This window comes from Carassius auratus, unplaced genomic scaffold, assembly GCF_003368295.1.
Source record: "Carassius auratus strain Wakin unplaced genomic scaffold, ASM336829v1 scaf_tig00003102, whole genome shotgun sequence".
Lineage (NCBI taxonomy): Eukaryota > Metazoa > Chordata > Actinopteri > Cypriniformes > Cyprinidae > Carassius > Carassius auratus.
Window position 1 is genome coordinate 444,833 of NW_020523502.1, and position 144,179 is coordinate 589,011.

At 38.8% G+C, this 144,179-nt stretch overlaps 5 protein-coding genes across 5 annotated transcripts; 4 read left to right on the forward strand and 1 right to left on the reverse strand.

Moving 5' to 3' along the window:
- Positions 1-4,033: 4,033 nt before the first annotated feature.
- Positions 4,034-54,363, forward strand: LOC113070146 (cytosolic phospholipase A2 gamma-like). The gene is made up of 14 exons (XM_026243357.1): positions 4,034-4,126; positions 4,302-4,413; positions 4,921-5,063; positions 5,153-5,354; positions 8,177-8,279; positions 8,361-8,501; positions 9,760-9,825; positions 9,916-9,957; positions 16,139-16,267; positions 16,884-17,027; positions 17,379-17,456; positions 17,532-17,686; positions 17,784-17,949; positions 54,179-54,363. The coding sequence occupies exons 1-14, from the start codon at positions 4,101-4,103 to the stop codon at positions 54,340-54,342; spliced, it is 1,671 nt and encodes a 556-aa protein (XP_026099142.1). The 5' UTR covers positions 4,034-4,100; the 3' UTR covers positions 54,343-54,363.
- A 20,512-nt stretch (positions 54,364-74,875) lies between these two features.
- Positions 74,876-93,629, forward strand: LOC113070147 (cytosolic phospholipase A2 gamma-like). Its single transcript, XM_026243358.1, has 15 exons — positions 74,876-75,018; positions 75,228-75,339; positions 75,582-75,724; positions 75,811-76,009; positions 80,989-81,091; positions 81,171-81,311; positions 81,733-81,786; positions 81,865-81,912; positions 82,171-82,227; positions 87,878-87,958; positions 88,658-88,718; positions 91,088-91,143; positions 91,221-91,375; positions 91,611-91,776; positions 93,368-93,629. The coding sequence occupies exons 1-15, from the start codon at positions 74,993-74,995 to the stop codon at positions 93,520-93,522; spliced, it is 1,557 nt and encodes a 518-aa protein (XP_026099143.1). The 5' UTR covers positions 74,876-74,992; the 3' UTR covers positions 93,523-93,629.
- Positions 93,630-95,638: 2,009 nt separating this feature from the next.
- On the reverse strand, positions 95,639-99,904 carry LOC113070149 (60S acidic ribosomal protein P0-like). Its single transcript, XM_026243361.1, has 8 exons — positions 99,843-99,904; positions 99,101-99,214; positions 98,246-98,421; positions 97,768-97,855; positions 97,533-97,679; positions 96,935-97,120; positions 96,072-96,212; positions 95,639-95,853 (listed from the first exon to the last, which is right to left on the reverse strand). The coding sequence occupies exons 2-8, from the start codon at positions 99,152-99,154 to the stop codon at positions 95,695-95,697; spliced, it is 951 nt and encodes a 316-aa protein (XP_026099146.1). The 5' UTR covers positions 99,155-99,214; positions 99,843-99,904; the 3' UTR covers positions 95,639-95,694.
- A 530-nt stretch (positions 99,905-100,434) lies between these two features.
- On the forward strand, positions 100,435-110,990 carry dhx33 (DEAH (Asp-Glu-Ala-His) box polypeptide 33). The gene is made up of 12 exons (XM_026243360.1): positions 100,435-100,783; positions 101,936-102,096; positions 102,177-102,404; positions 103,435-103,605; positions 104,602-104,787; positions 104,865-104,976; positions 105,654-105,813; positions 106,844-106,932; positions 107,024-107,151; positions 108,224-108,427; positions 108,646-108,732; positions 110,303-110,990. The coding sequence occupies exons 1-12, from the start codon at positions 100,573-100,575 to the stop codon at positions 110,609-110,611; spliced, it is 2,046 nt and encodes a 681-aa protein (XP_026099145.1). The 5' UTR covers positions 100,435-100,572; the 3' UTR covers positions 110,612-110,990.
- A 4,989-nt stretch (positions 110,991-115,979) lies between these two features.
- LOC113070150 (vitamin K epoxide reductase complex subunit 1-like protein 1) lies at positions 115,980-120,500 on the forward strand. The gene is made up of 2 exons (XM_026243362.1): positions 115,980-116,274; positions 120,338-120,500. Exons 1-2 carry the CDS (start codon positions 116,084-116,086, stop codon positions 120,483-120,485), a joined length of 339 nt encoding a protein of 112 aa, XP_026099147.1. The 5' UTR covers positions 115,980-116,083; the 3' UTR covers positions 120,486-120,500.
- Positions 120,501-144,179: the final 23,679 nt, after the last annotated feature.

Here is a 144,179-nt window from a genome sequence, read left to right on the forward strand (position 1 = left end):
CCAGCCCACAATAACTTTTTATATTGAAAATAAGTCATTTTGTGTGCCACTGCGGCCCCCCCCCACTCAAATTAGTGACATCATTGATGAACTTGTTAATTAAAGTGTTAAAATCATTAAACATTTGGTAGTTTTGATCAGGTTGATTAATAGATTTATGCAAAAGAAATTGAAAAAAATATTTATCTGATACATTTTTACAGCAGTTTAATTTAGTGGATGTTTCATCAACGAACATAACGAAACGGTAGTGAATTTGCCCACAGTGTATTGTTAAGTTTTTGAAAATTTTCAAAGCATTTTCAAAAAATATGTGTCAAAATAAGATTTGTGACCAAAAATCATTCCATTTGCTGAAACACAGAGAAAGTTGTGGCCAAAATAAGACTAAACTTTACCCCCTAGTGGACGAAAACGTCCCCAACAACGCATAAGGGTTATTAATGACATAATTTTTATTTTTGGTTGAACTATCCCTTTAAGAGTCGCTTCGTTTCAGCTCCCATCCTCGTTGCCCCTGATCCATCGAGTCAGTTCGTAGTGGAGGTTGACACATCAGAGGTGGGGTAGGAGCAGTACTTTCCCAACATTCTTCCGCAGATGACAAGATGCATCCCTGCGCATTTTATTTTTCTCATCGTTTATCACCTGCCGAACGTAACTATGACATTGGTAACAGAGAGTTGTTGGCAGTCAAGTTAGCGCTGGGGTAATGGCGACATTGGTTAGAAGGCTCAGGGGTACTTTTACTGTATGGACCGATCACAAGAAATTAGAATATATCAGAACCACCAAAAGACTCAACTCTAGGCAGGCTCGGTGGGCACTTTTTTAGGTTGTTTTGATTTTTCTCTTTCGTACCGCCCAGGTTCCAAAAACGTCACACCCGACTCTTTAGCTCGTATTTTGGATCATTCTGAACGCCCGTCTACTCCCAAGTGTATTTTACCCGAGACTCTAATTGTCTCCACTCTCAGGTGGGAGGTCAAATCGAAGGTCATGACTGCCTTAGAAGGGGTAACACCTCCATCCGAATCGGTTGTTTGTGGTAGATGGTTATCGGTCTGTCGTCATTCAGTGTGGTCATTGTTCCAGCATATCTTTTCTTCCAGGGGTTGATTGCACCACCTTTTTGGTAAAGCAACGATTTTGGTGGCCATTAATGACTCGCGACATCCGCAGTTTTGTCTTGGCTTGCTCAGTTTGTGCCACTGGTAAGACTACCAATCGACCTCAAGATGGGTTACTTCAACTGCTGTCAGTCCCTTCGAGACCCTGGTCCCACATCGCTCTAGATTTTATTACCACCCTCCCAGGGCAAAACGGTCGTTATGAACATTGTTGACCGTTTCTCGAAGGCGGCTAATTTTATTCCCTTGCCTAAATTACCCTCTGCCAAGGAGACAGCGGTAACTCTTGTAGATAATGTATTTCATTTACATGGCCTCCCAAAAGACGTGGTTTCTGACAGGGGTCCCCAATTTGTGTCCAAATTTTGGCAAGAATTTTGTAAATTACTGGGGGCGAGTGTCAGTTTATCTTCGTGGTTTCATCCCCAAAGCAATGGACAAAGTGAGAGAGCCAAACAGGATTTGGAGAGAGTGTTGCGAGGTCTGGTTTCCAAGAATCCTACCTCTTGGAGTCAACCACTCTCGATGGTGGAGTACGCCCACAATTCGTTACCAGTGTCATCCATGGGCCTTTCTCCATTTGAATGTAGTTTAGATTACCAGCCACCCATTTTTCCCAGTATGGAATCCGAAGTCGTGGTCCCCTCCGCTCACGCCTTCATCCAGGGGTGTCGTCACACCTGGAGAAGAGCCTGTGAGACTCTGCTCCAGGTGGGGGCTTGCACCAAGGCCAAGGCCGATTGCCACTGGTCAAAGCTTCCGGTATACGTCATTGGTCAAAAATTGTGGCTTTCTACTAAGAACATTCCGCTCTGATCCGTATCTAATAAATTGACTCCAAAATGAATTGGCCCATTCACTGTCACCAAAATCATTAGTCCAGTGGCAGTCCAACTCAAACCTCCTCCTGCGTACCGGAGAATTCATCCCGCCTTCCATGTGTCAAAAATAAAACCTGTGTTTCATTCACATATTAACCTGCCGGTCCTGGTTCCTCCCCTGCTGCGTCTCATAGATGGCGAACCCACTTATTCAGTTAACCGTATTGTGGATTCGAGAAGGAGGGGACGAGGATTCCAATACTTGGTGAACTGGGAGGGTTACGGTCCGGAGGAGAGAAGCTGGGTTCCTGCTAGGGACATTCTGGATCACTCCCTGATCAATGATTGCAATCGACAGGTAAGTCCGTCGAGGAACGTAAGGAGGCATTCCTAGGGGAGGGGGTACGGTCACGGTTCATGAATTCGCTGTCTCTCTCTCGGCTTGTTTAGTGTGCAGGAGTGTGTCTGATTAACACTACTGATTAACAGCACCACCTGTGTCCCATTGTGTGTGTCTATTTAAGTGCAGTAACTGGTGTCTCATCTTGTCACATCGTTGTGGTTCTTCCCTGTGTTCTGTTCTGTCCCCTGGCTGTGTTGGGTCGTGAATTCCCCCCATTGTTCTTCGTCGAGTCTTCTTGTTCCCTGCACCGGAATCATGAGCACCTTCAATGGGATTACAGCACTGGATCACAGAGGATCATCACTGTTGTCCACCGAGGTCCCTGCGTCACACACCATCTGCGCTTGTGATCGTCGCCACTCTCCTTCTGTGTGTTGAGTTTCATTGTTGTCTGTTTGTCTGACCATATTTATATCTTGTCATTAAACCACTTTTTGCACTTGCATCCTGCCTCTGTGACGTGATAGTATATCCATAAGAAAAAACTTTTAGGTATTTCAGTATGATGAAGACTGTGTAATGTGAAATAAAGGTTGCTACACATCGCAATTATGTTATGTGACTAGTTTAGTCCAATCAGAAAGAATGTATGGTTCATTTTAGTGAGTGAATACCACAAAGTGATACTTGTGTTACTGATTCATAAACACATGACTCTTATGAACTTCAAAAACACAGATTAGGATGTCAGGTATTTGAGATATTTGACAATATTCTAAACATGTATGGAATAAAATTTATGTAGTGTCAAAATTTTAAACTAATATTGTATGGTTTTTTATCCATTTCACAAATTTATAGCTTAAAGTTCAAACAATTAAAATTTTGTTCAAAAGTGAGATTCAAGGTTGCTGTCGAGGTTCACATTTGAGGTCATAAGGCATTACGTAAAAAAGTCAGTTGAAGTTAAAACCAAACCCTGGCACACCATAAATGACTATGTGTGCAATCATGAATTTTACGTATGAAAGATAGTAGGCATACACCTAAGTATCCTTATGCAATAAAATGTTCTGCTGGTAATGAGTATGAAGGATTTCCCGTTTTCATTGAAAAGGAACATGGAACATCCTGTTTTCTGCCACACAAGTTAGTTGAGGTGCATGAGGAGAGGCTACATGATTAATATACAAGGAAATATCACAGTTTTACTGGTCTCAGTGAATGATTAAGTCATTCATCATTCACCACCCCACCCTCAGGATGATGTCTAGACTTGCAGAGTAGTTTCAGAGCCCTAGCCTATATAAGAGCATCTTCAGGCCGAATGTCAGAAAAGGACTGCAGTTTGTTTTTTGGGTGTGGTATCGAAGACTCACGATTTACAGAAATAGTAAGTATATATTTTAAAATTGTATATAAATAATTGTCAGGGCTATTTAAATGTTTTTATGTCATTATAAATTGCACGCAACAACCTTATTTGTGACCCACACAGTACCAAAAGTGCAATGATGGTGAAAATGATTTAATTGTGGAATTCATACATGCATTATTTTATGCATCACAATCTTAACACAGTAATTGAAATATAATTGAATGTTTGAAAAATGTTTGTGTTTCATCTTAAGATGAAACACATATTTCACAAATACTGTAGTTTCTACTTCATTTACAGTAGGTTATTTACATTTTCTTTGGTTTATCATAATTCTCTAAAAATTGCTTATCAGAGGTTTCTGACTTTTCTATGTCCTAAAAAATATTAATTGTAAATAATAGAAATTTACTTGACTTGTTTTCCAGATGAGTGCATCTAAACCCAATGAAAGGTACATAATGTTGTACCGATTTCTACAACAAACTGCTATATTCTGAGTATAACTGTGCAAAATAAACTTCCGATTTAATTGCATTGAAATCTATAATATTTGACATCTAAATATATCAAATAAGTCATGTTCATGTCAGCACTGATCTGTTTGTCTGTCTCTGTGGCTTCCTCAGCGTTAAGAGGAGAAACAAAAACTTACTGAATAACAGCGAGCAGGAGTTTGTAGCCGGCAGGAGAAACACTGTTCTACAATCCCTGAAGAAGCTTAAGATTCAATGCAGTCGGGTAAAACATCCTATGTTATATACTTCATATTTCCAACTGCTTATTTTGAAATGAACTTCAGATGATGTGTTGGATGATGAACATCAGCTGTCAAGCATCAGTTTCATCTTTTCATTGTGAAAAACGCTGCCGTTCATAGGTAGCAAGCATCTATGTGTTCTTACATTGCTTTACCATTTCAAAAAGCTCAGCACAATCAAAATGATAAAACTTTTGTAGCATTACATTCTGTTGTTGTTTCATCTTAAATTTGCTAATGCATAAATAACTTTCACACTTTCTACAATAAACATTTGTAAAGGAAGAGTGTGCTTCCAGGAGCAAGACTGGACACGCCTGAGTTTTTTAATACTTACATAAGTCACCGGTTTATACTGTGGGATGGGAACAGGCATTTGTAAACTACTGAATATCTCAGTTCATTTTCCATTAAACTACAAAGCAAGTGGCGAGAATCCCAAGTTGGATTTTTTGATACTTCTAATATCTGATAAAATCTCTTTTCAGAAAGAGGTGCCAAACATTGCATTACTGGGTTCTGGAGGAGGACAAAGAGCCATGGTGGGTTTGCTGGGATCCCTGGTTCAGCTTGATAAAGCGGGTCTTCTGGACTGCATCCTTTATCTGAGCGGAGTCTCTGGATCCACCTGGTACTAACCCTGAGAAACAACACATACACAGAGATTGAATTGAGTTGAATGTCTAAAATGACAGATGTACTGTATGTTCTTCTATGAAGGTGCATGGCCTCCTTATACAAAGAACCAGACTGGTCCACCAAACTAGAAACTGTGAAGAACAAAATCCTTGAGAGAATCAGAGGTCCTGAAGTCAGCTTGACAGACGCAATGGCCAAACTGAAGAAATATTACTATGGAAAAGACTTTTTCAGCTTGACTGACGTCTGGGCAGTGCTGGCTGTCACATCATATGTGAAAGAGGTCTGTAACTATTCATGACCAGGGATGGATTTTATAGGTTTAATTTGTATTCATAATTTAGAGTATTATATGGTGGTATGATTTACTGTCTGTCTTTCCAAATACTGCTGAATCAACATATAGTTTGAGTTTGATGTATAGAAAATAGTTTATAATTTTTATTTATATCTTGCAGTTCAGTGGCCAAATGATTTTGATTCAGTTTTCCTGAATTGGACTCGACTTTTCTGACTCACTATAAAGATGGTTCATTATAGCAGTCATTTGTTCATAATTCGGGCTACACAGGTTGGACTTTGTCATTTGTGTCCCTGGAGCACAAAAGCAGTCTTAAAGGGTTAGTTCGCTCAATTTGCAAAATTATGTCATTAATAACTTACCCTCATTTTGTTCCAAACCCGTAAGACCTCCGTTTATTTTTGGAACACAGTTTAAGATATTTTATATTTAGTCCAAGAGCTCTCAGTCCCTCCATTGAAGCTGTGTGTACGGTCTACGGTCCATGTCCAGAAAGGTAAGAAAAACATAATTGTAGTAAGTTCGTGAGAGGTAAGGAAGAGGACAAAGGGGTCGGCTGGACTGCTGACGAATTTATTAACTCAAAATAAAACTTATTCTTTATAAACACCAATGGTGACTTTTACTCTGACATCAACACAGACACGATCGCACAACACTTCTGGGTTACTCGTTCTGTTTCCGTTTCCGGTTCACGTCAGCAGTCCGTCTCTCTCTCGACTGCTTCTGTCTCTCCTGGCGTTTTATACTCTCTCCGCGCCAATTACTGAAACAAGAAACAGGTGTTGATAGTTTTTGCCCAAACCACTCACTTACCGCTCATCTCCGGATTCTCTCTCCCACTGCAGACTTCGCTAAACCACGCCCCCCCCTGCCACATACCCCCACCGCCCGTCCCAGGCCGGGGAGCCATCCGGTTTGCAGCCCCCCCCCACCATTTCTGGAGAGGAAGTCAGCCACCGCCATCTGAACACCCGGCCTGTGGATCACCTTGAACTTAAAAGGCTGAAGAGCCAGATACCAACGAGTGAACCCCGCGTTGGTATCCTTCATGTGGTGGAGCCACTGCAACGGAGCTTGGTCCGAACAGAGGGTGGACTCCCGTCCCAGGAGATAATAGCAGAGGGTGAGGACGGCCCATCTGATGGCAAGGCACTCTTTCTCTATGGTGCTGTACTTAGCCTCTCTCTTCGAGAGCTTCCGGCTAATGTACAGCACCGGCCGTTCCTCCCCCTCCATTTCCTGGGACAGGACTGCACCCAGCCCCCTGTCCGAAGCGTCTGTCTGCAACAGAAAAGGGAGAGAAAAATCAGGAGAGTGTAACGGTCCAAATAATTAGGAATAAACCGTCTATAATATCCCGCCAACCCCAAGAACTGCCTTACCTCCTTTTTGGTCTTGGGACGTGGGCAGGTCGCAATAGCGGCTGTCTTATAAATTTGGGGATGCACCTGTCCATGCCCCAAGTGGAAGCCCAGATACCTTACTTCCACACGCCCAATCGCACACTTCTTTGGGTTGGCCGAGTCCCACCCCCCTCAGCGATCTCAGGAAAACCCTCAGATGCTGCATATGCCGCTGCCAATCATTACTAAATATAATGATATCATCCAGGTAGGCAGCCGCATATGCAGCATGGGGTCGCAGAATCTTATCCATGAGGCGCTGAAAGGTAGCTGATGCCCCGAACAACCCAAATGGAAGGGTAACAAACTGGTGTAATCCAAACAGCGTAGTGAAAGCTGTCTTTTCTTTGGATAATGGAGACAAGGGGATCTGCCAATAACCCTTTGTTAAGTCCAATGTCGAATAAAAACGAGCCGTGCCTAGCCGATCAAGCAACTCGTCAACCCACGGCATTGGATACGCGTCGAATTTCGACACGGGGGGGCGTGGTTTAGCCGTCCGTTTTCGGAACTAAAAATATCGGGCTCACCCTGTTACTATTGGATTCTTCTATTACCCCCATGTCAAGCATTGCGCCTAATTCAGCCTGAACTACCTTTTTCTTGTGCTCAGGTAAGCGATACGGCCGGCTGTGGACTACTACGCCCGGCTCGGTCGCAATATGGTGCTGAATCAGGTTAGTACGGCCTGGTAGGGGCGAGAAGACGTCGGCAAACTCTGCCTGTAATTTCGTTAAATCAGTGAGTTAGGACGGTGAGAGGTGATCTCCCCCTGGGGCCAGGGCGAGGGATTGTGGTTTGACATTCGCCTCCGTCCGAGATCATCCTCCCCACCAATCACCGTTGCCAACATCATTCGATGTAACCGGATCTTTTTTAACCAGTTCACCAAATTGAACTGAATCGTTTTAAACGGTTGGCGTCTCCCATACGCATTAATCCACAAATAACTTAAGCTGTTAACTTCTTTATGTGGCTGACACTTTCTCTGTGTTCAAACAAACCAATATCCCTGAGTAATTCATTTACTCAAACAGTACACTGACTGAATTATATGTTTTTTTTATAATGCATTATACATTCATTATAATGTCTTAAGAATACCCTTATGTGTTATAAATACGGGCTTCATAGAAAGTGTTACAAGATAAAATATTAAAATGAGAAAGAACAAATCAATCTAGCAATGAAACTGATGGACATCTCCAAAAAGGACGTACTTCAAGTTTTAAATGGAACATTTCTCTCTAAGCTAGCAGTCATATATCTTTTAAGTAGGCTACACCTGATAATAAAATAGTAATGAATCCATTTGAGCCTCAGGTCATTAAGATACAAAAATGAATGTCTCACAACCATCTCCCTATAATACAATAACATGATGTGTGTTTTCTTTAGATCGATGAGCACACAATCACAGAGCAGCGGAACCAGCACAATAAAGACCCCTTTCCCATCTATGCAGTGATCGACAAGCAAACCAAACAGAGCAAAGACGGAGGTCTGCGTGTGATGCATGAAAAGGGATGAAATGTTAATGTGTTCGTGACAATAGTTACATGGACATGTGTTCTGTCTGCAGACCCCTGGTTTGAGATCAATCCATATGAAGCAGGTTATTCTCTCTCTGGAGTGTTTGTGGACACCGGCAACTTTGGCAGCCAGTTTCACAAAGGCTCAAAGATAAAACATCAAGATGAATTTGACATTCTGTACCTGCAAGGTAAAAAACTTTGTCACAGCATACTGTATACTGTATACATTGACTGCATACTGTATACTGATCTCTGAATGAGTTATCAAAAGGTTCTAGGTCTGTATTATTTGCTATTTAAGAAAAATATTTAGCATGGCTATTTATGGGTGTTATTTTGTATTTGATGCTCATTCTATTTTTTGTTAAAGCAAAAAGCCCCAAGAAGCCATGGTTTGAGTTTATAACAGCTAAGTGGCATTGATTAATAAATACATTATTCTTCCAACAAACAATGTAGTTCCTTAGAATCAGTTTTGGTTACATATAATAATATAATATAATATAATATAATATATATTTTTTGTTATAGTCAAAACTGACTTCATAACAAATATAAATGTTTCAAATTAAGAAAAAATCTTTATATATTCTAACTGGCTGAGCCGTGTTCAAAGCTGTTGTAAATTACTCTACAAACACACACCTTTGTTTATGTTTTTGTGTTGCTTGGTAACCACTTTGTAGCAACCACAACTGATTCTGAGGAGCTACATTGTTTGGTGGAAGAATAAGGTTTTTATAAATATCATTACACTTTATTTGCTCTGTACCTAATAACCCCCTCAGCTGTTATACATTTACCATAAACCACAGCTTCACATGGCTTATTGCTTTCATTTAAAAAAACAAATTGAGTTGCTATAATTCAACAAAACATTTCAATTGGTGACTTCAAGGAACAATTATTCCTGCTGAATATTTTAAGCGCTCCAATCCCAAGGCACAAATTCCAAGCATGGGACACCAACTTGGCCACATGTCACATTACTTTTCACTTTAATGAAAGTGAATTGACATACAGCCAAGGGTGACCCATACTCAGAATTTGTGCTATGCATTTAGCCATTTAACAAAGCGATTCCATATGAATTAAATTGGGGTGGACATTCATTCCTTCTTTTCATTTTCTTTTTTTTTTCTAAAAATTTACGTTTTTGTGTACATTTTATTTAGGCTTATTCACACCAACTAATAAAAAAAAGTTAGAAAATAGTATTTTGCTTTTTCAAATATAATCAGACATAAAACAAAATAAAACACATACTGTACACATACACACAAACACATAAAACATTGTCTATAAAATAACACATTTATTTTAAATTACACATTTATTAAATAAATTACAAATTGCCATGAGACAAATCCTTGTTGCTTAAAAAGTTCAATCATACAACATCTCGGCAGTTTATCGTGCAAGTGTTGATGTTGTGTTTTTCTGCAGCTCTTTGCGGCAGCGCTTTAGGGGATGAAGAGGATATTAAGAAATCCTTGTGGCCAAAGATAAAAGGTGAACATTTTTTCTGAGGACTGAATTTTTGCTCTTTTTAAAATTTAAACTCAACAGTTATTTTATTACAATCCTATTAATGTTTTTCAGATTTCTTTCAAAACGAAACAACAATTGAGGCAATGCGAAAAGGTAAAGCATTTCTTACTGCTTTTATTTTAGTAGCTATTTTTAATTAAGAACTACTATATAGTAGTAATATTGAAACGGCAGGTTCATTTTCTCTTATTTTTTTTAATTGTAGGAGTCTGTATTCAAACTTTAGTAAAATACATGATTATTTGAACACATTACAAAATAAATTTACTTTTATAGCTTTGTCTGAGACCTGGTTAACGGATGAGAAAGGTGCAGAATTTCATTTTGAGGGTTATTAATTTTTTTATGTTAATCAGATTAATAAGAGGGGGGAGGGGGTTCTCTATATATTAGTAGTGATCTGAAATGCAAAACAATTGAGTGTATGACTACTGCTACAGAAGATTTAATGGAATGTTTAAGTGTTGAGATCAAAATGAAGAAACAGAGGAATTTTGTTGTCACATGAATATTTAGAACTCCAGTGTCTAGCACTACAGTATTTAATAACAAGCTGGAGCAGTTATTAGTGTCTATAATTTGTGTGGACTTCAATATAAATCTCTTGAATGTTTCTAATCATACTAGTTGTTTAGATTTCCTATATTTAATGTATAGCAGAGGCCTTTATCCTACCATTACTAGGCCTAGCCGAATAACCTCCAGTTGTGCCACATTAATTGATAAAATGTTTGTAAATATATTGGAAAAAACGGTCAAAAGTGGTCTTTTGATAAATGACACAACTGCTCATTTGCCGATATTTGTAACTCAATTCTGTGAAGTAAGAAAAGAAACGTTTAGTAAAGTTATTAGGTTGAGAACTGAGGAAAGACTAAATAGATTTAGGGATGACCTTATGAAAGAACACTGGGACAAAGTTTATAGTACAAATAATGTAAATAAGGCTTATGCATAATTTTTTTTAAAGTGTCTATGGTTACATAATAAAAATTGCCCAATAAAAATAATGAATGATAAAGCAAGAAATAAGAAATAAACTTTGGTTAACAAAGGGTATATTGAAATCTTGTAAAAAGAAGAATAAGCTTTGTCGGGACTTTGTAAAATCGGACAGTAAATGCAGAAAAAAAAATATAAAGCCTATGAAAATAAGCTGACTACTATAATGAAACGTGGAAAGAAAGATTATTATACAAACTTGTTGATGGAAAACAAAAGTAATATCAAAATAATGTGGAAAGTCTTAAAGTTATGGGCAGTAAAATGAATTATAGTCAGCTATTATACTTAATGAATGAACAGAACGTTGAGATAAGTGTTGAAAAAATGGCTGATGAATTTAATTCATTTTTTGTCAATGTTGGTTGAAATCTTGCCAAAACCTACAACTACATAATGAAAACAAAAGCTGGACAGGCAGAGTCATGCAATCCCTTTTTTTTAAATGAAGTTAGTGAGAGTGAAATTATTTCCACTGTCTCTAAATTAAAAAAAAAAAATTCATGCGATAGTGAAGCCTTAGATATGTATATTGTCAAAGAAACTGTCAGGATCTTGGCAAGGAGGAACTCAGGTGCAGACAGGATTTACAACACAAACAGGTTTATTTACAAAAAGGGGAAAATAAAAACCCACGAGGGGGAAAACAAGGACTAGGGCAGATACAAAATAACTAAACAGGACCGATAAGGCAAGATAAACAAAGACTCAAAACTAGAGAACACTGACTACAAATAAACACTCACGGTATACAGGACACAGTATCTTAAAGGGGTTACCAGGGTATTATCACGAATCACAATCCTTAGGGAAAAAATCTCAATGAACCGACGCAAGACAGAGCACACTAGGAGATCTAAATAGGGGGGACAATCAAGACACGACAGGTGGCACAGATGGGACAATCAAGACACGACTAGGTTAACAAGGGGGGCGGGGCAAGGGAACGAGACAACACAAGCACATGGCCCAAAGACAAGGCCATGCGCTTGTACACAAAACACGGGTCTGTCATGATCCTGCCTCAAGACTAGGAAAAATCAAGGACACGAGGGCAGAATCATGACAGAACCCCTCCCTTAAGGAGCGGCTTCCAGACGCTCCTCAAGGGAACATCAAACCCGGGACACGACTGACATGACAGACTGGGACACCGACACAAACCAACAAGACATGACAAATAATAACAAAGGCAGACATGAATACACGACGGCAGGGTTAGGGTGACAAATCAAAAAAAACAAACAGGGAAGGGGAGGAGGCGGGACCACAAAGTTCATTGGGGACAGACCAGGATGAGTGGGTGGGGCAGGAGTTTTAGGAGGACAGGACGAAGGCTGACGACGGGGGGTACGGGCAGGTCTGGGTGGTGAGGGGCGGGGAGGGGTCTCGGGACAACTGACAGGGGACATGAAAGGAGCAGACAAGGGACGCGGGGCAACACTTACGGGACGCGGGGCAAGACTTACGGGACGCGGGGCAAGACTTACGGGACGCGGGGAGACGACAGCTGGACACGGGGGAACAACATCTACTGGACACGGGACGACAACATCTACTGGACACGGGACATCTACGGGACACGGGGCAACATCCACTGGACACGGGGGAACAACAGGACACGGGACATCTACGGGACACGGGGCAACATCCACTGGACACGGGGGAACAACAGGACACGGGACATCTACGGGACACGGGGCCACATCAACAGGATACATGACTTCATCAGCAGGACACGGGGCAACACTCACGGGACACGGGGAGACGACATCTACGGGACACGGGGAGACGACATCAGGACACTCGGGATTTCTGGGGACAGGGTCTGAGGACAAGACAGGACTGACGGGGACTTCTAGGATACGGACAAGACTAGACAAATAATCAGAAAAGGCTTTAGCCGCTAAGACAATTGGCATCTCCTTACGAGATGAGATACACTGAACTAAAGTCCTTGCTGCAGAGTCGGCCGCGGCACTCTCCTGCGCTCTCACGACTGCCGACTTGCATACTGCCCTCTTCTTTGCCGGCTCGGGCACGCCAGCGCTCACCGCGGCTGGCTCGGACACGCTCACCGCTGCTGGCTCGGGCACGCCAGCGCTCACCGCTGCTGGCACGGGCACGCCAGCTCTCACCGCTGCTGGCACGGGCACGCCAGCTCTCTCCGCTGCTGGCACGGGCACGCCAGCTCTCTCCGCTGCTGGCACGGGCACGCCAACGCTCACCGCTGCTGGGTCGGGCACGCCAGCGCTCTCCGCTGCTGGCACGGGAACGCCCACCGCTGCTGGCACGGGCACGCCAGCGCTCTCCGCTGCTGGCACGGGCACGCCAGCGCTCTCCGCTGCTGGCACGGGCACGCCAGCGCTCTCCGCTGCTGGCACGGGAGGAGACAGGGTCACAGGACCGGCAGGCCCCCTCTTCCTCCTCTTCCTCCTTGGGCGCGGTGCAGAGGCCACAGCTGGGTCAGAGGCGGGTTGGGGGAGTTTGGTCTCGGGCAGGGCAGTCTCGGACGCCGAAGACTCAGAAGTTGACTCCCATGAAAACCGTCTCCCTCGTTTCATGGGGAGACTGCTGGCTGAGGAGGGCACCTCAGGACTCTGGGAGGGGCTTGCCTGATCCCCCAGGGTTGCCACGGCCAGGGCACGACCCTCAGGGATCGCCGGCAGCTGGGTAGGTGGGGACCTCTGGGGCTCCTCCTCTCGCCCGCTCGCTCCGGAACGACCTCCCCTGGTCCCCCGGAACACCACAAGGCGAGAGCCCTCAAAACGATCTCGCTGGCTGGCTGATGCCATCCAGCATTGCCTCCTGTCTGCTGAGTTCCTTTGAGGTCGGTTCATTCTGTCAGGATCTTGGCAAGGAGGAACTCAGGTGCAGACAGGATTTTCAACACAAACAGGTTTATTTACAAAAAGGGGAAAATAAAAACCCACGAGGGGGAAAACAAGGACTAGGGCAGATACAAAATAACTAAACAGGACCGATAAGGCAAGATAAACAAAGACTCAAAACTAGAGAACACTGACTACAAATAAACACTCACGGTATACAGGACACAGTATCTTAAAGGGGTTACCAGGGTATTATCACGAATCACAATCCTTAGGGAACAAATCTCAATGAACCGACGCAAGACAGAGCACACTAGGAGATCTAAATAGGGGGGACAATCAAGACACGACAGGTGGCACAGATGGGACAATCAAGACACGACTAGGTTAACAAGGGGGGCGGGGCAAGGGAACGAGACAACACAAGCACATGGCCCAAAGACAAGGCCATGCGCTTGTACACAAAACACGGGTCTGTCATGATCCTGCCTCAAGACTAGGAAAAATCAAGGACACGAGGGCAGAATCATGACAGAAACTATACGTTGCTTTATTAGACCATTAAAATATATAGTTAATTAGTCTTTTAATACAGGTTTCTTCCCATATAAAATGAAGGTGGCTAAAATTATTCCCCTTTTTAATTCTGGTGATAGGCATAGTCTCACAAATTATAGGCCTATATCTTTGCTTTCCCAATTTTCAAAAATTCTGGAGAAGCTTTTTGTTAAAAAATGTGATTATTTTCTTGAAAATCATTCTTTGATACATGAAAATCAGTTTGAGTTTCGAAGTATGGCTTTGATGAAAATTACAGAGGACATTACTACAGAATTGGAGAATAAAAAACACACAGTTGGAGTTTTTATTGACCTTAAAAAGCCCTTTGACACTCTTGATCATGGTATATTGATATCTAAATTACAGACATATGGAATTAGAGGTGTAGTATTAAATTGGATTATTAGTTACTTAGAAAATAGACAACAATATGTAGAGTATATAGTCCATGAATCTAAGTTGGAAACAATACCGTGTGGAGTCCCTCAAGGCTCTGTGCTGGGGCCTAAATCATTTACTTTATATATTAATGACCTCTGTGATGAATCAAAGATTTTAAGTTTTGTTCTTTTTGTGGATGATACAAATTTTTTTGTAACGGGGAAGAATTAAATTTTTTTTTATGAAAACTGAAAAACAATTGGTCCTACTTCAGAAATGATAGAAATAAACTGTTGTTAAACTTAAGTAAAACAAAATTTATGTTGTTTACAAATCAAAAATGTCCTGATAATGTTCGTTTGACTTTAAATGGAAAAACTATTGAGAGAGCGTCAGAATTTAGGTTTTTAGGAGTACTCATTGATGAAAAATTTAGATGGAAGTCACACATAGCTTATGTAAGAACTACAATTTGTAAAAACATTTCCATTTTGTACGGAGCCCCGCACTTGACATGAAAGAAAAAATAAATAAATTGTGCGCACAATTTACTAATTCGTTCCCTCAGTGTACTAAAATGTGCACAAGATTACTATTGCGTTTCCTCGATTTGCTAAATCGTGGGCACGATTTAGCAGAAGAAATAATGACTTTAAACAACCTTTTGCTGGAAATACCCTCAGACAAATGTGTGTTTCAGTTTGTGGGGTGAAAAGATGGAATTTTCTAGAAAAATGATTTAAAATGTTGTTCAAATCTTCTTCAATTTAAATATAAGTATAAACAGAAGATATTTACATAACTTGTATAAAGATGAATGTGAATTTTTTTAAACTATAACAACAGTGATGGTCTTGTCCTTGTTTTCATTGATAGAGTAGTCATTATTGCGTCATTGTTGTTTTTGTTTGTTTAGTGTTGTTTAAGCAGAACTAATATTATATAATATAAAATATAAAAATTTTTTTAACTAGATTAGATCTGGTCTGGGCTATTTTGTTATTTTTTGGCGTTCTGATTTTTTTTTTTTATTGTTGAAGCCATCTAATTTGTAACTTTCTTCATATAAGAATGGGATAGGAGTTTATAAGATTTTTTTTTCTTCATCCTACTCCTGTTCTTGTCATGGAATCAATTTTTGTTGTGTTTCTTGGATTTTTGTTGTGGCATTTCGTGTTGCATTACAATGAAAAGAGAATACATAAATGAAATGAAATAAGTATTTTATTTAAGTACAACATTTTTATTTAAATATAATTGCTTCTGGTTGTGGGAAAACTGATAGTGTAAAATCATACATTTGAATGTGGAAAATCACAAACAAATTTGAGTAAATTTGCAATGTGTTCATCTTTACTCAATATATGTATTGACAGAAGAGCGTGAGAAAAATGATGAAGTGATGAGAAAAAAGGAGGAAACAGAAGGAAAAGAAGCAGAACTGAAGTTTTTTTCCAAGCCCTGTCCACCAGACTCCGAAGAATGTAGGATTCCTTCAGACGATCCAATCTCCCTGTCTGTAGACGAATGTCACCGGGCGCTCATGGATCTTGTAAACATGAATCTCTCTGTTTTGAAGGGCGAAGATCCTTCTGGTTTTGATAAATCCATCAGAACAAATTTGAACGGTAAAGCATTATATATCACAGTAAGAACCTTCTGTTTAATGACAACAGGTTTGTAAAGAATTCTTGGTATTTAAAATGAAACCATATTTCACATCATATCTGCATTTAAAAATTGTCATTTGTGCTCTGAAAAAAAGCGTCTGCTAAATATGTGACCCTGGACCACAAAACCAGTCATTGTTACGAGGACAATATTTCGTTGAGATACAACTATTTTTAAATCTGGAATCTGAGCCTGAAGAAAATCTCCTTTAAAGTTGTTCAAATGAAGTTCTTGGCAATGCATATATTTATGATATAATTATGATAAATATGATAATTTGATATATTTATGGTAGGAAATTTACAAAATATTTTCATGAAAAATGATCTTTACTTAATTTCCTAATGATTTTAGGCATAAAAGAAAAATGTATAATTTTGACCCTTACAATGTGTTGTTGTCTATTGCTACAAATATACCCCAGCGACTTAAGAATGCTTTTGTGCTCCAGTGACGCTATATATATAACTATTTTATATCCATATAAAATCTATAATAAAATATATGGATAAGGTAACATTAACAATAACATGTAATAATAACACAATCATGTCATGTCCTGTTTTCTTACAGAGCTCTCTGGAGGCAAAATTCAGCCGATTTATAAAATGAAAACAGTGGAAACTGCTGATAAAAGAGCAGATAAACGGTATACAAACCGTGTCACCCTGGATGTCTGTGAATATTTGAGAAGTCGGAACAGTAATTGGCTAGTTGGTAAGTTGAACTGTCTAAAATTTCCAAACGAATAGGTCTAAATTTAAGATTTATGTAGAATATTTGAATTGAATATAAAATGTACATCCATTTGGATTACACAATAAACTTAAGTGATGCATATTTGTCAGTCATACATGAATGAAACCGGTCAACTATTTGAATTAATACCAATAAACAGTAGCCAGGTTTATATATTTATCAGCATTTAATTGTTTTCTTTCCATACACACAATAAGCGGTAATGAAACAATTAAGTCAAGAAGTCTACAGCCAAAATGGTTCTTGATAACCTGCAAATCATTTTAAGAAAAGAAGAACTTAAAAAAAAAAAGTATGACTGTTTTACAGATATTTGGATAAGTATTTGTAAATGCATGGCTGAGTGGATCTGGGGAAGGAAATATAACTTCCTCCACAACATGACAGGTGAGAACAGACCTGCTAAATCTTGCAATTCAATGAGTATAAGAAACAGACTCATTTCTTTCTGTGATCGATTAGATGAAGCAGTGAACTCCACTCTTCTGCAAAGTGAGACGAGAGACTATATAGATGCCGGACTGTTGCTGAACTCACCCTACTTCTCAGTGCTGAGAGAAGACCGAGACATTGACCTCATCATTTCCCTGGACTTCAGTGAAGGAGATTCTTTCATGGTAAATATCTCATCTAGCTTTTGGAAGGGTGGTAATTTATATCTTTAAACAAAAAGAGCAATTTACTCTGCCTTTCTCTCATTCATTTCTATTGCAGACAGTAAATGGAGCTTCTGACACTTGCAAGAAACTAAAGATCCCTTTTCCTGAAGTCAGTGTTCCCAGTGATAAAGGAAAGAAACCAAAGGACTTCTATGTGTTCAAAGGCCAAAACGCTCCAACCGTGATCCACATCCCTCTGTTTAATGCGGTCAACTGTGGAGGTAAGTTCAGATCTTACAGCTACCCTGATTAAATCTGAAATATCACTTAAATAAATGGTTCTGATTTGAGTGTGTTACTGTTTCTTTAGATAAAATTGAGGACTGGAAGAAAAAATATCGCACCTTTCAAGGTTCTTACAGCGCTGAGATGATCGCTGATCTTATGGACGTCGCTGGAAAAAACATCTCAAACAACAGAGAGAAACTCAAGGAGCAGATTCGGGCGGTCATTGAAGAAAAAAGATCTGGACGCTTTAAAAAATTTCTGAATAAAGACTAATTTAGAGTGAATATTAACTGAATATAGAATAAAAACTGATCTGAATAACAGTAATTTCACAGAAAATAGTGTTAATTTTTTTTTTGTCTTAATCATTAATTAAATCAGCATTATTTCTAATGTGATCTCTGTGGCAGTATAAGAGTATCATGATTGCATTTTATTTAATATGTTCAAGATGTTCCAAAATGCTTGACTTTCATTAAGTATGAAAGAGCTGATTAATAATCAAATCAATCATAACAGAGGCTGAATTATTTCAGATTAAAAATAAAAGACAACAAAACCCATTACAATCAGTGATGTTATTTACACTGGATTTGGTGCAACACGAAAAATCCCAGACAGTAAACTCATGTTTCCTTCTGTCTATGACGTTGTGACACAAAGTTTAAATTATTTTTATAAAATCGATGTTTCCGGTCCTTGATTCTGATTGGTTGAGCCGCGTTTAAAGCTGTTGTAAATTACTCTACAAACACACACCTTTGTTAACTTATGTATTTTGTTTACATCAGTTTGTTGCAATAACAACTGTTTCTGAGGAACTATATTGCATGGCGGAAGAATAATGTTTTCAATATCATTACACTTTATTTGCTCTGTTTTATTCTGTAAAACCTTACTATGTACAGTATATGGAATTACCATTTTATAAAAGCAACAGACTCTATAAAAGTGTTAGCCCCAACAGTGGTAACGGTTCGGTTTCACTGTAAGTAATGCAATAACTTCAGAGGTATTTTTATATGCACTTTAGAGAGTTTAATAAAAAATGTAAAAAGAAGAAAAAAAGAATGCATTGCATAGTTTATAGTTCATATTTGCATGTATTTGATTTGAGTAAAATAGCCTATTAAGGCCCTCATGACCACCAGAGGGCCACCAAAAGTAGCCTACATGAAATGACAGTTTATTTTATTTTGTATTATTTTATTTCATGATATATTATGTCAATGGACAGTGGTAATTACGAACATTAAATAATTAAATAATTGATACATATAATTGTATTTTATTCCATAACAACGTGACCATGTTGATTATATGTGCTGGATGCTGTCATGTGGATCTGCCCGATTAACATAACGCAAATTCACCTATTTCTCCCAAGATATTCGAAAGTAAGTGGCCAGTGATCTGGGAGAAAAACAGAGTAACCTTTATAGTAATCTACACAATGTGTAGGCTATTTGACAGGAATAAAACACGTTGTCCATTAATTGAAAGGATTATTATTGACGCTTTCCATAGAAATCAGTGTGTAGCCTATTTAACGAATTAAATGTCTTTTTTACTTAACTGAAGCGTATTTAAATGTCTGAAGCCTAAAATAAATTTATTTGGTTGAAAACACTGAACAGTTATGAAATATGAAAATCACTTTTTTTTTCAAAGCTGTCTTTCTCTGGCTCAGCGCCAGCCACAGCGCAGCACATCAAAGGGTTAAAATCAACCATTGTTGGCAAACTATGGTCTTTATTTCCATTGAACTCTTGGTAATGACAGAACTTGCGAACATACTGTAGTTGCTTTTGGTAAAAGCACCCCTGATCAGATTAGACCACCCCAAGTTTGTAAATAGCAATGGTCTGTAAATGACAAATTCTTCTATATATTTTTTTGGCATCTAAATTAACATTTGTAAATGAAAATATAAAATATAATATAAATTCTTAAATCTATAGCCTACTAGTGTATTCCAATCAGGAAGAATGTATGGTTTTATTTAGTGAGTCAATACCACAAAGTACTACCTAACAATACACATGACTCTTATGAACTTCAAAAACACAATATCTGTTATTTGAAACATTTATGATATTTGACAGTATTCTAAACATGTATGGATTAAAATGTATGTAGTGGCAAAATGTAAAACTAATATTGCATTTTCTTTTTCATACATTTCACAAATGTATAAGTTGAAGAAAATGTAACCATAAAAACGTTGTTCACAAGTTAGATTCAAGGTTGCCGTCAAGGTTCACATTTGAGAAAAATAAATAAATAATAATAAAAAAATCTATCAGTTGAAATTAAAACCAAACCCTGGCATACCATAAATGACGATGTATGCAATCTTAAATTTTACGTATGCGAGCCGGTAGGCATAAGTATCCTTATGCAATACCATGTTGCATCATGTTCTGCTGGTAATGAGCATGAAGAATTTCCCCTGTTCTCACTGAAAAGGACAAAGGAACAGCCTGTTTTCTGCCACACAAGTTAGGCGAGGTGCATTAGGAGAGGATACTTAATTAATATTCAAGAAAATATCACACTTCTGTTTTGGGATGGGTATCGTTAAGGTTTTACCGTTATTAATACTCTAAACGATACTGCTTATCGATTCGGTACTTTAATGGCATTTTTATCCGTACTTTTTTTTATTATTGCTGACCAACTTTATGGAGATGCAGATTTCATTTTCCAACAGGACTTGGCACCTGCACACAGTGCCAAAGCTTCCAGTAACTGGTTTAAGGACCATGGTATCCCTGTTCTTAATTGGCCAGCAAACTCGCCTGACCTTTGACCTCAAATTGATCAGTTTTGTTGATTTGACACGAAATTACCCAAATTATCTGTCATGTAACATACACCATGCATAGCACAACTAAACTTGTAACGTTACTTACGTTCATGATGAAACGCTCGACGTCTGTGGCTTTGCAAATGAGTGAGTCTTTCACATGGTTTCTAAACACTGATTGCACAAAAAGGACATCGATAGAGGCTACCAACTTTGATGGATTCGCCTTCGATGCATATGACACCCTTTTGTCTCACTGTAAGATGTGTCTGTTAACAATAATAAACTAAATATAAATAAATAGAGCAGCAAGATATAACACAAAGTAAATAAATTATGATCGTATTGTAACAAGCTATCTTAACGAACATATTTTTGGTATATAAAGCAAAGATAAACGCATGATGAATTTCACCACATTTTCTTTCCAGTTTAAAGGCGGTTGGCATCCAGCTTATTGGTGCATTACCACCCCTCCTGGTGCGGCATAATAATAAAAAGTTAAATGTTTATCGCTGATTGGCCAATACAGTAACACTCCTTTCACCAATGAGAAACCTTTGGGCACGCCCATTGCTCCAGGCTGCAGCTACCCATCTCCTTTCAGCCAGAGCTGGGCCCATAGACAGTAAAAGAAATGGACACAGCGACCCCATTGGATTCAACGGAGACAAGTGAAGTAAATTAGAAACACGCACTTTCTGGGGGTCGTGCGTACTATTATTGAAGCATCCCTGGGCCCCCCCATTGACTAGCGGACCCCCACTTGCTGTTAGCATTCCATTGACTCCCATTCATTTTGGCGTCACTTTGACAGTGAATAACTTTACATCTGAGGCATTTAAAGACTTTTTTATCCATTATTTATTTCTAAAGGAACACGAAAATGTATAAAAGGCTCCATTATCTTGTATCTTACGTTATGGTCCCGTAGAAGCAGTTTTTGTAAAAAATAGGCTAACGATTGTGCCATAACCTGCTACTCTCTGTCGCATAGTAGAGAAATTACCGTATGGACAGGAGGAGAAGCTCGCTGACAATCGTTTACTGTCTATGAGGCAATCAGGGGGACGCGGAGGCATGAAGTCAAGGGAGATAATTAATCTAAATACTTACCAAAATTCGCTCCTGTTCGCGCTCGCCTTCACTAGAAGTTTCGGTGGGTGATTCAGATTTCTCTTGGCACAGTTGTCAGAGAGGTTGCTCACGTGACATCTACGTCATCAAGCTCAGTTTGAGTCTGCGCAGTACGCTCGACCCCCAGGAAGTGCATGCTTCTAATTGACTTCACTTGTCTCCGTTGAATCCAATGGGGTCGCTGTGTCCATTTCTTTTACTGTCTATGCCTATTTTGAATGAGAAACGCGCGTCTTGAGGGAGTGGATAGGAATAGTATTTTCAGCATTTAAATTATTCCCTGCTCCTCGCACTACTATTATATTCTGCCAGAGAGGACTGCAACTGCAATGCATCGTCATTTGGACTACTGTGGTGCTGCTTTTTGTCACATCTGTAATAAATTATTATGATTAAGTTACATGTGTCTATCTGTTACGTTTCTCTTATAGACTGTATACTTTATACACTCACTCTTTATAGGTTAATTTGTTCTTATAAAAATAAATAGAAAAACCAATGCAATACGTTTTTTTTTTTTTTTTTTGCACAGTTACATGATGTGTGAGTTTTAAGATTTTCTATTCAGTTTAATGTACTTTATTGGCACAGATTGTGTCTACATTAAAGCATGTCACAAAATGAATAATTGCGATCATAGTAATATACAAGGTAATAATATAAAATATTAAAATTCCCAGACAGCAACATAGTGTTGGATCTGGGCCTACACTGCTTGCTGTCTAGGTTGGGTTGGAGCTATATAAGGCTCAGGTGTGGCTCAGATTTGGGGATTCTGGTTTACTTAAGGCTGAGAATTGGCACCAATAATAAAACCTGTTTTGCTAAGGCTGAATAACTGGCTGAGATTCTGGCCGGTTATGGCCCATGTGTGACCCGAGTCTTTAATCAAGTTCTGGGGTACTTCCGGTACTTGGGCCGAGGGAAAAGTCATTATTTTGTCGACCGGATGGGCCAGAAAATATTTGCTATGTGGGTTGTCAATGAGCTCGAAGTAAATCATCCAACATCTTGTTAGTCATCTCTTCTTACTTTTGACCCTTGGTCACTTTCAAAGCTTGTGTTGGATGCAGGGTTGTTGTTGTTGTTGTTTAAATGCACACAAAGTAAGTCTATTTAGTTGTCCTATCATACAATCAATGTAGCCTAAAGTAAGTTAAAGTTTCGCCGATGTGACTGGTTAAAACTTGTAGTGGAAATAAGGTCTTAAAATCTACGGAAAGAGTCTTTTAAAAGGTCTTATTTAATTTATTAAATTTAACTCCATGATTCCTGTACCCTGGTATATGTGTGCAGGAAAATTAAGTGATTCATTTTAGCTAATTATGATGTGTTGTATGATTTTTGTTGTGTTTGTGTGTGTTTCCGTGTTTTGGAAAAATAAGAAAAGATTGTGTGGTATTTCTCTTTTTTATGAATAATACGACAAGCATAAACAAAATCTATGAAACATTGTGCGGTCTTCGGTCATTTCTGACCGGAGAATTTTACATTTAGAAATTTTCACCAGAATGGTATGAAACTTGTTGACTTTTATGGCGCTTGGTATGTGAACACACTTTTTTTTATATCCTTTTTTTATGCTATTTGAGGTAGCTTAGCATGATAATATGCCCGACTTCTCCACTGTAACTACATACTGTGTGTACTTTCAAAACTAGGAGTTTATTGTTTTTATTCCAGGTAATATTTGTAAATGTTTAGAGTTTTTACTTCAATAACAATGTGGTTTACTGTTCTCAATGGCATCTTACACTAAAATTAGTCTGTTTCATTCTTATTTTGAGGTGAATATTGTCACCCAGATCCAGTCTACATCCAGATCAGATGGTGGATCAGCACCTAGAGATGGCAGTCCTGTATTTCAGCAGAGATCCTGTCAGCTAGATGAGCCCCAGAGACAGATCCTCTCCGACGAGCTCATTGGCAATTGGGACAATGATAACCAGAAAAGTCCTCTGGTCAATCTGATCTGTGTTGCAGCCTCAAATTAATCCACACCATGCTGTTTTTTTCTTCTTCTTTTTTTCTGGCCAGAGGAGATCTGTGCCTTACTGTGCCTGGTTTCTCATTAGGTTTTCTTCTCAATCTCTGTCACCGATGGAGTTTTGGGTTCTTGCCACTGTCACCTTCATTTTTGCTTATTTGAGGACACTTGACTGATTTCACAAACATTATTGGAAGAGAGCTAAACTGGATGATGTCAACATTGAATCACCAATGAACTGACTTTAGCTGGAAAGATGACTGGTTAATGTCCTCTTGCATTATTGACTATTTTCCTGTCGGACTCCGTAAAGCTGTTTTGACACAACCGGTATTGAATAAAGCATGTAAATAAAAGTGATTTGATTTTATATACTGTAACACATGGTTCATTTTATTTATTTGACTCTGCCTCATTTTAAAGATGTAATTGTGAACAGTAATGATATTTATAAATGTTTTTTGCTAACATTTTGTTTAGCTTTTTTAGTTTTTTTTTAGTTCATTAAACATAATTTAAACTGAATTGAGCAGTTGTTTTACAGATGAAATGTTTGTCAACTGGATTTTCAAAGGGATAGTTTGCCCACAAATGAAAATTTGCTGTTAATTTACTGACACTTAGACCATCCAAGATGTAGGTGACTTTTTTCTTAATTTCCTGTGTTTAGTTTGTTTGAAAAATCTTATAAATGGAGATTGTTATTAAATAAAGGCTATGCAGTGTTGTAAAGTGTGTGTTTTTAATGATTGATAAACACCATTTAATAATTTTAAATATTTTTTAAACTGTAAAAATAAATGTTTATGTAGTTCCCCAGCAATTTCGTATGATGCGCAAAATAATAAATATTTTACACAGAGTAAACGGTTACATTTTAATTGACATAAATTTCTGTAGTCTTCTAAATTTTTGACTACAAATTTTAGTTGAATGGACAAAACTAGTTCGATAAAGGTTGAGCTAAAAAACAACAATTCAGATAACACTTTGAATTCAAAAATTGACTGAACGTAAAATTTATCTGGAACTTGTTAATAAATAATAATTAGTTGAAACCGCTTGCAATTATTATTGTGTGTATTTGATTGTTGATGGAACGCAGTCGTTTATCAGTTCTGGGAGGCAATTATACAGAAATACTTTGATGACAGTCTTTGCTCAGACATTTCCGAATGACAATATAACAACATTTCAGATGCTGTGGAACAAGATCGGTCCGCTGGTTAATCAGGATTTACCTGCCCACAGCACAAAGTCACACGACCCTTCTGATGCGCTTGGAGAAATTAATTCGCAAAATATATTTCCATCTACCAGTATTCGCACTATCCCTTTTTCACACAAGTCAAAAACCACCTCAACCGAGCGTAACAACTTTTTTTTGCGAATTACGGCATTTTTATTCGAAATTCAGCGTTTCCATCACTCGATTCTGATGCGATACTTCAAAGTGCACATAGACAGCTGGCGACTGAGGTCGAATTTGCAAGATAATTTCTCCAGTACCGATCGCAGAACCATTAACCATTAAGAGTTTATCGATACTTCGGTCTTTTATAATTTAGCCCATGGACCGGATTAAATACCGGTTTTCGGTACCCATCCCTGTCTCAGTGAGTCATTCATCATTCACAACCCCCTTTAAGATGAATTCTAGACTTGCAGAGTAGTTTCAGACACCTAGCCTATATAAGAGCATCTTCAGGCCGAGTGTCAGATAAGGACAGCTGTCTTGTTTTTTGGGTGTGTTATCGGAGACTCAAGATTTACAGAAATAGTAAGTATATGTTTCAAAGCTTTATATAAATAATGTCAGGGCTATTTAAATATTTATTTTTATGTCATTACAAAATGCGCTGAACAACCTGACCCTTACAATACCAAAAGAGCAATGATGGTGAAAATTATTTAGTTATTTAGAGGAATTCATATTTCAGTGTGGCAAAGTTTTCACATCTTTACACAATTATTGAAATATACTAGGGCTGCACAATTAATCGAATTTCTAATCGCTATTACAATTATGCATGCCACAATTACGTAAAAGTCCACTTATGTTATTCTGCACGCTTAAGATGATTTTTTTCTTTTCTTTCTACGTTATCTTAAGGGTTTTCCATTGTTTTAATTTTCGTTTCAGTATAATATTAAAATAAAAATACCATTGATATTTTTACTTTTTTATAATTTAAAGAAGCAATCAATCCGATGTAGCCTATATTTGACACTTTGAGGATTAATAATGTAGAAAAGCACTAATTTTCAGTTAGAGTGTTTTCAGCTTCTTTCTTTTCATATAAAAATACGGCATGCAGCTGCATCAAACAATGGTATAAACATCATTCAATATAAACTGGGATAATCATAATTAATAAATCGCAATTACAATTTCAAGGAAATAATCGAGAATTATAACTTTTGTCATAATCGTGCAGCCTTAAAATATATAATAAATAATTGTATGTTTGAAACATCTACTGATGTTTGATCCAATAATAGAACATTTAACAATCTGGCTCTAAAAACATTAAAGATGAAAGATTGCATGATGTCTGAAGTAATCAGCGGTATTTTTTTAAAAATGTTTGCAGATCATGTTTTTTCACATTATTTAAATGTTAAATGATTCAAAATTGTTTTCATTTTAAGCTGGAACACATATTTCACACAGTTTCTACTTTATTTACAATAGGTTTGTATATACTTTGACCCGTGGATAATTTTAATGGTTTTAACATTTACTCTGTTGTTTCTTTGGTTGATAATAATTCTCTAAAAAAGCCTATCAGATGTTACTGACTTGCTATATCCTTAAAAAAAATATTCATTTTAAATGATCAAAATTTACTTGACTCTTGTTTTACAGATGAGTGCAAACCCTTCTAAACCCAAGGAAAGGTACGTAATCCTGCCCAAATTTCTAGAATCATAGAAGCAGTAAAAATACAAATAAACTTCAGATTTAATTGCATTGGAATCTAGAATGTTTGACATCTACATATGTGACCCTGCAGCACAAAAGCAGTCTTAAGTCACTGTGGTATATTTGTAGCAATAGCCAACAAAACAGTGTATGGGTCAAAATGATTGCTTTTTCTTTTATTCCAAAAATCATTAGGATATTAAGTAAAGATCATGTTCCATGAAGATATTTCGAACATTTCCTACCATAAACATATAAAAACTTAATTTTTGATTAGTAATATGCATTGCTAACAACTTTATTTGAACAACTTTAAAGGCGATTTTCTCAATATTTACATTTTGTTGCACCCTCAGGTTCCAAATTTTCTAATAGTTGTATCTCAGACAAATATTGTCCTCCGAACAAACCAGACATCACTGGAAAGCTTATTTATTTAGCTTTCACATGATTTATAAATTTAAATTCCAGAAAAATTACCCTTATGACTGGTTTTGTGGTCCAGTTTCACATATATCAAGTCATGTTCATGTCAGCACTGATCTGTCTGTCTGTCTCTGTGGCTTCCTCAGCGTTAAGAGGAGAAACAAAAACTTACTGAATAAGAGTGAGCAGGAGTTTGTAGTCGGCAGGAGAAACACTGTTCTACAATCCCTGAAGAAGCTTAAGATTCAATGCAGTCAGGTAAAACATCCTATGTTATATACTTCATATTTCCAACTGCTTATTTTGAAATGAACTTCAGATGATGTGTTGGGTGATGAACATCAGCTGTCAAGCATCAGTTTCATCTCTTCATTGTGAAAAACGCTGCCGTTCATAGGTAGCAAGCATCTATGTGTTCTTACATTGCTTTACCATTTCAAAAAGCTCAGCACAATCAAAATGATAAAACTTTTGTAGCATTACATTCTGTTGTTGTTTCATCTTAAATCTGCGAATGCATAAATAACTTTCACACTTTCTACAATAAACATTTGTAAAGGAAGAGTGTGCTTCCAGGAGCAAGACTGGACACGCCTGAGTTTTTTAATACTTATATAAGTCACCGGTTTAAACTGTGGGAGGGGAACAGGCATTTGTAAACTAATGAATATCTCAGTTCATTTTCCATTAAACTACAAAGCAAGTGGCGAGAATCCCAAGTTGGAGTTTTTTGATACTTCTGATATCTGACATATTGAATGGTGTGTGCTTCTCAGAAAGAGGTGCCAAACATTGCATTACTGGGTTCTGGAGGAGGACAAAGAGCCATGGTGGGTTTGCTGGGATCCCTGGTTCAGCTTGATAAAGCGGGTCTTCTGGACTGCATCCTTTATCTGAGCGGAGTCTCTGGATCCACCTGGTATGAACCCTGAGAAACAACAAATACATAGAGATTGAATTGAGTTGAATGTCCAAAATGACAGATGTACTGTATGTTCTTCTCTGAAGGTGCATGGCCTCCTTATACAAAGAACCAAACTGGTCCACCAAACTAGAGACCGTGAAGAACAAAATCATCAAAAGACTCAATGGTCCAGAAGTCAGCTTGACAGACGCAATGGCCAAACTGAAGAAATATTACTATGGAAAAGACTTCTTCAGCTTGACTGACGTCTGGGCAGTGATGCTCGTCGCGTCAATTGTGAAAGAGGTCTGTAACTATTCATATTTCATTTTTATTCATAATTTAGAAAATTATAGGGTGGTATGATTTACTGTCTGTCTTTCCAAATACTGCTGAATCAACATATAGTTTGAGTTTGAGAAGGTTAGTTTATAATTTTCATTTATATCTTGCAGTTCAGTGGCCAAATTATGTTGATTCAGTTTTCCTAAATATGACTTTTCTTTTCTGACTCACTAAAAATAACTTTTTCATTATCATTTTTTCGTGAATCGGGCTACACAGGTGGTTGCATGTTTTTGTATTTTAAAGAAATATTGCAATTTAAATTGAGAAAGAACAAACCAACCTAGCGATAAAACTGATGGACATCTCCATTCAAGTTTTAAATGGAGCATTTCTCTCTAAGCCAGCAGTCATATTCTCTTGATAAATTCTCTCACTGTAGAAATGTCATATGAAGCTCCATCTGAACCTCAGGTCCTTAAGATAAAAAACTAAATGTCTCACAACCGTCTCCCTATAATACAATAACATGATGTGTGTTTTCTGTAGATCGATGAGCACACACTCACAGAGCAGCGGAACCAGCACAATAAAGACCCGTTTCCCATCTATGCAGTGATCGACAAGCAAACCAAACAGAGCAATGACGGAGGTCTGCATGTGATGCATGAAAAGGGATGAAATGTTAATGTGCTCGTGACAATAGTTACATGGACATGTGTTCTGTCTGCAGACCCCTGGTTTGAGATCAATCCATATGAAGCAGGTTATTCTCTCTCTGGAGTGTTTGTGGACACCGGCGACTTTGGCAGCCAGTTTCACAAAGGCTCAAAGATAAAACATCAGGATGAATTTGACATGCTGTACCTGCAAGGTAAAAAACTTTGTCACAGAGGAGTTCAATATTTGGGTAAAACTTTCTTTGTAATATCAAATACATTGATCGCATACTGTACTACTTCAATGATCTCTGCAAATGAGATATCGAATGGCTCATAAAAATAATTAGCATGGCTATTTATGGGTCTTATTTTGTATTTGATGCTCACTCTATTTTTTTATTAAAGCAAAAAGCCCCAAGAGACCATGGTTTACAGTGAATTTATAACAGCTAAGGGGCTGTTCTTCTAAGTATTCTTCTACCAAACAATGTAGCTCCTTAGAATCAATTGTGGTTGCAACAAAGTGGTTGCCAAGCAACAGACAAACATAAACAAAAGCATGTGTTTGTAGAGCAATTTACAACAGTTTTGAAAGTGGCTCAGCCAATCAGAATCAAGGACCCGAACTATTCGTTTTATAATATAGTGTATTTTTGATATAGTCAAGAATATTTCCATAATAAATAAAAATGTTTCAAATTAAAAATAGTTCATTATAAAACGGACAGCTCTGGTCCTTGATTCTGATTGGCATAGATGCGTTCAATTAGAAATTGATTAAATAAACTACAAATTGCCATAAGAAAGTTTGCTATTCAATCATACAAAATCACTGCAGTTTATTTTGCATTTCCAAGTGTGTTGATGTTGTGTTTTTCTGCAGCTCTTTGCGGCAGCGCTTTAGGGGATGAAGTGGCTATTAAGAATGACATGTGGCAAAAGATAAAAGGTGAATATTTTTTCTTAGGACTGAATTTTTGCTTAAAGTCAGCAGTTATTTTATTATCATCCTTTTTATGTTTTTCAGATTTCTTTCAAAACGAAACAACACTTGAGGCAATGAGGAAGGGTAAAGCATTTCTTACTGCTTTTATTTAAGTAGATATTTTAAAATTAAGAACTAGTTAAAATGTGTTTTTATTTAAGTACAACATTAAGTATAATTGCTTCTGGTTGAGAGAAAACTGATGTTGTAATGTGGGAAAAAGCTTTTTTTTTGTTGTTGTTTTTTTTGCACTGTGTTCATCTTAAATATATATATATATATTGACAGAAGATTATGAGAGGAGTGAGGAGAGACATGAAGCGATGAGAACAGAGAAAGAAACAGACCCAATCTCCCCATCTGTAGACGAATGTCACCAGGCGCTCATGGATCTTCTGGATAAACATATGCCGGTATTCGGTAATGTGATATATCACGGTAATAAATATGCACAATATTGTTATCATGGGCAAATACTGTATATACTACAAATTATTCATAATTTGGAGTGCATTTCAAGACTACTATTCCCATAAATTGGTCAAAATGCACAACTCTGCTGTTCACTGCTTGAAAGAGTGTGTGCTCTGATGTAAACAAGCACACATGAGAAGCACATGAGGAACACGTGAGAGACACGCTGAATGAAAGCACATTCACTCTCTGACAGCAGGTGGCACTAAACTGCAGAAAATGCAGCCATTACTCTGGAAACCCCATAAATAAAGCAGCTGCTCTACATTCTAAAACGTATTTAAATGGATTTAAATAGCCATTCAGATTTATGGATCTGTTGTGTTGTTCATCACAGCACCAAATACATAAATATTTAGACTTAATAGGCTATTTATTTTCAACCTTTTTTTAATATATTATCTACAACTTGCCATCGATATTGGTCTAAAGTTTTTCAATTATTTAATGTTTGTTCACACTTTACATTAGGGCTAAATTAGTTAACATTAGTTAATTGATTAGTTAACATAAACTGCCAATGAAAAATTATTCTGAACATTCATTAATTTTAGGTATTCCAATATATAACGCATGGTTAAAATCAAAAGTTGCAACTGTGTTATGAGCTAAAATGAACTATGATTATTAATATTTTTTTTTAACAAATATTAATAACTTCTGTGGCAAATGTAGATATTGCTCATTGTGAATGTTAATGCATTAACTAAGGTTAACTAATGAGGTCTTATTGTAGGGATAACTATTGGTCTTTATAGCTCTTTTGCACGTTCTGTGTAAAACGTTTAACTTTTTGTATTTTTCTGTATTGCTTTATTGTATAGTTATTTTTGTTATAAGGAAAACATTTATTAAACCTGTCATACTGTATTACTACTACTTTTTTAAGACTAAATTTCAATACAGTGATTATGCCATATACAGTGATAAATGCATTAGCAGTTAATCGCAACATGAAAATTTGATACCGGCATATCCATACTTGTGGACATGAATCTCTCTGTTTTGAATGGCGAAGATCCTTCTAGTTTTGATGAATCCATCAGAACAAATTTGAACCATAAAGCATTATGCATCACAGTGAGAACCTGCTGTTTAATGACTACATTATTTTAAATGAGCATCATGTTTCACATCATATCTGCATTTAAAAATGGTCATTTGTGCTTTGAAAAAACAGCGTCTGCTAAATATGTGACCCTGGAGTACAAAACAAAAGTCCTAAGGTTATTTTCTTTTTAAATTGAGATGTATACATCATCTTTCCATTGATGTATGGTTTGTTAGGGGGACAATATTTGACAGTGAAACAATTAATTGAAAATCTGTAATCTTAGGGAGCAAAAAAAAAAAAAAATCTAAATTACCTTTAAAGTTGTTCAAATGAAGTTCTTAGCAATGCATATTACTAATCAAAAATTAAGTTTTGATATATTCATGTTTATATATTTACGAAATTATCAACATATGTTCATGGAACATTATCTTTACTTAATATCCTAATTATTTTTGTCTTAAGACTACTTTTGTGCTCCAGGGTCACACATATAAACTATTAATAGTTTAAATAACTATTATATATCCATATAAAATATATAACTGTAAAATGTATAATAAAATATATGGATAAGGTAGCATTAACAACTAGAATTAAAAGTTAGTGAACTAACTTTGATGTTGGCTTGGCCATCTTGGCCATGGAGCAAAAGAGCCAAAGTACTTGTGTGCCCAACATTGAGTTGCCCCGCTGCAAAATTAATACAAATAATAATGCCATAAAAAAATACACCTGCAACAGTCTTTTTCCATGCTCCCTTGCTGTTTTATTTTTTTAATAAAAAGCCTGGGCTATGATAACAGCTATGACAGGGTTGTCTAGCTGGATGTGAAATAAGTCATGCCTATTTTTCTCGTGTATGTATTTCACAGTCCTGCCACTGTCGCGTTGTGGGCAACGACACACAAGATTACTGAAACAAAGCATTTTAAATCAAGGAGATCATAAGGGGTCCAAGCACAATGGTTTGTATAGATGATGCAGTTACACACTGTTTAAAATTGTTTAATTTGTACTGTATGTTCATTCTATTTATTTATTTGTGCTATTTACATAATGTTTACTTTTTTTAAGTTTGTTTTTGTTAATGTAAAATAGCACTGCATAGTCTTCACTGTAAGATAAAATACACAATCAAACCAAAATGTATTCAGACACCTTCAACATTTCTCACATAATCACAGTTTATTTGCTGTAGTTTAGAAAGTGGTAATAATATATGACAATAACTCAGAACAAATTCATCTTGATAATTTCGGATAACTTTGATAAAAAGATATGTAATGGAATCAACCAAATCTTCAGACTGTCAGTATGACAATATTTACACAACTATCAATACTTTGTTGAACAGTTACCAAGCAAGAAATGCTTCATTTGGTTCAGTCTGTGGTGTGAAAAGGTTGCATTAACAATTAAAGAAAGAAACACTTAAGCAAAACATGGGCAGGTCCTTAATTATTATTTTTTTAAATAAATTTCACTGGTAGCCTACTGTATGAAGAATTAGTGGGTATAATATTTCACAGATCACTATTTTGCCATACTCACTTACATAAATGAACTAGTGGCCTGCACCCACTAGTAAAACAATTCTATCTGATTTTTGGATTGACTTTGGATAAATTCTTGTACTACAAGGTAATTCAGTCAAGAGCAGTGAGTGATTTACTTTCATTTTCATACATTAAAGACTCTGACAGCAGAGCTAGTAAATTAGGCGCGGTCCCTTTAAGAGACAAACGCATCCATTATGATGATACACATCCGATTTTTTTTTTGCAAATCTTTACTTTCACTTAAGACATAACCACATATTTATTCGAACACACTTTCCAACACGGGTATTTCGACATATTTTGTATGTATTTGTTGTCGGTACAAAAGCAAGAAGACTTTGAGACGCGTCTCTGCTTGCTCCCTGAACACCAGAACACCGCGCTGCTGAATTGAGCTCTTTTGCTTTTCGCTCTTTTTTCTGTTTATTTAAACTGCGATTTGAATTTGTTCGTTCAGGTCCAGGAGGAAGTGAACGTCCTGAACGGCAGCTCTGTTCAGTGTTGCTGTCCCTGTCCGCGATACGCGCGGCTCTCTCTCGTGCACACGCGCCATCAGCTGCTCAGTTGTTTCCCTCAGCGCGGGGCTGAAGCGCGAGCTCACTGTGACGTTCCGCCTGATGATTCAGTTAGAAACCAGCTAAGACCAGCGTGACAGTGGCCAAAACTACTTTAAAACCATTTAATATATTATTCAAATTGTTTTGTGCCGTTTCGCTGCAGTGTTTTAATGTGAAAGGCTGTAAATGTGTACTTCAAGTGTTCAGAGAAATACATCGCCAGCTCGCTGTGATGTTCAGCCTGATGATTCAGTTAGAAACCAGCTAAGACCAGCGTGACAGTGGCCAAAACTACTTTAAAACCATTTAATATATTATTCTAATTGTTTTGTGCCGTTTCGCTGCAGTGTTTTAATGTGAAAGGCTGTAAATTCTCTGTGGACTTCAAGTGTTCAGAGAAATACATTGCCAGCTCGCGAGCAGTTGGCTGCCGCGAATATATAATGTTATTACTTTAAACAGTTCAGAAACATCTGAATTTAGCTCTTGGTGTGTTCTAAGGTGTGGATTGCGTGCAATCGCGTTTTTAAAAGGTCATAAATAAGAATGAATTCGCTCCTTGTGAGCTCCGTGTAGACAGCCTGGGCTGAGCAGCAGTATTTTTAACCAGTTTAAAAGTGAAACGAAACCCGACTCCGCCCCTAAATGTCATTGCAACTGTAGGGGCGCAATTTTTCTTTTTTTTTTTTACATTTAAAAATTAATAACAAAAAAACTTTAAGTCTGATCACTCTGAAAAGATATAGCACACACCACCCCTCTATCCCGCAGGTGTCTGCCGAGTTTGGGGCTTGTGGCTTTAAAGCCCTAGGAGGAGTAGCGTTCAGAATTTTTTTTCTCAGAAGAATAATAATAAAAACTAGAATTAAAAGTTAGTGAACTAACTTTGATGTTGGCTTGGCCATCTTGGCCATGGAGCAAAAGAGCCAAAGTACTTTTGTGCCCAACATTGAGTTGCCCCGCTGCAAAATTAATACAAATAATAATGCCATAAAAAAATACACCTGCAACAGTCTTTTTCCATGCTCCCTTGCTGTTTTCTTTTTTTAATAAAAAGCCTGGGCTATGATAACAGCTATGACAGGGTTGTCTAGCTGGATGTGAAATAAGTCATGCCTATTTTTCTCGTGTATGTATTTCACAGTCCTGCCACCGTCGCGTTGTGGGCAACGACACACAAGATTACTGAAACAATGCATTTTAAATCAAGGAGATCATAAGGGGTCCAAGCACAATGGTTTGTATAGATGATGCAGTTACACACTGTTTAAAATTGTTTAATTTGTACTGTATGTTCATTCTATTTATTTATTTGTGCTATTTACATAATGTTTACTTTTTTAAAATTTGTTTTTGTTAATGTAAAATAGCACTGCATAGTCTTCACTGTAAGATAAAATACACAATCAAACCAAAATGTATTCAGACACCTTCAACATTTCTCACATAATCACAGTTTATTTGCTGTAGTTTAGAAACTGGTAATAATATATGACAATAACTCAGAACAAATTCATCTTGATAATTTCGGATAACTTTGATAAAAAGATATGTAATGGAATCAACCAAAACTTCAGACTGTCAGTATGACAATATTTACACAACTATCAATACTTTGTTGAACAGTTACCAAGCAAGAAATGCTTCATTTGGTTCAGTCTGTGGTGTGAAAAGGTTGCATTAACAATTAAAGAAAGAAACACTTAAGCAAAACATGGGCAGGTCCTTAATTATTATTTTTTTAAATAAATTTCACTGGTAGCCTACTGTATGAAGAATTAGTGGGTATAATATTTCACAGATCACTATTTTGCCATACTCACTTACATAAATGAACTAGTGGCCTGCACCCACTAGTAAAACAATTCTATCTGATTTTTGGATTGACTTTGGATAAATTCTTGTACTACAAGGTAATTCAGTCAAGAGCAGTGAGTGATTTACTTTCATTTTCATACATTAAAGACTCTGACAGCAGAGCTAGTAAATTAGGCGCGGTCCCTTTAAGAGACAAACGCATCCATTATGATGATACACATCCGATTTTTTTTTTTTGCAAATCTTTACTTTCACTTAAGACATAACCACATACTTATTCGAACACACTTTCCAACACGGGTATTTCGACATATTTTGTATGTATTTGTTGTCGGTACAAAAGCAAGAAGACTTTGAGACGCGTCTCTGCTTGCTCCCTGAACACCAGAACACCGCGCTGCTGAATTGAGCTCTTTTGCTTTTCGCTCTTTTTTCTGTTTATTTAAACTGCGATTTGAATTTGTTCGTTCAGGTCCAGGAGGAAGTGAACGTCCTTAACGACAGCTCTGTTCAGTGTTGCTGTCCCTGTCCGCGATACGCGCGGCTCTCTCTCGTGCACACGCGCCATCAGCTGCTCAGTTGTTTCCCGCAGCGCGGGGCTGAAGCGCTAGCTCACTGTGACGTTCCGCCTGATGATTCAGTTAGAAACCAGCTAAGACCAGCGTGACAGTGGCCAAAACTACTTTAAAACCATTTAATATATTATTCAAATTGTTTTGTGCCGTTTCGCTGCAGTGTTTTAATGTGAAAGGCTGTAAATGTGTACTTCAAGTGTTCAGAGAAATACATCGCCAGCTCGCGAGCAGTTGGCTGCCGCGAATATATAATGTTATTACTTTAAACAGTTCAGAAACGTCTGAATTTAGCTCTTGGTGTGTTCTAAGGTGTGGATTGCGTGCAATCGCGTTTTTAAAAGGTCATAAATAAGAATGAATTCGCTCGTTGTGAGCTCCTTGTAGACAGCCTTCAGCCTGATGATTCAGTTAGAAACCAGCTAAGACCAGCGTGACAGTGGCCAAAACTACTTTAAAACCATTTAATATATTATTCTAATTGTTTTGTGCCGTTTCGCTGCAGTGTTTTAATGTGAAAGGCTGTAAATTCTCTGTGGACTTTCAAGTGTTCAGAGAAATACATTGCCAGCTCCCGAGCAGTTGGCTGCCGCGAATATATAATGTTATTACTTTAAACAGTTCAGAAACATCTGAATTTAGCTCTTGGTGTGTTCTAAGGTGTGGATTGCGTGCAATCGCGTTTTTAAAAGGTCATAAATAAGAATGAATTCGCTCGTTGTGAGCTCCTTGTAGACAGCCTGGGCTGAGCAGCAGTATTTTTAACCAGTTTAAAAGTGAAACGAAACCCGACTCCGCCCCTAAATGTCATTGCAACTGTAGGGGCGCAATTTTTTTATTTATTTTTTACATTTAAAAATTAATAAAAAAAAAACTTTAAGTCTCATCACTCTGAAAAGATATAGCACACACCACCGCTCTATCCCGCAGGTGTCTGCCAAGTTTGGGGCTTGTGGCTTTAAAGCCCTAGGAGGAGTAGCGTTCAGAATTTTTTTCTCAGAAGAATAATAATAATAAAAATAATAAAAATAAAAATAAGTTTAAATAGCATAACAGTATGTTGGCTTGTTGCCAAGCCAACATAACTAGAATTAAAAGTTAGTTAACTAACTTTGATGTTGGCTTGGCCATCTTGGCCATGGGGCAAAAGAGCCACAGTACTTGTGTGCCCAACATTCTTGAGTTGCCCCGCTGCAAAAAAATAAAATAATAATACCATAAAATACCAATGTCTCCCTGAGCAAGACACTTAACCTCTAGTTGCTCCAGAGGCGTGCGACCTCTGACATATATAACAATTGTAAGTCGCTTTGGATAAAAGCGTCAGCTAAATGAATAAATGTAAGTGTAATGTAAATAAAAAAATACACCTGCAACAGTCTTTTTCCATGGTCCATTGCTGTTTTCTTTTTTAATAAAAAGCCTAAGCTATGATAACAGCTAAGACAGGGTTGTCTAGCTGAATGCAAAAAAAGTCATGCAAAAACCATAATCTCCTAAATACCATTCAATTTAATCTTATTTTAATAGTACTGACAACATATTTTAAGTTATCACACATTACTGAAAAATTTAAGAAGGGACACTATTTATAGTATACTTAGGCGTGTCAAGAGCTAAACAAAAAGTACTGTTTCATTACAAAATACTGTAACTTTTATAAACTTTATACTATCACCACAAAATGTTTATTAATATTTATTATAAAATAAATATTTCATAAAACTGAAACTTAAATATATTATTTCTATAGGCTATACAAAACAGAAAAGAAAAAAGACTAAATAATAATGCTGAATAAGCTGATCTATAGCATGTTAAATGGTGGTTGCCTGTCTATGAATGGCAGCCTACAGCCCTCTAAGCTCACAGAAGTGGTTTGACCCAAGTCCTCAGCAGCCAATGACATTGACCTCTTCAAACTGATTTTTAACGTTTACTTCACGTGTATTTAACACGTGAAATACACGTTAAATACCCGCTGATTTTTCACGTATATTTGACCCTCTTGGCCTTCCATACACATTAGACGTGAAAAAAGGACATTGCGTTGTTTTGATATGGATTACTTTATCACAGAATATTTGTTCGGCAGCACTTGTTTGGTTTAAAAGTAAACATGTCAAGCTTTCTATAGATATATCTCTCATGTCTCTTCGTTGTGTATTCATGGAGTTACAGTTCATTTTAATGACGTGTTTGTAAATGAAGATCAGCGCAGACCAAGGCTGCGACCAAGGGAGCGAATTTATTCTTATTTAAGACCTTTTCAAATTAAATTATATCGGCGATTGCACGCAATCTACCCATTAGAACACACCAAGAGCTAAATTCAGATGTTTCTGAACTGTTTAAAGTAATAACATGTTTTAAAAAGGTCTTAAAGAAGAATAAATTCGCTCGTTGTGAGCTCCATTTAGACAATGACTGAGCTGATCAGCCGTGATTCTTGTCTCGTCCTTTTTACTGCTCTCTGCCCAGAAATAAATTATTAATGAGCCCTAACACCTGTACTAATCAAATATGTAACTCAATATGAATGAGTGGTGAATTTCTATTCAAAATGTTGCATAATACGGATTTATTATTTTGCACTCCTGACATTAATTACTAAATAACTCTCAAGTCAAGCTATTATGAATTTTGAAGTAATCGTGTACTTGATTTGACCGATCTACCGACCACTGTCCTCTGAAGCTGGAGAGATGGATGTTATTTTCACCTAAGACAAAAAAAAAAAATCACACAAGCACTCATTTTGATCTCTATAATATATTCTTAGAATTGTTTTGTGTTGATTCGCTGCACTGTTTTAATTTAAAAGGCTGTCCTGACTTTTTTTCCTTCCAGTATTCATAAACTGTATTACGCTGTCATATGGGCTGCTGATGAAGTGCTCATTTCTCTCGTCTTTCTCTCGGTTCTTTGGCCTGAGACATAATGTATTAATGAGATCCGATCGGGTAATAATAATTAACATATGTTGGTTTAGCTTGTCAGTGTGTTGCTGTCCCTGTCCGCGAGACGCACGGCTCTCTCTCGTGCACACGCGCCATCAGTTTCCCGCAGCGCTGGGCTGAAGCCAACTTGATGTGTTGAATGCTCGGAGCACGTTATAAAACGTATTCTTAAAATACACATTTCTGTTTTAATAAATGGTCATATTAAATCATAGCATAACACATAAGTAGGTACAAAAATAATCAGTGATGCCTGCGACCCTTTTGGTCTCAGTGTAGCTCCCTCCCAGATAGCAAACATATCCGGGCCTCATCTGGGCCAACTATGGCACATCTGGCTCAGTTCTGGCAGCGGCAGACGTTATATGGGCCATCTCTGGCCCACACACATCAAGCCGGTTTTAGTTTGAGTTGTGGCATGCTGTTTATGGGCCAGATCCGGCCCGTGTGTGACAAACCGGCTTTAATTTGAGTCGTGGTTTGCTGTGTGTGGGCCAGATCTGGCCCGTGTGCGACAAACCGGCTTTAATTTGAGTCGTGGTTTGCTGTGTGTGGGCCAGATCTGGCCCGTGTGTGACAAACCGGCTTTAATTTGAGTCGTGGCTTGCTGTGTGTGGGCCAGATCTGGCCCGTGTGCGACAAACCGGCTTTAATTTGAGTCGTGGTTTGCTGTGTGTGGGCCAGATCTGGCCCGTGTGTGACAAACCGGCTTTAATTTGAGTCGTGGTTTGCTGTGTGTGGGCCAGATCTGGCCCGTGTGCAACAAACCGGCTTTAATTTGAGTTGTGGCTTGCTGTGTGTGGGCCAGATCTGGCCCGTGTGTGACAAACCGGTTTTATGTTGAGTTCTGGCTTGTTGTATGTGGGCCAGATATGGCTTATACCAGGTGACCAGATGTGCCATTTTCTGAAGACACGTCCTGGCAGATCACCTTACTTTACCAGTCAGTGGTTCTAAAACTATTTTGAGTACTGGACGCCCATAATATTTCAGGACACGTAATATAAATACATACACACATTTATTTGACCTACACGGACCTTTTATGAAGCTGCAATGTTATTCGATTTTTTTTACATTTTTGTACCATGTCCTCTGGTGTGACACCATGTCCTTTGAACTTTTTCGGAACCACTACAAATGTTTTATGCTTTGTTGTGCATTAATATGACACCCCTAAATTATATATTTTTTAAATTAAAAAGTGCATGTTAAGATACATAATCCTAGAAAATTTAGCAAATGTGTCTTGCTTGCCACTAATGACAGGTTAGCTTGGAATAGCAAGGTCATTAATTGACAGAAAAGGCTGAAACGTCCTTTGGTGTGATAAAAAAAAAAAAGTCCTCCATTGTGACACCTGTACTGTCACACCACAGGACAAAGTTTCTTTAAAAATCATTTTAAATATTTAAATAATATTTGTTTAACTCCTTTTTTTACTTTTAAATGTAATAATTACATTCATTAAATTAAGCTCTAATCATCAAAAAAAAAAATATATAAATCTTTAGAATATATGAAAATTTCACTTTTTAATAAAAAAAGTTACAAAAAATGAACTTTTTTCATGATATTCACATTTCTTCAAGATGCACCTTTTACACACACACACACACACACACACACACACACACATATATATATATATATATATATATATATATATATATATATATATATATATATGAGTGTTCGTAAAAGCAACAATACAAAATCTTAAACTATAAAAGTGCCACTTTGTCCCACTATTATGTGCAGGCCTGGCATTTTGCACTGGGCCATAGAACTACAAAATTAATTTTAAATTAGCAATATCATAATTGAATGACATTTTGAATTATGTAGTGATCTAATTCTATCCACCAAACAATTGTATGTGAATGTGTGAGACTTATGGTCATGGTTATAGGGAAATAACAAGAAGAACAAAGTGCAGTAAACGGTAAAACTGTTTGCACTACAAAACAGTACGTTCATAATTAAGAAAATACATTAAAAATAACATGGTAAGATACAGCAGTTTGCAACAGTAAACAGCAAAACAAGCTGTTTGTACAGCTAATATAGCTGGAATGACACCGAAAGCCAGACACATTAAATCTACAAATGGCCGCGGCCCCTCTTACAGAAAAAAAATAAGGGGCATATGTTTATTCATATGTTTATTTATGTAACGTAAGAGTGTGACTTTTAATTCGTGACGTGCTTTCATGGGCGTGCGCCTCGCGCGGACCGGATGGAGTTGCCATGGAAACGGAGCGCAACACTGCAAATGTCACGAGGAAACACCCCGTTTCTCGCTGATTTCACTGTTTTCAGGTGAGTTAAGTCCATAAAATCACACAAATATTACTTATAACTGTTGTTGACACTTCTCTTACTTGTATTTGACTCGCTTCTGTTGTTTATTTACTTTATAGGAATGGTTTAATGTCTTCGAAAAAGTCCGTTAGCATTTCTACCGTTTTCAGACGACGTATCGTCAGGTATGATAACTCTATTGTGCTCTTATTTATGAAAGTTTGGGCTTTTAATAAAATCTTCATCTGTAGATGATAGCTTTTGACTGTTTTGTTGGTAATCTTTCAATGGATGATTGGAAATTGCTTAATTTATTTAACCTTAACATTTACACTTTACTGTTGATCGATGACGTCACGTTATCAAGGAGCGCGAAAATTGGCAGAAAACTAAAGTTGTTTTGATCTTTTATGGTAAACATAAAACTGTTCTGCGATTTCAAGAATAATAAAATAATCCTTCTACAACAGAAGGGAGTGTCCAAGATTTCTATATGTCTGAAGGGAGCTGCTGACAGAGATGTAGGAAGCGCTGAAAAGGTTAAGTAACCTAATATGCATTTTTTTCACAACATATATCGCAATGAATCTGTTATTTTATTTATTTATTTTTTGCATTTCACCTGCTCTAGCTTGTTTCCATCTAATAAACCTGGAACTGCAGACTAAATATTGTTGGCTCTGTGTCAAATAGCTTGTTTTGTTCCTAGATTCTTCAGTGCTGATGGCCTGCTGCATCCAGCAGAGTCGCAGTGAACCTACTGTAAGACAACATCTCCAAGATGCTATTGACCACAAGACTAGTACAGTAAGTCAAACCTCAAATATACTGTACACTAGTGTTCAAAAGCTTGAAGTTGATACAATTTGTAATAATTATCTTCTGCTCACCTCTGTAGTAATTATTTGATTAAAATATGTAAAAAGAGTAATATTGTGAAATATTATTACAATTTAAAATAGCTGTTTTCTATGTGAATACATTATAAACTAATTTATTCCTGTGATGTGCAGCTGTATTTTCAGCATCATTCCTCCAGTCTTCAGTGTCACATGGATCCCTCAGAAATGCTGATTTGCTGCTCAAGAAACTTATTATCAGCGTTGAAACAGTTGTGCTGCTTCATTTTTTTTGTAGAAACCGTGATGCATTTTATTTTTCAGGATTCACAGATGAATACAAAGTTCAAAAGACCTGCATTTATTTATGAAAGCGACTTACAGTGCATTCAGGCTATCAATTTTTACATATCATGTGTTCCCGGGGAATCGAACCCCCAACCTTGCGCTTGCTTGCTTGCTATCGCAGTGCCCTACCAGTTGAACAACAGGAACACTATTTGAAAAAGATGATTTTGAACAATTTGATGCATGTAACACTAACATTAAAATGTTTAGAGTCTATGTAACAATGAATCCAACAAAAAACAATTCAGCACATCTGTATTTTAACATTGATCATAATCAGAAATGTTTCTTGAGCAATAAATCATCATATTAGAATGATTTCTGAAGATTTGTCACTGAAGACTGGAGTAATGATGCTGAAAATTCAGCTTTGACCAAAGGAATAAATGACATTTTAACATAATATTCACATAGAAAAGAGTTGTTTTGTATTGTAATAGTCACAGTGTTACTATTTTACTGTAATTTGATTCAATAAATGGAGCCGTGGTGAGCATAAGAGATTTTTTATAAAGGCATAAAATATCTTACAGACCCCAAACTCTTGAATGGTTGTGTAAATTACAGTTATGATGTTCCTCCCAGTTAAACTTTATTAAAATGTATTAAATGTTACTCTGGCATATGCAGTCCATTCTATAGAGACTGTGTCTGTTCCCCAAAAACAGACCACAAATAATATGTTTATTAAGGGATCTAGAAAAATTATTTCAGTTTAAAGCTACTAGATTAAAAATAGTACTCAATGTACTCCATTGATGAAATAGTAAAAAGTGCACATTGCCTGAAATGATATGAACAGCAGCTATGCTAATCTTTCTCCCTTTGCCTTCCTGTTTCTGCAAATGTCCATCCCAGGGTTATTAGAAACTGCACAGCACAGGACTTGCAGGACTTGTGAGGACTTCAGATGATACCAGTACTCAAAAGACCTTAGATGATGGCAACTATAGATGGACATACAAACTACCGCCACTGCAAAAAAGGTAATGTTAATTTGAAAGAGCTGTGTCACAGTAGCCGTGTTTCCACTATCGAGCTAAGACCAGGCGTGCTAGTGCCTGTCAGGGCCGGTCGTGTTTCCACTGTCACTTCCGGGGCTTGATCGTGCCTCGCCGGGGCTTCCTCGGGGCCAACGGCCAGGGTTTTTTGGCCCGACGAAAACCTTGGGCCAAAGCGGGCCAGCTGGGGCTAGATGAGGGGTTATGAACAAAGGCGGAGTTTCTCCGTGTCTAGAGAGCGTCAGCGCGGATCATTTCAGAAAGATAACAGCTTTAACAGCAGCATTAAAGACGTTTTAAAATCAGTTGAGCTCAAAACTCACTCTTAGTTAGCAGCAAGTGTTTGAAATAACTTGATCCAATGTGGATTATAATCACTAAACAAAGCAGAAATATTTATAAGTGATGTAAAAGACTATGCACGCTAAACATTAACGTTACACAGTAAACATGGTAAATCTCACCGCTTGGATAAATCAGACGTCAGCTTCTTGTTCTCTATCACAATTGTGTATTCATTAAGTAACATTTTATCTGTCGTCTCGTTTCAAGAGTTTAGCTCCACGTTGCATATCACCAAAATATAAAAATGATTTTTGTTTGTGAGCTTTTATAAAAATAGCGAGTCTGCGCTGCGGATCATTTCAGAAAGATAATAGCTTTAACACCAGCATTAAACACTTTTTAAAATAAATCAAGCTCAAAACTCTCTTTCAGTCAGCAGCGAGTGTTTGAAATAACTTGATCCAATGTGGATTATAATCACCATGCAAGGCAGAAATATGTATAAGCGATGTAAAAGATATGCACGCTAAACATGTTATCATAGTAAACATGGTAAAATAAGACCGCTTGAAGAAATCAGACGTCAGCTTCTTATTCTCTATCACAATCGTGTATTTATTAAGTAACTTATATTATCTGTCACAAGCCTCGTCTCGAGAGTTTATCTCACGTTGCCTATCATAAAAGAATATAGCCTAATAATGTTTTTTTGTTCGGGAGCTTTTATAAAAATAGAGATATTATCATTCATTATAAATATGACAGCTATACTGTGGCTAATAAACAGAAACAGACTCGACTGAATAAGCAGGCTATTTTCATAAGCGTTAAAAATAAATAAATAAATAAAATAGAAATAAGTGTGTTTATGTGTGATTAATTTTGCATGACGTTGTTCTGAGAGGCGTGTAAAGGGCGTGTTTTAGTGACGTGCAGCGGTGCTTCAAGCTCCACTGTGGAAACCCTGCGCTATTCTGGCCTGGGGCTGTGAGCCCCGCCCGACCCGCTTTAAGCCCTGGCTCGCACTGGCCCGACAGTGGAAATGTGGCTAGTATCAAGGGCTCCCTTATCAGTTCTGCTTTCAGTACTGGAGAGTAAAAGATACATTTTTTTTTTTTGATGTTTTTATTAGTACATATACGTTATCTTGCACATTTTATCTCCCCAACAGATTCTAATTTGAAAGAAGTTTATAATGCATGTTCGCTACTCCCAATTCAGAAGACTGAATCAGCCTGTGTATCTGAATGTTTCTCATACTCACTCCTCTCTGCCACATCTGAATTTAGCTGTCAGTTATAAACATCAAAATTAAAAGAAATAAACATTTGAAATATATCAGTCTGTGTGTAATGAATAAATATAATATACAAGTTTCACTTTTTGAATGGAATTAGTGAAATAAATCAACTTTTTGATGATATTCTAATTATATGACCAGCACCTGTATATCATTGCTCTTTTGTTGATTTTGATTGCTTCCATTGTCCTCATTTGTAAGTTGCTTTGGATAAAAGTGTCTGCTTAATGTAAATGTAATGTTAATGTGTATTTAACTATATTTATAAATATTTATCTGTATTTTGTATTTTGTAATAATGTAAATGTATTTGTTTTATATCTATACATGCAGTTGTATTCATGTATGTATATTTATTTGTCACATTTTTATATTTTAATAAAGCAGTTTAGACTACATGAGTGTTTTCTTTATTCTGGATGAATTACATATTCTTTTGTGTCTAGAAAGGGTTAATATGGGCCATATCTAACCCAGAAGTCAGCCACAACTGGGACGGATCTGGGCCACATGTCAGAAATGGCGTGGTTGACATCTGGCCAGGTGTCGCCCATGCTATTTGTGAGATGCGGCATGGATCTGGTACAGTTGTGGCTGACTTCTGTCAGACAAAACTGGGCCAGATCTGGCCCAGATGTCACCCACACCATTTCTGAGATGTGGCCCAGATCTGGTTCAGTTGTGGCTGACATATGTCAGCCAGACTCAGGTTGAGTCATCGCCGTCATTCCGCGCGGTATGTGGGCCAGAAGAATATGGTAGATGTGGGCCAGAACTGGGCCACATGTCATTTGCTATCTGGGCTGCTTTACCATGTTATGCAACGCTGAGCAATTGCTGCGACGTTAAGCCTGACAGAGAAATCTCACAAGCACATATAAACACTCATTTTCATATGTGTAATATATTCTTCTAATTGTTTTGTGCCGTTTCGCTGCAATGTTTTAATGTGAAAGGCTGTAAATGTGGACTTCAAGTGTTCAGAGAAATACATCGCCAGCTCGCGAGCAGTTGGCTGCCGCGAATATATCATGTTATTACTTTAAACAGTTCAGAAACATCTCAATTTAGCTCTTGGTGTGTTCTAACGTGTGGATTGCGTGCAATAGCGTTTTTAAAATGTCTTAAATAGGAATGAATTCGCTTGTTGTCGGCTCCGTGTAGACAGCCTGAGCTGAGCAGCAGCGATTCTTCTCTCGTCTGACTGCTCCCCTCCCCTTAATCTCATTGCAACTGTAGGGGCGCAATTTTTCTCAGACAATTTTTACATTTAAAAATTAATAACAAAAAAACTTTAAGTCTGATCACTCTGAAAAGATATAGCACACACCACCCCTCTATCCCGCAGGTGTCTGCCGAGTTTGGGGCTTGTGGCTTTAAAGCCCTAGGAGGAGTAGCGTTCAGAATTTTTTTCTCAGAAGAATAATAATAATAAAAATAAAAAAATAAAAATAAGTTTAAATAGCATAACAGTATGTTGGCTTGTTGCCAAGCCAACATAACTAGAATTAAAAGTTAGTGAACTAACTTTGATGTTGGCTTGGCCATCTTGGCCATGGAGCAAAAGAGCCAAAGTACTTGTGTGCCCAACATTGAGTTGCCCCGCTGCAAAATTAATACAAATAATAATGCCATAAAAAAATACACCTGCAACAGTCTTTTTCCATGCTCCCTTGCTGTTTTATTTTTTTAATAAAAAGCCTGGGCTATGATAACAGCTATGACAGGGTTGTCTAGCTGGATGTGAAATAAGTCATGCCTATTTTTCTCGTGTATGTATTTCACAGTCCTGCCACCGTCGCGTTGTGGGCAACGACACACAAGATTACTGAAACAATGCATTTTAAATCAAGGAGATCATAAGGGGTCCAAGCACAATGGTTTGTATAGATGATGCAGTTACACACTGTTTAAAATTGTTTAATTTGTACTGTATGTTCATTCTATTTATTTATTTGTGCTATTTACATAATGTTTACTTTTTTTAAGTTTGTTTTTGTTAATGTAAAATAGCACTGCATAGTCTTCACTGTAAGATAAAATACACAATCAAACCAAAATGTATTCAGACACCTTCAACATTTCTCACATAATCACAGTTTATTTGCTGTAGTTTAGAAAGTGGTAATAATATATGACAATAACTCAGAACAAATTCATCTTGATAATTTCGGATAACTTTGATAAAAAGATATGTAATGGAATCAACCAAAACTTCAGACTGTCAGTATGACAATATTTACACAACTATCAATACTTTGTTGAACAGTTACCAAGCAAGAAATGCTTCATTTGGTTCAGTCTGTGGTGTGAAAAGGTTGCATTAACAATTAAAGAAAGAAACACTTAAGCAAAACATGGGCAGGTCCTTAATTATTATTTTTTTAAATCAATTTCACTGGTAGCCTACTGTATGAAGAATTAGTGGGTATAATAACTCAGAACAAATTCATCTTGATAATTTCGGATAACTTTGATAAAAAGATATGTAATGGAATCAACCAAAACTTCAGACTGTCAGTATGACAATATTTACACAACTATCAATACTTTGTTGAACAGTTACCAAGCAAGAAATGCTTCATTTGGTTCAGTCTGTGGTGTGAAAAGGTTGCATTAACAATTAAAGAAAGAAACACTTAAGCAAAACATGGGCAGGTCCTTAATTATTATTTTTTTAAATCAATTTCACTGGTAGCCTACTGTATGAAGAATTAGTGGGTATAATATTTCACAGATCACTATTTTGCCATACTCACTTACATAAATGAACTAGTGGCCTGCACCCACTAGTAAAACAATTCTATCTGATTTTTGGATTGACTTTGGATAAATTCTTGTACTACAAGGTAATTCAGTCAAGAGCAGTGAGTGATTTACTTTCATTTTCATACATTAAAGACTCTGACAGCAGAGCTAGTAAATTAGGCGCGGTCCCTTTAAGAGACAAACGCATCCATTATGATGATACACATCCGATTTTTTTTTTGCAAATCTTTACTTTCACTTAAGACATAACCACATATTTATTCGAACACACTTTCCAACACGGGTATTTCGACATATTTTGTATGTATTTGTTGTCGGTACAAAAGCAAGAAGACTTTGAGACGCGTCTCTGCTTGCTCCCTGAACACCAGAACACCGCGCTGCTGAATTGAGCTCTTTTGCTTTTCGCTCTTTTTTCTGTTCATTTAAACTGCGATTTGAATTTGTTCGTTCAGGTCCAGGAGGAAGTGAACGTCCTGAACGGCAGCTCTGTTCAGTGTTGCTGTCCCTGTCCGCGATACGCGCGGCTCTCTCTCGTGCACACGCGCCATCAGCTGCTCAGTTGTTTCCCGCAGCGCGGGGCTGAAGCGAGAGCTCACTGTGACGTTCCGCCTGATGATTCAGTTAGAAACCAGCTAAGACCAGCGTGACAGTGGCCAAAACTACTTTAAAACCATTTAACATATTATTCAAATTGTTTTGTGCCGTTTCGCTGCAGTGTTTTAATGTGAAAGGCTGTAAATGTGTACTTCAAGTGTTCAGAGAAATACATGGCGAGTTCGCTGTGATGTTCAGCCTGATGATTCAGTTAGAAACCAGCTAAGACCAGCGTGACAGTGGCCAAAACTACTTTAAAACCATTTAATATATTATTGTAATTGTTTTGTGCCGTTTCGCTGCAGTGTTTTAATGTGAAAGGCTGTAAATTCTCTGTGGACTTCAAGTGTTCAGAGAAATACATTGCCAGCTCGCGAGCAGTTGGCTGCCGCGAATATATAATGTTATTACTTTAAACAGTTCAGAAACATCTGAATTTAGCTCTTGGTGTGTTCTAAGGTGTGGATTGCGTGCAATCGCGTTTTTAAAAGGTCATAAATAAGAATGAATTCGCTCCTTGTGAGCTCCGTGTAGACAGCCTGGGCTGAGCAGCAGTATTTTTAACCAGTTTAAAAGTGAAACGAAACCCGACTCCGCCCCCTAAATGTCATTGCAACTGTAGGGGCGCAATTTTTCTTTTTTTTTTTTACATTTAAAAATTAATAACAAAAAAACTTTAAGTCTGATCACTCTGAAAAGATATAGCACACACCACCCCTCTATCCCGCAGGTGTCTGCCGAGTTTGGGGCTTGTGGCTTTAAAGCCCTAGGAGGAGTAGCGTTCAGAATTTTTTTTCTCAGAAGAATAATAATAAAAACTAGAATTAAAAGTTAGTGAACTAACTTTGATGTTGGCTTGGCCATCTTGGCCATGGGGCAAAAGAGCCACAGTACTTGTGTGCCCAACATTCTTGAGTTGCCCCGCTGCAAAAAAATAAAATAATAATACCATAAAATACCAATGTGTCCCTGAGCAAGACACTTAACCTCTAGTTGCTCCAGAGGCGTGCGACCTCTGACATATATAACAATTGTAAGTCGCTTTGGATAAAAGCGTCAGCTAAATGAATAAATGTAAGTGTAATGTAAATAAAAAAATACACCTGCAACAGTCTTTTTCCATGGTCCATTGCTGTTTTCTTTTTTAATAAAAAGCCTAAGCTATGATAACAGCTAAGACAGGGTTGTCTAGCTGAATGCAAAAAAAGTCATGCAAAAACCATAATCTCCTAAATACCATTCAATTTAATCTTATTTTAATAGTACTGACAACATATTTTAAGTTATCACACATTACTGAAAAATTTAAGAAGGGACACTATTTATAGTATACTTAGGCGTGTCAAGAGCTAAACAAAAAGTACTGTTTCATTACAAAATACTGTAACTTTTATAAACTTTATACTATCACCACAAAATGTTTATTAATATTTATTATAAAATAAATATTTCATAAAACTGAAACTTAAATATATTATTTCTATAGGCTATACAAAACAGAAAAGAAAAAAGACTAAATAATAAGGCTGAATAAGCTGATCTATAGCATGTTAAATGGTGGTTGCCTGTCTATGAATGGCAGCCTACAGCCCTCTAAGCTCACAGAAGTGGTTTGACCCAAGTCCTCAGCAGCCAATGACATTGACCTCTTCAAACTGATTTTTAAGGTTTACTTCACGTGTATTTAACACGTGAAATACACGTTAAATACCCGCTGATTTTTCACATATATTTGACCCTCTTGGCCTTCCATACACATTAGACGTGAAAAAAACGACATTGCGTTGTTTTGATATGGATTACTTTATCACAGAATATTTGTTCGGCAGCACTTGTTTGGTTTAAAAGTAAACATGTCAAGCTTTCTATAGATATATCTCTCATGTCTCTTCGTTGTGTATTCATGGAGTTACAGTTCATTTTAATGACGTGTTTGTAAATGAAGATCAGCGCAGACCAAGGCTGCGACCAAGGGAGCGAATTTATTCTTATTTAAGACCTTTTCAAATTAAATTATATCGGCGATTGCACGCAATCTACCCATTAGAACACACCAAGAGCTAAATTCAGATGTTTCTGAACTGTTTAAAGTAATAACATGTTTTAAAAAGGTCTTAAAGAAGAATAAATTCGCTCGTTGTGAGCTCCATTTAGACAATGACTGAGCTGACCAGCCGTGATTCTTGTCTCGTCCTTTTTACTGCTCTCTGCCCAGAAATAAATTATTAATGAGCCCTAACACCTGTACTAATCAAATAAGTACTAAATAACTCTCACTGCAACAACGTTTTATCAAAATATTCGTCAAATATCGAAGCTTGAGTCTTTAAACTTTCAATTGATGCACAGTTTGTCTAGATAAAGTAGCCTAGTGTGCTGTGAAAGTGAAACAATAATAAACTGGGGCCGTCGGCGATGTTTGACAGTAAAGGGGTTTTAATATTCAATCCAGCATTAATACTACCCATTTTCAATTTATTTTTCAACAGTTTATGTTCGCCAAGCTATTATGAATTTTGAAGTAATCGTATACTTGATTTGACCGATCTACCGACCACTGTCCTCTGAAGCTGGAGAGATGGATGTTATTTTCACCTAAGACAAAAAAAAAATCACACAAGCACTCATTTTGATCTCTATAATATATTCTTATAATTGTTTTGTGTTGATTCGCTGCACTGTTTTAATTTAAAAGGCTGTCGTGACTTTTTTTCCTTCCAGTATTCATAAACTGTATTACGCTGTCATATGGGCTGCTGATGAAGTGCTCATTTCTCTCGTCTTTCTCTCGGATCTTTGGCCTGAGACATAATGTATTAATGAGATCAGATCGGGTAATAATAACATATGTTGGTTTAGCTTGTCAGTGTGTTGCTGTCCCTGTCCGCGATACGCGCGGCTCTCTCTCGGCTCTCTCTCGTGCACACGCGCCATCAGCTGCTCAGTTCAGTTCCCCGCAGCGCTGGGCTGAAGCCAACTTGATGTGTTGAATGCTCGGAGCACGTTATAAAACGTATTCTTAAAATACACATTTCTGTTTTAATAAATGGTCATATTAAATCATAGCATAACACATAAGTAGGTATAAAAATAATCAGTGATGCCTGCGACCCTTTTGGTCTCAGTGTAGCTCCCTGCTTTACCATGTTATGCAACGCTGAGCAATCGCTGCGACGTTCAGACTGACAGAGAAATCTCACAAGCACATATAAACACTCATTTTCATGTGTGTAATATATTCTTCTAATTGTTTTGTGCCGTTTCGCTGCAGTGTTTTAATGTGAAAGGCTGTAAATGTGGACTTCAAGTGTTCAGAGAAATACATCGCCAGCTCGCGAGCAGTTGGCTGCCGCGAATATATCATGTTATTACTTTAAACAGTTCAGAAACATCTCAATTTAGCTCTTGGTGTGTTCTAACGCGTGGATTGCGTGCAATAGCGTTTTTAAAATGTCTTAAATAGGAATGAATTCGCTTGTTGTCGGCTCCGTGTAGACAGCCTGAGCTGAGCAGCAGCGATTCTTCTCTCGTCTGACTGCTCCTCCCATAAATCTCATTGCAACTGTAGGGGCGCAATTTTTCTCAGACAATTTTTACATTTAAAAATTAATTAAAAAAAAACTTGTAGTCTGATCACTCTGAAAAGATATAGCACACACCACCCCTCTATCCCGCAGGTGTCTGCCGAGTTTGGGGCTTGTGGCTTTAAAGCCCTAGGAGGAGTAGCGTTCAGAATTTTTTTTCTCAGAAGAATAATAATAAAAAAAATAATAAAAATAAGTTTAAATAGCATAACAGTATGTTGGCTTGTTGCCAAGCCAACATAATAAAAATAAGTTTAAATAGCATAACAGTATGTTGGCTTGTTGCCAAGCCAACATAATAAAAATAAGTTTAAATAGCATAACAGTATGTTGGCTTGTTGCCAAGCCAACATAATAATATGTAATAATAATACAATCATGTCCTGTTTTCTTACAGACCTCTCTGGAGACAAAAGTCCGCTGATTTCTTCAATGAAAACAGAAAAACAGTATATAAAGCGTTTCGCCATGGATGTGTGTGAAGATTTGAGTAGCCAGAGCAATATTTGGCAATTTGGTAAGTTGAGCGGTCACTAAAATTGGCCTAAATTTAAGATTTATGTATGCTTGTCATGTGGAGGGTAAGGAGGAACTCACTTGCAGACAGGAATGCACAAACACAGGTTTTATTCTCAACAATAAGGGGAAAACAAAACCCACGAGGGGGAAAACAATGACTAGGGCAGATACTAAATAACTTAACAAGACTGGGTAGAAACGATAAACAAAGACTCAGAACACAAGAACACTATCTACAAATAAACAATAACAGGTCTCACAACGTCTTCTTCCAAGAGCAACACAGAGTAACAATATTTCACAGGAACATGTAGAAACGCATATCACAATGTGGAACAATAACAATGAACCAACAAAAGACAGAGCACACTAGGGGATCTAAATAGGAGAACTAATCTAGACACGACAGGTGGCACAGATAAGGCAATCACGACAACTAGGATAACAAGGGGGGCGGGGCAAGGGAACGAGACAACACAAGCACATGGCCCAAAGACAAGGCCATGTGCTTGTACACAAAACACGGGTCTGTCATGATCCTGCCTCAAGACTATAGGAAAGTCAGGACATGAAGGCAGAATCATGACAATGCTATTTGAATTGCAAAAAAATTTTAATCCATTTGGATTACACAATAAACTTAAGTGATACATTTTTTTGTCAGTCATACATAAATGTAACAAGTCAAATTGTATTTAAATTAATACCAATAAATAGTAGCCATGGTTTATATATTTATCAGCATTTAATCGTTTGCTTTCCATACGCACAATAAGCGGTAATGAAACAATCAAGTCAAGAAGTCTACAGCCAAAATGGTTCTTGATAACCTGCAAATTGTTTTAAGAAAATGTGTAACTGTTTTACAGATGCTGGGATAAGTATTTGTAAATGCATGGCTGAGTGGATCTGGGGAAGGAAATATAACTTCCTCCACAACTTGAGAGGTGAGAACAGACCTGCTAAAAACTTGCAATTCAACGAGTATAAGAAACTAATTTCTCGCTGTGATCGATTAGATGAAGCAGTGAACTCCACTCTTCTGAAAAGTGAAACAAGAGACTATATAGACGCAGGAGTGTTGCTGAACTCACCCTACTTCTCAGTGCTGAGAGAAGACCGAGACATTGACCTCATCATTTCCCTGGACTTCAGTGAAGGAGATCCTTTCATGGTAAATATCTCATCTAGCTTTTAGAAGGGTGGTACTTTATATCTTTAAACAAAAAAAGAGTAATTCACTCTGATAATTCTGTTCAAAAGATTTTAATGAAGCCTTTCTCTCATTAATTTCTATTGCAGACAGTAAGAGATGCTGCTGAGACTTGCAAGAAACTAAAGATCCCTTTTCCTGAAGTCAAAGTTCCCAGTGATGAAGGAAAGAAACCAAAGGACTTCTATGTGTTCAAAGGCCAAAACTCTCCAACCGTGATCCACATCCCTCTGTTTAATACGGTCAACTGTGGAGGCAAGTTCAGATCTTTACAGCTGTCCTGATTAAACCTGAAATATCACTGAAATGAATTGTTCTGATTTAAGTGTTTTACTGTTTGTTTAGATAAAGTTGAGGACTGGAGGAAAAAATATCGCACCTTTCAAGGTTCTTACAGCGCTGAGATGATCGCTGATCTTATGGACGTCGCTGGAAAAAACATCTCAAACAACAGAGAGAAACTCAAGGAGCAGATTCGGGCGGTCATTGAAGAAAAAGATTGGGACTGAATATAAAATAAAAATCATTTCACAGAAAATAGTGTTGAATTTTTTTTATTTATTTTTTATTAATCATTAATTAAATCAGCATTATTTCTGCTAAATGTGATATGTGTGGCAGTATAAGAGTATCATGTTTGCATTTTATTTAATATGTTCAAAACGTTCCATAATGCTTGACTTTCATTAAGTATTAAAGAGTTGATTAAAAATCAAATCAATCATAACACAGGCTGAATTATGATTTCTGATAAAAAAAAAAAAAAGATGACAAAACCCATTACAATCAGTGATGTTGTCAACACTGGATGCGGCGTGACATTAAAAATCCCAGACAGTAAACTCATGCTTCCTTCTGTTTATGAAAGTACTGACACAAAGTTTAAATTATTTTTATAAAACAGCTGTTTCTGAACTACATTTTAAGGCAGAATTTATTATTATTACTTTTTTATTTGTGAAACCTTACTACATATATGGAATAACCGTTTTATAAAAGCAATAATGCCCCGTGAAGCCATGGTTTACAGTGAATTTATAACAGCTTGTTCCCAACAATGCCCCTTAGCTGTTACAAATTCACTGTAAACCACAGCTTCTTCAATTAAATTCAATTCAAGTTTATTTGTATAGCGCTTTTTACAATACAAATCGATATAAAGCAACTTTACAGAAAATTATGTTTCTACAATATTTAGTAGTAGCTTATAAGTCGTGACTTTCAGTTTGTGCACTTTTGACAGGATTTTTAGAAAAATTAATACAAGACGTAGTCAGCCAGACGATGAACATTATTAATATTATTAATTAATAATTATTATATGATGCAGTCACACTTGTAGCAATATTTTTTTAGTTCTGTTTGTTGATTCAGGGATAGCATCATCTGAGGTCCTCTGATGGTCAGCATCATCTCTTCTCAGGTGTTCTGAATCCAGACTGGAGCTTGTGTAAATCCTAGTTATCACGGGATGTAAATACATACATATTAAAAATAAAAAATAAATAAAAACATAGAAAGAAAATAGAGACATCATTAGCATAGCTGCTGATCCAACAAAGTAAAATTAGTTTAACCCAAGCTAATGAATAAGAATGCACATTTGATCAGATGCAAGTGCAGTCACAATTTAAAGAGCCAGTAAGATGAAAATTCTAAGCTTCCTATCACTGTTTATAAGTCCTGTACATTAGGTTTAAATCCATCCAAGGTTAAAAAAACATTGTCATTTTGTCAAAATATCATTTTAAAATTACTTCAATTCTCAGAGATCCCCAAACGGTTCGCGCGAAGCTGTTCAAAAGATTCAGTTTCCTTAAAGCAAACGAAGCAAACAGTAAAATAAAAAACTTGAACAGTCTCGCTGCTTTTTCTTCTGTGTGGGTGTATTCAAGCCGCGCGCTTCAGTTTGAATCTGAATAGCGCGTTCAGCGCGGGGGCGTGGTCACATTAGATATAGTGAAGGGAGACGTGAAAAACGGACATTGCGTTGTTTTCATATGGATTACTTTATCACAGAATATCTGTTCTCGGCAGCACTTGTTTAGTTTTAAAGTAAACATGTCAAGCTTTTTATAGATATCTCTCTCATGTCTCTTCGTTGAGTATTCACAGAGTTACACTTCATTTTAATGTCGTGTTTGTACATGACGATCAGCACAAACAAAGGCAGCAGACAGCACACATACTGATAAGACGCTCGGGAGAAAACAGACACATAACTTCATAATCATACTTCGCGTTGTGATTCGGAGATGCTCGTTGTTCTAAATAAAGTTGGTAATGAACCATCTTTTATGGCCAAACGCTTTGAAAATCCCGCTGTACTCACCGAGATTAGAAAAGCATTCATCAGTGAAATGTTGTGAACACAACAAAAGGGATTTGTTGTACTGCTCTGGTATTGTGGTGAAAATGAATTTTAGCCATTGGTTCTTCTGATCTTCATTCTTTGGCAGTGAAAATAAAACAAACGGTCTCCTCGACATGATGCTCTCACACCAAACAGAGCGTCTGTGTGTGGGGGTGGGGCAGGTCAGAGTTCCGTTTCTCCCAACAGGGTAGGCGGAGATTATTATGTAAAATGTTCCTAGTGACGTACATAGAGATGGGCAAAAGATTTGAAATCTATAACGACTCGTTTCAGCGATTCAGAGTCGACTCCTTACTTTAGAAGCCAATAACTTTATAAATCGTGTACTTTTTGGTTTAATTATTTGCACATTGTTTACACAGATGGACAGCTACATCATACACTGTAATACAGGTAATTTTTGATTTCCCATCTGTGTGGCTCTTTAAGATACATAATTCAAATGCTTGGCGAAAGAGATGCTTTTTAATCTAGATTTAAACAGAGACAGTGTGTCTGAACCCCAAACATTATCAGGAAGGCTATTCCAGAGTTTGGGAGCCAAATGTGAGAAAGCTCTACCTCCTTTGCTATCCTAGGAACTACCAAAAGTCCAGTGTTTTGTGACCTTAGGGAGCGTGATGGATTGTAACGTGGTAGAAGGCTACACTGTAAAACTGAACAGTGAATTTAATCAAATCAATTTAGTAAATTGCACTCAAATAATAATGAAAGTTCATTGGACTTAGTTTAAATAAGTTCTGTAAACTCTAAATTGTTGTAGTAAGGTGAACTTAAAATTATTGCATTTTCAAGTTCCCAGCATGCTTTGCATCAGAAAACAAGGAAAATAAATGTAGAAATTAAGTGTTATTTTGTGTGTTTTTACACAAGATAAACATAGAGGGACTTAAGTTAGTACTTAAATGTTGTGTCATGTCAGAACTTACAAAGGTTTCTATTATGTTGTTTTTGTAGTGTTACCGTTGTGGTGAAGAGTAGAGCCTGTGGTTAGGTTGAGGATGGACAACAATAGACTATATTTGAGGGTATTTCCCACATTATATGAGTTGAAAAATAGAGAAAATTTTGAGTGAAGTACTCTCTAATTATAAGTTGAGAAGTATCAATATTTATAAGATAACTGAGATAATTTAAGGCAACTGGAAATGTAATTTTAAATTTAATGTAATTTTTAAACTGAAGAGTTCTTTGAACTTATTATGGTTTACAGTGTATGGTAACAGACACTTAAAAAGATATTTTTTATTGAACTAAAAATATTAAGTTCATTTGACTTAACATTTTCGATGTAATCTGTTTCAGCTATTTTTTTGAGTTAAGTGAACTTGTCGGGTTTTACAGTGTAGTTAGGTATGCAGGAGCTAAACCAATTAAGGCCTTATAGGTAATTAATGATAATTTGTAAATGATACGGAACTTAATAGGTAGCCAGTGCAGAGACTGTAAAATTGGGGTAATGTGATCATATTTTCTTGACATGGTAAGGACTCTAGCTGCTGCATTTTGGACTACCTGTAGCTTGTTTATTGAAGAAGCAGGACAACCACGTAGAAGTGCATTACAGTAGTCCAGTCTAGAGGTCATAAATGCATGAACTAGCTTTTCTGCATCAGAAACAGATAACATGTTTCATAGCTTGGCAATGTTTCTAAGATGGAAGAATGCAGTTTTTGTAATCCATGGTCCGGGGCAGGCGGATTAATCAGAGAATGAAATACAGGCTTTATTTTAGATACATGAAAGGTGGGATGAATTCTCCTGTACGCTGGAGGAAGTTTAAGGTGGACTGACACTGGACTAATGATCTTGGTGGCAGTGAACGGGCCAATAAATTTGGGAGCAAGCTTATTAGAGACGGAACGGAGAGGAATGTTCTTGGTAGAAAGCCACACTTTTTGACCCACGACGTATTCTGGAGGCCTAGACTGGTGGCATTAGGCTTTAGCCTTGGCGCCCCCCACTTGAAGTAGAGTCTCACGGGCTCTAGTCCAAGTGCGGTGACACCTCTGGACAAAGGCGTGAATGGAGGGGACCGCGACTTCGGATTCCAGACTGGGAAAAATTGGTGGCTGGTCTCCTACACTACACTCAAACGGAGATAGGCCCGTAGCTGAAATTGGTAATGTATTGTGGGCGTACTCCACCATTGACAGTTGTTGGCTCCAGGAGGAAGGATTCTTGGAGACCAAACATTGCAACACCCTTTCCAAATCTTGGTTGGCTCTCTCGGTTTGACCATTGCTTTGGGGATGAAACCGAGGACAGACTTACAGTCACTCCCAGTAATCTACAGAATTCACGCCAAAATTTGGACACAAATTGGGGTCCCCTGTCGGAGACCACATCTGTTGGGAGGCCATGTAAATGAAAGACGTGATCTACAATGGTCAACGCTGTCTCCTTGGCTAAGGGTAATTTGGGCAAGGGAATAAAGTGGGCCGCCTTCGAGAACCGGTCCACCACGGTCAAAACTACCGTGTTGCCCTGGGAGGGCGGGAGGGCGGTAATAAAATCTAGTGCGATATGGAACCAGGGTCTCAAAGGGACCGGCAGCGGTTGAAGTAACCCATCAGGGGGTTGATTGGAAGACTTGCCAGTGGCACAAACTGAGCAAGCCAAAACAAAACTGTGAATGTAACGAGCCATAAGTGGCCACCAGATTCATTGCTTGACCAAAAATGTGGTACGGTTAACTCCTGGATGACAAGCCACATTAGAGCAATGCCCCCACTGAATGACATTGGACCGTAATCCCTCTGGCACAAATAAACGATTCGGTGGGCACCCGGGTGGAGGCGTTACCCCTTCTAAGGCCATCTTGACTTTCGATTCGACCTCCCATGTGAGTGTGGAGACCACTAATGTCTCAGGTAAAATACACTCGGGAGTAGGTGGGCCTTTGGAACGGTAAAAAATGCGCGACAAAGAATCGGGTTTGATGTTCTTTATTTTGTCTGAACAAAAGTGCCCACCAAGCCTGCCTGGAGTTCAACCTTTTGGCAGTACTAATGTATTCTAAATTCTTGTGGTCAGTCAATACTATAAAAGGAACCCCCGAGCCTTCTAACCAGTGGCGCCATTCCTCCAATGCCATCTTGACTGCCAACAACTCTCGGTTACCAATATCATAATTGTGTTTGGCAGGGGATAAACGATATGAAAAAAACGTGTCGACCTCTACCACAAACTGACGTGATGGATCAGGGGTGATTAGGATAGGGGCTGAAATGAAGCAGCCCTTCAGTTTGGCAAACACAGCCTCAGCTGTGTCTGACCACCTGAACGTAGTTTTGGGGGAGGTCAAGGCGGTCAGAGGTGCGGCTAGTTGACTGAAGTTGCGAATAAAATGCCGATAGAAGTTGGCGAACCCCAGAAACCTCTGTAGGGCCTTACGGGAATCTGGACTTGGCCACTCTACCACAGCCTTAACTTTCACGGGATCCATGCGTATTCCCTCAGTCGACAAGATATACCCAAGAAACGGAACAGACTGCATGAAAAGCGCATTTCTCCGCCTTGACAAAAAGCCCATTCTCTAGCAACCTCTGAAGCACTCGTTGAACGTGCTGCACGTGTTCCTGGAGAGAAGAGGAAAAAATCAATATGTCGTCTAAGTAGACATATATGAATTGATCGATCATATCTCGCAGCATGTCGTTGATGAATGCCTGGAAGACCGCTGGGGAGTTGGACAGCCCAAAGGGCATGACCAAGTATTCAAAGTGCCCCCTGGGGGTGTTAAAAGCGATCTTCCATTCATCCCCCTCCCTGATACGGACCAAATGATAAGCATTACGTAAGTCCAATTTCGTGAAGATCGACACTCCCTGCAACCTCTTGAAGGCTGAAGACATCAACGGCAAAGGGTAAGTATTCTTTACCGTGATGTTGTTCAGTCCCCGGTAATCAATACAAGGTCGCAGCGACCCGTCTTTCTTCCCCACAAAAAAGAACCCCGCCACCGCAGGAGAAGAGGAAGGGCGGATGAACTAGAGAATCAAAAATATATTTCTCCATAGCCTCCCTTTTTGGGGATCTATGGCACAGTCATAGGGACGATGCGGAGGGAGAGAAGCAGCACGAGATTTACTGAACACTTCCTTCAGGTGGAGGTACTCCGCGGGCACGTTAGACAAATCCACTGCTTCCTCCTGAAACACAGACATAGAAACAGATGGACAAGCATACACTAGACAAGACTCATGACACTTGTTACTCCAGGCCAGGATGGAATGCAATTGCCAGTCTATTTTGGGGTTGTGACGGGGGAGCCAGGGATGACCAAGTACTATGGTTGCAAGAGGAGAGTCAAGGATGTAGAATGAAATTATTTCTGAGTGGTTTCCTGATGTGATAAGGGGTAATGTTTTCAGTGATGTGTGAGATGGCCAGCAGACTGTCCATTGAGGGAGTGAACCATGATCTGGTGAGTGAGGGGTCTGAGGGGAATTTGAAGTCTGCGTGCGAGTGCATAGTCCATGAAATTACCTTCAGCCCCGGAGTCCAGAAGTGCTTGACAGTCGTGAAGTCATGCTGACCATCTTAGTCTTACCGGGAGGAGCGTAGATGATGATGAGGTCTTCTTGGCGGAGATCCCACCCGATAGTAGCCTCATACTTACTACCGGGCTTGGCCTTTTACCGGACAGATGTAGGCATGATGACCTGTCCCACTGCAGTAGAGGCACAGACCCAGGGACCTCCGCCTCTCTTTCTCCTCCTGGGAAAGCTGAGCTCGCCCTACCTGCATGGGCTCGTGATGGTAGGAGGGGCTGGCTGCGTCCCCGCCGCTGACTGGGATATCCGTATGGGGTCTCGGTGTGGGATTGGGTAGGTTACGTCGTTCTACTTGTGTCAGTCGTGCATCTACCCTCAGTGCCAGCTCAATGAGTCCATTGAGTGAGGTCGAAAGGTCCGGGGCTTAGTTCTTAATCTGGACGCGGTCAGCCAGCCCATGCAGGAACATGTCCCACTGCGCCTCTTCATTCCATTGACACTCCACCGCCAGGGTGCGGAACTCGATAGAGAAATCTGAAACTGATCTATCTCCTTGACGTAATTCGGCTAGCTTCCTAGCAGCCTCTCTCCCGGCTAGGCCCGATCAAAGACCCACTTCATCTCGGCGGAGAGTATCTGGAACGAGGCGCAGCAAGGATCTTGATTCTCCCACACTGCCATTCCCCATAATGCCGCCCTCCCAGTGAGCAGTGTCAACATGAACGCCACCTTGGCTTGTTCATTGGAGAAGGCCCTGGGTTGAAGAGAGAAGTGCATATAGCATCGTGTTAAGAAAGCTCTACAGAAATTTGGCTCACCAGAGTAGGTTTCCGGAATAGGAAGGCATAGTTCCGGCTGGGAGGGGGTCTCCGATGGTGTGGGAGGAACGGGCAGTGTGAGTGGCGCTGTGGGGGCTCGCAGAAGCTGTAATTGCTGGGTGAGCTCGGACACCTGCACCACCAAAACCTGAACAGCGCAACCAGTGTCATTAAGATTCCATTCCTGGGAGTCAATCCTTCGAGCACTGGTGCTGAGGAACTCTTCCAATGACGATTGGTTACTCGCTGCTTCCATGGGTGATCAGATCGTTCTGTCATGATCGCATTAAGGACAGGAAGCAAGTTGCAAGTAAATGATGCTTTATTAGAGAAGTATAGCCAGGCTGGGTTGATGGTGGGTGACGCAGGGACCTCGATGGCAGCACAGACTGGTGAGGAGGTGATTGAGTGCGCAGGTGGGTGATAGTGAGGGATCCGTGAGATGACTGGTAATCTAACAATCACCGAACAGGAACAAGACACAATGAGTAGCTGAGCAGATGGAACACAGACAAGAATCACGGAGGACCTCAAACAATGATCAGACAAACAAGAGACGAAAGACAGGGCATTAAGTAGGCTGGTGGAATGAGCTGCAGTAGGTAACACCCACATGAAACAATCAACATGACGTAACATGAAACGAGGAGGAAACGGTGCATTCATGAACCGTGACACCATCACTCTCCCTAAGGTCACAAAACGCAAAACACATAACACAAAAATTCCACTAAAGGATGTTCAGCTTTTTCACATTTGGCTCCCAAACTCAGGAATAGCCTTCCTGATAATGTTTGGGGTTCAGGCACACACACTCTCTCTGTTTAAATTTAGATTAAAGACACATCTCTTCGGCCAAGCATTCAAATAATGCATCTCTTAAATTGTGGCTGCAGTTGTATCTGATCAAATGCACATTCTTCAAATCAAATCTCATATGATCGTGGTTGTATCTCTCTGTTAGTTTTATTGGATCTTAGTGCTGCGTTTGACACAATTGACCACAACATTCTTTTGCATAGACTTGAACACTTTGTTGGCATTAATGGAAGTGCATTAGCATGGTTTAAATCGTACTTATATGACCGCCATCAGTTCGTAGCAGTGAATGAAGATGTATCATATCGATCACAAGTGCAGTATGGAGTACCTCAAGGCTCAGTACTGGGGCCGCTACTCTTCATGCTTTATATGTTACCCTTGGGAGATATCATCAGGAAACGCAGGCTTTCACTGTTATGCTGATGATACTCAGCTCTATATTTCTTCGCGGCCGGTGAAACACAACAATTTGAAAAACTAATGGAATGCATAGTCGATATAAAAAACTGGATGACGAGTAATTTCTTACTGCTAAATTCTGAAAAATCAGAGGTGTTAATTATAGGACCTAAAAACTCTGCATGTAATAACCTAGAACAATGTCTAAGACTTGATGGCTGCTCTGTCATTTTATCGTCATCAGTTAGTAACCTAGGTGTGCTATTTGATCGCAATCTTTCCTTAGAAAGCCACGTTTCTAGCATTTGTAAAACTGCATTTTTCCATCTCAAAAATATATCTAAATTACGCTCTATGCTCTCAATGTCAAATGCAGGAATGTTAATCCATGCATTTATGACCTCAAGGTTAGATTATTGTAATGCTTTATTGGGTGGTTTTTCTGCACGCTTAGTAAACAAACTACAGCTAGTCCAAAATGCAGCAGCAAGAGTTCTTACTAGAACCAGGAAGTATGACCATATTAGCCCGGTCCTGTCAACACTGTACTGGCTCCCTATCAAACATCGTATAGATTTTAAAATATTGCTTATTACATATAAAACCCTAAATGGTTTAGCACCCCAGTATTTGAATGAGCTCCTTTTACATTATAATCCTCTACGTCCACGACGTTCTCAAAAGTCAGGCAATTTGATAATACCTAGAATATCAAAATCAACTGCAGGCTGCAGATCCTTTTCCTATTTGGCGCCTAAACTCTGGAATAACCTACCTAACATTGTTCGGGAGGCAGACACACTCTTGCAGTTTAAATCTTGATTAAAGTCCCATCTCTTTAACCTGGCTTACACATAACATACTAATATGCTTCTAATATCCAAATCCGTTAAAGGATGTTTAGGCTGCATTAATTAGGTAAACTGGAACCAGGAACACTTCCAATACCACCCGATGTACTTGCTACATCATTAGAAGAATGGCATCTACGCTAATATTAGTCTGTTTCTCTCTTATTCCGAGGTCACTGTAGCCACCAGATCCAGTCTGTATCCAGATCAGAGGGTCACTGCAGTCACCCGGATCCAGTACGTATCCAGACCAGATGGTGGATCAATCAATCAATCACCTTTATTTTATATAGTGCTTTAAACAAAATACATTGTGTCAAAGCACTGAACAACATTAATTTGGAAAACAGTGTGTCAATAATGCAAAATGATAGTTAAAGGCAGTTCATCATTGAATTCAGTTATGTCATGTCAACTCTGTTCAGTTTAAATAGTGTCTGTGCATTTATTTGCAATCAAGTCAATGATATCGCTGTAGATGAAGTGACCCCAACTAAGCAAGCCAGAGGCGACAGAGGCAAGGAACCGAAACTCCATCGGTGACAGAATGGAGAAAAAAACCTTGGGAGAAACCAGGCTCAGTTGGGGGGCCAGTTCTCCTCTGACCAGATGAAACCAGTAGTTCAATTCCAGGCTGCAGCAAAGTCAGATTGTGCAGAAGAATCATCTGTTTCCTGTGGTCTTGTCCTGGTGGTCCTCTGAGACAAGGTATTTACAGGGGATCTGTATCTGGGGCTCTAGTTGTCCTGGTCTCCGCTGTCTTTCAGGGCAGTAGAGGTCCTTTCTAGGTCCTGATCCACCATCATGTCTGGATACGTACTGGAAAGGGTGAATGCAGTGACCCTCTGGTCTGGATACAGACTGGATACAGATCAGCACCTAGAAAGCACCTCTACATCCCTGAAAGACAGCGGAGACCAGGATAACTAGTCAATCAATCAATCACCTTTATTTATATAGTGCTTTAAACAAAATACATTGCGCCAAAGCACTGAACAACATTCATTTGGAAAACAGTGTCTCAATAATGCAAAATGATAGTTAAAGGCAGTTCATCATTGAATTCAGTTATGTCATCTCTGTTCAGTTGAAATAGTGTCTGTTTTAATTTGCAATCAAGTCAATGATATCGCTGTAGATGAAGTGACCCCAACTAAGCAAGCCAGAGGCGACAGCGGCAAGGAACCGAAACTCCATCGGTGACAGAATGGAGAAAAAAACCTTGGGAGAAACCAGGCTCAGTTGGGGGGCCAGTTCTCCTCTGACCAGACGGAACCAGTAGTTCAATTCCAGGCTGCAGCAAAGTCAGATTGTGCAGAAGAATCATCTGTTTCCTGTGGTCTTGTCCTGGTGCTCCTCTGAGACAAGGTCTTTACAGGGGATCTGTATCTGGGGCTCTAGTTGTCCTGGTCTCCGCTGTCTTTCAGGGCAGTAGAGGTCCTTTCTAGGTGCTGATCCACCATCTGGTCTGGATACGTACTGGATCCGGGTGACTGCAGTGACCCTCTGATCTGGACACAGACTGGATCTGGTGGCCACGGTGACCTCGGAACAAGAGAGAAACAGACAAATATTAGCGTAGATGCCATTCTTCTAATGATGTAGAAAGTACGGTGTTATGTGAAGTGTTCCGGTTCCAGTTTACCTAATTAATGCAGCCTAAAAATCCTTTAACGGATTTGGATATTAAAAGCATATTAGTATGTTATGTGTATGCCAGGTTAAAGAGATGGGTCTTTAATCTAGATTTAAACTGCAAGAGTGTGTCTGCCTCCCGAACAATGTTAGGTAGGTTATTCCAGAGTTTAGGCGCCAAATAGGAAAAGGATCTGCCGCCCGCAGTTGATTTTGATATTCTAGGTATTATCAAATTGCCTGAGTTTTGAGAACGTAGCGGATGTAGAGGAGTATAATGTAAAAGGAGCTCATTCAAATACTGAGGTGCTAAACCATTCAGGGCTTTATAAGTAATAAGCAATATTTTAAAATCTATACGATGTTTGATAGGGAGCCAGTGCAGTGTGGACAGGACCGGGCTAATATGGTCATACTTCCTGGTTCTAGTAAGAACTCTTGCTGCTGCATTTTGGACTAGCTGTAGTTTGTTTACCAAGCGTGCAGAACAACCACCCAATAAAGCATTACAATAGTCTAACCTTGAAGTCATAAATGCATGGATTAACATTTCTGCATTTGACATTGAGAGCATAGGCCGTAATTTAGATATATTTTTGAGATGGAAAAATGCAGTTTTACAAATGCTAGAAACGTGGCTTTCTAAGGAAAGATTGCGATCAAGTAGCACACCTAGGTTCCTAACTGATGACGAAGAATTGACAGAGCAACCATCAAGTCTTAGACAGTGTTCTAGGTTATTACAAGTAGAGTTTTTAGGCCCTATGATTAACACCTCTGTTTTTTCTGAATTTAGCAGTAAGAAATTACTCGTCATCCAATTTTTTATATCGACTATGCATTCCATTAGTTTTTCAAATTGGTGTGTTTCACCGGGCCGCGAAGAAATATAGAGCTGCGTATCATCAGCATAACAGTGAAAGCTAACACCATGTTTCCTGATGATATCTCCCAAGGGTAACATATAAAGCGTGAAGAGTAGCGGCCCTAGAACTGAGCCTTGAGGTACTCCATACTGCACTTGTGATCGATATGATACATCTTCATTCACTGCTACGAACTGATGGCGGTCATATAAGTACGATTTAAACCATGCTAATGCACTTCCACTGATGCCAACAAAGTGTTCAAGTCTATGCAAAAGAATGTTGTGGTCAATTGTGTCAAAAGCAGCACTAAGATCCAATAAAACTAATAGAGAGATACACCCACGATCAGATGATAAGAGCAGATCATTTGTAACTCTAAGGAGAGCAGTTTCAGTACTATGATACGGTCTAAATCCTGACTGGAAATCCTCACATATACCATTTTTTCTCTAAGAAGGAATATAATTGTGAGGATACCACCTTTTCTAGTATCTTGGACAGAAAAGGGAGATTCGAGATTGGTCTATAATTAACTAGTTCTCTGGGGTCAAGTTGTGGCTTTTTTATGAGAGGCTTAATAACAGCCAGTTTGAAGGTTTTGGGGACATATCCTAATGACAATGAGGAATTAATAATAGTCAGAAGAGGACCTATGACTTCTGGAAGCATCTCTTTTAAGAGCTTAGATGGTATAGGGTCTAACATACATGTTGTAAGTTTAGATGATTTAACAAGTTTATACAATTCTTCCTCTCCTATAGTAGAGAATGAGTGGAACTGTTCCTCAGGGGGTCTATAGTGCACTGTCTGATGCGAAACTGTAGCTGACGGCTGAATGGTTGCAATTTTATCTCTAATAGTATCGATTTTAGAAGTAAAGTAGTTCATAAAGTCATTACTGCTGTGGTGTTGGGAAATGTCAACACTTGTTGAGGCTTTATTTTTCGTTAATTTAGCCACTGTATTGAATAAATACCTGGGGTTATGTTTGTTTTCTTCTAAAAGAGAAGAAAAGTAATCAGATCTAGCAGTTTTTAATGCTTTTCTGTAGGATATGCTACTTTCCCGCCAAGCAATACGAAATACCTCTAGTTTTGTTTTCCTCCAGCTGCGCTCCATTTTTCGGGCTGCTCTCTTTAGGGTGCGAGTATGCTCAACTAGTGCGCCAGATACAGAACCCCTGTAAAGACCTTGTCTCAGACGACAACCAGGACAAGAACACAAGAAACAGATGATTCTTATGTACAGTCTGACTTTGCTGCAGCCTGGAATTGAACTGCTTGTTTCGTCTGGTCAGAGGAGAACTGGCCCCCAAACTGAGCCTGGTTTCTCCCAAGGTTTTTTCTGTCACTTTCGGGTCCTTGCTGCCATCGCCTCTGGCTTGCTTAGTTGGGGTCACTTCATCTGCAGCGATATCATTGACTTGATTGCAAATAAATGCACAGGCACTATTTAAACTGAACAGAGATAACATCACTGAATTCAATGATGAACTGCCTTTAATTTTGCATTATTGACACACTGTTTTCCTAATGAATGTTGTTCAGTTGCTTTGACGCAATGTATTTTGTTTAAAGCGCTATATAAATAAAGGTGACTTGACTTGACTTGACATTATTTTCTTTAGCTTGGGTTAAACTAATTAATTTTACTTTGTTGGAACAGCAGCAACGCTAATGATGTCTTTATTTGTTTCTCTGTTTTGCCACTGTATTTACATCCCGTGGTAATTAGGATTTACACAAGCTCCAGTCTGGATCCAGAACACCTGAGAAGAGATGATGCTGACCCTCAGAGGCCCCCAGATGATGCTAACCCTGAATCAACATACTGAATTAACAAATAATGCTACTTACTATGCAATCACATTATAATTGCTGTTGATAGTGTTCATCGTCTGGTTGACTATGTCTTGTATAATTTTTTTTCAGAAAATTCCTGTCATTTGCACATAAACTGATCACTGTGATTACTATAATAATTACGTAGTATGTACATGAGGAACAGGACTGTAAAATAAAGTGCTACCAATTTCTCTGTTAAACACGAAATTCCTTTTCACAGATTGATTTAGAATTAGGGATCAGAAGCTAAATAGAAGATGGGGCAAAAAATGCCACCAAAATGATTAAAAACGCCCCAAAATTCAAGATATACAGGCAAAAGTAATGACTTTTTTACCACTGAGTTTAATTACTGAATGAATCATCGATTTGAACAAATCAGTTGAAAGAATGATTTAATGCACAATTCATAAAGTGAATCCCGTTTTTTGCTCCCGAATGAAGTTTTGTACAGCAGTTTTGAACAAATCCTCTATGATTAAATATAATTTAAATATAAATATATTTTTAAAAATATATTTAAATCATTGATATAATAACATTACATTGCATTCATTGTTTTTTCAATTGTAAAGGCTGTGTAAATGCATTTATGAGTATTTTACAGTCTGTTAAGTAGACTAAGACTAAAGAAAGTAAGAAAGAAAAAACCCTAAATAGAAAGTCCAAAACTGACATTTGTAACAATGAAATTGAAATGACACAAGCTGCTTGACAAATTAATGTAAAAAAAAGAAAGAAGAAAAAAAAGAGAGAGAATTTATTCAATTTGTTTGGTGATTTAATAATACATTTATTAATTTAAAGATTTTTTTTGTGTGTGTTATTAACAATTATTTATTTAAATATTTAATTATTTATTTAATTGAGCAGTTTGGTCCTCCACCTCAATGGAAAATTTAATTTCTGACACTGATTAGGGCTTAAAATAACGTGGATGTCAATCTATCAAAATAAGCAATCACAAGTGATGATTTTGCAACATGTAAATCTTTTTCATCCAAAATATTGATCATTTTGAGCGTACTACTGTTACTATGTTCACTTAAAATTTTAATGTTATCATGAATATTATTATTCTTTGGTAAGCTAATGTGCATGTAATTTTACAAAACACATGCAAATAGAAAAAGCACCAACAAATCAAGAAAACATCTTCATCAGTTTGACAGCAGATGCTGCAAATGCTCACAATGCAAACAAATAAATAACTTAATTTGTAGTACATTTCTTTGTTTGGTTGTGTTGTGAGCATTTGCAGTATGTGTGTTGTCAAGTTGCTGAAGTTTTTTTTTTTTTTTTTAATTTGCATGTGTTTTTCTATTTGTGTTTTGATCTCCCTCGGCCACCATATTTCTCCCTGCAGTGACAAGATCTTTCTATCAACAAGTTCATCCAGATCAACCTGTTGCCTGCCGCTCAAACTTATTAAAGGTGAGGTGCAGCACCTCCCTCCCCAACACACCCACATACAAATCTGTGCTGGTGTTGTTGCTGAAGACTCACGATCCGCAGGAACTGTGAGTATGTTTTAAAACTTTATGCATAGATAAGGTATCTTCAGCAATAGAAGAGCAGTTAATGTTTTGATGTCATTATACTTGGCAGGGGACAACAGTAGCATGAATGAATCCAACATTTGTCATTAATAAGCTTTAAAATAACTATGACCCGCACATGACCAAAACTGAATAAATAAACAAATCATGGTGAAAAATGATTTGAGGGATTCATATTTCAGTGTGACAAATGTTTCCATTATCTAATGTTATATTTGAAAGTAATCTCAAATCATAGTGTAAAAAAATAAAATAAAATTCAGATCATCAAGCTTTTAACTTTTAAAGGGGACATCAGATGCCCATTTTCCACAAGTTGGTATGATTCTTTAGGGTCTTCATGAAATGTCTGTTACATACTTTGGACAAAATTCCTCAATTATTGTGTAAAACAATTATCTTTTTCCATAGACCAAAACAGATCCAGTCCCAGAGAGCCATTTTGGTGCGTGTCTCTTTAAATGCTATCAAGCTACTGCTCACCCCACCCCTTTCTTCTATGGGGTATTTTGACACACGACAGTGAATACCTTCTTACATGCGTCATTACCAGGTGTTTCCCAATAACATTGTCTCTTTGTGTACTATGAAGACTCTAACGGTATACGTACCTTAACCATAGGTATTCCTTTTCTAGGAGTGTTCCCCGAACTATACTTAAGCAGGTCGCTTAAGGCAGCGGTTTTCAAACTTTTTGGAGCCTTAGACCCCTTACAGGAAAGAAGATTTTCAAAGGACCCCCTCATAATTAAAACAGTGTTTTAAGCTAAAGTTTAATGGTGGGTGTAATGAACATAATATGATTGTTTTATTGGTGCAAATGGTCCCCATTGTATATGTACTTTTTAATACAGCATAATATAAATAAATTTACCATATTTCCAGGAAAGTTGCACAAGGTCAGAAAAAAAACACACAAGTTGCATCAGTAAATAAGTTGCATTTTAATGTTACTTTTAGAAATAATTAAATACTGATAAATAAAGTGAATTATTTTGCGAACCACCTAGCTTTGGGTCACGGACCCCAGTTTGAAAAACCCTGGCTTAAGGTATACCTTCTTACATGCGTCATTACCAGGTGCTGTCCATGTATGAGGGTTCAATGATATCTAAAAGATTAACATGCCTAGGGTTATATTTGTTAAAGTGTATATAAGATAGCAAGTGTAAATTAAATTTGCATGCACAAGAGAAGATTCGTAAAGGTGTAAAGTGTGTTTCAAAAGTAAGAAAAATGACATTTGCAGCCTTTGCTTGTTTTAGTAATTGTAATTTATATGTAGACCAACTGTCACGATTTCGGTAGGGTCTGAGGCTTTGTTTTCCTGGAGCACATGTTCTTTTGTTTTGACGGCTTGCCATGTGCTCCGCTCTCATCGCTCTGTTTTCTCCACCCTCTTGTTATCCCTGTTGGCATGTTCTCTCTCACCTGCACCCTGTCTGGTTCTGATTATCTTCCCTTTATCATGCCCTTGTGTTTGCTTTCTCATACCAGTCCATAAGCATTGTTAGAAGCTCTGATCTTCTAGTTGCCAGTCGTGTCTCTGACCCAAGCCTTGTTTGTTTCTTTTTTCCAGTCTAGTTGTTCCTGTTTTTGTCTTCTCTTTTTATTCGCCTGCTCTTCTAGGACTCTGGGGTGCTCTCCGAATTGTCTCTCGCTGTTTGTAAGCCTGGGTCTTCTAGTCATTTGACTCCACACTCCACCCTCAGACTCAGCACCATCTCTGAAATTCAGCAATGACTATCCACTGCTGGCGCATTGCCTCCCTTCACCGCTGGTCCGGCAGATGCAGGTTCGATCTCGACACTGATCTTGCTGACTGAGTGCTGGCAGTTTCGCTATCCAGCTGATTAGTCTACAGAGTTTTTTGTTGATAAACTCTGACATTTATTCACCTGCAGTTGGATCCCAGTCTCGTTTCTGACAGTACGGACTGACCAACTGATGGATCCAGTGGGTGAGGTGTTTGTTTGATCGGCTATCGGTCATGAAGGCGGTCTCCTTGGCCACCATGCCAGCCAGCTCTTGTCCACTGCTCAGGCCAAAATGTCACAAATTTCAAGACGTTCTGTCATCCATTGCTTCAATGGTTTCCCGGATTCTCTATCAGTGCGAGCCCGAGCCACACGCAACAACCCTACTTTGAATGATAGAGATCCAAATTCATGTCAGGCATTTTTATCACAATGTCAAGTCAAGTCACCTTTATTCATATAGTGCTTTGAACAAAAAAGATTGCGTCAAAGCAACTGAACAACATTAATTAGGAAAACAGTGTTTCAATAATGCAAAATAACATTTAAAGGCAGTTCATCGTTGAATTCAATGATGTCATCATCTCAGTTAAATTTAAATAGTATCTGTGCAATCATTTGCAATCTTGTCAATGATATTGCTGTAAATGAAGTGACCCCAACTAAGCAAGCCAGAGGCGACAGCGGCAAGGAACCAAAACTCCATCTGACAGAATGGAGAAGAAACCTTGGGAGAAACCAGGCTCATTTGGGGGGCCAGTTCTCTTCTGACCAGACGAAACCAGCAGTTCAATTCCAGGTTGCACCAAAGTCAGATTGCCAGAAGAATCATCTGTATCCTGTGGTCTTGTCCCGGTGGTCGTCTGAGACAAGGTCTTTACAGTGGATCTGTATATGGGGCTCTAGTTGTCCTGGTCTCCGCTGTCTTTCAGGGCTGTAGAGGTCCTTTCTAGGTGCTGATCCACCATCTGGTCTGGATGCGTACTGGATCCGGGTGGCTGCAGTGACTCTCTGACTTGGATACAGACTGGATCTGGTGGCTACAGTGGCCTCGGAATAAGAGAGAAACAGACTAATAATAGCGTAGATGCATTCTTCTAATGATGTAGCAAGTACATCGGGTGTTATGGGAAGTGTTCCCGGTTCCGGTTTACCTAATTAATGCAGCCTGAAAATCCTTTAGCGGATTTGGATATTAGAAGCATATAAGTGTGTTATGTGTAAGCCAGGTTAAAGAGATAGTTTTTTAATCTAGATTTAAACTGCAAGAGTGTGTCTGCCTCCCGAACAATGTGCGCTGGTGTTCAAACTGCAACCATGCTGATACGCTACAGAGTGCTTAAAGGTTGCTTACGTCATCACTCTGCTGTCTGGAAAGGCTTGCGAGTGGGAGATGGCCATTTGGGATGCAAGAGCCTGCTTCTGCAAAAATTTTGAGGAATTTAGCTGTGAAATGACTAGGATTTTTGATCACTCTGTTACCCCGGGGTCATCTATTTTCCCTGTCAAGTCCTGAACAAGAGAAGATGGACAGATACATTCAAGAATCCCTAAAAGCCGGTCTCATTTGCCACTTGTCTTCCCCTGCTGGTGCTGGGTTTCTTGGGTCATCTGCCTTTGAGGTCTTCACTAAGACCTTCACTAAGTTAGACAGCAACGCCTATAATCTGCTGGAGAACAAGATTTACATCAAGGCGGATAAGTGCAAGTTCCAAGCCAAGTTGATCTCCATTCCAGATCGCGAATGGCAATTAATTGTTGAGGTGGACATGTATGAGGTTGGGGTAGATGCAGTTTTGTCCCAGCGTTCCTCTAAGGATGGGAAGATGCACCCCATGCATATTTCTCCCATCGCCTAAATCCGCCCAATACTCTATCCTGCCAGTTTGAGTGATCGGGAGAGGAGACCCCTGCCGAGGCCATACTCCCTGAGGGAGTGGTGGTAGGGGTTCTCTCCTGGGACGTAAAGTGGCAGGTGGAGGAGGCCAGATGAAAGGAGGAAGTGCCAGTTGAGTGTCCTGGGGGTCGGTTGTTTGTGCCGGCAGCACTGTGCCCTGAGGTCTTTCAGTGGGGTCATGAGCCTAGGGTTGCCTGCCATCCAGAAGTCAGGAGGTCACTGGCTGCCATCCACCAGTGATTTTGGTGGCCCTCTATTGGCCAGGACGTCAGGCAGTTTGTATTGGCTTGCTACATTTGTGCCCATGACAAGGTCTCAAACTGTCCCTCCATTGGTCTACTCAAACCCCTGTCCATCCCCTCTCATCCCTGGTCAGATATTGGCCTAGATTTTGTCTCTGGCTTACCCCTTTCAAGAGGTTACACTGTTATTCTCATAGTAGTGGATCGCTTCTCTAAGTCTGTTCATTTTGTGGCCCTAACCAAACACCCCTCTGCCAAGGAGACAGGAATTTTGTTGACAGATCGGGGCCTCTATGAGTCTGTCATCAGGATTTCATTCTCAGATCAATGGACAGTGTGAGCGAGTCAATCAGGATCTCGAGTGAGTTCTCCACTTCCTGGCATCCCGCAATCCTGCCTCTTGGAGCCATCAGCTCACTTGGACTGAGTATTCCCATAATACTCTTTCAGTAGCATCAACAGGTATCAGACCAAAGCAGCGTCTGATTGTCACCTGATTTCAGTGCACTGCTATGTCTGTGGTCAGAAGGTATGGCAGTCTACCAAAGACCCGCCTCGCAAGGCCATCTCTCGCATATTGGTGCCTAGGGTTCATACCAGATCACCAAGGTCCTTAATCTGGCTCATACCTTTTCAGGACTCCTGATAATACCGACATTTCATCATCTACACATTCTCAACATCTGGTTCTGATTATCTTCCCTTTATCATGCCCTTGTGTTAGCTGTCTTGTGTCAGTCCATAAGCGTTGTTAGCCACCAGCCGTGTCTCTGATCCAAGCCTTGTTTGTTTATTGTTTCCAGTTTAGTGTTCCTTTTTTATGTTTTCTCTTTTTACCTGCCTGCTCTTCTAGGACTCTGGGGTACTCTCTGCCTTGTCTCTTGCTGTTTATAAGCCTGGGTCTTCTAGTCAGCCGACTCCACTCTGCTCACACTTGGCGCTGCCTTTGGAATTCAGTGGTGGCTATCCTCTGCTGGCTCGCCGCCTTCGTTCACCATTGGTCTGGCAGATGCCAGTTTGCAGTTGGATCCCGGTCTCTTGTCCAGGGACACATCTGTGTCTCACAGTGTATTCAACACAGTGGAACCCGGGTCTCTCACACCAAAGGCCTGTGTCTTATCCACTGCGCCAACACCACCCCTATTTTTATATTTGAGTGAACCTCAAGCTCTGAGCTCTCAAGCTCAAGAACCTCAAGCTCTGGATTTACTGATTGAAATACCAGGGCTGCATTATTTTCAGTAAAATATAATTATAATTAAAAAAAACTGTTTTTCTGTTTAAATTAATATTAAAATGCTATATATATATATATATATATATATATATATATATATATATATATATAAATTAAATTAAATTAAATTAATGCATTTAGCAGCAAAGGTTTTTTTCCAAAGCGACTTACAGTGCATTCAATTTTTACCTATTATGTGTTCCCGAGGAATCGGACCCCCAACATTGTGCTTGTTATGCAATGCTCTACCACTTGAGCTACATATACAACTTTAGGAAGGAAACATTTACTGACTCATGAGTTTAGAAAATGATTTTCAGAAAATGTATTTTAATGTCAACTCTTTTGTTTTTTAGATGAGTGCATCCAAACTCCAGGAAAGGTAATTCTATTGAGATTCCCAGATTGATGGGCTAACAACTGTGCTGCATTACTTACACAATTAACATCTATAACAAACTGTATAATTCAGAGAGTAAACTATTGAAAACAATTGCACAATAAATTTTATTCAGTTCTAGAATACTTATTTTAAATAGGTGAAGTTAAAATTAGCACTGCTCTGTTTGTCTGCCTGTGTCTCTGCTGCAGCGGTGAGGTGAGATTAGGACACTCTCTGAATAAGAAGGAGGAAGAGTTTGTAGCCAGAAGAAAATACACAGTTCTGCAATGTCTGCAGAAGTTTAATATACACTGCAGTCAGGTAAAATCTTTTACATCATATACATATATGCATTACTAGGATGTAGTTATTCATTTTAAATTCTTCATAATATAATCATTCATAATGTACACGGATTACTCAATAAAACCTAATGGAATTTTACTATACAATTGAGATCTTAAACAGTATTCAATATTTTTTAAATATTCTTTGTCAAGCATAAGTTTCACTCCCTTGATTGTGAAAAACCGTATAGTTAGGTTTATGCTTGTGTGTTTCAGGATAAAGTGCCAAACATTGCATTACTGGGTTCTGGAGGAGGACAAAGAGCCATGGTGGCTTTGCTGGAATGCCTGGTTCAGATTGATAAAGCGGGTCTTCTGGACTGCATCCTTTATCTGAGCGGAGTCTCTGGGTCCACCTGGTATGAACCCTGAAAACAACAAACACACAGAGAATAAATTGAGTGATTGAATTGATTGAATGACAGCAGCATGTGCTTCTCTGAAGGTGCATGGCCTCCTTATACAAAGAACCAAACTGGTCCACCAAATTAGAGTGCGTGAAAGATAATATCATCAAGAGACTCGGGGGACCAGGAGTCAGCTGGGACGACAAATCAGCCAAATTGAAGAAATATTACACGAAAGACTTATTCAGCCTGACTGACCTCTGGGCAGTGCTGTTTGTCACATCATATGTGAAAGAGGTCTGTAACTATTCATAACACAATCCACCTTGACTTGTTGAGGGAAGAAGTGGTCATGTTCAGTATTAAAGTGCATGTGTTTTTAGGTCGACCTATGGTGGATTTGATTATGTATATATATATATATATATATATATATATATATATGTATATATATATATGATTTATAATATGTCCATTATTACTGTAACAAGTTTCTTGTGTGGGAAGGAAGAGGACAGGGTCGGCTTTACTGCTGATGGTGGCTTTTTATTCTCATATACTCAGTTCACAGAGATCGCTTTGCACACAGCACATAAACATAAACACAGTCATCACAGAAGTTAATCACTTTCTTCAAGGTTTCCAGCTTTGTCACGTTGTCAGCAGTCCTTCTCTCTCTCACACACTCCTGTTTCTCCTGGCGTTTTATAATCTCTCCATGCCAATTACTGAAACAAGACATAGGTGTTCGTTATTTGCATTTAACCCACTCAATCACCGTTCGTCTCCCGACTCTCTCTCCCACTGCAGACTTCGCTGAACCACACACCTCTTGCCACATACCCCCACCGCCAGACTCAGACCGGGGAGCCATCCAGCCTGCAACCCCACCTCCTCCCCTTCTGGAGAGGAAATTGGCCACAGCCATCTGCACACCCGGCCTGTGGACACCCTTGAACTTAAAAGGCTGTAAAGCTAGATACCAAAGAGTGATCAGCGCATTGGTATCCTTCATGTGGTGGAGCCACTACAGAGGAGCGTAGTCTGCACAGAGGGTGAATTCCCATCCCAGGAGATAATAGCAGTGGGTAAGGACGACCCACCTGATGGCAAGGCACTCTTTTTCAATGGTGCTGTATTTAGTCTCTCTCTTAGAGAGCTTATGACTAATGTACAGCACCAGCCGTTCCTTCCCCTCTATCTCCTGGGACAGGACTGCACCCAACCCCCTTTCCGATGCATCTGTCTGCAACACAAAAGGGAAAAAATCAGGAGAGTCGGCCCACCACATAGAGCAGCCTTCACCTGGGTAAAAGCCTGTTGACACGGCTCAATCCACTGGAATGTATCTGGCGCCTCCTTTTTAGTAAGATCAGTCAAGGGGCTTGTGAGGTCCAAATAATTAGGTACAAACCTTCTGTAATATCCCACCAGCCCCAGGAACTGTCTCACCTCCTTTTTGGTTTTGGGGCGCGGACAGGTCGCAACGGCTGCTGTCTTTTCAATTTGGGGATGCACCTGTCCATACCCCAAGTGGAAGCCCAGATACCTTACTTCCATCCACCCAATCACACACTTCTTCGTGTTGGCCGAGAGTCTGGCCCCCCTCAGTGATCTCAAGAAGACAGCCCTCAGAAGCTGCATATGCCGCTGCCAGTCATTACTAAATATAATGACATCATCTAAATAACAAATTGGTGTAATCCAAACGGCGTTGTGAAAGCTGTCTTTTCTTGGGACAATGGAGACAAGGGGATCTGCCAATATCCCTTTGTTAAGTCCAGTGTCAATTAAAAACGAGCTGTACTGAGCCGATTAAGCAGATCGTCAACCCACGGCATTGGATACACATCGAACTTTGACACAGCATTCACCTTGCAATAATCCACACAGAAACAACTGAGCCATCCATTTTCGTAACTAAAACTATTGGGCTTGCCCAGTTACTGTTGGATTCTTCTATTACTCCCATTTCAACCATTGCATTTAATTCGGCCTGAACTTCTTGTTTTCTTGTGTTCATGCAAGCAATACGGTCGACTGTGAACCACCATGCCAGGCTCTGTCTCAATATGGTGCTGAATAAGCTTAGTACGGCCAGGTAGGGGCGAAAACATGTCTGCAAACTCAGTCTGCAACTTAGCTAAATCAGTGAGCTGGGAGGGCGAGAGGTGACCTCCACCTGGGGCCAGAGCAAGAGATTTGGTTTTGATATTCGCCTCTGGCCCAAGATCCTCCTCTCCACTAATCACTATCACCAGCATCATTGATTCTGCCTCATTCCTTTTTTTAAGGAAATTGAGGTGGTAAATTTGACGTGCTTTGCTCCCATCATACCATACTACCTCGTAATCGAGCTCCCCAACTTGCCATGTCACCTAAAATGGTCCCTGCCACTTTACAAGTAATTTAGAACTTGATGTCGGGAGTAATACAAGCACTTTATCTCCCGGTGAAAACTTGTGCAACTTAGTCCCCCTGTTATACAGCCGGCTCTGTCTGACCTGGGCTTGAAACAAATTCTCCATCATTAGCTGCCCCATAAGTGTGGAGTTTTGTTCTCAAGTCCAGTACATACTGAATTTCATTTTTAATGTGGTTAAAACGATCGACCAGGCCATCGGTCTGTGGGTGATAGTGTCTGGAACGAATCAATTTAACAATCAATAATTCGTAAAGTTTGCATAAAGTATAAAGTATACGTGACATAAATGCCGTGTCTTGATCGGTTAGGATTTCCTTCGGAATCCCCACTCGGGAGATTAAATGAAACAGGGCATCCAAAACACTCTTAGCGGAGATGCTGCGGAGAGGCACTGCTTAAGGACATCGTGTTGCATAATCCACTATGACTAATGCAAAACAATGTCCCCTTGCTGATCGCTCTAATGGCCCAGTGAGGTCCATACCAATTCTCTCAAAGGGGACCTTTATTAATGGGAGGGGGTTCAAAGGCGCTTTTGGTGCAGCCAGTCATGAGGCGATTTAGTGTCGTTGCCTGTCCTAAGTGCCCCGCCATTGGATTAGAATGAGCCGATTGGAAAAGCGTTTCCCTGCGGCTCCTTGGAATTAATAATTGAGTTGTATCTTCTTTTGTCTGAGCGTCTTGGGTCAGTCGATACAACCAATCTTTTATAATAGCAAAATACGGATAGTTAAGCACACAGGCAGGTTGGAGAGGCTGACCATCGATGGTACGGACCTGTTCAAAAGCATGTTTTAAAGTCTCATCCTGAGATTGCTCCAGGGCAAAGTCAATGCGCTCCGAGTGAATGAGTCTCTCAATTTCACTCTTTTCCCCTGAAGCAGAACTCAGTGGTCCCCGTTTAGTCTCTCCCACCTGAACTTGTGCGCCCCCTTTCAGTGCATTTTCCCCCCAAGAGGCATTCGTGCATAAACAACCCAATAATTCAGTAAATGCTGGCCAATTCATTCCAAAAATTATCTGATGCCAGAGGTGCAGATTAACTGCCACCTCAACACTATGTTTTTGTCCCCGGAATTGGATAATTACAGGCACTATGGGATATTCCACCACATCCCTGTGCACACACTGCAACCTAATCAAGCGGCTTGTATCCAATGTCTCAGGTTGAATCAGGCTTTGGAGGATCAAGGTTTGGTTACATCCTGAATCCACCAAGGCCTGATAGGTACCCCCCTTGATACTCACAGGTATTTGGTACCAGCCAGCTTGACTGAGGGCTGTCTGTGGGACATCCGGGACCAGGATCATCATCAGGATCATCACCCCACCTCCATTACTGGACACCTATCCACAAAATGCTCCGGGTCCCTGCAATGCCAACAGGCTGGCCCAGACCTCCCCGCGGCTCTAGTGGCAGAGAGTCGGGTAAATGATTGGCATGGAGAGAGCGGAGAAACAGGAGCGGCGTCTGACCCAGCAGCAGTCCTGGGGTGGGACTCGAGGAGGGCCAGGTGGACGGGACCGAGGTAGAGGTATAGGCAGAGAGAGAGAAGGAGGGGGGAGCGAGGGAGAGAGAGAGACCGATGGCAGTGGTTCACCGACCCCTGGGAACGCCAACAAATAATCCTCCGCCAAATGGATGGCCGAGTCCAGTGACGTGGGACGATGGCACTTGACCCACTTGGCGGTCTTCTTAGTGAGCCGAGTGATAAACTGCTCCAGCACCACGTGGTCGATGATCTGGTCCATGTCGCTTCCCTCAGCCAGTAGCCATTTGCCGCAGGAGTCCCGGAGCTGCTGAGCCATCACGAAGGGCCAACCGGACTCAACCAACTCCTGGGAGCGTAAGTGCTGGCGATGCTGTTCTGGGCTCCAGCCAACCTGATGGATAATGGCCCTCTTGAGGTCATCGAAGACCAGGAGGTTTTGTCCCGGCTGCTGTGCTGCCATCTGAGATTCGCCAAAAAGTAAAGGGATTAATGGCATCAGCCATTGTCCCTGGGCCATCCGCATGCTTCCGTGGACTTTTCTAACAGATCGAGAAATTTTTCATGGTCATCCTGCTGTCCCATCTTATTTAAGGGCAGGTGGGCGGGCACTACGGGCTGTCCAGTGGCTTCCGTATGAACCTCCCAGTCTATACAGCTCCGGAACCTCTCGCGGTCCTCCTGCTGGGCTTGAAGGATGGCTTGGAACCACCTCTCTTGATCGTTCCTCAAGTCCAGCAGGGCCTGATGACTGCGAGGGATGAAATGATGTCCGCAAATGGCATGGAGGACGGTGATTGCATGGCGTGTGTGTGTGTTTGTATTTCTATATACATATACATATACACAGTACACACAGATATAGCCTGATGTGTAAACACAAACATTTATTCTGGATGTGATTAATCATGATCAATAGATTTGGCATCCCGGCGTGCAGCTGTTATGCTGATAATATTAATTGCAATGAACAGTTTGAAATGTTAAAGAATTGTAAAATTCTAACAGTAAGAAGCAAAAATATTTTTAAACTGTTGAGAAATTGAGAAAGACTTTTGGAAAATGTTAAATTATAACAAGAAGTCAGAGCAATTGCAGCTTTTATTTATTCACTGCTTTAATAACATTAGCGACAGTGTTTAAAGTAGGCCATCATTCATGAGAACAAATATAATGAAATCTACTCACAGAAAAGTGCAACTTCTCTTAATGAAGTAAAGTCATATGATGTTGTAAACCGCTTGTATTTAAAACTTTACTCAGGACATGTTGAGCAAATGTCATCAATCAAACTTTTTTGTGATTACCCTGGCAGTCTCCACAACAACATAACACTACAATAAAAAATATGTTTTCATCAGATCGATGAACAAACCCTCACAGATCTGCAGGACCAGCACAGTGAAGACCCATATCCCATTTACGCAGTGATCGACAAGCAATGCAAAAGGCGTGAGGAAGGAGGTCTGTGTTTTTGTCTGAAACAGACAGATTTGTAATGTTTTTGTGTCAGCTGTTATATGGAGGTGTTTTCTGTCTGCAGATCCCTGGTTTGAGATCAGTCCACATGAAGCAGGTTATTCCCTCACTGGAGCATTTGTGGACACCTGTGACTTCGGCAGCCAGTTTGAAAACGGCTTGAAGAAAAAAAAACAGGATGAAATGGACATGCTGTACCTGCAAGGTAACAAACTCTGTAGCAGGACTGCTGTAACATGCAGAGAGAGAAATGTTACAAGGATGCAAGGATGATTGGAAATGTTAAAAAATAATTTTTCAACTTAAAACTTTTTGCATTGACATTGCATTTATTTATATAGCACGAATAAAGACAGCAGGAGCTGACCACTGCGCTTTACAGACTATAAGATTAAGATACATGAAAAAAGCAAGAGAGAGAAAGCAGGAACACATAATGAAATAAAAACATAACTCATGTACAGAGGACAGGGGTCTTACAGAGCACTGACAATCATTAAAACAGGAGTAATATGTTCACATTTCCCAATGAATACTTCCGACACATCTCTGCCATGAGCTCTGTTCATGACATTTGTTTCATTCATTTGAAACGTTGTGTTTGTTTCATCTTGTGTTTACTGCAGCTATGTGCAGCAGTGCTTTAGCTGATGGAGAGGCGACCTGGAAATGGATAAAAGGTACAACTTGAATAGTAAAACTTGAAGATTCAATTCTGCTTTAAAGTAATTTCATTTTTATCTTATTTTGTTTTTCAGCTATTTCAGTGCCTGAAATAAAGTCGGTATTCGACAAAATGGACCATGGTATAGAATTTTATTATGTTTATTTATTCAGACTCCTTCAACATTTCTCACATTATCTAAGTTTATTTGTAATTGTTTAAAATGTTTTATTAAAATATGTGTCCCTGGACCACAAAAGTCTTAAATCGCTGGGCTATATTTGTAGCAATAGCACACAATACATTGTATGGGTCAAAATTATCAAATTTTCTTATGCCAAAATTGTTTTGTATGATTTCTTCTGTTCGTGGGGAAACATCTACTACTCACTGTAAAAAGGAAAGGATCACACTGGAGAAAACGCCTCGAAAACCACTCAGGAGTCTGTCGGTGAAGGTCAGTGAGGAACTTACCAGGTTTCTTGACAAACTCTTTCAAAAAGAATGAACAACTGGAATTCTTTCTTACAATACATAGCATGTTTGATGAAGAAGGATAATCCACAGTCTTTTAATATATCCACAAGAAGAGACACACTGGAAATCGTAGGGATACATTTTAAAATCTAATTTATTTCTGTGATGCGCAGCTGTTTTTTAAGCATCATTACTCCAGTCTTCAGTGTCACATGATCTTCAGAAACCATGCTAATATGCTGATTTTCTCCTCAAGAAGCTGTTTTTTAACAATATATACTGTGGCGGGGTGAGGAACTACACGACAACCGATGGACAGAGAAAGTCCCCGAAGGGTGGATTTATTCAATGAATGGTGCTCTGAGTGAAGGCGGTGCTCTCCGTGGTGCTCCAAGTCCCTCGTGCTCTCTGTGTCTTGAGTGGTGGATCCTGTGCTGTGCTCTCCTGGTTGGGGCTGACGGTCACACGCTGCTCTCTGAAACAGAGGAGGCAAGGGTTAGTGTCTTCGTCGGGAGACATTCCTCACCACACTGCTTTCCTCCTCTGCCTAAGTAGGCGCCGCTTGATGAGCTGCAGGTGCGGCCGCTCAGCCCGTGACGAGCTAGTGCCGGTGATTCCACTGTGTTGCCAGGGCGACGCTGACGAGCGCTCGGGACGCATGTCACACTCCCCCCCCCTAAGCGTCGACCTGCGCCTGCGGGACAATGGGGAGATATGGGGAGGGTGGGGAGTGGAGCCTGACAGACCTGCGAAAGCTGCCCCTATCCTGGAGAGGCCGTCCGCGTTGGCGTTGGCTGTCCCCGCCCGGTGTTGTATGGTAAAGTGGAAGTCCTGGAGCGCAAGGAACCACCGGGTCACCCTGGGATTGGTGTCCTTTGCGCGGGCCATCCACTGCAGTGGCGCATGATCTGTCAGCAGGGTGAACCGGCGGCCGAGGAGGTAATAGCGAAGCTCCAGGACTGCCCACTTGACGGCCAATGCTTCCTTCTCCACGGCGGCATACCGTTGTTCGGTCGGGGTCAGCTTCCGGCTAATAAAGATCACCGGGTGTTCCTCGCCATCCTGGACCTGGGAGAGAACGGCTCCCAACCCGGTGTCCGAGGCGTCGGTTTGCACCAGGAAGGGGTAGTTGAAATCGGGGGCTCGCAGGACTGGCTCCGTGGTGAGGGCTGACTTCACCTGCTGGAACGCCTCTTCCGCTTCTGGACTCCGCTACCTTCTCGGGTTGCCCCTTCCTGGTCAGATCTGTCAGGGAAGAGGCTAAGGAGGAGAAGTTAGGGATAAAACAGCGGTAGTATCCCGCCAACCCCAAAAAGGCTCGTACCTGGGTCTTGGTAGTGGGCCGCGGTGCCAAGAGGATAGCTGTCACCTTCTTTTCCTGGGGGCGGATGAGGCCGCGACCCACGCAGAAGCCCAGGTACTTGGCTTCGGAGAGAGCCAGGTGACATTTCCGGGGGTTGGCGGTGAGCCCCGCCCGGCGGAGATCCAGCAGCACCCTCCGGAGCCGCTCCAAATGCTCCCCCCAGGTCTCTGAATGGATGACCACGTCGTCGAGGTAGGCCACGGCGTAGGCCATATGGGGCCTCAGCAGGACATCCATGAGCCTCTGGAATGTGGCGGGGGCCCCGTGCAGGCCGAAGGGAAGGACCCGGTACTGCCAGTGGCCACTGGGGGTTGAGAAGGCTGTCTTGGGCTTGGCATCCTTAGACAGGGGGACTTGCCAATAACCTTTGGTGAGGTCGAGAGTCGATATGAACCGGGCCCTTCCCAGTCGATCCAGGAGCTCATCGACCCGGGGCATGGGGTAGCCATCGAATTCAGAGACCTCATTTAGGCGGCGGAAGTCGTTGCAGAACCTTAGGGTGCCGTCGGGCTTCGGGACCATTATGATGGGGCTGGACCAGGTACTCCGCGAGGGCTCAATTACCCCCAACCTCAACATCTCCTGTACCTCTGTCTCGATTGCGTGTCGCCGAGCCTCCGGGACACGATAGGGCCGCTGCCGGACGATAACTCCTGGTGGTGTTCGGACTTCATGCTGGATGACGGTCGTCCGCCCTGGCAGAGGGGAGAACACATCCAAGAACTGACCAACCAGGTGCTGCAGTTCCGTCTTCTGGGCCGCGGAGAGATTGGGATCCATGTCCACAACCACGGGAGAGGTGGTGGCGAGGGCCGAGACCTGGGGCCCGGTCCCCACCCAGCGCTTCAACAGATTTATATGATAGAGCTGCTCCTCTTTTCGGCGACCGGGTTGGCGCACTTTGTAGGTGACGGGTCCCACCCGTTCGGTGACCGTATATGGGCCCTGCCAGCGTGCCAGGAATTTACAGGCGGAGGTGGGGACCAGAACCATGACGTGGTCTCCCGGCTGGAACTCCCGGGGTTGGGCGGCCCGATTGAAGAGGCGCTGCTGGTCTTGCTGGGCCTTGGACAGATGCTCCCGGACCAATGGCATGACCCTGTCGATCCGCTCTCTCATGGCCTTGATGTGCTCGAGGGTGGTCCGACATACCGCAGGTTGTTGCTCCCAGGCTTCCCGGGCGACATCTAGAAGCCCTCGGGGTTGGCGGCCGAAGAGGAGCTCGAAGGGCGTGAAGCCGGTGGACCCCTGGGGCACCTCCCGGACCCCGAACAGCACATACGGGATCATTTGGTCCCAGTCGCGTTGGTCCTCGGCCACGACACGCCGCAGCATCTGCTTAAGGGTCTTGTTAAAACGTTCCACGAGCCCATCGGTTTGTGGATGGTACACGCTGGTCCGGATCTGTTGGACTTTGAGGAGTTTGCAGAGGTCAGCCATGATCCGGGACATGAAAGGGGTGCCCTGGTCGGTCAGGATCTCCGCTGGTAGGCCAACCCGACTACTCAGTAGGAAGAGCTCCTGTGCAATGTTCTTGGCGGTGGCCTTGCGGAGGGGAATGGCCTCTGGGTAGCGGGTGGCATAATCCACGATAACTAGGATATGTTCATGCCCCCGGGCGGACTTCGGCAGCGGCCCCACCAGGTCCATCCCGATGTGCTCGAAGGGCACCTCAATGATCGGCAGCGGGATCAGCGGGCTAGGGGGAGGAGTATGTGGCGAGGTCCGTTGGCACGTCGGGCACGCTTGGCAGTACCGCTTGACATCCGCCTCCAGTCCTGGCCAGTGGAAGCGATCCCGGATCCGTTGCACAGTGTTTTGAGCACCGAGGTAGCCAGCCATCGGGTGGGCATGGGCGAGTTCCAAGATCGCCTGGATTTTGCTTCGCGGTACCACCAGCAACGTCTTTCGCCCCCCCCTCCGCTGGCCGACACAGTAAAGCAGGCCGTTTTGGATGACGAAGTGGGGCGTGGGGTGGGGAGCCGGTTGTAGATCCTCTCCTTCCGCCACCCGCACTTGAGACCAGCAATGCTTGAGGCGTTCGTCCCCACGCTGCTCTTTGGCGAGCGTCCCCCACCCCCCCCCCCCCCCGCTATCTGCTGGAAGACATCGAAGAACAGGTTAGAGTTTTGGGAGGGGGACTCACCTCCTCGAGGGCTGTCCGACGTCAGCAGCGCGGGGCCTCGTCGAGGGCGCCTTGCTGGACTCCGGCGTCGGCGGTTCCCGGCCAGGCTAGCAGGCTGTGCGCTGGAGGTGAGGAGCTGATCGAACCCCGGCCAATCCCGGCCGAGGAGAACGGGTACCGGCAGGTTCTTTAGGATTCCCACTTCGACGGGCCAGGAACCAGGTGTCGCGGTGATGGTCACTCGCCGGGCCGGCACATGTCTGGTATCCCCGTGCACGCACGTTATCGCCAGCCGGGCTCTGGAACCTGTTCGGGGCGGAAGGACAGTCGGTTGTATCAGGCTTACCCCGCTGCCCGAGTCGAGGAGGGCGATGAATGGCCGGCCATTGATGCGCACCTTGGCTCGCGGTGCCTTCGGCGGTGGACCGTGAACTGAACAGCCTGCTAGCCACGTCCGTCCTGGGGAACGCGGCGGCTCGGTGGGCATCGGCTCGTCCTGGGGGCCGGGAACCGCAGGCCTGCTCACGGGTCGCTGGGTGCCCTCCGGCGAGCGTCGCTCCTGGACCACCCTTCGGGGAAAAGGCGGCGCTCGCTCCCCTACCTCCCGGTGTTGGGCGGCCTCCGCCAGCTCAATGGCCTCCACGAGCTCGTCGAGATCGGTGGGATTCCTCATGCCAGCCGCCTGCCTCAACGCGCGGGGGAGGGCGCGGAGGAGTCGGTCGATCACCACACGCTCAGCTACCTTGTGTGCAGAGGGACCCCCTGTCAACAGCCAATGTTGGGCCAACCGGGTTAGTTCGGCCGCCTGGGCGCGAGCGGGCTGTCGAGCTCGATATTCCCAGTCATGGAACTGCTGTGCCGCACAGATTGGGGAGAGGCCTACTCGGCTCAGGATCTCCTTTTTCACCTCTCCATAGTTCCGGCTTCTCTCGGCCGTCATGGTGAAATACGCCCGCTGCGCTTCCACGGTCAGCAGCGGCGCGAGGAGTCGGGCCCACTCGTCCTCTGGCCATGCCTCCCGGACCGCGGTGGCCTCAAACATTTGAATGTACATCTCCACGTCGTTGTGCGCCGTCATTCGTGGTATCAGCTGGACGGCTTGGACACGGGGGTCAGGCAGCGGCGTGCGGTGGGCGGCGGCGCGGAGGGCGGCGAGCTCACGTTCGGCGTCTCCTTGACGTGAGGCCATGTGCTCCATTATCTGCTGCTGGCGGATGCTCACCTCGGTGAGGTGTTTAAGCAGCTCATCCATGCCGGGGGAGGAGCAGCCGCCTGTGGAAACAGAGCAGATACAAATGAAAAGGAAAAAAAAAAGGAACAAACGGGTGACTTTAACGATCTCCTCGGGGGTCGGTTGTCGGTGTCCACCTCACACTACTGCCCGCATTCTCCACCAGTGTGGCGGGGTGAGGAACTACACGACAAACGATGGACAGAGAAAGTCCCTGAAGGGTGGATTTATTCAATGAATGGTGCTCTGAGTGAAGGCGGTGCTCTCCGTGGTGCTCCAAGTCCCTCGTGCTCTCTGTGTCTTGAGTGGTGGATCCCGTGCTGTGCTCTCCTGGTTGGGGCTGACGGTCACACGCTGCTCTCTGAAACAGAGGAGGCAAGGGTTAGTGTCTTCGTCGGGAGACATTCCTCACCACACTGCTTTCCTCCTCTGCCTAAGTAGGCGCCGCTTGACGAGCTGCAGGTACGGCCGCTCAGCCCGTGACGAGCTAGTGCCGGTGATTCCACTGTGTTGCCAGGGCGACGCTGACGAGCGCTCGGGACGCATGTCACAATACTATAACATTCAAAAGCTTGAAATGGTTTTTGAGCAGCAAATCAGAATATTAGAATGATTTCTGAAGGATCATGTGTCTGGAGTAATGATGCTAAAGATTCCGCTTTAAAATCACAGGAATAAATTACACATCAAAATATATTAAAATAGAAAAGTTATTTTAAATAGTAACAATGTTTCAAATTTTGACTGTTTTGCTGTATTTTGGCTCAAATAAATGTAGGCTTTGGTGAGAAGAAGAGATTTCTTTAAAAAACATTAAAAAACTTTTGACTGGCATTGTGTATATATAATTAAGACATTTTGCAGTGTGCTTATGTTTATTAAATGTGTTTCCCTGTCCCTGTTGTCTATAGATGAATGTTTCCAGGAGCTCTTGAACCCTGTGAACGCTGACCCTTCTGCCCTTGAGCAGTCCTCCAAAACAAAGCTGACCGGTAAACTTTTCCTAAAGTGTGCTATAATTTATATAGAGTATATTTGGGGCTAGTTGTCACACTTACTGCAGTGAATATGTATGTTTGTTCATCACTGCAAGGGTAGATAACGTTTGAACTAATGCATTGAAAACAAGGCTATGATGGAAATATGTTTTTTTTTGTTTTGTTAGACAAATACATACTTTTACTATTTTATGTTCACATGGGTAAACAATAGCTCAACTCATTGTAAATCATGGCTATCTCACAGACTTGTTTTCACATCAAATCAAATTAAATTGTTGTATGTAGTGTGGGTGGGGCACATTGTCAAAGAGGGGATATTGTAAAACGCTTAATGTGAAAAACATTAAGACTGTAATAGTAATCTGTAATAACGTCTATCCCACCCTACTGTCTAAAAAAAATAATATCTGCATTTCACATTTGTTATTTGTAAGTCTCTTTGGAATGTATCTGCTAAATTATGTGAATTTATATGTAAATGTAATATAGTCTATTTTGAAGCTTTTAGGGAATTTTAAATAGTAAAACTATAATGAAAATCAGATCATGAAACTGTAAAAATGGATAGGATAATGTGCCATAATATAATGCAAAGCACTTTTTTTGTTTTGTTTTTGGCTAATTGTAAATTATGCTTGTAGATGCACAAACTAGAATAGGACTAATAGATATGTCCCCCTCTTTTTCCAGACTTTTTTGGAGGCCAAAGGCAGTTTAGCCAAACTGCCGATAAGCACAAAAAAACTGCCAGGTCAGTACTTAAAAGTATAATTTTATACATTAGAAAGTGGGCCAATTTTAGTCCCAATGAGTATTAAAATACTACACTTAAAAGTATACTAACTGAACACTGATATTTGTATACTTGCTACATAAAGTATACTTAAAAATATACTTGAACTTTCCTTAAGTATACTTAATAAAAAACTTGAAGTATACTTGAAGTGCCTTGCTAAAGGGCACCTCAGTCATGGTACTGCCGGCCCAAGACTCAAACCCACAACTTTAAGGTTAGGAGTCAATCTCTCTAACCACAAGGCCCCGACTTCCCCTATAAAGGAACTGAAAAGGGCATTGCAGTAATGAAGGCGGGATGTGACAAAAGTATAGATAATGGTTTCAGCATCTTTCACACTAATGAAATGGCGGAGCTTGGCAATGTGACATAATTGAAAGAATGCGGATTTGGTGAGAGAATTAATATGAGCTTGAAAGGAGAGAGATTAATCGAAAATAATACAATTTAAGTGGACAGTGCGGGCCTACAGATAGAGTAGAATGTCATCAGCATGTAAATGGTAATTAAAGCCATGTCAGTACAAGATTTTACACAGGGGGAGTATGTAAACAATGAATAATAGTGGGCCAAGGACAGATCCCTGGGGGACACCTTGCTGCAAACAGACAGTTGGGGATCGAAAATCCTGCACTGAGATGTACAACTGTCTGTCAGAGAATAAAACCAGGAAAGAACAGCACCAGAAACACCCACATTAGAGAAATAAGTAAATTATGGGAAACAGTATCAAAGGCAGAGCTAAGATCAAGTAGCAGAAGTAAAGAGAGAACCAGTCACCAGAGAGTAATTAATCATTCAGTACCTTCACAAGTACAGTTCAATGCTATGCAATGGATGGAAGACAGATAGAAAGGGTTAAAAGAGATTATTTTCAACTTGAAAAGACTGAAGTTGGGAGGCAACCGTACTTTCCAATAATTTAGCAAGGAATCGTATATTTGAAATTGGACAATAATTAGATTGGACTATAGGTGATTAGGGTTTTTTGGAGAACTGGGTGAATAGAGCAGTTTTAAGTGGCACAGGGAATGATGCAGAGGTACAGTAAGAGATAAATTGATGAAATGAGAAATTGATGCAGAGATGACAGAGTGGCACCGTTTTAGAAGAGGAGTAGGTACAGGATCAAGATGACATGTTGATGAATTAGCTTGCAAAATTAACTCAAAAGTTGGTCAGAGAAAAGTCTGACAGGGTCTGCACAGAGAGATTGGGCATAAAGCTAACTTCATAGCCTCATTGGAGAAACACTGGTGGAGGGCATCTGTCTTTTCCAGTATATACTTCATGAAGGAAAGCAAAATTGATCTGAAGTTAAACCATCACAAGTTGGAGGTTTGTTAAGCTTATTATTTATTGTGTAAAATAATGCTTTTGGCCTGTTATATGAATTGTTGATTGTAGCTAATACAAAACTTGATCGAGTCAAGTTCAGAACAGATGAGTATTTATTAAGATGTTAAAGGAATGCTAAATAATGAATAGCAAGGCCAATTTTGACAAAATGACAAAACAAAAATGATGTATTATCAACAGTTGATAAGACTGCGATAGAATATGACAGTCTTATGACGTTTCGCACAGTCAAGCTTAAGCTAAAGTCAAGAAGTATACAGTATGATCAGATATACCAGTGTCAGAAGAAGAGATGGAGGAGATATCAACCCTTGATATACAAATAAGAGTAGATCAAGAATATGGCCATGCTTATGAGTAGAAAAATGAACTTTAAGTCTGACAATCATTGGTTAGATTTAGAGCAAAAAGCATTAACATGAATATTAAAGTTACTGAGCAGGACAACAGAAGATGACAAAGAAACAGGTGAGAGTCAACAGTTCACTTAGCTCAGAAAACAAAGTAACACAAAGCCTTAGTAGGATGGTAGAGATAATTATAAGAGAGTATTGAATAGGTCATGCAATCTTTAACATTTTTAACACACTCTGTTAACTTAGATAATTTAGAAGTTTCATCTGGTCTTGTTGGAATATCTATCTGTCTCAACAAAGCAGGGAAACATCATGGACAGATGGCCAGTCCATCATAGTCTCTAATATGACACTGTGATCATCTAAGAGACACTTATCTTATTAGAGACACTGTGATGGGCAGGTGTGTATCCATGTAGTTTTTCCTATACAACACAATACATTTTAGCAGCTGCAATTGAGATTAAAACATTGTAATCGGCAAAGAACCATGTAGTTATGAACCCTATACAGCCAGGAGTTATTGATAAGACCCTAAGAACAATTTACTGAGCTGAAGAACTGAAGAGTTTTAGGAAACTAGTGTATTTGTTTCATTGGTCTTTGTAGATGCATTACTCAGAGGATCTGGGGCAGGAATTATAACTTCCTCCACAACATGACAGGTGAGAACAGACACGTTTGGTAACTGGTAATTCATTATGAATAATAAATCGACTCACTTCAAGCTATGGTTGTGTAGATGAATCAGTGCCAGCTGCTCTTTTGCAAAAAGAGACGAGAGATCTTATAGACGCAGGACTGTTGATCAACTCACCCTACATGTCAATGCTAAGAAAAGAACGCAACATTGACCTCTTCATTGCTCTGGATTTCAGCGATGGAGATCCTTTCACGGTATATGCTTATTTATTAAAACAATGCACACATTTTCTCAAAAAGTTAATTGAAAAAAATCCCCTAGAAGTGTAAATTCCATCACCTTTTACTCACCCTCATGTTGTTCTGATCCCATATCTAAACTCTTCTTTAGAGTAAAGTGTAAAGGGGTAGATTTAAGTGAATAACGTCAATTTCAAATGCCTGTCTTAGCCTTTTAATTAAGTGCTACTGCTTTATTTTTCCACTGCAGACAGTAAGAGAAGCTGCTAAAACGTGCAAGAAACTAAACATCCCTTTCCCTGAAGTCAACATTCCCAGTGATGAAGGAAAGAAACCCAAGGACTTCTATGTGTTCAAAGGCCAAAACGTTCCAACCGTGATCCACATGCCTCTGTTTAATGTGGTCAACTGTGGAGGCAAGTTAACATCTTCCAGTCATCCTGAATAATACAGAAATGCTGAATAATGCTGCAGATTTCCAGACTTCTCTGTAGGTATGGTAATGAGAAGAAGCCTAAAATCCCTTATAACCTGCAGATATTCACCACTGATACATCATTTTTGATATTGTAGTAATGGTTTGATTTGACCTTAAATTAACGCTTGCTCCCTTTATCTATTGATTTCTTGAGTGAAGGAGGTGCGTGCTCTTTCAGTAAAGTTCAAATTAGACTCGCTTATCGGGAAGAAGTTTTGTGTAATAGAAATATGTGGCTTAAATTCATGTTGAGGTGTGTTGAACAATTACTAAACAATTTAATCTAATTGTATGCTTCACTGATCTTTGCTTGTGCGACACAGATGCTCATGTTCGGGTCCGGACCCTTGCCTGTAGTAAAGACATTTTGTAAATATTACATTTTTGGCAACCTTATTTATCGCCCAAAAAATCTGTCTTAACCCATATCACACCATTTGCTAAGCCACATTATTAGGGGTCCAAGCACCAAAAGTGCCGGAAGTTCCCTGAACCCTATTATATTTGTACAGGTCCTCTTTTTCTTATTCTTTGTCTGTCCTAAAAGTGTCTGGCCAGTTAAAAGCCGTAAATCCTACAAACACAATTAGGCAAGATGGTCCCAAAGCTCTCCCACTCTTTGGTTGTGCACACACCCTGATCGGACCATAATATAACTTTTATAATGTAATGCATTTAGATTAAACATGGTCTTTTGCACACTAGTTAAAATTAAAAGTTTCTTATTTTTATTGCAGTAGCCTACATATTGCTGCCTTCATGCCAACCAGCAAACATGCCAACTTTCATGACTTTCTGATGACTTTCAATTTATAAAATGTCAGCCATATACTGTACATCCATATAAATGAGAGATGAATGCCATAAAACTAATGTTATTCACCAGAGCGAGACACAGGACAACAAATTATTTTAAATAGCATAGTTTCAAATCTGTGTAAATGGATCAATAGATTAACTATGCATAGCATTCATTATAGTTAAGACTAAAACGTCCTAAAACAAATAATTTCCCTTAAGAAATATGTGATGTTCAAAATACCTTAATTTTTATATATCCGAAATTCGGAAAACATTTGTCAAGTTATCAGACATGCTTGAGGAGCAGTTAAATGAAGAGACCATATTATTTGTCTGTTGTGATATGGTGCATAAAGTAATATGTCTATATAAAGACTTAAATACTCATTATGTTTGAAAAGAGACATGGCCAACATAACTGTATCCTCTGCACAAGGCATTTGTGCTTGGACCCGATGATTGCGGCTTGTGGCTTTATTTTTCAGTTTGTGCTGATCTTGGTAGATTGTTTTATGGAAATGATCTGGTTGAAATATTCCACTTCCATATTGACACTCTTATGGGATTGCACTCTCACACTAATTATCCATATTTTTTTATTTACTGATTTATTCATTATGTTTGTCTTTCTTTTTAGAAATACTCAGTTTTACGTTTTGTATATATTACTCTATCACTTATTACTAAAATAACCCTGCTGATTGATGTGTGTTACTGTGTATTATCAGATAAGCCTGGTGATTGGAGGAAGAAATATGGCATCTTAAAAGGTCCTTACACTGATGAGATGATCACTGAAGTTATGGGGGTCGCTGGAAAAAACATTTCAAACAACATAGAGAAACTGCTGGAGCAGATTCGTGCAGTCGCTGAGGCTAAATGATTCCAGGCACTAATACAGACTATATTACAAGAAATTCAAATTGTAGTTTTCAAATTGCATTTTTGGTCTTATTGTAAATTATTCATGCTTTTTTCTTCTTCAATACTCAGATTGGATGTGTGGCATTATAGTCAGATTTGTACTTGATTTCGGTTTATGTTAAAATATTTCTTCATTTTTCAATCCATTTCTTAATTATTTGATTGTTATAAAGCAATAAATAACAAATCATTAATAATCTCATCAACCATAATACAGACTGGATTTCTACTTATTAAAACATTGCTTCTGTTCAAATGAATTATTAAACGGCTCTCTAAAAACAAGGTTTTGTCCTGGTCATTTAATATCATTCAGCAAACAGCACAAATGTCAGCCTTTTGCAGAGCTCTCTGGAGGCAAACCGCTTGTTTTCCCAATACAAAAACTGAATCTCGCTGATAAAGGAGGAGCAAAATGGTTTAAGTATGATTTTTCTCTTTTAAGCAGTTAAATTGCCACTTTAGAAATGGCTGACATTAAAAAGCATTGGAAGAGTTTAGAAAGGTCAACAAGTCCAAAACAAACATAGCCTTTAAGAAAATCCTATTATGTATTTCAGCTTTACTAAGTGTGTGATGTTGCAGTTATACCAGAAAGATCTGCAAGGTTACAAAGCTCAAATTCCACTATGGAGCGTTCACACTTGTACAGTCGTGGCCAAAAGTTTTTAGAATTACATAAATATTGGAAAAGTTGCTGCTTAAGTTTTTATAATAGCAATTTGCATATACACCAGAATGTTATGAAGAGTGATCAGATGAATTGCATAGTCCTTCTTTGCCATGAAAATTAATTTAATCCCCAAAAAAACCTTTCCACTACATTTCATTGCGGTCATTAAAGGACCTGCTGAGATCATTTCAGTAATCGTCTTGTTAACTCCAACCTGCAAAGAAATGCGTGCAGCCATCATTGCGTTGCATGAAAATGGCTTCACAGGCAAGGATATCGTGGCTACTAAGATTACACCTAAATCAACAATTTATAGGATCATCAAGAACTTCAAAGAAAGAGGTTCAATTCTTGCAAAGGCTTCAGGGCGTCCAAGAAAGTCCAGCAAGTGGCAGGATCATCTCCTAAAGAGGATTCAGCTGCGGGATCGGAGTGCCACCAGTGCAGAGCTCGCAAAGTCATATTCTCCGATGAAGCCCCTTTCCGATTGTTTGGGCCATCTGGAAAAAGGCTTGTCCGGAGAAGAAAAGGTGAGCGCTACCATCAGTCCTGTTTCATGCCAACAGTAAAGCATCCTGACACCATTCATGTGTGGGGTTGCTTCTCATCCAAGGGAGTGGGCTCACTCACAATTCTGCCCAAAAACACAGCCATGAATAAAGAATGGTACCAAAACACTCTCCAACAGAAACTTCTTCCAACAATCCAACAACAGTTTGAAGAACAATGCATTTTCCAGCACGATGGAGCACCGTGCCAGAAGGCAAAAGTGATAACTAAGTGGCTCGGGGACCAGAATGTTGACATTTCGGATCCATGGCCTGGAAACTCCCCAGATCTTAATCTCATTGAGAACTTGGTCAATCCTCAAGAGGCGGGTGGACAAACAAAAACCCACTAATTCTGACAAACTCCAAGAAGTGATTATGAAAGAATGGGTTGCTATCAGTCAGGATTTGGCCCAGAAGTTGATTGAGAGCATGCCCAGTCGAATTGCAGAGCAAAATACTGACTCTTTGCATAAATGTCATGTAGTAGTCGATAAAAGCCTTCGAAACGCATGACGTGCTTATAATTAGATTTCAGTACATCACAAAAACAACTGAAACAAAGATCTAAAAGCAGTTTAGCAGCAAACTTTTTGAAAACTAATATTAATGTAATTCTCAAAACTTTTGGCCACGACTGTAGTTGGGATTTTTTGGTCCACAAAAAGAATATAAACCGCAATACATATGGTCCTGGTCTGCTTAGCGACAGCGAACCTAAAGATACTGAGCCTAAAGGCCCAGTCAGACTGGACACCCTGAGCCAGCTAAAAGTACCACATTTAAGCAATTTATGAGCCTGAAACCAGTTTAAACACCCTGATTGTACAGAATCAAAAGACAAGAGCCACAAATGATGTTTCCAGATGTTTTAATGAGGATAATCTGACATGGATATTCATCCAGCAGTTTAATCAAACAGACCGAAGCCCATGTCCTCGTCAGACTCTTCCGACTCCTCCTTGGGCGCCTCCTCTTTGGCCGCAGGAGCTGCAGACTTATCCACTGCAGCCGAAGCAACAGGAGCAGCGACAGCAAAAGCAGTGGGATCAGCCAGGAAGGCCTTCACCTGCGGAGGAAAACCATGATGCACCTCAGACATGCTTTAGCTCCAATAAAAGGCAGAACAACATCTATTAGGTCTGAGACCAAGCATCCCAACAGCACTGACATCAACAGATGTGGACAGCTGGACGCAGCTCGCTTCGATCGAGAGAACGGCACGGATCAGCCGTTTCATAAACTAAGATGCAGTAGCAGCACATCTGTGAGAGATCTGAGCTTTACCTTCTCAGCCAATGGGAAGGAGTAGTCTGTTTCCACGGCAACAGACAGGACCCTCTTGTATCCGTTAATGATGGAGTGAGGGATGGAGGCGAGCGTCGGGTATCCGATCTGCAGAGACACACTGGCGATGTTCCTCACACCCTGAACAGAGAAGAGACGGACGAGTTACACAGATGTCAGGGAATAAACACTTGAAGGACTGAAAGAGGGGAGGAAATTTAAATGTTGGGGGGGGGGGGGGCATTGTTTAAATAAGTTAACTTCCTTTACATTAAATATTCTAGTTTTAAAATTTAACACATTTCACTTGATATGAAAGTGTGAAATGGATTAAAATGAAAAAAATAAAATAATGTTTAGTTTAAATTAGTAATTTAAACTATTTTAATACCATAAGCATAATTTAGATTACAGAATAAGAGAATTGAATAAAGTAGTATATTAAATAGTTCAAATTAGATGAATCAAAAAGTTGTTTAAAAGAACGCAACAAACTATAATATTAATTTAAATTCTATTTTAATACAATTCTTTATACAAGTACATAAAATTTTATCTAGCTTATTTCAACTTGTATTTTAATTTTATGCAAAAAAAAAAAAAAAAAAAAAAAAAAAAAAAAAAAAAAAGTGTCTGAGACCCAAGCGTCCCTGTGAGCTGTGGGACGCCAAACACAGGGATAGAAGGAAACAGGTTTATGTGTGCAGGGGGAACGACAAACCAGCACTGACACAGCCGGCCCATAACTGATCCTGCATCTTCACAAATACAATCAACCAAGACCCATAACTGAGATTTCTCATCTTGAGCGTCACTTCTTCCAGGTCAAATCACAACACATGAGCAGTGTGAACAGGACTGACCTCCAGGAACCTCTTGTGCAGGGCGTCTTCAGTGATGTCCAGCACCTCGGGGCTGTAGACGCTGCCGTTATCATACACCTGCTGGATGATCAGCCCGAAAGAGAAGGGCGAGATGTTCAGCATGTTGAGCAGCGTGGCCTCGCTGGCGCCCACCTTGTCTCCAGGTTTGATCAGCTGAACGTCGCTCTGTGGAAACATGACACTGTTTAGCATTATAAACAAATTCAGACGTGTCTGAGACCAGCGTCCCTGTGAGCTGTGGGATGTAAACACACAGGGATAGAAGGAAACAGGTTTATGTGTGCAGGGGGAACGACAAACCAGCACTGACACAGCCGGCCCATAACTGATCCTGCATCTCTGGATTCAGCAGCATTTATAATGACTTTGAATATTCAACTCGTAGAAAACGTGTTAACAGGTCAATTTCATAAAGAATTTTTTTAAGAAGACATTCAAATTGTACAATAAAAAAATAAAGCAATTAAAAAACAAATAAAAAATTTAACCTTTCAAATATTTAATCTTGTCGTGATAATCATTTGAAGTAAAAATTGTTATAAACGGATTTGATTGACCGTCCATTCCTGCGACTCACCAGGATCTCAATGGTTCCTCTGGAGATCTTGGTGGTGATTCCCAAAGCCTGGAAGAAGGAGGTCTTCTCCGGACCGAGTCCGGTGTTCTGAGCCGGGACGGTCACCTCACACGGGGCGATGGCTCCAGCACGGGCAGCAGCGGGCACCTATCAGCACAACACAACAACAGCTACATGAAAAGATGCATTCAAGCCCTGAAGAGCCTCAGACATTCAGTCACTCACTGATACTCACTTTGTTTGCCAGCAGCAGATCCCGGATCTCAGTCAGATCCTCCTTGGTGAAGACGAAGCCCACATTCCCACGGATGTGTGGAAGCAGCCTGCAAAACACAGGAATAAAGCAAACATTCACCTGGAGTTCTTCTGAAACTAAAGTTTGGATGTGTTTGAGACCAGCGTCCCTGTGAGCTGTGGGATGCACACACACAGGGATAGAAGGAAACAGGTTTATGTGTGCAGGGGGAACGACAAACCAGCACTGACACAGCCGGCCCATAACTGATCCTGCATCTCTGGATTCGGCAGAATTTATAACGACTTCATGAGCAAATGAAAGTCAATAAGTTTCACAAGGAATGTGTTAATCTGTGGTCAATTTGCAGGAATTGAAACTAAAGGAGATTCATAACAGTCCAGCATTAAATTTAATATAAAGAGTTTAAAAGCCTCTGTGTACTGTGGGTCTTCACTGTGCCCAGGCTGACACGCACCTCTCCAGAGACGGGTTGTTCTCCAGGTGGCCACGGATGGCCTTCCTCATCATGGTGTTTTTCCCCATGAGCACGACGGCCTTGCCCCGCAGGGACAGACGGATGGTCTGCATCTGCTTGGAGCCGACATTGTCAGCGCCCACGATGAAACACTTGGGGAAGTCATCCAGCAGTTGCTGTAAACAGACAATGATGTGTCAGACTACACAACTAGATGGGATGCATGAGATCACCGCAGATCGTGCAATTATTGAAGCAAGCAAATCTTGAATTAGACTAATATTTATACTTTACATAAATTAAATGTATACTAAATGTGTCCAGTTCCATTTTAATAGATACTTGAGCGAAGTTATTTTTTTTAATCAAAAATTAAAAAAAAAAAAAAAAAAAAGTGCATTGAAAAAAGGATACGGGTCAAAATAAACTGTTAACAACGTTTCAGCAGGGACAAAAAAATAAATGCTTTTTTTTACTTAAATCTTTAAACTGACTAAATATTCAATCAGACGATTAGAGGTTTAATAAATATTATACCAAAAAAAAAACACTTACGGGGTTCTTGACTACACTATTCAACATTTGAAGTGGATAAAAATAAAAGTTCAAAGTTGTCCTAATACAAGAATATGTTTTGATTTTAGGACATCTCTGATAAAAGGTTTTGATCTGCTTCAAATGTTGACTAGTATATATCATGTCTGAGACCAAGCGTCCCTGTAAGTCGTGGGACACGGACAGACAGGGATAGTAGGAGACAGATTGATTTGAGCAGGGGGAACGACCAACCAGCACGGACACAGCTGGTCTGTAGATGTCCTGCTGATATTCGGGTTATAAAAGTGGAGAACTTACGATGATTTTCAGAAAGTAGTTGGACTTCCACGTGGTCCGGTCTTCCCTGGGCATCTTGACAGTGCTTCCAAGGATCGGTGAACAGCCGGTTTAAAGACAAAGAGGTTGACAAATCTGAGGAGCACAGGTTGCAAGCCATTTAGACACATTTATCTTGCTCTTTATATAAAGAAGTGATAAAGATGGCATCAACTCGTAACAAGTGAAATGTCAGTTTATGCCAAAATCAAACTATAGTTGGAAACTTTTTACACGAAACAACAGTGCTTTATCATCTACTGGCTTTAATTTCCTAACATAATGTCTGAGACCAGCGTCCCTGTAAGCCGTGGGATTCAGACAGACAGGGATAGTAGGAAACAGATTGATTTGAGCAGGGGGAACGACCGACCAGCACTGACGCAGCTGGACTGTAGATGACCTGCTGGAACTGGACACGAGTAATGGTTTAATAATAATAATAAACTAACCATACGATCTACACAATACTACTCAGATATAAAATATACATCAAAATAACATTATACTACGAGAAACGAGTTACGTCTCGTCCCACATGGCGCAAAGGCCTATGCTAACAGGCTAATGCTAACTTTCTCCTCAAACTCCTATTATTATACACGTCGAGTGTTGATAAAACGCGCTGGTGATTCTTAATACACTTATGACTTAATCAGATGTAATATCGCAACGATTATCATTTAAAAGAAGGAAAGCCGCTCTGGGCCACATTAAACCTCACCTCACGATCGGAACACGTATAAGAAAGAGAACACTACAGGAGGCGGCAGAATATTAGTACTAGTTAAACATCCAATCAAAATCGAGGGGAGGAGGCGTATCTGTGCGCTGATTGGACAATATCCACGTCTCTCATTCTACAGTTCAACAAAATTAATGTGTCTTATGTAGCCTATTATATTTACATTATTATTATTAGTATTATAATTATTATAAACTATGCTCATATTAGTCGTAGTGGCTTGTATTAAGTAACATCCACAATAAATGAACGAAATAATACATAAATAATTATATATATATATATATATATATATATATATATATACAAACAGTAAAAAACAGAATTCTCTTTCCCCAAAATGTTTTAAGTTATTATAAAAGTATTATAAACACAACCAGGAAGTACAAAACAAAAACAAAAATGCATATCCTTCATAATAATAATAATAATAATAATATTAATATAACAAAATAAAATATGATTGTCGAAATGAAGTTACATTTCTTATTTTTATTATTATTATTATTATTATTATTATTAAGATTTGGTCCGTCTGTGAGAGACGCGCCACATGGCGGCGCGGCGGTGACGTCATCAGCGTGCGCCAGCTGCCCCAGAGCCACATTGGCGGATGATGTAAACAACCGCAGCGCGAGTCTCCTCTGTTGTCCGTCTGTCTTTATGAGCGAGATCGGCCCTTCACACTGCCGCGCGTCTCCCGCAGATCATGCCCCTCGACCCCGACCCTCCTCCGGCGAAGAGATTTAAGCCGGGCTCTCCCTTCTCCCGCCTGGATAACAAGAAGCCGGGCATGCTGCTGCCCAGAGCCGGACACGCGCCCTTCAGCGTGGACGCGCAGCGCAAACAGCTGCCCATCTATCAGAGCAGAACCCAGCTCATCAACCAGATCCGACAGCTGAACAATACTGTGTTCATCGGTAAGACTGCTAATACACAATCACACGTGTTATGATCCAAACTCAGTGTTGTCGACCCGGGGCCCGATCCTCGTATCTCGCTAACTCTGTTAGCTGGATTTGACTCTTTTTACTTTGATTTGTCTCGATTTTGCATTATTTGGCTCTTCGAAACTCATCATGTAATAGCAGTTGGTCCTTAAACTTAAAACCCCGCTCAGGAGCAGCTTATTTCATGTAAAAATGGATTAGATTGCATATTTTTAGGTATAAATGATATTTAAAATCAATCCCAGCCATTGCAACTTTATAAGAAGAGTACTCTACTGATCCGGGGACAATAATTTAAAATAAAAATATCGTTAAAATGTATTTGAAAATAATATTATAATGCTGTTTAATATAGACACAGCCAGTTGTACTCATTGAGAGATATGATCGTGATAAAATAATAACTTTATAATCGTTTTACATACAGTTATTCCGAGTCGTGCAGTGCTGACAGATTTTGTGTGAGTCTTGATGGAGCGCAGAGATGCAGATAACTTGATCTTCACTTTAAACTTGAAACTTTAATGCTTAATCTTCTTCAAAGATAAAATTACATTTAATGCCTTTACAGATACTTGTAACCATGAATATAAAATAATTGGGAATCATGTTAAAAATATAAAATAAATAAAAACATTTAATTTATCTGTGTATAATATAAAATATATAATGAGTAGAAAAAGGGTAATGAGTAGAAAAAAAGTTTTTACACATATTCACAATATAAAGTTAAAACATTGTAAATAGGAAAATAAGGATATTGAAATGAGGAAATTAATAGTGTGTCAATAATGCAGAAGAACAATAGTAAACACTCAATAATCAGTTAAAGGCAATTGATAATTGAGGAGACCCATTGATGCAATCATGTCGATGATATCGCTGGAAATGAAGTGTCCCAATCTAAGCAAGCCAGAGAAACAAAAACTCCCATCGGTGACAGAATAAACCTTGGGAGAAACCAGGCTCAGTCCTCAAACCAGCAGTTGATCCAAGCTGCAGCAAACTCAGATTGTGCAGAGGACTCGTCTGGTTCCTGTGATCCTATTCTGATCAAGTTGTGTTTTTCAGTGTATTTGTGAGGATATTTTTCACTATACAGGTAATGTTTTCCTGTTGCAGGTGAGACGGGCTCAGGTAAAACCACGCAGATACCGCAGTACCTGTATGAGGCCGGCATCGGCCGGCAGGGCATCATCGGCATCACTCAGCCGCGCCGCGTCGCCGCCATATCACTAGCAGCACGAGTAGCCGAAGAGAAGAAGGTTCAGCTGGGAAAACTGGTGTGTTTCATGCCTGAAGATCATATTACACTTCACTTTCTCCCTCTGCATCATCTGTATATGAATGTCTCTGATCTCAGGTGGGCTACACGGTGCGCTTTGAAGACGTCACGTCGTCGGAGACCAAGCTGAAGTTCATGACGGACGGGATGTTGTTGCGGGAGGCCATCAGTGATCCGTTATTACTGCGCTACACCGTGGTGATCCTGGACGAGGCTCACGAGCGCACCGTTCACACAGACGTGCTGTTTGGCGTGGTGAAGGCCGCTCAACGCAAGCGCATTGCACAGAACAAAATACCTCTGAAGGTACGACAGAACCCGCTTTGTAAATATTGACATTAAAATGTTTGCCCTCGATATGAGATTTTAGTACAGCTAGTTATTCTTCAAGAGAACCTGATTTATCCTTAAGATCCAATTAAGACATTTGTTAGAAAAGTTGCAACAAAGTAGTTGCCGAGCACAAACATAACCAAGGTGTGTGTTTGTAGAGTAATTATTTAATTGTTTTCTACGTTTTCTCAGTTTAAGGTAACTGAGACTTGTTATAGCACTTATATATCATTGCTCTTTTGTTGTTTTTTATTGCTTCCTCATTTGTAAGTCGCTTAGGATAAAAGCGTCTGCTAAATGACTAAATGTAATTTACAACAGTTTTGAACGTGGCTCGGCCAATCAGAATCAAGGGCTGGAACTATCTGCTTTATAGAATAGTTTTTATTTTTATTTTAGTTGAAGTTTTTGTAATTTTGTTTTGCATTTTGCCATTTTTATTAGTTTTTATTTATTTGTTTATTTGTTTTTAAAAGTCCATACAGTTTGGTTTTTATACATTTTTATTTCAGTTTAGTTTTTTTATTTATTTTAGTTTGTTTAATTTTAGTATTGTACTTCATCAAGTTAAATTAAATAAAAATAGAAATGTTGCATTGGCTGTAGTTTTCTCTAATGTGAATTATATTGGTAAAATACATATAATTTGTATTTGTATATTTTAGTTAACATTTTTAGTAATTTTTTTATCAATATGTTTATATAGTTACTCTTATTTTTTATTTCAGTTTTAGTTATTTTTCCAAGTTAAGCTAAATAAAAAAAAGTGAAATATTTCCTTGATTAAAATAAGCTGAAACAAAATACATTGCAATATCCATATTTTTGTGAAGGTTAGGATATACATTTGAAAATCTTTTATAGAATGTTCAGCGGTCAAAAATGTAACAGTGATGACATCACTATAATATTTGCATGCTGGACTCTGATTGGTCTGTATTTGTTCATGTGTGCTGCAGAGATGCTGTAGTGTTTACTGTAAGTGAATGCTGTTGGTCTGTAGGTTGTTGTGATGTCTGCCACGATGGACGTGGATCTGTTCTCTGAGTACTTCAACAAATCTCCGGTTCTGTATCTGGAGGGCCGACAGCATCCCATTCAGATCTACTACACCAAACAACCTCAGTCCGACTATCTGCAGGCCGCGCTCGTCTCCATATTTCAGATTCACCAGGTCCGTCACACACACACACACACGCACACAGACACACACAGACACACACACACACATATGACCGATTACACTGTCATAGTCTTCTGATCACGTCTTTGACTTCTAATAAGTTGTAATGAGTTGGTCTGTGTCTTTTGGCTTGATTGATGTGTGTCTTATCATATTTACATTATATTCCTTTTGCTCACAGCATTTATTATATATATATTTTTTATTATTATTATACATTTTTTGCTTCAAATGGTTATTAAGTACAAGTCAATTCTGGATTTTTTTTATCTTGAAGTGCAGGATTATTTTTTTATTTTTTTCAAATGTTATTAAAAAAATATCTTAAAAAAAATAAAAATCATTTTCTTAAAAAACTAACATAAAAATATTTTCTCAAAGAAAAGGAAAAAAAAAATATATATATAATAAAATCATCAATACTTTTTTCTTTATAAATTATGCTTATTGCAAAAAAACTACTTATTTTCTTAAAAAAAATTTTTTTCTTAATTTAAAGTCTGTTTTCTTTAAAATCTATACATATTTTCTTAAAACATGCTTACTTAAACATTATTTGACAATTAATTAAACATTACTTGTTATATTTAAAAAATATTTATTTTTAAAATATAATCTTTAAAGATATTTTCTTATTTTATTTAAATAACTTATTTTCCTAAAAAAACAATACTTAACGTAGTTTCTTTAAAATGTTATTAAAAAAATTACACTTATTTTCTTTAAAAAAAAAATACTTTCTTCAAAAAAATACTTAAACTTTTTTTTTTTTTTTTTTTACAGATAATACGATTTTTTTAAAGCAATACTTTTTAAATAATAATAATAATTTATATAAAATGCTATTTTCTTAATACTTACACCTATTTAAAAAAAATATAAAACTATAGTCATTTTCTTACAAAATAATACTTTTCTTGACACATTACCAATTTGTTTCAAAGGTGATATTTTTTCTCTTCAAACATGATGCATATTTTCTCACAGGAAGCTCCAGCGTCACATGACATCCTGGTGTTCATGACGGGTCAGGAGGAGATTGAAGCGCTGGCTCGCACCTGTCGGGACATCTCCAAGCACCTGCCGGAGAGCTGCGGGCCGATGACCGTGGTGCCTCTGTACGCCTCTCTGCCGCCGGCTCAGCAGCTGCGTGTGTTTCAGCCCGCGCCCAAGGTCCCCGCAGCACCAGACACTCACGCCTCACGCTGACCCCGCGCTCTCTCTCTCACCCTGCTGTCTGTGCTCCACAGGGCTCTAGGAAGGTGATTCTCTCCACAAACATCGCAGAAACCTCCATCACCATCTCCAGCATCAAATACGTGATCGACACCGGGATGGTGAAAGCCAAACGCTACAATCCAGGTCAGACTCTCAACCCTCTGAAGCTCACTCCTGTGAAGAACATTATAGAATCCGAATCTTTATGGTCATTATACAGAAAGTGCAACAAAATTATGTGCAAAAACAGTCTATAACTCAAAAAACGGTCACACTTTATTTTAGGGTCCAATTCTCACTATTAACTAACCATTAACAATGACTTTTGCCTCAATTAACCCCTTATTTGCTGCTTATTAATAGTTTATAAGGTAGTTGTTAAGTTAAGGGTATTGGGTAGGATTATGGATTATATGTACTTTATAAGCACTAATAAACAGCCAATATGTTAATAATAGACATGCTAATAAGCAACTAGTTATTAGTGTGAATTGGACCCTATACTAAAGTGTTATCCAAAAGTGTGTGTGTGTGTGTGTGTGTGTGTTTGTGTGTGACCCTGGAGCACAAAACCAGTCTTAAGTGTAAATTTTTCAAAATTGAGATTTATGCATCATCTGAAAGCTGAATAAATCATCTTTCCATTGATGTGTGGTTTGTTCGGAGGACAATATTTGTCTGAGATATTAACTATTTACTATCAGTTTCTTTGCTGTTACTGTCCTGTACGGTCTTCCTGAGGGTAAGAGTAGAAGCAGATGGTGTGCTGCAGCTCCTGATCGTCTGTGCTGTACTGATGAGCTGTAGTTGTGTTGATTCAGACAGCGGTCTGGAGGTGTTAGCAGTGCAGCGTGTGTCTAAAGCTCAGGCCTGGCAGCGCTCCGGTCGAGCCGGGAGAGAAGACGCCGGCTCATGTTATCGTCTCTACACTGAAGAGGAGTTTGACAACCTGGCCAACATGACTGTACCCGAGATACAGAGGTACGGCCCTCACCGTCTGCACCGGGGTCAGAACAGACCGTATAAGACACGTATATTATCTGCATGTTTTTTTTTGCTTTTTTTTTTCACATTTTAAAAATGAAAAAAAAGAAACATTTGAAGCATATATATATATATATATATATATATATATATATATATATATATATATATATATATATAAAACATTTTTTTTTTTAAATTTATCTATATTGAAACTTAATTTTCTTTCTTAATTTTCTGTCATTTATTTTCTCAAAACCCATTTTCTTAGAAAAATGAGACATTAAAGATACAGCTCTTTTTACATGATACTTATTTTCTTTCTTTTTTTTTAAATAATACTGTTTTTCAAGATTTTACAGTACTGCTTTTAAGTTTGTTTTACAACATTTATGGTTTTCCTTGAGCTAGAAAACTATTTATAAAAAAAATACTATGTATAAATGCTTAATTTCTTAAAACAATACTTGTATTAAAAAAAAGATGGAAAAGAATATGCTTATTTTGAATTTAAAAATAATTATCTTAATGGTGCAATATTTTAAAATTATGTAATTTCTTTCTTAAAATTATACAGTTTTTCAAGTTTAAACAATTATTGTGGGTTTTACTACTAGTGCAAAAAAATATATTTTTTGTTAAAAGTACTTATTCTATTAAAAAGTAATACTTATTTTTTAAATGATACTTATTTTGTTAGAAATAGTATGCTTTTTTTTCTTTGCAAAACAATACTTGCTTTCTTAGAAAAAAGCCTAATTTAAAAGATGCCATTGTTTTTTACTATGCTCTTTAAAAAACAAAAAAAAAAAAGTTTTGCAACATTGTTTTTTACTGTTTAAAAACAGTGTATTGTGTTGTGTATCTAGAAATTGCATTGCATTCTTTTTTGATTCATTCGTCTGTGTTTGAGCACAAGAACAGCCGTTTAGCTGACAGATGCAAACTAACACGAGTTTGGTAAAGCTGTACTTTCACGCTGCGTGTGTGTGTGTGTGTGTGTGTGTGTGTTCCCCGATGATTGCAGGTGTAATCTGGCCAGTGTTATTCTGCAGCTGCTCGCTCTGGGCGTCCCTGACGTCCTCAACTTTGACTTCATGTCCAAGCCGTCGCCTGGTGAGACTGTATGCTGTGTGATGGGAGGTTGATCTGTGCAGTGTTGTGTTCTCTGCTAACGTCTCGTGTGTGTGTGTGTGTGTGTGTGTAGAGTCGCTGCGGACCGCTGTGGAGCAGCTGTGTATCCTCGGCGCCGTCGACAGAAAAGACGATCACGTTTATTTAACGCCGCTGGGCAAGAAAATGGCCTGCTTCCCTCTAGAGCCTCGCTTCTCCAAAGTAAGAGGAACTCGTTGACTTGTCATTTGATGAGCTATAGAAATACAGATTGCTTCAATTTAAGACTTTTGCGTGTCAGTGTTACGACCCTGTTTATGGACCAACGTAAGAAAGCCATTTTTTTTTTTAGAGCAACAAACACTACAGTGGCTAGTGTAGTAAAAAAATGCAAGTGATCCCTCTGGCATCTGTACTGAAGCGTCTCCGCACAAACTAATAGATATAGAGCACATTTATCTGGGTCTAACGTTTAAATAACGTTACTATTTTATATCTAAATAGCATAGACATAGGCTCACTGTCTCACTGGCAAAAAAAGAAAAACTAAAACTTATATTTAACAAACAAAAAATGCTCCAAATGTTTTTAAAATTAACTTAATAAAAATATAGTTGAGAAACCATTATAATTAATATCTGAATATCTCAGTAGTTGAGATGCTATTTTTCAGTAATAATTTGATTTAGATTAACTTAATGCACGTCATTTTTACCTGATTTAATTTCTTGGGTATTACTATATAATTTTTATTGACTTGATAATATATAAACATATAAATGGCTTCACAATAACATATTTTTGTCTAATAGCAAAATGTTTGTTTTCATTGTGCTTTTTTTTATTAAGTATGTTTATATAGTTTTTATTAATTTGATTTGATAAAACACCTTTGTTTTACTGTTTGCATGAATTTGAATACATTTTTATTTGTTTGCTTATTTTAAAGTCATGTTGTTTAGGATTGTAATGTTTATTACTTTGAATTCATTTTTATTAATTAATTTTATTTGATGTATAAAATATAAATTGCTTTGCTTTATCACTTTTTGTCTAAAAGTATTTGCATATATATTTATGCATTTATGAAGAGCAGTGTTAGCATTACTGTGTTAATATTTTATTAATATTTGAAATATTTTTTATATCATCTATGTTCATTTTAGTCAAAGTGTTAGTAATTATTATTTTTACATTAATAAGTTATTATTTTTTACTTCTATTTTAGTTTGAGTCAGTTTAGTACATCGAAACTGAATGTGACTGAGTGTGTTGTTGTTCTGCGTCTCCACAGACTCTGCTGATCTCTCCTGATTTCTCCTGCGCTGAGGAGATTCTGACCATCATCTCGCTCCTCTCCGTCGACTCGGTCCTCTACAATCCTCCCGCGCGCAGAGACGACGTCCTCGCCGTCCGTAAGAAGTTCATCTCCAGCGAGGGCGACCACATGACGCTCCTCAACATCTACAGGGCCTTTAAGAAAGTCAGCGGGAACAAGGTACTGACACCAACGCTGCAGACATGAAACAACTTCTTCAGGGCAGTGCTAAATAAAAATGCTTTGTTAAAATTACTAACATTTTCCAGATTCTGCGAGGTGTGTGTACACTTGTGAGGACAGCTGATATTAAAGAAATGCGTTTGCATGTGAATTGACTGTTCTCTCTCTGCTTCAGGAAATGTGTGTGTGTGTGTGTGTGTGTTGTGTTTTCACAGGACTGGTGTCGAGAGAACTTTGTGAACAGCAGGAATATGGGGCTGGTGTCGGAGGTTCGAGCTCAGCTCAGAGACATCTGCATCAAGGTACACACACACACACACACACACACACACACACACAGACAGACAGACACACTCTCTCTCTCTCACACACAACCACGCACACAAACAGACATACACACACACACACTCTCTCTCTCTCTCGCACACACACACTTTCTCACACACACACACATGTTTGTTTTAGTGTAAAGTGTGTTCATCCCATAGGTGTAATGGTTTTTATACTGTACAAACTGTATATTCTATGGCCCTACACCAACCCTACACCTAACCCTAACCCTCACAGGAAACTTTGTGCATTTTTACTTTCTCAAAAAAACTCATTCTGTATGATTTATAAGTGTTTTGAAAAATGGGGACATGGGTTATGTCCTCATAAGTCACCCTCTCCTTGTAATACCTGTGTCATACCCATGTCATTATACAGAGTTGTGTCCTGATATGATACAAAAACATGAGCACACTCACAGACACACAGACACACTCTCTCTCTCTCTCGCACACACACACACACATACACACACACACACACACACACACACAGACACACACACTCTCTCTCTCTCGCACACATATACACACACACACACACACAAACTCTCTCTCTCACACACAAACACACATACACGCACACATACACGCACACAGACAGACACTCTCTCTCTCTCTCTCTCACACACAAACACACACACGCACACACATACACGCACACAGACACACTCTCTCTCCCTCTCTCTCGCACACACACACAGACACACACACACACACACAGAAAAACACTCTCTCTCTCTCTCGCACACACACACACTCTCTCTCTCTCTCTCGCACACACACACATACACACACACACAGACAGACACTCTCTCTCTCTCTCTCTCTCGCACACACAGACATACACACACACACACACACAAACACACACACACGGAGAGAGAAAAGCCAGGAGCAAAATGCAGCTCCTATGAGATTGGCTTGTATCTTAGAATGTGTTTGTAATAGCATTTAGGTCACTTTCTCTGACAGCTTCTGTAACTGTAATGTGTTGCACAAAGCAACACCAAGATCATGGGTTCACAGGGAATGCAGGTAATGAGATTTTATTTAATTATTTAATAAATAACCAATTATTTCTTCAGTCACTCTGGATAAAAGCATCTGCATGAATTGGCTCCATGTACAGTATCTGTGACATGACATCACAGCAAATAATTTTATTAGTTCTGGTTTTATTTATACAGTTTTTGTTAATATTTTATAGATTTACTGTTTTCACTTTATTATTTTTTATCATCATAGTCTTTCTCATAGTCTTAGTTTTTATAAATTATTTTTAATTTATATAATATGTGTGTTTTTGGCAGTTTTAATTCATATGCTCATATAGGTTTTATTAGGTTTATTTTAAGTATTTTTAGTTATTTTAGTACACCAAGTTAATGAAAAAGTTTTTATTTATGTATTTTACAAAAACACAAAATAAAATGTACAAAAAAATAAAAGGAAAAAACTATAATAGTGACATGCAAATGACATTAAATCAGACAAATGATGAGTGTGCATGATTAAGTGCCTGTGATCTTGTGCTGCTCAGATGAACATGAAGCTGGAGTCGTCTCTGTCGGACCTGGCGAACGTGCGGCGCTGTCTGGCTCACGGTTTGTTCATGAACGCGGCGGAGCTGCAGCCGGACGGCTCTTACGTGGCTCTGGACACACACCAGCCTGTGGCCATCCATCCCTCATCCGTCCTGTTCCAGGCCAAACCCGCCTGCGTGGTGTTCAACGAGCTCCTGCACACGTCTCGCTGTTACATGAGGGATCTGTGTTTGGTGGACGCCGACTGGCTGCAGGAAGCCGCGCCGGAGTATTTCCGCCGGAAGCTGCGTGCAACCAAGAGTTAACGCTTTCCAAATGCTACAGTTTGATGTTTCTGAAAACTGCATGATGGAAAGAGAAAAGCCAAGCACTCCAAAAGTTCATCTACTGATGCGTACCGTTTTTTCACAATATGCAACAGTAGATGATCTGTTGGAATGCTTGGCTTTTTTGGATTTGATATGCAACACATTAGGCAGTTTTTGCCAAAGAGTTTTGCTTTGTTAACTTTTCTAGAAGTGAGTCCTTTCTACTTGCTATAAATCTTAAGATGGCACGCCTATTTCTAGCTCTTTTACAAAATGCTGAAGTCTGATTGAATGAAATTCAGGTTCACTTCCTCAAATGGCTGCATGTGTTTTTGTTCAGCTCAATGCGTTTGCCATAAAACTTGACTAGTATGTTGAGTGTTTTGGGATCACGTTTATGTTTGAACAAGTTAAAATGAATACAGATGTGTGTGAAAGAAGCTGGAGATCGATCAGAGATTGATAATGTGATGGCAGGGTCATATTTCATCTCAAAAATATATTTTGCATAAAGCAAATTAAGCATATTGTTGATTTTTAGGTCGGGTTATTGTAGTTAACCAATGCTAAAAGCATAGAAAAATAGTTACTGAAATAAAATATTTAAAGAAAATTAGAAGATAATTTCTCATGTACAAAAAAAAAAAAAAAGTAAATAAAAAAACTAAGTAAAATAAAATATAAAAACCGTATATATATATATATATATATATGTGTGTGTGTGTCTGGGTATATATATATATATAATGTACACACATATATACATATATACACACACATATATATGTATGTATATATATGTGTGTGTGAATATATGCGTGTAATTTTTATTTTAGCTAGCTTCTGAAGCACATAACTAAAGCTGAAGCGCAAAAAAAATTAATAAAAACATATATACATTTTTTTTTAAATCACAAAATACAAAAAATGCACACTAGATTACAAAAACTAAAATTTAACTGAAAAGTTAAACAAAACAGATTCATATAATTAATAAAAGCTACAATAACATCTCATAATGATGATAAAATAGGATCATTGTGGGATTATTTTCAAAAAATGTACTCCAAAATTGTGCTTATTTTAATGCAAAGACCTTTACATTTAAACAATATACCATTATTTCTTACATTACAGTAATGAGATTTTCAGAAGTTTCATCCATGCTGTGTCATATCATGAATAAGGTGTCAGAACTGTTTTTTCTATTGAATTTTAGAATTCTAGAATTCTGATCTGATCAATTCAGGAAAAATTAGATCACATTAATGTAATGCATGCCACTTTCTAGTAGGGGGAACAGTAGCATATCAAATGCACATTAGTTTTAACGAATTCTAGTATTTGCTTCACTTTGCAAGTCATATCAAACTTATATGTATTCTTACATGTATATGGCAATCTATGTTTGCAGTGCATGAAATAAGACGGATAAAATGTGACTACTCAGGTTTTTATGGTGCACACGATGTACCAGCAGTGCACATGTTTAGTATTAGTATCAAAACTTTCCATTACAGCATGAGCAGAGGAGGCTTTGTGTCATGCAACAGATTTACACAATGTGACTGATTAAAACAAGTTGAATTCAGATGTTTAGGCTTCTGCATGTGTATTTTTAACATACTGTTTTCACGCTCCTTTAAAATGATGGGGTTTGGAACAAAATAGGAATTAATTTGTAAGAATAAAAAGCGAGAAAAAGTGATTAGTGCCTCTTTGTTGACACAAAAATCTTGCAGAAAAATGACTGAACATCATTTTTAAACATTATGGTCACATACAAACAAACTGATATTATTTTAGTATGATTGAGATGATATTACAGTTTAATATTTTGAATGTTTTTATTTTTATATTTAAATTTTAGATCATTTTGTAATTTTTGCAGGTCAATTTTTTTGCTTGTTTTTAATTCAAGTTACAAGTTAACAGATGCATGAGATACAAAATAAACATTGTCTCGTTTTCTGTAAAACAACATTTTTGAGTTGATGCTCGAAACAAGAAAAAATGCTGATGAAAACTTTTCCTTTTGAATCGAGTATCATGTGAGAATGTAAATAAAGATTTTAACACTTAAATATAAAATGATTTTGATAACCTGATGATCATGTTAAATATATTTACTAATTGTACCTGATTTTAAACCTGGATAATCACATACTTTCATCTTATTTACATGTTCAAATGAAAAAGGGGAATATTCAGATGCTTGTTAAAAGATAAAAAATGCAAAGCCACAAAGAGAGTTTTTTTTTTATTTATCATCATGTATCTTCAATTATAGAACTCAACATGTTTTTTAACCTCTTTAATAACATGTAATTTCCTTCAGAGGAACACATTTCTCAAGTCAGTGAACGTTTAAGACGTGATGCCATGTACAGGAACACCCAAACATACACAAATATCACGCGGTCGTTCGAACTTTTGTTTTTGGCACGGATTGCGCGCCATACACACACGCTTTTCGCGTCATAACAGCTGCAGCGCGTGACACCAACATTCAGAGGGTCAGGGGAAAAGGCAGAACAGACATTTGGACCAGAATCCAGTTTCACTCATTCATCTCCAGTATGTGCGGCCTAAATCTGTAACAAAAAAAAAACAAAAAAACATACATATTAAAAATGTATATTAACAATACAATATAAATACCTTTTTTATGAATAGAGGTTGGATGAAATGGGAGTTGGTGAACAAATATGGATGCGCACTGGATAGACATTATTCTCACCTCAAGACATTTTCCTCAGGAGGAGCAGCTCTTGGTTCTCCTGCGCTTTATTTCGCTGTTTTGCAGTTTCTCTGCTATTTTTCTCTCGTGTCCGGCTGGACTATGGCGGTTAGTGTTCATTCCGATCTCTTTCTTACTTCTGCCTTTTCCTCCAGCATGGCAGGGATACTCCTCCAGGTTATAATAATCATACTCATCGTAACTGGCTTCCTCAAAATACACTAATCTGTCGAAGTCGGTGGCCATGATGATCAGAATAAGACGAGAGCTCTTCCCTGAAATTATCTTTCTGGGAGTAAACAACGCTGCTGTCAAACGGTTTTCTGACACTCCGACATCACGTGGGTTTTAGAATTGCTTGGTGATTGGTGCAGAGATCCTGCTCGCTTGTGATTGGCTGCGTTTTGGTGCGAGCCGTTCGTTTAAACACTCTTGATTGGCTGAAGGCTGGGCTGTTTTTAGCCGTGCATCCATGCAAAACAAAGCTCACTTCCGCATGTTCCTTCTTTATTTACACAAGTAACGGTACATTTAACATGTAAAAACTTGAATGCAATAAGAGAGAGCGCAAATATTAGCATCGCTTTCCTGTTCAGATTTTCAGTTCTGTATGAAATAAACCCAAATTAGCTTTGTTTTGCAACTGTTTCCATATTGAATAATGTTCCATAAATGCATTGACATGATTGCCTGAACATGTGTAAGTATAGTTCATGTAGTTTACAGAGGACGCAATGAACATGTACTTTTGCATTTAATTTTTTAAAGCTTCATTGCTCTGTTTAAATGTATAATGCATATCCTGTCTTCATTTTATACCCGAAACAAACAAAACAAGCAAGTTATATAACTTTTTTTTAATATGAGACACAGATCATCACATGGTTACAGAAGGTTCCGAACATATTAACACCCATTTCTATCCTGAATCTCCAAACTGTTTGCATGTAAATGACTTTTCACTGAAGTATATATTTAAACATTAGATCATCTGTCACAACATGTTTCTCATTCTTGGCTAAAGATATGCTGTTGATTATGTATTATGGACAACAGGAAACTCCTAAAACTATAGCAGCACGTATCATTACAATTCAAGCAAAGACGCCACTATGTGGCAGTGCAGTTTCACTGTTAGTGCACTATCTTTAATAAAGATACACACGCGTTTGAACTAAAGTAGCACTTCTTAATGTTTAATGTCTATTGCATAATATCAAATGCAAAATACAGTACAATTCAGGACAACATACAACATGCAAAACGTAGCCTACTTGAATTCAATACTTGTCAATACAAACAATAAATGAGAAATTATATATGCCTAATTGACATAATACACATACACCCACCCACCTATATATATACCAAGGCTGCATTTATGTGATCAAAAATACAGTTATATTGTGAAATATTATTACAATTAAATAAAAAAACTGTTTTCTATGTTAATATATTTTGAAATGTAATATATTCCTGTGATGCAGAGCTGAATTTTTAGCATCATAGCTCCAGTCTAAAATGATGATTTGCTTCTCAAGAAACATTTCTTATCATTAACAATTCTTATTTAGTTAGTAAAAATTATTCAACATTATTACTATTTGTACTGTATTTATTTATGCAAGTATTATATAATGAATTATACAACTTTCTCTGATAAAATACATAATAGCATGTATTTATGTCATTCATGATATCTTGTCACCGATAACCCAGAGATAAAATCTACTGAATTCATTAAACATATTTGGTGTCATAATAAATAAAATCAGAGGTGGGTAGATAACTTATGGATTGTAGTCCCTTACTGATTCACAAAAAAAAAAAAAAAAAAAAAACATGACGTATCATGTAAAAACATGATGTATCATTTTTTCTTTTGCTATTTTAGCAAATGGAAATGGAAAAAATATATTTGTGGTACTCTTCCGTTCAATGCTCTTGAAGTTTAATTCATTTTCCATTAATATATTTTGTGAATTTCCTGTCTTAAATATATAAAAATTGTTTGATAAAAAATGTTAGCTTAAATGTAAGTCGCTTTGGATGAAAAGTTAAATGTTTACATTTAGTTTAATTTAATAAAATTTTTGGTTATTGATATCCACTGCTATGAACTTTATCCGGACAACTTTAAAAGCTATTTGCTCAATATTTAGTTTTTTTTTTTTTTTTTGCATTCTCAAATTTCAGATTTTCAAATAGTTGTATCTCAGCCAAATATTGTCGTATCCTAACAAACCATACATCAATGGAAAGTTTATATTGTCTGATGTATAAATCTCAAAAAAAAAAAAAAAAAAAAAAAAAAACTGGCCCTTATTACTGGTTTTGTGCTCCAGGGTCACATATATCAAATATAGCAATTCTGCAACACTACATTCCTTCTTCAGTCATGCTATCAAGTAACTGTGATGGCACTTTTTCTCATCATATTATCTCATGCAAAAGCTCTCTCTCTCTCTGTGTGTGCTTTTACGACATGCTGGTGTGTAATCATAGTAGTATAATAGATAATAGAATCTTTACTATTACAATGGCCCCCACTAGCACAAGAATGGCGAGATGCTCGATGGACACGCCCCCGGTGATCTGACCACGCCTCAGTCAAAACAAAAACGTTAGCCACGCCCTTGACGTTGTGACACGTCCCGACGCTTTTCCACGTCGCGCCCAACGGTTGAGGCAGGGGTGGCTGCGCGCGCTTGTGTAAAGGCCGGGAAAAAATGGCGGCGCCCGTCTTGCGAGTGTCCACCCCTCGCTGGGAACGGATAGTGCGGCTGCTCGTGTGTCTCTCAGGAATCCTGTTATCCCTGTACGCTTTCCATGTGGAGAGGGAAAAGACCCGCGACGCCAACTACCGCGCCATGTGCGATCTGAGCAGCTCCATCAGCTGCTCCAAAGTCTTCACGTCCAGGTGAGAGAGAGTGTCAAACCCTAGCGAGTTCCCTAACTAGACAACATCTGCAGCTGTTAGAGGCGCTCCGAGCTTTCAAAAACCAGGGTTTGACCCCTTTTGGACGCCTTGGGACGTTTCGGAATCGTTCCAGAGTTTGAATGCGCTTTTGACGATCTGAAAGTGCTGTCTAGTTAGGGACGTCGTTAGGTTTTGACACACAGCCGGAGTCGCTCCGGGCCGCTGACTGACTGAAAAGGTGATAAAATATAACATCCGACTCACATTATAGTCTTTTCTAGAAGCGCATTTTGGGTTGACACAAATAGATACTTAAATATGAATTAAATTAGGTAATTTTAGAGCAGTTTTTTTTCTTGTGAGCAGAAACTCAATGCGATAGCAGCTAATGCTAACAGTGCTAATGAGTGAATGAGCTCTTTAACAATGCAGCATACTAATATAATTTCATCTACATTTATTTTCTAATGTACTAGACTTGATGTGGACTCAAAGCCACTCATCTAGTAGCATGTTCATAGACAACAGGGATGTGCTAGACAGGGAGTACAACAGGCTGTCTCATACCTGTCAGATTATTGCGTTTTCTTAATGTTATGAATATGATATTTAACAGAGCCTTTAAATGCTTGAGTTTAATCGTTTTATTGATGTATGATACTGAGAGATGAGCTGGAGAAGGACATTCATTGAGTTTGATAAGCGTTCAACTTTGTTTTAGTAACCTTTGAAATCAGAGTGATTTGTTTGAGACTCAGTTCCTCATTTTATTACTAAAGCATCCACCCTTAACATCATCAAACCATTAATAGAGTAACTTAGTAATTACTGTTAATGCTCAAAATATCCTAGTAATATTTAGTTGGTGTTTAGAATTTTATATATATATATATATATATATATATATATATATATATATATATATGCACACACATACACACAAGTTTGGGTTTAAATGCATATTCATAAACTAAATGTTAATTTAAATGTATATAGTTAGTGGATATATGTAGTTAATTTAGGATAGCTAATTTAAAATGGGCATATGTTTATATTAATATGTACACTAAATAAGAACTTAAATCTATATTTTTAGTAAATGTGTTTGTTAATATTAGTACATGTGCAGTTTTTATGTTGATGTATACTAATATCTACATATATATTTACTTATACGCTATACATTTAACTAGTGAATAGGATATATACACTAAATGCTCATTTAAGCCGGTGAATATATTCAGTTAATTTGGTCTAATAATGTAAACAAATGTAATGTAAGTTTGCAGTTTAAAGGTCCAGTTTCTGGATTGCTTTTGTTTAATAAATAACTTTTTCCCTTTCTTGATTCAGCAATAACAAGACCACTTCTTTCATGTAAACTTGTTGTTGAATTAAAGCGCTTGGAGGGAGAAAAAAAGATGTTGATATGGTTTTCAGGACAGTCATGTGAAGCGCACTCACTTTCAGGAGAACTTCATTTGATATAACGCTGATGGAAAACAAATCACATGCTTACTGAGATCTTATCAGAGTAGATCAGCTGTCCTTTTGATTTTTGATGTTTTTTAATGCAGTTTTGTCGTTTATTGAGATGTCATGATACAAACGGACGTCTTGCAGATCTGGTATTAATAGTCACCCACTTTATCTGTGAATCTGTAGATGTGTCCAGTGCCCACTCATCATGAAATAAATAGGACCGCATCATGCATCGCGCTCACTTATGTTATTACCATCACGTAGATAAAGAGGCTATGCGATGCATGTTTGAGTCTGTTGAATTGCTTCAGAAAGCTGCTGATTGTGTTGTTTGCTCACAGAGGGCCGTCTGATAAAGCGGGCGGTCTGCAGAGAAAACAACCAAACTAAACTCCAGCCGGGTGAAGGTCTTCAGGAGCATTACATGATCAGGCTTAAGGTCTCGCTCTTAAAGGGAACGGGCTTTTATAAGACTTTTCTGTGTAGCCGAGCTGTCTTCAGATAATCAGACAGTTTGAGGTGTTTGAGATCTTTTGCTTTGGGTTTTGCCTCTAATTCAGTTGTGAACGGTCTCTCCATTGGGAAACCGCACTGTACCGATCATTGAGTCTTGACTCCGCTGCTTTCTAAAGGTTTGGGAAAGGTTTGGGAGTGTTTTCTGCCATGTGGAGGTGAGAGACATCATTTTAAAACATAAGGGAGTGTTGCTTTGTGTATCTCATCTCAATGACTGGAAAACAATATTATTTTGGTGCATGTATTGGTATCAGAAACTGAATTTAGTGCATCATTACAGAGAGCAACAATCTGGTTCTGGAAGTAAATATCCCACTTATTGTCCCATAAATAGTTTTTATCAGTAATGTTTACAGACATATCTACAATGAGCACCAAGGTCATTCTCTCACATCTGCTGATGTAGAAACTAAATTAGAGTGATTTTAATATTCAGAAATCATATTGTATAAACCAAATTCCCAGTGAAGAACTACATTACCCATAATCCTGCACAGAGATTTACCAATCAGTGCTTTTGTTTTTAATGTGAGAATGAAAATCACATTGAACATGACCGTCCTATCCCACGATGCATTTCTTAACCTCTTAAACTAGTTTTATACAAACTGATTATATGCTATATATTTGTTGTTTTTATGTTGCATGGTTTCGTATTATAGTCGATCCCTAATACATACTTGATTATTGTTCTAGTTATTCTCTCACGGTGCTTCAATAGTTTTTTTGCATGTGTTGTGAGTACCATATATGCAGACTTTACTTGCTAGTAATCATGCGTCCTTGTGTTTTTGTCATGTTGCATACACTACACTCTTAAATATAAAGGTTTCAAAGGGAGTTTTTTGCAGCAGCATCATAGAATAAATATTTTTGGGTTCCTTAACCTTTTAACCATTTTTCTTAGTGTAAAGAACATTTTAATAATCTAAAGAACCATAACAAACCATTTTTTGCGATTTCCACAGATGTTAAAGCTTCTGTCACTGTGACAATTTGGCATTCAAAAGTCAAACAAGCTTTAATATGAATGCTCTTTGGAGTAATAATACATAATATAAACAGTTGACTAACATACATTCTGAAGAAAATACAAATGTTGTGTTTGTTTTACTTTTGTCTGGTTCAGATTTCATTGAAAGAATGCTGTGTTCAGTTTTGTTTAAGACAAACTGCTTCTTCATTACTTGAACTGTAGTGAAATGAATGAACACAATAAAGAAAACTAAAGTTGCGATGCAATGTTGAATCATGATTATACTTGCATTATTATTTATGTAGCACACATATGTTTTCTGAGCAGAAATGCTTTCATTGGGAATGCTGGGACATATGGTGACCTCCGGTGTTTGGCAGCGTTAGGTCTTTGTCAAATCCATTGGCAGGAAGTTATGAAACGGAAGCTGCTCTCCAGTGTTGGGTTACACACCTTTTTTCCTCTTCAGGGTTAGTTAATAGAAAAGATTTCAGGCTTTTCAAACACTTAGAGACTAATGTTGAAATCAGATTCTAGCTCTATACGAGTCATTGCATTCAAGTTTGCTCATAACATTATAAACGGTGTTGCAATGGATTAAATGTTTAGCAAATTAACCATAATTGTCAATTTAGTTAATTTTTTTACTGTTTAATGCTGAAATGTGTCCAGTTTTGTGATTGTCCGCCATTAAATAAGGCCCCAAAAATACAATATGATTTTCCTGCCTTTTAAGATGCTTTGTTTTGGCAGATTTCTTTGCAGAAAATGCATTATGAGCTCTGTCAGTAAAAAGTACATATACTGGAATTGGATGTGACTGGAAGCCACCACATTTCTCTTTTGTTAGTATAATTTCAAACAATTTGGGTCAGAAATCTGTTAACACTGATAAAATGAAACTGTGCTTTTTATTTGCTGCTGTCTTGATCATCGTATGATTTGATTTAGGCCAAATATTCTGTTTAATGTGCTTGTATTCCCTCGAGAAACCCAGAGCACTTATTTTTTAGTTCCAGTGTCTCATGTTGTTTGATTTCTGCTACTTCACTGTTTCTCTCTCTGTTTGTGTTTTTGTCTTTGCTGTAGATGGGGTCGAGGATTTGGACTCTTAGGAACCATTTTTGGGAATGACAGTGCAGTAAACCAGCCAAACAGTGTCTATGGAATCTTGTTTTATATCTTTCAGCTGTTACTAGGTAAGAACCGCATCAGCCACGTCGATTGCAGATTATGACGTTTTTACAATAACAGTTTCTTTCTATGGATGCACCAGTACAGAAATTATGGCACATGTAAAAATCAATTTATGGCCAAAATCTTTATATAACAAGTCCGATGAATGGCTTTGGTCATTGTGTGCATCATTTTTTTTACTGTCTATTTTGCATCAAGTTCAACTTCCATTTTATTTCCACTTGTGAATTTCTCAACTGCTTGATTTTCTATACCGTTGCAAAATGTGAACTTTGAGACGATTTTAAATGTTACAAGCTCTGTACAAAAATTTACCTTGAAGATTTTGGCTTTCGACAATTAAGAAAACTGATAATTGAGTTACAGTTCAGATAAAATTATTGTTTACAAGTTCTCAGTAGGTTGTAAAAGTGATTTCATGCATTTTTGTTTTATTGTTTTTATATTATTTATTTAAAATATATTGAATAATGTTTTTGTTTCTCAGTTATCATTTATATATAGAATTATATTTAAAGTTTGCATAAATATTGTTTATTTATTTTTGAAAATTCAGTGAATGTCATGTTAGCAAAGTTCTGGAATAATGGTGTTAAATTATCGTGATCTCAATAAGCTTTATTATGATTATGAGAACACAAGAAAATGAAACTAAATTTAAAGTTAAAAATTAAAATTAAATTTATGCATTTAGCAGACGCTTTAGTGCATTCAGGCTATCAATTTTTACCTATCGTATTCACGGGGAATCGAACCCCCAACCTTGCGCTTGATAGCACATTGCTCTACCAATTGAGCTACAGGAACACAAGAACACACATGGTGCCTACAGCCTCTCAATCTATATGTACTACTTTGGGAGTTATGTTAAAACTGTTAGCTGATCTCATTTCTGTCTCCATCTAGGTTTATTTGTGAAACATTTGATAGCTCACATTAATTTGTGCAGTGTACAGTTTTTGCCATTAGCCAGAGATGAATAGTAACACACATTATTTCCTGAGACTGATATTGTAAGGGACGTGTGAGCGTGTCCGGTTATAGTAGGAACATTACTCTCTGTAATCTAAACGGTCTCGCAGGCCTCTGAATTATTGCCCTCACTTGTCCTTGTCTGTCATCGCTGACGGCTGAAATCTCTTAGCCTTTCAGTGCGATAAGGCACAGGTCAAACATTCACAACCTTAGTTTAACCCCGTGTTCGTGCGCGTCTCTTCTCCGGATAGTTTTTGAGTTGCATCAGTATCAGTTTCTCTTAAGTTCTCTTTGTCTGGGTTATTATTGTTAAATAAAACTATACTAAAACCTTTTTTTCCCCAATTTAAACCATTGGCAACTAAATTAAAGCTAAATGAACCTAAAAACGTAAAAATTCACTAAATGAAATAAATATAAAGTAATCCTAAATAGAAAATAAAAATAACAAAAACACATAGTGTAAAAATAGGGTATTAATAATTAATATGAAAATAAACACTAATTTAAAATACTAATAAACATTTAGTTTAGCATTCATAAATAATAGTAGCATTTGATTTTTACAAGTTTTAAAAATATATTTTTTTATTATGTATTACTATTATTAAAGCACTATATTACACAAATTATAATATAGTAAATATAATTAGTCAAATCACACAATTAAAACATCCTAACACATTACAGTAATGCAAATTTTGGGAGAAAATATGCTTAATTGTTATGAAAATGATGGGGTGGTAGTTAACCTTATATTTTTGTTTTTGATGAAAGGTGATACAGTAATAACTACAACCTGAAATGGCATAGATCTTTAATAGTCTTTATAATTCAGCATGTAACTTTAAATCCTTATTTCTGTAATGCTAATAAAATATTTTGTTTAAATGTTGAAGCAATTATTAATAATACTAGCATTTGATGTACTAATTTTATTCTGATATAAATGAAAATGTTATTTAGTTTTTATTAGTAGTAGTAATAGAAGTATTAGTAGTGAGTATTATAGTAATGAGAATCTCACCTTTGGGGGGAAAAACTCACAATTTGGGGGAATTGCTTATTTATCATGAAAATGACCAAAAAAAAATTATAATTGAAATAAAAATGTAGAGAAACTAGTCAAGCTCACTAACTGGTTTGACTAGTCGTCCATCCTGACCCATTCCTGCACGCATGTCTGCCTCATAATTTCCCCTTGCTTCATTCCTCAGCAGTCATGTGGGCTTTGCTGACTCAAGTTCTTCTGTGTGTTTGGCTCTGCTGATCTGTCCCCAGGTTCATTGTGCTTCTGAAACTGGACACAGTCAAGTCTTTCTTCACACTATTGCAGCACATTTGCATAATGCCAACGTGCTGTTTGCTCTCGGAGTGATGGACGGCTGAACGTTTGGAACCGTTTTGCACTTCCTATAAACTGTTTTACATTTTACTGTGCAGTTTCTTCGCTAATTTCCTTATCGATGCGTGAATGAATGGCCAGGCTGTTGACTCAAGTGAATGGCTCTGGTCTTTCATAAACCTAGTGAGCTGCCTTCTAAGTAGAGTTGCTTCCATCAACGAAAATTCTGAGGCCATCCTTAAAAATATTCTTGTTTGCCATAACCCGACTGACCCTGTCAATTTAGGACCGACTCAAATTTTTTATTTATTTTTTGCTTTTAGTCCGACCGACTTGCCGGTTGTACATTTGCGTTAATGTTGCATTCACACCAAATGCAAATAGAGTGTCTGTCGCGAATGATTTCAATGTTAAGTCAATGTAAAGACGCGTTTACGCGTGTCTGAAGGTCTCGCAGCGCGAATTAGGCATTAAGCGTGGGGAGGTAGACGCAAATTCGCGCGAATGGTGCTTTTCGCAACACGTTAACCAATCAGGAGCCTGCTCAGGAGTCACTCATTCAACATGGAGGAACGACTGATGTTGTCAGTGAGCAGTCAACTGGAGCTATATTACACAAGTATCACACACAAGTTTATATTTCAGGAATAAAAAAGACCTCGCTTGGAATAGTATGTTGTAAATACACATGTAACTTTTGAGTCAGGTACACGTTTATAGACCTGCTGCCTTCCCGCCGTTTTTACAACTATTTTCCCCCTAATATAGCCTACAGCTACTTTTTGCTTATAAGATGGTGTTTATTCAGAGGATGTGTGCAGGAAAAAAGTGCTCGATCAACATCAGCCATCTTGCAAACAGACAACCGCCTAGCACTTGCCCCTCCCACAAAAGCGGATTTCACCTCGGACGCGTCAGTTTCACTTCAAACTCTTATTTCTACGTGCGTCTAGATCGAAACAGACGAATGCATTCAAAATGTTCAAGCGGCAAACTAGAAGCGGTAGACACAAATTTGACGCTCTATTCACGTTTGGTGTGAACGCAGCATGCGTTAAGACTGACCAGTTTTTTTTACTCTTCGAACAACTAATACAAAAGCAATAAAATAATATTAATTATATTTTAGTAAGTATTGTAAATATATAAATTGCCTAGGCCTACATACAAATGAAGACTACGTTCTTTCTTTAAAAAAAAAAAAATCCATTACGTAATCTATGTTTACAGGGATGTCACACTATGGCCTGTGCGTTCGTCTCCTCTCATTCACTGTCAGAGTCAACGGTTCGCGCTTGGTAATGATGGCTGCGGCTGCAGTAAACTAAATGTTTGCGCTCAATGATCAAAGTTATACGGGTTCGGGAACCATAATACATCTAAAAAATACATTCATTAAAACAGCTCGACACCGCTTTAACTTGGCACGAGGTTCTGGAAAAACTGTGCCCAGATCTTTTCCCATCCCTTCTCCCATTTAGTCTAAAACTTCAAAAATCTATTGCACGAATCGATTGGACCAACCAACACAAGTTTCGAAAACGAAAATAGGAAATTGATTTTAATGGCCTTCTCTCAGAGCGTGTCCAGTTTTTTTTTCTGAGCACATGTCACACAGCAACTGCAGCTTTGGACACACGCATAACAGCAAATAATACTTCTGCCAGTATTCAGACAGTCTCATGCATACAGATACAGATTCGGGCTAGAATCGCCTACGTATGCAATTTTGTTGTTGTTGACATTTCTAATCGTAAACAGCCATATTGAAGCCTGCAGTAAATGTTTTGCATTATGGCAGTCCACTATGCTTATTAAGTTGGCTTGAGAGAGCCAACTTACTGATATTCTATTTAAACTTATTATTATTATTATGTTGGCTTGGCAACAAGCCAACATACTGTTATGCTATTTAAACTTATTTTTATTATTTTTTTTATTATTATTCTTCTGAGAAAAAAATTCTGAACGCTACTCCTCCTAGGGCTTTAAAGCCACAAGCCCCAAACTCGGCAGACACCTGCGGGATAGAGGGGTGGTGTGTGCTATATCTTTTCAGAGTGATCAGACTTAAAGTTTTTTTGTTATTAATTTTTAAATGTAAAAAAAAAAGAGAAAAATTGCGCCCCTACAGTTGCAATGAGATTTAGGGGCGGAGTCGGGTTTCGTTTCACTTTTAAACTGGTTAAAAATACTGCTGCTCAGCCCAGGCTGTCTACAAGGAGCTCACAACGAGCGAATTCATTCTTATTTATGACCTTTTAAAAACGCGATTGCACGCAATCCACACCTTAGAACACACCAAGAGCTAAATTCAGATGTTTCTGAACTGTTTAAAGTAATAACATTATATATTCGCGGCAGCCAACTGCTCGCGAGCTGGCAATGTATTTCTCCGAACACTTGAAGTCCACAGAGAATTTACAGCCTTTCACATTAAAACACTGCAGCGAAACGGCACAAAACAATTAGAATAATATATTAAATGGTTTTAAAGTAGTTTTGGCCACTGTCACGCTGGTCTTAGCTGGTTTCTAACTGAATCATCAGGCTGAACATCACAGCGAGCTGGCGATGTATTTCTCTGAACACTTGAAGTACACATTTACAGCCTTTCACATTAAAACACTGCAGCGAAACGGCACAAAACAATTTGAATAATATATTAAATGGTTTTAAAGTAGTTTTGGCCACTGTCACGCTGGTCTTAGCTGGTTTCTAACTGAATCATCAGGCGGAACGTCACAGTGAGCTCGCGCTTCAGCCCCGCGCTGCGGGAAACTGAACTGAGCAGAGCAGCTGATGGCGCGTGTGCACGAGAGAGAGCCGCGCGTAAGGAGCTCACAACGAGCGAATTCATTCTTATTTATGACCTTTTAAAAACGCGATTGCACGCAATCCACACCTTAGAACACACCAAGAGCTAAATTCAGATGTTTCTGAACTGTTTAAAGTAATAACATTATATATTCGCGGCAGCCAACTGCTCGCGAGCTGGCAATGTATTTCTCTGAACACTTGAAGTCCACAGAGAATTTACAGCCTTTCACATTAAAACACTGCAGCGAAACGGCACAAAACAATTAGAATAATATATTAAATGGTTTTAAAGTAGTTTTGGCCACTGTCACGCTGGTCTTAGCTGGTTTCTAACTGAATCATCAGGCTGAACATCACAGCGAGCTGGCGATGTATTTCTCTGAACACTTGAAGTACACATTTACAGCCTTTCACATTAAAACACTGCAGCGAAACGGCACAAAACAATTTGAATAATATATTAAATGGTTTTAAAGTAGTTTTGGCCACTGTCACGCTGGTCTTAGCTGGTTTCTAACTGAATCATCAGGCGGAACGTCACAATGAGCTCGCGCTTCAGCCCCGCGCTGCGGGAAACTGAACTGAGCAGAGCAGCTGATGGCGCGTGTGCACGAGAGAGAGCCGCGCGTATCGCGGACAGGGACAGCAACACTGAACAGAGCTGTCGTTCAGGACGTTCACTTCCTCCTGAACGAACAAATTCAAATCGCAGTTTAAATAAACAGAAAAAAGAGCGAAAAGCAAAAGAGCTCAATTCAGCAGCGCGGTGTTCTGGTGTTCAGGGAGCAAGCAGAGACGCGTCTCAAAGTCTTCTTGCTTTTGTACCGACAACAAATACATACAAAATATGTCGAAATACCCGTGTTGGAAAGTGTGTTCGAATAAGTATGTGGTTATGTCTTAAGTGAAAGTAAAGATTTGCAAAAAAAAAATCGGATGTGTATCATCATAATGGATGCGTTTGTCTCTTAAAGGGACCGCGCCTAATTTACTAGCTCTGCTGTCAGAGTCTTTAATGTATGAAAATGAAAGTAAATCACTCACTGCTCTTGACTGAATTACCTTGTAGTACAATAATTTATCCAAAGTCAATCCAAAAATCAGATAGAATTGTTTTACTAGTGGGTGCAGGCCACTAGTTCATTTATGTAAGTGAGTATGGCAAAATAGTGATCTGTGAAATATTATACCCACTAATTCTTCATACTGTAGGCTACCAGTGAAATTGATTTAAAAAAAATAATAATTAAGGACCTGCCCATGTTTTGCTTAAGTGTTTCTTTCTTTAATTGTTAATGCAACCTTTTCACACCACAGACTGAACCAAATTAAGCATTTCTTGCTTGGTAACTGTTCAACAAAGTATTGATAGTTGTGTAAATATTGTCATACTGACAGTCTGAAGTTTTGGTTGATTCCATTACATATCTTTTTATCAAAGTTACCCGAAATTATCAAGATGAATTTGTTCTGAGTTATTGTCATATATTATTACCACTTTCTAAACTACAGCAAATAAACTGTGATAATGTGAGAAATGTTGAAGGTGTCTGAATACATTTTGGTTTGATTGTGTATTTTATCTTACAGTGAAGACTATGCAGTGCTATTTTACATTAACAAAAACAAACTTAAAAAAAGTAAACATTATGTAAATAGCACATGTAAATAGCACAAATAAATAAATAGAATGAACATACAGTACAAATTAAACAATTTTAAACAGTGTGTAACTGCATCATCTATACAAACCATTGTGCTTGGACCCCTTATGATCTCCTTGATTTAAAATGCATTGTTTCAGTTATCTTGTGTGTCGTTGCCCACAATGCGACGGTGGCAGGACTGTGAAATACATACATGAGAAAAATAGGCATGACTTATTTCACATCCAGCTAGACAACCCTGTCATAGCTGTTATCATAGCCCAGGCTTTTTATTAAAAAAAGAAAACAGCAAGGGAGCATGGAAAAAGACTGTTGCAGGTGTATTTTTTTATGGAATTATTATGTGTATTAATTTTGCAGCGGGGCAACTCAATGTTGGGCACACAAGTACTTTGGCTCTTTTGCTCCATGGCCAAGATGGCCAAGCCAACATCAAAGTTAGTTCACTAACTTTTAATTCTAGTTAAGTTGGCTTGAGAGAGCCAACTTACTGAAATCCGTCTTAAACTTATTAAGTTGGCTTGAGAGAGCCAACTTACTGAAATCCGTCTTAAACTTATTATTATTCTTCTTTTTCTGAGACTAAAATTTCTGACTGCTACTCCTCCTAGAGCTTTAACTCTACAGACTCCAAACTCGGCCCAGCTCTTCAGACTGATCTCGCCGGGTGTGCTATATCTTTTCTAACTGATTGGACTTACGGTTTTCATAAAAATGAAGATTAAAAATCATAAAAACTCCCATAGACTTACATTGAAAAGCCTCTGCTCATCTGAACATTCCGTGAACTCCAACTGTCAAAAATTCAAATCTAAACACACTGAAGCCCATTAGATTCAATCAGACTTCCCTTCTATGTACTATTACTAACCCATTCAAAATCATTCAAACTCATCTATCTATCTATCTATCTATCTATCTATCTATCTATCTATCTATCTATCTATCTATCTATCTATCTATCTATCTATCTATCTATCTATCTATATTCAAACTCATCTATCTATCTATCTATATTCAAACTCATCTATCTATCTATCTATATTCAAACTCATCTATCTATCTATCTATTTATCTTCAAACTCATCTATCTATCTATATTACAACTAATCTATCTATCAATCTATCTATCTATACTAAAACTAATCTATCTATCCATCTATCTATCATCAAACTCATCTATCTATATTAAACCTAATCTATCTATCTAAATCTATCTTTCTATCTATCTATATTAAAACTAATCTTTCTATCTATCTTATGCTTGTATCTATCTATCTTCTGACTGTATCTATCTATCCATCTATCTATCTATATTAAAACAAATCTATCTATCTATCTATCTATCTATCTATCTATCTATCTATCTATCTATATTAAAACTAATCTATCTCTATCCATCTATATTAAAACTAATCTATCTATCAATCTATCTATCTATATGAAAACTAATCGATCTATCCATCTGTCTATCATCAAACTCATCTATCTATATTAAACCTAATCTATCTATCTAAATCTATCTTTCTATCTATCTATATTAAAACTAATCTTTCTATCTATCTTATGGTTGTATCTATCTATCTTCTGACTGTATCTATCTATCTATCCATCTATCTATCTATCTATCTATATTAAAACTAATCTATCTATCTATATTAAAACTAATCTATCTATCTATCCATCTATATTAAAACTAATCTATCTCTATCCATCTATATTAAAACTAATCTATCTATCTATCTATCTATCTATCTATCTATCTATCTATCTATCTATCTATCTATAATCTGTCTGTTTCTAAACTATCTATCTATCTATAATCTGTCTGTTTCTAATCTATCTATCTATCTATCTATCTATCTATCTATCTATCTATCTATCTATCTATCTATCTATCTATCTATCTATCTATCTATCTATCTATCTATCTATCTATCGTCATAGCAACACTCTAGCAACTATCCAAACCAACCTAGAAACCACCCAGGGTATCCTAGCAACCTCATACCAAAATCTTAGAAACCACCCCGGGTACCCTAGCAACCACATAGCAACACCTTAGCAACCACTCAGGGTACCCTAGCAACCGCATAGCAACACCCTAGCAACCATCCCAGATATCCTAGCAACCGCATAGCAACACCTTAGCAACCACTCAGGGTACCCTAGCAACCGCATAGCAACACCCTAGCAACCATCCCAGATACCCTAGCAACCGCATAGCAAGACCTTAGCAACCACTCAGGGTACCCTAGCAACCACATAGCAACACCCTAGCAACCATCCCAGATACCCTAGCAACCGCATAGCAACACCTTAGCAACCACTCAGGGTACCCTAGCAACCGCATAGCAACACCCTAGCAACCATCCCAGATACCCTAGCAACCGCATATCAACACCTTAGCAACCACTCAGGGTACCTTAGCAACCACATAGCAACACCTTAGCAACCACTCCGGGTACCCTAGCAACTGCATAGCAATTATCAAACTTTTTAACTTAACTTAAAATTTAATTTTAAACTCTTTAAACTGGCCAGGCTTTCTCAAGCCAACTTAAAGTTTGTCTTGACGAACTTTTTTATCTAGTTATTATTCTTCTTTTTCTGAGACTAAAATTTCTGACTGCTACTCCTCCTAGAGCTTTAACTCTACAGACTCCAAACTCGGCCCAGCTCTTCAGACTGATCTCGCCGGGTGTGCTATATCTTTTCTAACTGATCGGACTTACGGTTTTCATAAAAATGAAGATTAAAAATCATAAAAACTCCCATAGACTTACATTGAAAAGCCTCTGCTCATCTGAACATTCCGTCAAACTCCAACTGTCAAAAATTCAAATCTAAACACACTGAAGCCCATTAGACTCAATCAGACTTACTATGTACTATTACTAACCCATTCAAACTCATTCAAACTCATTCAAACTCATCTATCTATCTATCTATCTATCTATCTATCTATCTTCAAACTCATCTATCTATATTAAAACGAATCTATCTATCTATCTATCTATCTATCTATCTAACTATCTATCTATCTATTTTCAAACTCATCTATCTATATTAAAACTAATCTATCTATCTATCCATCTATCTATCTATCTATCTATCTATGTAATACTTCTAATATATCTATCTATCTATCTATCTATCTAATACTTCTAATATATCTATCTATCTATCTATCTATAATCTGACAGTTTCTAACCTATCTATCTATCTGTCTATCTGTCTATCTATCTATCTATCTATCTATCTATCTATCTATCTATCTATCTATCTATATTCAAACTCATCTGTCTATCAATCTAGCCATCTATCTATTCAGACTAATCTATCTATCTATCTATCTATCTATCTATCTATCTATCTATCTATCTATCTATCTATCTATCTATCTATCTATCTATCTTCATAGCAACACTCTAGCAACTATCCAATCCAACCTAGGAACCACCCAGGGTATCCTAGCAACCTCATACCAAAATCTTAGCAACCACCCCGGGTACCCTAGCAACCGCATAGCAACACCTTAGCAACCATTCAGGGTACCCTAGAAACCGCTTAGCAACACCCTAGCAACCATCCCAGATACCCTAGCAACCGCATAGCAACACCCTAGCAACCATCCCAGATACCCTAGCAACCGCATAGCAACACCTTAGCAACCACTCAGGGTACCCTAGCAACCGCATAGCAACACCCTAGCAACCATCCCAGATACCATAGCAACCGCATAGCAACACCTTAGCAACCACTCAGGGTACCCTAGCAACCGCATAGCAACACCCTAGCAACCATTCCAGATACCCTAGCAACCGCATAGCAACACCTTAGCAACCACTCAGGGTACCCTAGCAACCGCATAGCAACACCCTATCAACCATCCCAGATACCCTAGCAACCGCATAGCAACACCTTAGCAACCACTCAGGGTACCCTAGCAACCGCATAGCAACACCCTAGCAACCATCCCAGATACCCTAGCAACCGCATAGCAACACCTTAGCAACCACTCAGGGTACCCTAGCAACCGCATAGCAACACCCTAGCAACCATCCCAGATACCCTAGCAACCGCATAGCAACACCTTAGCAACCATTTAGGGTACCCTAGCAACCGCATAGCAACACCCTAGCAACCATCCCAGATACCATAGCAACCGCATAGCAACACCTTAGCAACCACTCAGGGTACCCTAGCAACCGCATAGCAACACCTTAGCAACCACTCCTGGGGACCCTAGATCTATCTATCTTCTGACTGTGTCTATCTATCTATCTATCTATCTATCTATCTATCTATCTATCTATCTAATCTATCTCAGACTGAAAACCATCAAACTTAAAACTTTTTAAACTTCTTAAACATTTCAATCTTTTCAAACTTTTCAAACTTTTTCAGACTTTCTGGTCAGGCTTTCTCAAGCCAACTTAAAGTTTGTCTTGACGAACTTTTTTATCTAGTTAAGTTGGCTTGAGAGAGCCAACTTACTGATATTCTATTTAAACTTATTATGTTGGCTTGGCAACAAGCCAACATACTGTTATGCTATTTAAACTTATTTTTATTTTTTTATTTTTATTATTATTATTCTTCTGAGAAAAAAATTCTGAACGCTACTCCTCCTAGGGCTTTAAAGCCACAAGCCCCAAACTCGGCAGACACCTGCGGGATAGAGGGGTGGTGTGTGCTATATCTTTTCAGAGTGATCAGACTTAAAGTTTTTTTGTTATTAATTTTTAAATGTAAAAATTGTCTGAGAAAAATTGCGCCCCTACAGTTGCAATGAGATTTAGGGGAGGGGAGCAGTCAGACGAGAGAAGAATCGCTGCTGCTCAGCTCAGGCTGTCTACACGGAGCCGACAACAAGCGAATTCATTCCTATTTAAGACATTTTAAAAACGCTATTGCACGCAATCCACACGTTAGAACACACCAAGAGCTAAATTGAGATGTTTCTGAACTGTTTAAAGTAATAACATGATATATTCGCGGCAGCCAACTGCTCGCGAGCTGGCGATGTATTTCTCTGAACACTTGAAGTCCACATTTACAGCCTTTCACATTAAAACACTGCAGCGAAACGGCACAAAACAATTAGAAGAATATATTACACATATGAAAATGAGTGTTTATATGTGCTTGTGAGATTTCTCTGTCAGGCTTAACGTCGCAGCAATTGCTCAGCGTTGCATAACATGGTAAAGCAGGGAGCTACACTGAGACCAAAAGGGTCGCAGGCATCACTGATTATTTTTGTACCTACTTATGTGTTATGCTATGATTTAATATGACCATTTATTAAAACAGAAATGTGTATTTTAAGAATACGTTTTATAACGTGCTCCGAGCATTCAACACATCAAGTTGGCTTCAGCCCAGCGCTGCGGGAAACTGATGGCGCGTGTGCACGAGAGAGAGCCGTGCGTCTCGCGGACAGGGACAGCAACACACTGACAAGCTAAACCAACATATGTTAATTATTATTACCCGATCGGATCTCATTAATACATTATGTCTCAGGCCAAAGAACCGAGAGAAAGACGAGAGAAATGAGCACTTCATCAGCAGCCCATATGACAGCGTAATACAGTTTATGAATACTGGAAGGAAAAAAAGTCAGGACAGCCTTTTAAATTAAAACAGTGCAGCGAATCAACACAAAACAATTCTAAGAATATATTATAGAGATCAAAATGAGTGCGTGTGTGATTTTTTTTTTTTTGTCTTAGGTGAAAATAACATCCATCTCTCCAGCTTCAGAGGACAGTGGTCGGTAGATCGGTCAAATCAAGTACACGATTACTTCAAAATTCATAATAGCTTGACTTGAGAGTTATTTAGTAATTAATGTCAGGAGTGCAAAATAATAAATCCGTATTATGCAACATTTTGAATAGAAATTCACCACTCATTCATATTGAGTTACATATTTGATTAGTACAGGTGTTAGGGCTCATTAATAATTTATTTCTGGGCAGAGAGCAGTAAAAAGGACGAGACAAGAATCACGGCTGATCAGCTCAGTCATTGTCTAAATGGAGCTCACAACGAGCGAATTTATTCTTCTTTAAGACCTTTTTAAAACATGTTATTACTTTAAACAGTTCAGAAACATCTGAATTTAGCTCTTGGTGTGTTCTAATGGGTAGATTGCGTGCAATCGCCGATATAATTTAATTTGAAAAGGTCTTAAATAAGAATAAATTCGCTCCCTTGGTCGCAGCCTTGGTCTGCGCTGATCTTCATTTACAAACACGTCATTAAAATGAACTGTAACTCCATGAATACACAACGAAGAGACATGAGAGATATATCTATAGAAAGCTTGACATGTTTACTTTTAAACCAAACAAGTGCTGCCGAACAAATATTCTGTGATAAAGTAATCCATATCAAAACAACGCAATGTCCTTTTTTCACGTCTAATGTGTATGGAAGGCCAAGAGGGTCAAATATACGTGAAAAATCAGCGGGTATTTAACGTGTATTTCACGTGTTAAATACACATGAAGTAAACGTTAAAAATCAGTTTGAAGAGGTCAATGTCATTGGCTGCTGAGGACTTGGGTCAAACCACTTCTGTGAGCTTAGAGGGCTGTAGGCTGCCATTCATAGACAGGCAACCACCATTTAACATGCTATAGATCAGCTTATTCAGCCTTATTATTTAGTCTTTTTTCTTTTCTGTTTTGTATAGCCTATAGAAATAATATATTTAAGTTTCAGTTTTATGAAATATTTATTTTATAATAAATATTAATAAACATTTTGTGGTGATAGTATAAAGTTTATAAAAGTTACAGTATTTTGTAATGAAACAGTACTTTTTGTTTAGCTCTTGACACGCCTAAGTATACTATAAATAGTGTCCCTTCTTAAATTTTTCAGTAATGTGTGATAACTTAAAATATGTTGTCAGTACTATTAAAATAAGATTAAATTGAATGGTATTTAGGAGATTATGGTTTTTGCATGACTTTTTTTGCATTCAGCTAGACAACCCTGTCTTAGCTGTTATCATAGCTTAGGCTTTTTATTAAAAAAGAAAACAGCAATGGACCATGGAAAAAGACTGTTGCAGGTGTATTTTTTTATTTACATTACACTTACATTTATTCATTTAGCTGACGCTTTTATCCAAAGCGACTTACAATTGTTATATATGTCAGAGGTCGCACGCCTCTGGAGCAACTAGAGGTTAAGTGTCTTGCTCAGGGAGACATTGGTATTTTATGGTATTATTATTTTATTTTTTTGCAGCGGGGCAACTCAAGAATGTTGGGCACACAAGTACTGTGGCTCTTTTGCCCCATGGCCAAGATGGCCAAGCCAACATCAAAGTTAGTTAACTAACTTTTAATTCTAGTTATTAAGTTGGCTTGAGAAAGCCAACTTACTGAAATCCGTCTTAAACTTATTAAGTTGGCTTGAGAAAGCCAACTTACTGAAATCCGTCTTAAACTTATTATTATTATTCTTCCTTTTCTGAGACTAAAACTTCTGACTCTAACTCCTCCTAGAGCTTTAACTCTACAGACTCCAAACTCTGCCCAGCTCTTCAGACTGATCTCCCCGGGTGTGCTATATCTTTTCTAACTGATCGGACTTACGGTTTTCATAAAAATGAAGATTAAAAATCATAAAAACTCCCATAGACTTACATTGAAAAGCCTCTGCTCATCTGAACATTCCGTCAAACTCCAACTGTCAAAAATTCAAATCTAAACACACTGAAGCCCATTAAACTCATAGTCTATGTACCGTGTACATATTCTATGTACTATTACTAACCCATTCAAACTCATTCAAATTCATCTATCATATCATATCTATCTATCTATCTATCTATCTAAATATCTATCTTCTGACTGTTTCTAAATATCTATCTATCTATCTATCTATCTATCTATCTATAATCTGACTGTTTCTAATCTATCTATCTATCTATCTATCTATCTATCTATCTATCTATCTATCTATCTATCTATCTTCTGACTGTTTCTAAATATCTATCTATCTATCTATCTATCTATAATCTGACTGTTTCTAATCTATCTATCTATCTATAATCTGTCTGTTTCTAATATATCTATCTATCTATCTATCTATCTATAATCTGTCTGTTTCTAATCTATCTATCTATCTATAATCTGACTGTTTCTAATCTATCTATCTATCTATGTATCTATCTATCTATCTATAATCTGTCTGTTTCTAATCTATCTATCTATCTATCTATCTATCTATCTATCTATCTATCTATAATCTGTCTGTTTCTAATCTATCTATCTATCTATAATCTGACTGTTTCTAATCTATCTATCTATCTATCTATCTATCTATCTATCTATCTATCTATCTATAATCTGACAGTTTCTAATCTATCTATCTATCTATCTATCTATCTATCTATCTATATTCAAACTCATCTATCTAGCTAGCTATCTAGCTATCTATCTATTCAGACTAATCTATCTATCTATCTATCTATCTATCTATCTATCTATCTATCTATCTATCTATCTATCTATCTATCTATCTATCTTCATAGCAACACTCTAGCAACTATCCAAACCAACCTAGAAACCACCCAGGGTATCCTAGCAACCACATAGCAACACCTTAGCAACCACTCAGGGTACCCTAGCAACCGCATAGCAACACCCTAGCAACCATCCCAGATACCCTAGCAACCGCATAGCAACACCTTAGCAACCACTCGGGGTACCCTAGCAACCGCATAGCAACACCCTAGCAACCATCCCAGATACCCTAGCAACCGCATAGCAACACCTTAGCAACCACTCAGGGTACCCTAGCAACCGCATAGCAACACCCTAGCAACCATCCCAGATACCCTAGCAACCGCATAGCAACACCCTAGCAACCACTCCGGGTACCCTAGCAACCGCATAGCAACACCCTAGCAACCATCCCAGATACCCTAGCAACCGCATAGCAACACCTTAGCAACAACTCAGGGTACCCTAGCAACCACATAGCAACACCCTAGCAACCATCCCAGATACCCTAGCAACCGCATAACAACACCTTAGCAACCACTCAGGGTACCCTAGCAACCGCATAGCAACACCCTAGCAACCACTCTGGGTACCCTAGCAACCGCATAGCAACACCTTAGCAACCACTCCGGGGACCCTAGCAACTGCATAGCAATTATCAAACTTTTTAACTTAACTTAAAATTTAATTTTAAACTCTTTAAACTGGCCAGGCTTTCTCAAGCCAACTTAAAGTTTGTCTTGACAAACTTTTTTATCTAGTTATTATTATTCTTCTGAGACTAAATTTTCTGACTCTAACTCCTCCTAGACCGTTAACTCTACAGACTCCAAACTCAGCCCAGCTCTTCAGACTGATGTCGCCGGGTGTGCTATATCTTTTCTAACTGATCGAACTTACGGTTTTCATAAAACTGAAGATTAAAAATCATAAAAATCCCATAGACTTGCATTGAAAAGCCTCTGCTCAACTGAACATTCCGTGAACTCCAACTGTCAAAAATTCAAATCTAAACACACTGAAGCCCATTAGACTCAATCAGACTAACCTATGTACTATTACTAACCCATTCAAACTCATTCAAACTCATCTATCTATCTATCTATCTATCTATATTCAAACTCATCTATCTATCTATCTATCTATCTATCTATATATCTATCTATCTATCTATCTATCTAACTGTTTCTATCTATCTATATATCTATCTATCTATCCATCTATCTATCATCAAACTCATCTATCTATCTATCTATCTATCTATCTATCTATCTATCTATCTATCTATCTAACTGTTTCTATCTATCTATCTATCCATCTATCTATCTATCAAACTCATCTATCTATATTAAAACTAATCTATCTATCTATCTATAATCAAACTCATCTATCTATAATCAAACTCATCTATCTATCCATCTATATTCAAACTCATCTATCTATCTATCTATATTAAAACTTATCTATCTATCTATCTATCTATCTATCTATCTATATTCAAACTCATCTATCTATCTATCTATCTATCTATCTATCTTCAAACTCATCTATCTATCTATATTAAAACTAATCTATCTATCAATCTATCTATCTATATTAAAACTAATCGATCTATCCATCTATCTATCATCAAACTCATCTATCTATATTAAACCTAATCTATCTATCTAAATCTATCTTTCTATCTATCTATATTAAAACTAATCTTTCTATCCATCTTATGGTTGTATCTATCTATCTTCTGACTGTATCTATCTATCCATCTATCTATCTATATTAAAACTAATCTATCTATCTATATTAAAACTAATCTATCTATCTATCCATCTATATTAAAACTAATCTATCTCTCTATCCATCTATATTAAAACTAATCTATCTATCTATCTATCTATCTATCTATAATCTGACTGTTTCTAATCTATCTATCTATCTATCTATCTATCTATCTATCTATCTATCTATCTATCTATCTATCTATCTATCTTCATAGCAACACTCTAGCAACTATCCAAACCAACCTAGAAACCACCCAGGGTATCCTAGCAACCACATAGCAACACCTTAGCAACCACTCAGGGTACCCTAGCAACCGCATAACAACACCCTAGCAACCATCCCAGATACCCTAGCAACCGCATAGCAACACCTTAGCAACCACTCAGGTTACCCTAGCAACCGCATAGCAACACCCTAGCAACCATCCCAGTTACCCTAGCAACCGCATAGCAACACCTTAGCAACCACCCCGGGTACCCTAGCCACTGCATAGCAACACCTTAGCAACCACTCAGGGTACCCTAGCAACCGCATAGCAACACCCTAGCAACCATCCCAGATACCCTAGCAACCGCATAGCAACACCTTAGCAACCACTCAGGGTACCCTAGCAACCGCATAGCAACACCCTAGCAACCATCCCAGATACCCTAGCAACCGCATAGCAACACCTTAGCAACCACTCAGGGTACCCTAGCAACCGCATAGCAACACCCTAGCAACCATCCCAGTTACCCTAGCAACCGCATAGCAACACCTTAGCAACCACCCCGGGTACCCTAGCAACTGCATAGCAACACCTTAGCAACCACTCAGGGTACCCTAGCAACCGCATAGCAACACCCTAGCAACCATCCCAGATACCCTAGCAACCGCATAGCAACACCTTAGCAACCACTCAGGGTACCCTAGCAACCGCATAGCAACACCCTAGCAACCATCCCAGATACCCTAGCAACCGCATAGCAACACCTTAGCAACCACTCAGGGTACCCTAGCAACCGCATAGCAACACCCTAGCAACCATCCCAGATACCCTAGCAACCGCATAGCAACACCTTAGCAACCACTCAGGGTACCCTAACAACCGCATAGCAACACCCTAGCAACCATCCCAGATACCCATAGCAACCGCATAGCAACACCTTAGCAACCACTCAGGGTACCCTAGCAACCGCATAGCAACACCCTAGCAACCATCCCAGATACCATAGCAACCACTCCTGGGGACCCTAGATCTATCTATCTATCTTCTGACTGTGTCTATCTATCTATCTATCTATCTATCTATCTCAGACTGAAAACCATCAAACTTAAAACTTTTTAAACTTCTTAAACTTTTTAAACTTTTCTAACCTTTTCAGACTTTCTGGTCAGTCTTTCTCAAGCCAACTTAAAGTTTGTCTTGACGAACTTTTTTATCTAGTTATTATTATTCTTCCTTTTCTGAGACTAAAACTTCTGACTCTAACTCCTCCTAGAGCTTTAACTCTACAGACTCCAAACTCTGCCCAGCTCTTCAGACTGATCTCCCCGGGTGTGCTATATCTTTTCTAACTGATCGGACTTACGGTTTTCATAAAAAATGAAGATTAAAAATCATAAAAACTCCCATAGACTTACATTGAAAAGCCTCTGCTCATCTGAACATTCCGTCAAACTCCAACTGTCAAAAATTCAAATCTAAACACACTGAAGCCCATTAAACTCATAGTCTATGTACCGTGTACATATTCTATGTACTATTACTAACCCATTCAAACTCATTCAAATTCATCTATCATATCATATCTATCTATCTATCTATCTATCTAAATATCTATCTTCTGACTGTTTCTAAATATCTATCTATCTATCTATCTATCTATCTATCTATAATCTGACTGTTTCTAATCTATCTATCTATCTATCTATCTATCTATCTATCTATCTATCTATCTATCTTCTGACTGTTTCTAAATATCTATCTATCTATCTATCTATCTATAATCTGACTGTTTCTAATCTATCTATCTATCTATAATCTGTCTGTTTCTAATATATCTATCTATCTATCTATCTATCTATAATCTGTCTGTTTCTAATCTATCTATCTATCTATAATCTGACTGTTTCTAATCTATCTATCTATCTATGTATCTATCTATCTATCTATAATCTGTCTGTTTCTAATCTATCTATCTATCTATCTATCTATCTATCTATCTATCTATCTATAATCTGTCTGTTTTCTAATCTATCTATCTATCTATAATCTGACTGTTTCTAATCTATCTATCTATCTATCTATCTATCTATCTATCTATCTATCTATCTATAATCTGACAGTTTCTAATCTATCTATCTATCTATCTATCTATCTATCTATCTATCTATCTATATTCAAACTCATCTATCTAGCTAGCTATCTAGCTATCTATCTATTCAGACTAATCTATCTATCTATCTATCTATCTATCTATCTATCTATCTATCTATCTATCTATCTATCTATCTATCTATCTATCTATCTTCATAGCAACACTCTAGCAACTATCCAAACCAACCTAGAAACCACCCAGGGTATCCTAGCAACCACATAGCAACACCTTAGCAACCACTCAGGGTACCCTAGCAACCGCATAGCAACACCCTAGCAACCATCCCAGATACCCTAGCAACCGCATAGCAACACCTTAGCAACCACTCGGGTACCCTAGCAACCGCATAGCAACACCCTAGCAACCATCCCAGATACCCTAGCAACCGCATAGCAACACCTTAGCAACCACTCAGGGTACCCTAGCAACCGCATAGCAACACCCTAGCAACCATCCCAGATACCCTAGCAACCGCATAGCAACACCTAGCAACCACTCCGGGTACCCTAGCAACCGCATAGCAACACCCTAGCAACCATCCCAGATACCCTAGCAACCGCATAGCAACACCTAGCAACAACTCAGGGTACCCTAGCAACCACATAGCAACACCCTAGCAACCATCCCAGATACCCTAGCAACCGCATAACAACACCTTAGCAACCACTCAGGGTACCCTAGCAACCGCATAGCAACACCCTAGCAACCACTCGGGTACCCTAGCAACCGCATAGCAACACCTAGCAACCACTCCGGGGACCCTAGCAACTGCATAGCAATTATCAAACTTTTTAACTTAACTTAAAATTTAATTTTAAACTCTTAAACTGGCCAGGCTTTCTCAAGCCAACTTAAAGTTTGTCTGAACAAACTTTTTTATCTAGTTATTATTATTCTTCTGAGACTAAATTTTCTGACTCTAACTCCTCCTAGACCGTTAACTCTACAGACTCCAAACTCAGCCCAGCTCTTCAGACTGATGTCGCCGGGTGTGCTATATCTTTTCTAACTGATCGAACTTACGGTTTTCATAAAACTGAAGATTAAAAATCATAAAAATCCATAGACTTGCATTGAAAAGCCTCTGCTCAACTGAACATTCCGTGAACTCCAACTGTCAAAAATTCAAATCTAAACACACTGAAGCCCATTAGACTCAATCAGACTAACCTATGTACTATTACTAACCCATTCAAACTCATTCAAACTCATCTATCTATCTATCTATCTATCTATATTCAAACTCATCTATCTATCTATCTATCTATCTATCTATATATCTATCTATCTATCTATCTATCTAACTGTTTCTATCTATCTATATATCTATCTATCTATCATCTATCTATCATCAAACTCATCTATCTATCTATCTATCTATCTATCTATCTATCTATCTATCTATCTATCTAACTGTTTCTATCTATCTATCTATCCATCTATCTATCTATCAAACTCATCTATCTATATTAAACTAATCTATCTATCTATCTTATAATCAAACTCATCTATCTATAATCAAACTCATCTATCTATCCATCTATATTCAAACTCATCTATCTATCTATCTATATTAAAACTTATCTATCTATCTATCTATCTATCTATCTATCTATCTATCTATATTCAAACTCATCTATCTATCTATCTATCTATCTATCTATCTTCAAACTCATCTATCTATCTATATTAAACTAATCTATCTATCAATCTATCTATCTATATTAAAACTAATCGATCTATCCATCTATCTATCATCAAACTCATCTATCTATATTAAACCTAATCTATCTATCTAAATCTATCTTTCTATCTATCTATATTAAAACTAATCTTTCTATCCATCTTATGGTTGTATCTATCTATCTTCTGACTGTATCTATCTATCCATCTATCTATCTATATTAAAACTAATCTATCTATCTATATTAAAACTAATCTATCTATCTATCCATCTATATTAAAACTAATCTATCTCTCTATCCCATCTATATTAAAACTAATCTATCTATCTATCTATCTATCTATCTATAATCTGACTGTTTCTAATCTATCTATCTATCTATCTATCTATCTATCTATCTATCTATCTATCTATCTATCTATCTATCTTCATAGCAACACTCTAGCAACTATCCAAACCAACCTAGAAACCACCCAGGGTATCCTAGCAACCACATAGCAACACCTTAGCAACCACTCAGGGTACCCTAGCAAACCGCATAACAACACCCTAGCAACCATCCCAGATACCCTAGCAACCGCATAGCAACACCTTAGCAACCACTCAGGTTACCCCTAGCAACCGCATAGCAACACCCTAGCAACCATCCCAGTTACCCTAGCAACCGCATAGCAACACCTTAGCAACCACCCCGGGTACCCTAGCCACTGCATAGCAACACCTTAGCAACCACTCAGGGTACCCTAGCAACCGCATAGCAACACCCTAGCAACCATCCCAGATACCCTAGCAACCGCATAGCAACACCTTAGCAACCACTCAGGGTACCCTAGCAACCGCATAGCAAACACCCTAGCAACCATCCCAGATACCCTAGCAACCGCATAGCAACACCCTTAGCAACCACTCAGGGTACCCTAGCAACCGCATAGCAACACCCTAGCAACCATCCCAGTTACCCTAGCAACCGCATAGCAACACCTTAGCAACCACCCCGGGTACCCTAGCAACTGCATAGCAACACCTTAGCAACCACTCAGGGTACCCTAGCAACCGCATAGCAACACCCTAGCAACCATCCCAGATACCCTAGCAACCGCATAGCAACACCTTAGCAACCACTCAGGGTACCCTAGCAACCGCATAGCAAACACCTACGCAACCATTCCCAGATACCCTAGCAACCGCATAGCAACACCTTAGCAACCACTCAGGGTACCCTAGCAACCGCATAGCAACACCCTAGCAACCATCCCAGATACCCTAGCAACCGCATAGCAACACCTTAGCAACCACTCAGGGTACCCTAACAACCGCCATAGCAACACCCTAGCAACCATCCCAGATACCATAGCAACCGCATAGCAACACCTTAGCCAACCACTCAGGGGTACCCTAGCAACCGCATAGCAAACACCCTAGCAACCATCCCAGATACATAGCAACCACTCCTGGGGACCCTAGATCTATCTATCTATCTTCTGACTGTGTCTATCTATCTATCTATCTATCTATCTATCTCAGACTGAAAACCATCAAACTTAAAACTTTTTAAACTTCTTAAACTTTTTTAAAACTTTTCTAACCTTTTCAGACTTCTGGTCAGTCTTTCTCAAGCCAACTTAAAGTTTGTCTTGACGAACTTTTTTATCTAGTTATGTTGGCTTGGCAACAAGCCAACAATACTGTTATGCTATTTAAACTTATTTTTATTTTTTATTATTATTTCTTCTGAGAAAAAAAAATTCTGAACGCTACTCCTCCTAGGGCCTTTTAAAGCCACAAGCCCCAAACTCGGCAGACACCTGCGGGATAGAGGGGTGGTGTGTGCTATATCTTTTCAGGAGTGATCAGACTTAAAGTTTTTTGTTATTAATTTTTAAATGTAAAAAAAAAAAGAAAAATTGCGCCCCTACAGTTGCAATGAGATTTAGGGGCGGAGTCGGGTTTCGTTTCACTTTTAAACTGGTTAAAAATACTGCTGCTCAGCCCAGGCTGTCTACAAGGAGCTCACAAGGAGCGAATTCATTCTTATTTATGACCTTTTAAAAAACGCAAATTGCACGCAATCCACACCTTAGAACACACCAAGAGCTAAATTCAGATGTTCTGAACTGTTTAAAGTAATAACATGATTATATTCGCGGCAGCCAACTGCTCGCGAGCTGGCGATGTATTTCTCTGAACACTTGAAGTCCACAGAGAATTTACAGCCTTTCACATTAAAACACTGCAGCGAAACGGCACAAAACAATTAGAATAATATATTAAATGGTTTGAAAGTAGTTTTGGCCACTGTCACGCTGTCTTAGCTGGTTCTAACTGAATCATCATGCTGAACGTCACAGCGAGCATGCGATGTATTTCTCTGAACACTTGAAGTACACATTTACAGCCTTTCACATTAAACACTGCAGCGAAACGGCACAAAACAATTAGAATAATATATTTAAATGGTTTTAAAGTAGTTTTGGCCACTGTCACGACTGGTCTTAGGTGGTTTCTAAACTGAATCATCAGGCTGAACGTCACAGCGAGCTCGCCATGTATTTCTCTGAACACTTGAAGTA

Bases quoted from the DNA above. Each gene is read 5' to 3' on its own strand.
- dhx33 (XM_026243360.1), top strand. From the start codon at position 100,573: ATGCCCCTCGACCCCGACCCTCCTCCGGCGAAGAGATTTAAGCCGGGC. The intron at 108,428-108,645 runs GTACTGACACCA...GTGTTTTCACAG, and splicing joins AGAAAGTCAGCGGGAACAAG to GACTGGTGTCGAGAGAACTT. The intron at 108,733-110,302 runs GTACACACACAC...TGTGCTGCTCAG, and splicing joins TCAGAGACATCTGCATCAAG to ATGAACATGAAGCTGGAGTC.
- LOC113070146 (XM_026243357.1), top strand. From the start codon at position 4,101: ATGAGTGCATCTAAACCCAATGAAAG. The intron at 8,502-9,759 runs GTAAAAAACTTT...GTTTTTCTGCAG, and splicing joins TGACATTCTGTACCTGCAAG to CTCTTTGCGGCAGCGCTTTA. The intron at 16,268-16,883 runs GTAAAGCATTAT...GTTTTCTTACAG, and splicing joins CATCAGAACAAATTTGAACG to AGCTCTCTGGAGGCAAAATT.
- LOC113070150 (XM_026243362.1), top strand. From the start codon at position 116,084: ATGGCGGCGCCCGTCTTGCGAGTGTCCACCCCTCGCTGGGAACGGATA. The intron at 116,275-120,337 runs GTGAGAGAGAGT...TCTTTGCTGTAG, and splicing joins TCCAAAGTCTTCACGTCCAG to ATGGGGTCGAGGATTTGGAC.
- LOC113070147 (XM_026243358.1), top strand. From the start codon at position 74,993: ATGAGTGCATCCAAACTCCAGGAAAG. The intron at 75,340-75,581 runs GTAAAATCTTTT...TGTGTGTTTCAG, and splicing joins TTAATATACACTGCAGTCAG to GATAAAGTGCCAAACATTGC. The intron at 81,092-81,170 runs GTCTGTGTTTTT...TTCTGTCTGCAG, and splicing joins CAAAAGGCGTGAGGAAGGAG to ATCCCTGGTTTGAGATCAGT.
- LOC113070149 (XM_026243361.1), bottom strand. From the start codon at position 99,154: ATGCCCAGGGAAGACCGGACCACGTGGAAGTCCAACTACTTTCTGAAA. The intron at 97,121-97,532 runs GTGAGTCGCAGG...ATGTTTCCACAG, and splicing joins GAGGAACCATTGAGATCCTG to AGCGACGTTCAGCTGATCAA. The intron at 95,854-96,071 runs GTAAAGCTCAGA...TTTCCTCCGCAG, and splicing joins CCTTCCCATTGGCTGAGAAG to GTGAAGGCCTTCCTGGCTGA.